This window comes from Aegilops tauschii, chromosome 5 (genome assembly GCF_002575655.3).
Source record: "Aegilops tauschii subsp. strangulata cultivar AL8/78 chromosome 5, Aet v6.0, whole genome shotgun sequence".
Taxonomy (NCBI): Eukaryota; Viridiplantae; Streptophyta; class Magnoliopsida; order Poales; family Poaceae; genus Aegilops; species Aegilops tauschii.
Window position 1 is genome coordinate 478,881,466 of NC_053039.3, and position 141,643 is coordinate 479,023,108.

General features: G+C 45.9%; 10 protein-coding genes, 3 non-coding genes and 2 pseudogenes across 19 annotated transcripts; 11 read left to right on the forward strand and 4 right to left on the reverse strand.

The window, feature by feature from the left end:
- Positions 1-1,608: 1,608 nt before the first annotated feature.
- LOC141023044 (uncharacterized) lies at positions 1,609-2,636 on the forward strand (annotated as a pseudogene).
- Positions 2,637-23,521: 20,885 nt separating this feature from the next.
- LOC109755486 (NADPH-dependent aldehyde reductase-like protein, chloroplastic) lies at positions 23,522-25,135 on the forward strand. Of its 2 annotated transcripts, none has more exons than XM_045229180.2 (2): positions 23,522-23,840; positions 23,990-25,135. In XM_045229180.2, exon 2 carries the CDS (start codon positions 24,001-24,003, stop codon positions 24,820-24,822), a length of 822 nt encoding a protein of 273 aa, XP_045085115.1. In that variant the 5' UTR covers positions 23,522-23,840; positions 23,990-24,000; the 3' UTR covers positions 24,823-25,135. The 2 variants fall into 2 exon arrangements, with proteins under 2 accessions (XP_045085115.1, XP_020169979.2); XM_020314390.4 differs by having other exon boundaries at positions 23,523-23,840; positions 23,953-25,135.
- Positions 25,136-28,768: 3,633 nt separating this feature from the next.
- Positions 28,769-33,571, forward strand: LOC109755467 (PHD finger protein ING2). Of its 2 annotated transcripts, XM_020314371.4 has the most exons (8): positions 28,769-29,025; positions 29,119-29,190; positions 29,438-29,628; positions 30,443-30,506; positions 30,638-30,900; positions 31,021-31,059; positions 32,117-32,235; positions 33,273-33,571. In XM_020314371.4, exons 1-7 carry the CDS (start codon positions 28,980-28,982, stop codon positions 32,216-32,218), a joined length of 777 nt encoding a protein of 258 aa, XP_020169960.1. In that variant the 5' UTR covers positions 28,769-28,979; the 3' UTR covers positions 32,219-32,235; positions 33,273-33,571. The 2 variants fall into 2 exon arrangements, with proteins under 2 accessions (XP_020169960.1, XP_073354302.1); XM_073498201.1 differs by having other exon boundaries at positions 28,856-29,190.
- An 85-nt stretch (positions 33,572-33,656) lies between these two features.
- LOC109755466 (protein NDH-DEPENDENT CYCLIC ELECTRON FLOW 5) lies at positions 33,657-35,275 on the reverse strand. The gene is made up of 2 exons (XM_020314370.4): positions 34,121-35,275; positions 33,657-34,034 (listed from the first exon to the last, which is right to left on the reverse strand). Exons 1-2 carry the CDS (start codon positions 35,249-35,251, stop codon positions 33,843-33,845), a joined length of 1,323 nt encoding a protein of 440 aa, XP_020169959.2. The 5' UTR covers positions 35,252-35,275; the 3' UTR covers positions 33,657-33,842.
- Positions 35,276-35,792: 517 nt separating this feature from the next.
- On the reverse strand, positions 35,793-36,964 carry LOC109755487 (rust resistance kinase Lr10-like). Its single transcript, XM_020314391.3, has one exon. It carries the CDS (start codon positions 36,932-36,934, stop codon positions 35,900-35,902), a length of 1,035 nt encoding a protein of 344 aa, XP_020169980.2. The 5' UTR covers positions 36,935-36,964; the 3' UTR covers positions 35,793-35,899.
- A 2,554-nt stretch (positions 36,965-39,518) lies between these two features.
- LOC109755481 (rust resistance kinase Lr10-like) lies at positions 39,519-41,808 on the forward strand. The gene is made up of 4 exons (XM_073499347.1): positions 39,519-39,864; positions 39,899-40,211; positions 40,305-40,483; positions 40,718-41,808. Exons 1-4 carry the CDS (start codon positions 39,519-39,521, stop codon positions 41,806-41,808), a joined length of 1,929 nt encoding a protein of 642 aa, XP_073355448.1.
- A 7,247-nt stretch (positions 41,809-49,055) lies between these two features.
- On the forward strand, positions 49,056-52,722 carry LOC109755464 (uncharacterized). Of its 2 annotated transcripts, none has more exons than XM_020314369.4 (4): positions 49,056-49,510; positions 49,797-50,714; positions 51,832-51,879; positions 51,969-52,722. In XM_020314369.4, exons 1-4 carry the CDS (start codon positions 49,238-49,240, stop codon positions 52,416-52,418), a joined length of 1,689 nt encoding a protein of 562 aa, XP_020169958.1. In that variant the 5' UTR covers positions 49,056-49,237; the 3' UTR covers positions 52,419-52,722. The 2 variants fall into 2 exon arrangements, with proteins under 2 accessions (XP_020169958.1, XP_020169957.1); XM_020314368.4 differs by having other exon boundaries at positions 49,083-49,510; positions 51,829-51,879.
- A 211-nt stretch (positions 52,723-52,933) lies between these two features.
- LOC109755488 (probable NAD(P)H dehydrogenase (quinone) FQR1-like 1) lies at positions 52,934-54,171 on the reverse strand. Its single transcript, XM_020314392.4, has 2 exons — positions 53,425-54,171; positions 52,934-53,314 (listed from the first exon to the last, which is right to left on the reverse strand). The coding sequence occupies exons 1-2, from the start codon at positions 54,000-54,002 to the stop codon at positions 53,077-53,079; spliced, it is 816 nt and encodes a 271-aa protein (XP_020169981.1). The 5' UTR covers positions 54,003-54,171; the 3' UTR covers positions 52,934-53,076.
- A 102-nt stretch (positions 54,172-54,273) lies between these two features.
- LOC109755489 (uncharacterized) lies at positions 54,274-55,185 on the forward strand. Its single transcript, XM_020314394.3, has 2 exons — positions 54,274-54,444; positions 54,542-55,185. The coding sequence occupies exons 1-2, from the start codon at positions 54,328-54,330 to the stop codon at positions 54,992-54,994; spliced, it is 570 nt and encodes a 189-aa protein (XP_020169983.1). The 5' UTR covers positions 54,274-54,327; the 3' UTR covers positions 54,995-55,185.
- A 3,284-nt stretch (positions 55,186-58,469) lies between these two features.
- TRNAK-UUU (transfer RNA lysine (anticodon UUU)) lies at positions 58,470-58,541 on the forward strand. Its single transcript has one exon. It is a non-coding gene; the product is annotated as a tRNA-Lys (tRNA).
- Positions 58,542-61,439: 2,898 nt separating this feature from the next.
- On the forward strand, positions 61,440-71,675 carry LOC109755480 (B3 domain-containing protein Os11g0197600-like). 4 transcript variants are annotated; one of them, XM_073498202.1, is made up of 9 exons: positions 61,440-61,600; positions 61,951-62,021; positions 68,185-68,739; positions 69,249-69,966; positions 70,129-70,233; positions 70,356-70,508; positions 70,734-70,871; positions 70,994-71,157; positions 71,243-71,675. In XM_073498202.1, the coding sequence occupies exons 3-9, from the start codon at positions 68,218-68,220 to the stop codon at positions 71,537-71,539; spliced, it is 2,097 nt and encodes a 698-aa protein (XP_073354303.1). In that variant the 5' UTR covers positions 61,440-61,600; positions 61,951-62,021; positions 68,185-68,217; the 3' UTR covers positions 71,540-71,675. The 4 variants fall into 4 exon arrangements, with proteins under 4 accessions (XP_073354303.1, XP_073354304.1, XP_040246814.3 ...); XM_073498203.1 differs by lacking the exon at positions 61,440-61,600 and having other exon boundaries at positions 61,940-62,021; XM_040390880.3 differs by lacking the exons at positions 61,440-61,600; positions 61,951-62,021 and adding an exon at positions 66,921-67,060.
- A 1,229-nt stretch (positions 71,676-72,904) lies between these two features.
- Positions 72,905-77,928, forward strand: LOC109755479 (B3 domain-containing protein Os11g0197600-like; annotated as a pseudogene).
- An 11,721-nt stretch (positions 77,929-89,649) lies between these two features.
- On the forward strand, positions 89,650-89,721 carry TRNAK-UUU (transfer RNA lysine (anticodon UUU)). The gene has a single exon. It is a non-coding gene; the product is annotated as a tRNA-Lys (tRNA).
- A 1,123-nt stretch (positions 89,722-90,844) lies between these two features.
- Positions 90,845-90,916, forward strand: TRNAK-UUU (transfer RNA lysine (anticodon UUU)). The gene has a single exon. It is a non-coding gene; the product is annotated as a tRNA-Lys (tRNA).
- Positions 90,917-91,450: 534 nt separating this feature from the next.
- LOC109755474 (protein NAR1) lies at positions 91,451-96,247 on the reverse strand. Its single transcript, XM_020314379.4, has 11 exons — positions 96,019-96,247; positions 94,887-94,969; positions 94,641-94,794; positions 94,291-94,477; positions 94,029-94,155; positions 93,484-93,634; positions 93,355-93,404; positions 92,958-93,129; positions 92,738-92,864; positions 92,545-92,636; positions 91,451-91,929 (listed from the first exon to the last, which is right to left on the reverse strand). The coding sequence occupies exons 1-11, from the start codon at positions 96,133-96,135 to the stop codon at positions 91,777-91,779; spliced, it is 1,413 nt and encodes a 470-aa protein (XP_020169968.1). The 5' UTR covers positions 96,136-96,247; the 3' UTR covers positions 91,451-91,776.
- Between the last annotated feature and the right edge of the window lie 45,396 nt (positions 96,248-141,643).

Here is a 141,643-nt window from a genome sequence, read left to right on the forward strand (position 1 = left end):
AGTTGATCTACCACGAGATCGTAATGGCTAAACCCTAGAAGTCTAGCCTATGTGTATATGGTAATGAATGTGTCCTATCCGGACTATGCTCTCCGGTTATATAGACACCAGAGAGATCTAGGGTTACATGGGGTCGGCTACATCAGAGGGAATCTACATAGTTGGTCGCCTAGCTTACCTTCCACGCCAAGGAAAGTCCAAATCCAGACATGGGTATAGTCTTCGGTCTTCATGTCTTCACAGCCCATCAGTCCGGCCCAATGAATAACAGGCCGGACGCCCGAGGACCCCTTAGTCCAGGACTCCCTCAGTCGTGCTTCCCCTTGCGGCCGTAGTTCCAAAGCCCCATGGCTGCGGCCGGCCGGCGAGGTCGACGACGGGGAGCGGCTAGGGTTTCGAGGGTGTCGGGTTTCGAGGGGGCAGAGAGGGGCCGGAGTGGGAAGTGTGGACAACGACCGGTCCACGGCTTCCCATTTAAGAAGGACGGCGACCCTTCGCTGGGCGGATGACAGGTGGGGCCACCCGCCCGTGCGCATTGATGTTATCCGGTGGGAGGTAGGTGGGCGCCTGCCACGCGGCCCCGACGCGGACGTTCGAAGCGTCCGTTCGTTGTCCGCCGCGACCCAAACCCGGCGCAAGTTTGCGCTCGAAATGGGTCGGCCCGGACACAAAACGGACCAGATGGGTCCGGGCCGTCGCGCGCTGGGCCGCCTCGTTTGTCCGTTTTACCCCAAACGGACGGGGCCGGACAAAATGGGGTCGCGCGCGTCCGTTTGGGGTTAAACGGACAAATAGCGCGGCCCAACGCGCGGCCTCAAATGGACAAATGTCCGGATTCCGTCCGCTTTCGACCCATCCCCGGCCCAAACTTGCGCTCGGTTTGGGGTGAAACGGACGCGCGCGGACGGCCTGAACGCACGCCCTTGTCCCCCCCCCCCCCCCGTGGCCCGCCTGTCGGGGACACTAGCAGTCCCTCCGCTCCCAACGCTTCCACCCTCTCTCTCCCACCCCGCCCCGCCGCCGGCGCCGCCGCTATTCTCCGGCCGCCTCCTCACCGCGCAACCCCCGGCCGTCCCTACCAAACCACGTCTCGACATGGCCGCCACCACGCCCGCGCTTTCGCCGTAGTTTTGGCCGTCAATCGGAGGAGGTTTGGCCGTCGCCGTCTTTGCCAGTGGCGGGGGGACACGACCGCCGGCGACGTACCACGGCGGCCTCGGCAGCTTCCGACGAGAGCTCCAGAGCGGCCAGTAGCCGGCCGACAACCACCCCTGCTGGGTCGACGTGATCATCGTGGCCTCTTCGCAACCACGACCGCAAGGTGTTTGACATTTTGCCCACAAAGGTATGGATAGTGGAGACGAGTTTTTCTTCCATCACTTCCTTTGTTCATCGGATGATTCGTCGTCAGATGATGAAGATCTTGTGGTAGCTGCACTGGTCGTTCACGACCACATTCAACGGCAGCTTCCTCGGTACAGGGGGTCAGTCCCTGGCCGTGCTCCCAACCTGAACCGCAACAGGGAGAGAGGCCACACCCTGCTCTATGCCGATTACTTTTCGAACACACCGCTTTTCAAGCCGGATAAATTTCATCGCTGTTTTCGTATGGCAAGGCATGTGTTCAATCGTATCCGAGAGGGAGTGGTTGCTCATGACCCATACTTCGAGTGCAAGACGGATGCCCTTGGCAAGCTTGGATTCTCCTCTTACCAGAAATGCACCGCGGCCATCCGCATGCTTGCATATGGTATTCCAGGCGATCTGGTGGATGAGTATGTGCGTATGAGTGAGACAACATGTCTAATGTCAATGTACAAATTTTTCCAGGCTGTGATCGAGGTGTTTGGCCCAAAGTACTTGAGGCAGCCAACTGCCGCTGATACAGAGAGATTGTTGGCGACCAACGCAGCTAGAGGCTTTCCAGGCATGCTTGGCAGCATAGATTGTATGCACTGGGAGTGGAAGAACTGTCCATTTGCTTGGCAGGGCCAGTACAAGGGGCATGTCAACGGGTGCACTGTCATATTAGAAGCGGTGGCATCACAAGATCTTTGGATATGGCATTCTTTCTTCGGCATGGCAGGTTCTCACAATGATATCAACGTGCTGCAGCGTTCTCCAGTCTTCGCGAGGCTTGCAGAAGGCCACTCCCCACCTGTCAACTTTGAGATCAACGGCCACCAGTACAACAAGGGATACTATCTAGCTGATGGTATATATCCTCAGTGGTCAACTTTTGTGAAGACAATCTTGAAACCCAAGGTGAGAAGAGAGAGAGATTTTCCCAAATGCAAGAGAGTGCTAGAAAGGATGTGGAACGTGCTTTTGGTGTGCTTCAATCCCGGTGGGGTATCGTTCGAAACCCTGCACTGTCATGCGATGAAAGGAAGCTTTGGGAGGTGATGACTGCTTGTGTGATCATGCACAACATGATCGTCGAGGACGAGCGTGATGAGAGTATCTTCGACCAAGGATTTGATTATCAAGGTGAAAATATTGAGCCCCTGCACCAAGACCCGGCCACATTTGAACAGTTTGTCCAATTCCACCGTGAGATGCGTGATTGGCACACTCATTTGAATCTTCAAAATGACTTGGTTGAGCACGTGTGGGATCACATTGGCAACCAATAGATGCATTAGTTCATTTTATGTTCAGTCAAGGCAATTTCAATTTGGTTGTAAAACTATTTTATTAAAGACAATTTCAATTGGGCTGTAAAACTATTTTAATTTTCGGACAAATATTTGGGTTGTAAACTAGTTTTGATTAAATATGGGCATTTTTTGCCCTGACGGACAGGATGGGGCAAACGGATGCGGCCGCGCGCTGGGCGCACGGCCACCGCATCCCAGGACACGCCCGGACACGACCCCATTTCCATACCCAAACAGACAGAATCCGGACAAAACGGACGTTCGTTTGGGGTCGCGCGGTGGAGTTGGCCTAAACTTTTGTATCTGCTCCCCAAGTCTGCTTCAGGCTCAGTTCGACTGGGATTCTACATTTCTACAGTATCAAGTAATTTGTTTTTTTACTAAATGAATTGCCCAAACTCTTTTTCCGAAATGAATTGCCATTATTTGTTTTTTACTTTATGCTTTACAATGCACAATTTCATGAATCTTAAATAAATTAACTTTTTTTATAAAACTAATTGATTTTGAATGAGATGAACTATAAGAATTAAATGAACATCTACATCGTGCATATATGACTCAAAGCTTACATGCTATAGTGTGATATTTATTCAAAATTTGGTTGCCAAATCTTATGCGTGCACTGCACGTGTACCTTACTAGTACTACTAGTGCATGCTTACAAGTTTGAACCATCGCATTCAGTCGATCGCTATTATAGTGTTTGCGTTTCAAGAGCAGTGTCATTTTTGTTAGCTGCACCTGCACATGTGTCTGTGTCATTACACTGTTAGGTTGATCTCCTCCGTGTGGGCCCAACGACCCACCGAGCCCTTAGATCCGCGCCCTGATCAGGGGCGCCCAACCCTCATATGGTTGGTGGGCCCCTGTGACCCGCGCTATATATAAACAGAGGTGGGGGCCGCGGCACGAGTCACGAGGTTAATCGCTGCCACAATCCCCACCGAAATCCTCTATTGATCTAGAGTTAGCGCGGTGCTCACGGGAAGCACACCACCGCCGCCACACTCTCTGCCATCACCGGCCACTACTTCACCATGGCGGCACCAGCTCGAGCTCTTCAGCCCAAGGAGAAGGTAGGTTTACCGGATCTAATCTAGCCTAGTGATCCAAGAGTCTATCATACACTGCTTGCACAAAATTCCTGTTTCCAAAGAGACGTCTACTAAAAGATAGCTCATGTGCATGTGCCAACATGATTGTACTGCTTGGATGAACCCTACCATTCCCTTGTCAGTAATGCTACACCGACGGACAGTTACAGGTTTTACAGGGTGAGTTACAGCTGGCGAATCGTGATTGGATTAAGGGGAGTGAGGGGCCCCATCCACTTGAAAATCAAAGGGGGCAATGTTTAGTTGGTTAGGAAGGAGCGTGTAGAAGCATGTAGGGACCCGTACGTCTAGCATTTTTGTTTCCTTGTAGTATCTGCATTACAGCTCGGCATGTGGTTGCGTACATGAATTGGGTGACTTGGACAATGCGATGTTGCTCAACGTAATATGCAAATATCAACGTGCCTTGTTTCGCCATTTATGTCTCTAAACACAGAGGGAAATCAGTGTAGAGTAGAACTGCCACTCTAGGAAAATGTTGGGACCCCGTGACCATGAGGCTCCTCTCCGTTTCGTCCTCGCCGATCGGGCATGCAGCCAGCCTTGTGCCAGCACCAGTCCTTTTCTAAGTTTGTTTCTTTGTGCATGTATGATTGTATCTATCTTAATGTAAATGGTGATCATGAATTCATGCTGATACGCATATCTCCCGCGTGTTGTCCGGGATGGACCCAGAGCACATGGCAACCCTAAACGTTTTCGATCGCAAGTTTAGTTACGTGAGGATGACAACTTTTAAGTTTCAGTTTATTTTTGACAGCAACTTACTGTGTGTCACCCCTCTCGTTTCCCCCGCGTTGCCTCCCCGAGCGAGGCGACCGGGGGGCTCCTCTCGCCGCCCCCAGTGCCCCCCTCCCCTAGCACTCCTCCCGCCGCCGCCGGCCTGCGCCACCGGGCCCTGCCCGTGTGGTGTCGGCGACGGCGGTGGCCTCGTCCTTCCCCGCGTGCAGTGCCCTCGCTCGGGTGGGGGTGACCCGCGGCAGTGCTCCTTGGTCTCCAGAGGTTCCGGCGGCGGCGGCTGCTCTGGCGGCATGGCTCATGGTGGCCATGGGGCGGCGACGCGGCCTCTTGGCGGCGGGCTGGCGTGGTGGATGGTGGCGACACCCTCCCGGCCCTGATCTGGCCCCCTTTTTGGGCCCCATCTGGGTCTGGGCGGGCCTGGCTCGATCTCATCTGCGGCGGCTCCGGCGGGGGCATAGGAGGTGCGGCTTGTGCGGGGGGTTGTGGAGATGGCGGTGCGCCTACTACAGCGCGGCGACGGGCGCTTCACTAGCCCCTTTTAGGCTCGTCCGGGCCTCAAGGGCCCGGTGTCGGTGTCAAAACCGGCGGATCTCAGGTAGGGGGTCCCGAACTGTGCGTCTAAGGCGGATGGTAACAGGAGGCGGGGGACACGATGTTTACCTAGGTCCGGGCCTTCTCGATGGAGGTAATACCCTACTTCCTGCTTGATTGATCTTGATGATGTGAGTATTACAAGAGTTGATCTACCACGAGATCGTAGAGGCTAAACCCTAGAAGCTAGCCTATGGTATGATTGTTGTTGTTCTACGGACTAAACCCTCCGGTTTATATAGACACCGGAGGGGGCTAGGGTTACACAGAGTCGGTTACAAGGGAGGAGATCTACATATCCGTATTGCCAAGCTTGCCTTCCACGCCAAGGAGAGTCCCATCCGAACACGGGACGAAGTCTTCAATCTTATATCTTCATAGTCCAACAGTCCGGCCAAAGGATATAGTCCGGCTGTCCGAGGACCCCCTAATCCAGGACTCCCTCAGTAGCCCCTGAACCAGGCTTCAATGACGATGAGTCCGGCGCGCAGATTGTCTTCGGCATTGCAAGGCGGGTTCCTCCTCCGAATACTCCATGGAAGATTTTGAACACAAGGATAGTGTCCGGCTCTGCAAAATAAATTCCACATACCACCGTAGAGAGAATAATATTTCCACAACTCTAATCTGCTGACACATTCTGCAGCATGACATCATGCTACGGCCCGGTCATTATTCGAACCGTTTTTCTCAACCAGCCACTGCACATATTGCGAGGCGGTTTTCTTGGCACGTCTTGTCGAAGCAGAGATCGTGTCCCCTTATCACGGGATTCTCATCAATACGGGTGTGGGTAATCCAACCGCGCCATCAATTAAGGCGCCTGGGGAATAAGCGGTTTTACCAGGCAAGTGGGGAGGCGCAGAATACCTGCTCCCTTTATAAGGGGACAAGGATTCACCCTTTTCACCCACGCCATCTTCCTCCTTGCTCATCCATTCTTGCGCACTCGAGCTCCAGCACCCAAGTTCGCGTTTTTCTCCTCAAACCACTCCAAGCATGTCCGGAGCGGGAGGCAAGTGGATGGTCTCCTCCGTTACAGAGGAGAACATCACAAAGCTGCGGGGAGCCGGATATCTGGCCGCGGATATCGCACACCGGCTGCCAGATGCGGGGCAGATCATCCCTACTCCAGAACCCCATGAGAGGGTGGTTTTTCTTACCCACTTCGTCCGCGGACTGGGATTTCCCCTCCACCCGTTTGTCCGCGGGCTCATGTTCTACTACGGGCTGGACTTTCACGATCTGGCCCCCAATTTCATCCTCAACATCTCGGCGTTTATCGTCGTGTGCGAGGCCTTCCTCCGCATCAAGCCCCACTTCGGCCTGTGGCTGAAGACCTTCAATGTTAAACCGAAGGTGGTGGTCGGCCAGCAAGCGGAGTGCGGAAGCGCCATGGTGGGCAAGATGCCCAACGGCACCTGGCTCGAAGGCTCCTATGTGGAGACCATAAAGGGGTGGCAATCGGGGTGGTCCTACATCACCGAGCCGCGCGACACCAACTGGGTGGCGGCCCCCGAATTTCGATCCGGAATCCCCATGCGGCTCACCTCCTGGAAAGAGAAGGGCCTGTCCTGGGGTTCCCCGGTAGAGCTGACCGGACTCCAGACATGCATCAAAAACATGATGAGCAAGAAAATCAAGCTCGTCAACGTGGTCCAAGTCATGCTCTTCCGCCGGATCCTCCCGTGTCAAAGACGGGCATTCAATTTATGGGAGTTCGACCCGGCCGAGCACCAGACGCTACGAGAGCTCTTCGACACGACGCACAAGGACGTCTGGAAGGTGCTGTTCAAGTGCGCTGAGGTACCTCCTCCCCTCACCGAGGACCGCGGACTCAGCGCAAAGCGCCCTGCCAATCCGGTAAGTCTTTTACATCTCATAAGATGTTCTTTTCCCCAGTGCAACGACGCGCGGGATCTAAGCCTCCACGCCATTTAACAGGACTGGGTAGTGACAGCGGAGCAGATCGATTGTCCGGCTCCCCTGCCCGAAGATCCAGCAGATGCTCTCCTAACGGAGATGCTGGTTCCGGCACCTTATGAGGTGCCGGAGAAGAAGGCCAAGAAGAAGGCCACGGGGACCAGGAAGGGTATCCGGCGCAAGGTTATATCAGACTCATCGTCCGAAAACACCGAGGCGCACTCCTCCCACGAAAACGAGGAGGAAGAAGAGGAAAGTTCTCCCCCCCCCCCAGCCGGGGGAGACAAGAAACGGAAGGCCGCCCCATCTGGGGAGGCTGAAGGGTCCAAGAAGGGAAGGACCCTCCTTCCGGACAGCTCCACAACCGCCGCCTATAGCGACGACGAGTGGCTGCCTAGGGATAAGCCCCTGGCGAAGTCGTAAGTATTCAGATACCATAATAATTTTGGTATGTTTCGTTTTGTTGTTTCTCATCATGCCGAACATGATCATGCAGTCCATCCCGAGCCCGCATCGACGTATCCTCTTCGAAGGAGTCTTTGGGCCAATCAGAGATGAACAGTGATTTGCCCTCGCCCGCCTCCTCCCCCCGCCCTACGGACGACGTCGAGGTGTTGTCTCAAAGGGCACCGAACCAAGGGGAGGTAGTCCTAGAGGCGCCTCAAGGCGACATTCCGGACGCTGGGCGCAAGGGGAGCAAAACTCCCAAGGGCTCCAATGGCGGGGGCAGCAAGTTTGGCCCCCAGCCGAATACTGTATCGGAACCTCCAGTGGTTCTGGACTCTGTCAGGCGACCCCTCACTAAGGGGGGTGAGCCATCTGTGCCGATGACCTCTGTCCAACCAGAGGCATCGGACAACTTGCTGGAAGCGCTTCGCGGCGCTTCCATTGACGAAGAGCACCGCACTATCATGAGTACGGTGGTCAAGAAGGTTCAGTCTGCCAAGAGCGGACTGACTGAAGCCTGTGCGAGCCTCCTAACAGGCTTTGAGGTAAGTAATCAAATTATAAGAAAATGTTACATCATAGACAATAGCCCCCGATGCTCCGTTTGGCGTTTCGCGAAGAAAGGCCGAATAGAGGATCAAATAATAATCGCAGGAGTCTAATAAGAATATGTCTATGTGCATACGCAGGCTTCACTGCTGGCCGCTGCCGCACGTACTGCGGAGGTCTCCGTACTGAAGCGGGACCTTGAGCGGTCCAAGGAAGAGCTCGACCTTACCAAGTGGCAGCTCGAAGAGAACAAAGGTAAGTGATACCCCGCCTGTATATTGATAAAGGAAAATGTGGATTTTGAATAACAAGAACGTCATGAATTTTGCTTTAGGGGCCACGACCGAAGTGGCGGCCCTGAAGAAGGCGCTATCCGAGGCCGAAGACAAAGCGGCCAAGGAGCGCATCGAGCGAGAGAAGCAAGAGGCCCGAGTCGGCGAGGTGCAGCAAGAGCTCCAGGCTCTCGTCAAGAAACACGAGTCCTTGGTGTTGGAAATATGCCCTAGAGGCAATAATAAATGGTTATTATTATATTTCTTTATTCATGATAATTGTCTATTGTTCATGCTATAATTGTGTTATCCGGAAATCGTAATACATGTGTGAATACATAGACCACAACGTGTCCCTAGTAAGCCTCTAGTTGACTAGCTCGTTGATCAACAGATAGTCATGGTTTCCTGACTATGGACATTGGATGTCATTGATAACGGGATCACATCATTAGGAGAATGATGTGATGGACAAGACCCAATCCTAAGCATAGCTCAAAGATCGTGTAGTTCGTTTGCTAGAGCTTTTCCAATGTCAAGTATCTTTTCCTTAGACCATGAGATCGTGTAACTCCCGGATGCCGTAGGAGTGCTTTGGGCGTGCCAAACATCACAACATAACTGGGTGACTATAAAGGTACACTACAGGTATCTCTGAAAGTGTCTGTTGGGTTGACACGGATCGAGACTGGGATTTTTCACTCCGTGTGACGGAGAGGTATCTCTGGGCCCACTCGGTAATGCATCATCATAATGAGCTCAATGTGACTAAGGAGTTAGCCACGGGATCATGCATTACGGTACGAGTAAAGAGACTTGCCGGTAACGAGATTGAACAAGGTATTGGGATACCGACGATTGAATCTCGGGCAAGTAACATACCGATTGACAAAGGGAATTGTATACGGGATTGATTGAATCCTCGACATCGTGGTTCATCCGATGAGATCATCGTGGAACATGTGGGAGCCAACATGGGTATCCAGATCCCGCTGTTGGTTATTGACCGGAGAGGCGTCTCGGTCATGTCTGCATGTCTCCCGAACCCGTAGGGTCTACACATTAAGGTTCGGTGACGCTAGGGTTGTAGAGATATTAGTATGCGGAAACCCGAAAGTTGTTCGGAGTCCCGGATGAGATCCCGGACGTCATGAGGAGTTCCGGAATGGTCCGGAGGTGAAGAATTATATATAGGAAGTCCAGTTTTGGCCACCGGGAAAGTTTCGGGGGTTATCGGTATTGTACCGGGACCACCGGAAGGGTCCCGGGGGTCCACCGGGTGGGGCCACCTATCCCGGAGGGCCCCATGGGCTGAAGTGGGAAGGGAACCAGCCCTTAGTGGGCTGGGGCGCCCCCCGTTGGGCCTCCCCCTGCGCCTAGGGTTGGAAACCCTGGGGGTGGGGGGCGCCCCACTTGGCTTGTGGGGAAGCCACCCCCCTTTCCCCTTGGCCGCCGCCCCCCCTTGTAGATGGGATCCAGGGCCGGCGCCCCCCCTCCCAGGGGGCCTATATATAGTGGGGGGAGGGAGGGCAGAAGCACCACAGCCCCTGGCGCCTCCCTCTCCCCCTGCAACACCTCTCCCTCCCGCTTGTGCTTGGCGAAGCCCTGCCGGGATCCCGCTACTTCCACCACCACGCCGTCGTGCTGCTGGATCTCCATCAACCTCTCCTTCCCCCTTGCTGGATCAAGAAGGAGGCGACGTCGCTGCTCCGTACGTGTGTTGAACGCGGCGGTGCCGTCCGTTCGGCACTCGGTCATCGGTGATTTGGATCACGGCGAGTACGACTCCATCAACCCCGTTCACTTGAACGCTTCCGCTCGCGATCTACAAGGGTATGTAGATGCACTCCTTTCCCCTCGTTGCTAGTATAATCCATAGATGGATCTTGGTGATGCGTAGGAAATTTTAAAATTCTGCTACGATCCCCAACAGTGGCATCATGAGCCAGGCCTATGCGTAGTTACTATGCACGAGTAGAACACAAAGCAGTTGTGGGCATAGATGTTGTCAATTTTTCTTGCCACTACTAGTATTATCTTGTTTCGGCGGTATTGTGGGATGAAGCGGCCCGGACCGACCTTACACGTACGCTTACGTGAGACAGGTTCCACCGACTGACATGCACAAGTTGCATAAGGTGGCTAGCGGGTGTCTGTCTCTCCCACTTTAGTCAGAACGGATTCGATGAAAAGGGTCCTTATGAAGGGTAAATAGAAATTGGCATATCACGTTGTGGTTTTACGTAGGTAAGAAACGTTCTTGCTAGAAACCTATAGAAGCCACATAAAAACATGCAACAACAATTAGAGGACGTCTAACTTGTTTTTGCAGCATGTGCCTTGTGATGTGATATGGGCAAGAAGATGTGATGAATGAGATATATGTGATGTATGAGATTGATCATATTCTTGTAATAGGAATCACGACTTGCATGTCGATGAGTATGACAACCGGCAGGAGCCATAGGAGTTGTCTTTATTTTTTGTATGACCTGCGTGTCATTGAATAACGCCATGTAAATTACTTTACTTTATTGCTAAACACGTTAGCCATGTAAGTAGAAGTAATCGTTGGCGTGACAACTTCATGAAGACACGATGATGGAGATCATGGTGTCATGCCAGTGACGAAGATGATCATGGCGCCCCGAAGATGGAGATCAAAGGAGCAAAATGATATTGGCCATATCATGTCACTATTTGATTACATGTGATGTTTATCATGTTTTGCATCTTATTTGCTTAGAACGACGGTAGTAAGTAAGATGATCCCTTATAATAATTTCAAGAAAGTGTTCCCCCTAACTGTGCACCGTTGCGAAGGTTCGTTGTTTCGAAGCACCACGTGATGATCGGGTGTGATAGATTATAACGTTCGCATACAATGGGTGTTGACGAGCCTAGCATGTACAGACATGGCCTCGGAACACACGCAATACACTTAGGTTGACTTGACGAGCCTAGCATGTACAGACATGGCCTCGGAACACGGAAGACCGAAAGGTCGAGCATGAGTCGTATAGAAGATATGATCAACATGGAGATGTTCACCGATCTTGACTAGTCCGTCTCACGTGATGATCGGACACGGCCTAGTTAACTTGGATCATGTTTCACTTAGATGACTAGAGGGATGTCTATCTGAGTGGGAGTTCATTGAATAATTTGATTAGATGAACTTAATTATCATGAACTTAGTCTAAAATCTTTACAATATGTCTTGTAGATCAAATGGCCCACGTTGTCCTAAACTTCAACGCGTTCCTAGAGAAAACCAAGCTGAAAGATGATGGCAGCAACTATACGGACTGGGTCCGGAACCTGAGGATCATCCTCATAGCTGCCAAGAAATATTATGTCCTAGAAGCACCGCTAGGTGAAGCACCCATCCCAGAGAACCAAGACGTTATGAACGCTTGGCAATCACATGCTGATTATTACTCCCTCGTTCAGTGCGGCATGCTTTACAGCTTAGAACCGGGGCTCCAAAAGCGTTTTGAGAAACACGGAGCATATGAGATGTTCGAAGAGCTGAAAATGGTTTTCCAAGCTCATGCCCGGGTCGAGAGATATGAAGTCTCCGACAAGTTCTTCAGTTGTAAAATGGAGGAAAATAGTTCTGTTAGTGAGCACATACTCAGAATGTCTGGGTTACACAACCGCTTGTCTCAGCTGGGAGTTAATCTCCCGGATGACGCGGTCATTGACAGAATCCTTCAGTCGCTTCCACCAAGCTACAAGAGCTTTGTGATGAACTTCAATATGCAGTGGATGGAAAAGACCATTCCTGAGGTATATTCAATGCTGAAATCAGCGGAGGTGGAGATCAGAAAGGAACATCAAGTGTTGATGGTGAATAAAACCACTAAGTTCAAGAAAGGCAAGGGTAAGAAGAACTTCAAGAAGGACGGCAAGGGAGTTGCCGCGCCCGGTAAGCCAGTTGCCGGGAAGAAGCCAAGGAATGGACCCAAGCCTGAGACTGAGTGCTTTTATTGCAAGGGAAGTGGTCACTGGAAGCGGAACTGCCCCAAATACTTAGCGGACAAGAAGGCCGGCAACACCAAAGGTATATGTGATATACATGTAATTGATGTGTACCTTACCAGTACTCGTAGTAGCTCCTGGGTATTTGATACCAGTGCGGTTACTCATATTTGTAACTCAAAACTGGAGCTGCCGAATAAACGGAGACTGGCGAAGGACGAGGTGACGATGCGCGTCGGGAATGGTTCCAAGGTCGATGTGATCGCCGTCGGCACGCTACCTCTACATTTACCTACGGGATTAGTTTTAAACCTCAATAATTGTTATTTGGTACCAGCTTTGAGCATGAACATTGTATCTGGATCTCGTTTGATGCGAGATGGCTACTCATTTAAATCCGAGAATAATGGTTGTTCTATTTATATGAGAGATATGTTTTATGGTCATGCCCCGCTGGTCAATGGTTTATTCTTAATGAATCTCGAACGTGATGTTACACATATTCATAGTATGAATACCAAAAGATGTAAAGTTGATAACGATAGTCCCACATACTTGTGGCACTGCCGCCTTGGTCACATTGGTGTCAAGCGTATGAAGAAGCTCCATGCAGATGGACTTTTGGAGTCTCTTGATTACGAATCATTTGACACGTGCGAACCATGCCTCATGGGTAAGATGACCAAGACTCCGTTCTCCGGAACAATGGAGCGAGCAACCAACTTATTGGAAATCATACATACCGATGTGTGCGGTCCAATGAGTGTTGAGGCTCGCGGAGGATATCGTTATGTTCTCACTCTCACTGATGACTTAAGTAGATATGGGTATGTCTACCTAATGAAACACAAGTCTGAAACCTTTGAAAAGTTCAAGGAATTTCAGAGTGAGGTTGAGAATCAACGTGACAGGAAAATAAAGTTCTTACGATCAGATCGTGGTGGAGAATATTTAAGTCACGAATTTGGTACGCACTTAAAGTAATCGTTTCACAACGCACGCCGCCTAGAACACCTCAGCGAAATGGTGTGTCCGAACGTCGTAATCGCACTCTATTGGATATGGTGCGATCTATGATGTCTCTTACCGATCTACCGATCTCATTTTGGGGCTATGCTTTAGAGACTGCCGCATTCACTTTAAATAGGGCTCCGTCGAAATCCGTTGAGATGACACCGTATGAATTATGGTTTGGGAAGAAACCTAAGCTGTCGTTTCTAAAAGTTTGGGGATGCGATGCTTATGTCAAGAAACTTCAACCTGAAAAGCTCGAACCCAAGTCGGAAAAATGCGTCTTCATAGGATACCCTAAGGAAACCATTGGGTATACCTTCTACCTCAGATCCGAAGGCAAGATCTTTGTTGCTAAGAACGGGTCCTTTCTGGAGAAAGAGTTTCTCTCGAAAGAATTGAGTGGGAGGAAAGTGGAACTTGATGAGGTGATAGTCACCCCTTCCGAACCGGAAAGTAGCGCAGCGCGGGAAGATGTTCCTGTGGTGCCTACACCGACTGGGGAGGAAGTTAATGATGATGATCATGAAGCTTCGGATCAAGTTACTGCTGAACTTCGTAGGTCCACAAGGACACGTTCCGCACCAGAGTGGTACGGCAACCCTGTCCTGGAAATCATGTTGTTAGACAACGGTGAACCTTCGAACTATGAAGAAGCGATGGCGGGCCCGGATTCCAACAAATGGCTTGAAGCCATGCAATCCGAGATAGGATCCATGTATGAAAACGAAGTATGGACTTTGACTGACTTGCCCGATGATCGGCGAGCCATAGAAAATAAATGGATCTTTAAGAAGAAGACAACGCGGATGGTAATGTGACCATCTATAAGGCTCGACTTGTCGCTAAGGGTTATTGACAAGTTCAAGGGGTTGACTACGATGAGACTTTCTCACCCGTAGCGAAGCTGAAGTCCGTCCGAATCATGTTAGCAATTGCCGCATTCTATGATTATGAGATATGGCAAATGGACGTCAAAACGGCATTCCTTAACGGCTTCCTTAAGGAAGAATTGTATATGATGCAGCCGGAAGGTTTTGTCGATCCTAAGAATGCTAACAAAGTATGCAAGCTCCAGCGCTCAATCTATGGGCTGGTGCAAGCATCTCGGAGTTGGAACATTCACTTTGATGAGATGATCAAAGCCTTTGGGTTTACACAGACTTATGGAGAAGCCTGTGTTTACAAGAAAGTGAGTGGGATCTCTGTAGCATTTCTCATATTATATGTGGATGACATACTATTGATGGGAAATGATATAGAATTCTTGGAAAGTATAAAGGCCTATTTGAATAAGTGTTTTTCAATGAAGGACCTTGGAGAAGCTGCTTATATATTAGGCATCAAGATTTATAGAAATAGATCAAGACGCCTCATTGGTCTTTCACAGAGTACATACATTGACAAGATATTGAAGAAGTTCAATATGGATCAATCCAAGAAGGGGTTCTTGCCTGTATTGCAAGGTGTGCAATTGAGCACGGCTCAATGCCCGACCATGGCAGAAGATAGAGAAAAGATGAGTGTCATCCCCTATGCCTCGGCCATAGGGTCTATAATGTATGCCATGCTGTGTACCAGACCTGATGTAAACCTTGTCGTAAGTTTGGTAGGAAGGTACCAAAGTAATCCCGGCATGGAACACTGGACAACGGTCAAGAATATCCTGAAGTACCTGAAAAGGACTAAGGATATGTTTCTCGTTTATGGAGGTGACGAAGAGCTCGTCGTAAAGGGTTACGTCGACGCTAGCTTCGACACAGATCTGGATGACTCGAAGTCACAAACCGAATACGTGTATATTTTGAATGGAGGGGCAGTAAGCTGGTGCAGTTGCAAGCAAAGCGTCGTGGCGGGATCTACATGTGAAGCGGAGTACATGGCAGCCTCAGAGGCAGCGCAAGAAGCAATCTGGATGAAGGAGTTCATTACCGACCTAGGGGTGATTCCCAATGCGTCGGGCCCGATGACTCTCTTCTGTGACAACACTGGAGCTATTGCCCTTGCCAAGGAGCCCAGGTTTCACAGGAAGACCAGGCATATCAAGCGTCGCTTCAACTCCATTCGTGAAAGTGTTCAAAATGGAGACATAGATATTTGTAAAGTACATACGGACCTGAATGTAGCAGATCCGTTGACTAAACCTCTCCCTAGAGCAAAACATGATCAACACCAGAACGCTATGGGTGTTCAATTCATCACAATGTAACTAGATTATTGACTCTAGTGCAAGTGGGAGACTGTTGGAAATATGCCCTAGAGGCAATAATAAATGGTTATTATTATATTTCTTTATTCATGATAATTGTCTACTGTTCATGCTATAATTGTGTTATCCGGAAATCGTAATACATGTGTGAATACATAGACCACAACGTGTCCCTAGTAAGCCTCTAGTTGACTAGCTCGTTGATCAACAGATAGTCATGGTTTCCTGACTATGGACATTGGATGTCATTGATAACGGGATCACATCTTAGGAGAATGATGTGATGGACACGACCCAATCCTAAGCATAGCTCAAAGATCGTGTAGTTCGTTTGCTAGAGCTTTTCCAATGTCAAGTATCTTTTCCTTAGACCATGAGATCGTGTAACTCCCGGATGCCGTAGGAGTGCTTTCGGTGTGCCAAACGTCACAACGTAACTGGGTGACTATAAAGGTACACTACAGGTATCTCTGAAAGTGTCTGTTGGGTTGACACGGATCGAGACTGGGATTTGTCACTCCGTGTGACGGAGAGGTATCTCATGGCCCACTCGGTAATGCATCATCATAATGAGCTCAATGTGACTAAGGAGTTAGCCACGGGATCATGCATTACGGTACGAGTAAAGAGACTTGCCGGTAACGAGATTGAACAAGGTATTGGGATACCGACGATCGAATCTCGGGCAAGTAACATACCGATTGACAAAGGGAATTGTATACGGGATTGATTGAATCCTCGACATCGTGGTTCATCCGATGAGATCATCGTGGAACATGTGGGAGCCAACATGGGTATCCAGATCCAGCTGTTGGTTATTGACCGGAGAGGCGTCTCGGTCATGTCTGCATGTCTCCCGAACCCGTAGGATCTACACACTTAAGGTTCGGTGACGCTAGGGTTGTAGAGATATTAGTATGCGGAAACCCGAAAGTTGTTCGGAGTCCCGGATGAGATCCCGGACGTCACGAGGAGTTCCGGAATGGTCCGGAGGTGAAGAATTATATATAGGAAGTCCAGTTTTGGCCACCGGGAAAGTTTCGGGGGTTATCGGTATTGTACCGGAACCACCGGAAGGGTCCCGGGGGTCCACCGGGTGGGGCCACCTATCCCGGAGGGCCCCATGGGCTGAAGTGGGAAGGGAACCAGCCCTTAGTGGGCTGGGGCGCCCCCCCTTGGGCCTCCCCCTGCGCCTAGGGTTGGAAACCCTGGGGGTGGGGGGCGCCCCACTTGGCTTGGGGGGGAAGCCACCCCCCTTTCCCCTTGGCCGCTGCCCCCCTTGTAGATGGGATCCAGGGCCGGCGCCCCCCTCCCAGGTGGCCTATATATAGTGGGGGGAGGAAGGGCAGCAGCACCACAGCCCCTGGCGCCTCCCTCTCCCCCTGCAACACCTCTCCCTCCCGCTTGTGCTTGGCGAAGCCCTGCCGAGATCCCGCTACTTCCACCACCACGCCGTCGTGCTGCTGGATCTCCATCAACCTCTCCTTCCCCCTTGCTGGATCAAGAAGGAGGAGACGTCGCTGCTCCGTACGTGTGTTGAACGCGGAGGTGCCGTCCGTTTGGCACTCGGTCATCGGTGATTTGGATCACGGCGAGTACGACTCCATCAACCCCGTTCACTTGAACGCTTTCGCTCGCGATCTACAAGGCTATGTAGATGCACTCCTTTCCCCTCGTTGCTAGTATACTCCATAGATGGATCTTGGTGATGCGTAGGAAATTTTAAAATTCTGCTACGATCCCCAACAGTCTTGGAGCGTGACTCGAAGACACAGCGGTCCGAGCTTGCGAAGGCCCTCGAAAACGCACAACATGCCAAGGCCGAAGCCCAAAAGGCTCTCCAGGAAATTGAGGCGGTTAAGAAGATAGCGGCGGGTAAGGCATTCATTATGCAAAGCAAGCATGTGAAGGAAACTTTCTTTTTACTTACCCGAGTTCGGAGCTCTCCAGGATCGTTCGCAGATCTACCCTGCAGTGTGTCGGATGCCGCAGAGTTCTACCGGGCTGAGGAGGGGAGCTCGATGGAGAAGTTGTTCTAGTCTCAGTATACTGGGACCGAACACCCAATGCCCTTGAGCGACCAGCTGAAGCAGCTGGTCGAGCTCCACAAGGCGGCCGAACAGGCCATGATGGGTCTTATAGTCCGGATGTGGCCTGGCGAGCCCCTGCCTGATAGCTACTTCGGCCTGGTGAGGCGGCTTGTGAATGCCTGCCCACGGCTTGAAGTCATAAAGCGATCCGTCTGCATCGAGGGTGCGCGCAGGGCTTTTGCCCGGGCGAAGGTGCACTGGGCGAAGCTGGACGCTGAAAAGCTGGTGAAGGAGGGGCCGCCGGAAGGCAAGGAGCATCGCCACCCCGAAAAGTATTATGACAGTGTCCTGAAGGGTGCTCACCTTGTGGCAGAGGAATGTGCTAAGGATGTAATATTTGAATAAATGTACTCATGTGATCCTGTAATGTGAAACGAGTTCATTTGCGCTATGCAACGCTTGTGAATTTAAAACATTACCTTCTGTGCGGCCGTTTATAAAATCTGAGAGTTGGCCAGTCGTCGGCTTCTGCCCCCATGTAACTAGTACTGTGGTGTTCGGGCTAAATCTGAGCACTCTTTATCCCAATTTTGGGTCCTTCGAGGGAGGTGTTCAGCACAACGAACCAGGCAATCGGACTATAAGGCTTTATCACTCTCACTTAGCCATAGAAGTCTACAATTTTAAATTTTGGCGAAGCCCCTAGTATTCGGAAGGCCGAATTTGGGGCGCTATATACGCCTAAGTCCGGCAAGGCCGATTTCTCGCCCGAAGCGGAAAAAGTCTTTAAGGACTTGAGACCTCTCGAACAGCGACCAGCTCTCGCCGCATCATGACAGTCAGTTTTCGGCTTTCTCTACTGAGGTGCTCGTCCGGAAGAACCGGGACACAATCACAGTAGTTCTCCCAGCGCTACCTTAGCCGATATAGCGGAACGTAAGGTACCAAAACATGGGAGCCGGGCAAACCCAACTATTGACCCAAGACATGATTCGGAGCTGATGCATATAGTGTTATAAGTTCGGGGTGCCGCATCGTCGAAAGTGTTCGGATTTCTCACGCCGTATTGATGGGGTGTAGTGAAGCCCTTGGCGTACTGGTCGTACCAGAATGTACGGGTGCAATTTGTCGTAAATAGACAGACAAGAAAAAAGGAAGGGTAATGCAATAATAGACTAATGCTATGCATTGTTATTTAAATAATACGTCGAAGCGTACTGATACAAGTAGTGCAATAAGCAAAAAATAAGACTATTTGACATGTTCTATCCAAGGGCAAGCTGCGTATGGGTATTTAAAACAGTTATTTCGATCGTTATCAGAGACCACCTGGGGATTCCCTTGTACGTCCTAGCTTCTTGCCTCCTTGGTATTTCCTTCCCGTAATGCGTCCAGCAATCGGACTGCCGAAAAGGGCTTCCAGAGAGTAAAGTCCTGAAAGAGAGAAAATGATAAAGGTATACAGCCCCTGGGGCGGTTGAGCCGCATTGTGGGACGTGTCCTGGCCGTGCCCCCGCCTGTGTCCATGGTATTTTTAGTGCGTAATTATGTACGCGCGACACAGGTTTCAACGCTTGACCGGGACTAGGACAGAGGCCGAATTGCTGGGCGAGCTCTGAACGTGCCAGGCGATCCTGTTGCAGGTTACTCCAGACTCGCTTGAAGGTGTCTGGGGGCTTTATCGCTGAATTGGCGGTTTGCCTTGCTGCTTTGTGCCTCTGCTGCGAGGGCCGCAGTGTGCTCCTCCGTGCGGAGCGAGCGTTCTGTGTTTCCATTGACTGTTATAACCCCACGAGGTCCTGACATTTTGAGCTTGAGGTATGCATAATGCGGTACCGCATTGAATCTGGCAAATGCGGTTCGTCCGAGCAGTGCGTGATAGCCACTGCGGAATGGGAAGATATCGAAGATTAACTCCTCGCTTCGGAAGTTGTCCGGAGATTCGAAGACCACTTCCAGTGTGATTGAGCCCGTGCAGCGGGCCTCTACACCTGGGATGACACCTTTAAAGGTGGTTTTAGTGGGTTTGATCCTCGAGGGGTCTATACCCATTTTGCGCACTGTATCCTGATAAAGCAGGTTCAGGCTGCTGCCGCCGTCCATAAGGACTCGGGTGAGGTGAAATCCGTCAATGATGGGATCAAGGACCAATGCGGCAGAACCGCCATGACGGATACTAGTGGGTGGTCCCTACGATCGAAAGTGATCGGACAAGAAGACCATGGGTTAAACTTTGGGGCGACTGGCTCCATCGCGTAGACGTCCCTTAGTGCACGCTTCCGTTCCCTCTTGGGAATATGGGTTGCGTATATCATGTTCACCGTTTTCACTTGGGGAGGAAATTTCTTCTGTCCTCCTGTGCTCGGCGGCCGGGACTCCTCCTCATCGTCGCTATGCAGCCCCTTTTCCTTGTTTTCGATATTCAACTTGCCGGCCTGCTTGAACACCCAACATTCTCTGTTGGTGTGATTGGCTGGCTTATCGGGGGTGCCGTGAATTTGACACGAGCGATCGAGTATGCGGTCCAAACAGGACGGGCCCGGGTTGCTTCTTTTGAACGGCTTCTTCCGCTGACCGGATTTAGAGCCACTGAATCCGGCATTGACTGCCGTGTCTTCGGCGTTGTCACCGTTGTTGCGGCGCTTGTGTCTGTTGCGACGTGGTCTGCCGTTACTATCTTTGGCATCTGAATTGCCATGACCTCTTGATGTGTTGTTGCTGCGAGCCAGCCAGCTATCCTCGCCCGCGCAAAAGCGGGTCATGAGTGTCGTGAGGGCTGCCATAGACTTTGGCTTCTCCTGGCCGAGGTGCCGGGCGAGCCACTCATCACGGATGTTATGCTTAAATGCCGCTAAGGCCTCTGCATCCGGACAGTCGACAATTTGTTTTTTCTTAGTTAGGAACCGGGTCCAGAATTTCCTGGCCGATTCCCCTGGCTGCTGAGTTATATGGCTCAAGTCATCAGCATCCGGTGGTCGCACATAAGTGCCCTGGAAGTTGTCAAGGAATGCATCTTCCAAATCCTCCCAACTGCCAATGGAGTCTGCTGGCAAGCTATTCAGCCAATGCCGAGCTGGTCCTTTGAGTTTTAGTGGGAGGTACTTGATGGCATGTAGATCATCACTGCGAGCCATGTGGATGTGGAGGAGGAAATCCTCAATCCATACCGCGGGATCTGTTGTACCATCATATATTCAATGTTTACGGGTTTAAAACCCTCTGGGAATTCATGATCCATTACTTCATCAGTGAAGCATAGGGGGGGTGCGGCGCCTCTGTGCCGGGCTATATCCCGAGCAGTTCATACGAGTCTTGTCTGTTGTATTCGGCCTGGCTGGATTTGCTTTTAGTGTATCCGGCATGACGGTCGTCGTCCCGCGTTGGGGCGCGCCCCCGTGATTCGTAGATCGATCTTGCATGTTTTGCTTTGTTTTCCAATACGTCTCGCAGGTCCCGCGTGTTGCCCCGGGCCTTGGTGTTTTTGTTTGAATGGCGGCGGGGTGCGGGCTGGACTTCGGGCTGATATGCCTCTCTGTCTCGGCCACGAGGTGGCCGATCAGCCGCATCATACGCTGGTGATGTAGGTTTCAATGCTTCCTCCTCGAGTTGGGGTAGCAACCTGCGCTTTGGGTAACTCTTGGTTAGGCGCTCGAGTTCGTATTCCTCGGCTGCCAGGACTTCAGTCCATCTATCCGCTAGCAGATCTTGATCAGCTCGAAGCTGTTGTTGCTTTTTCTTCAGGCTGTTTGTTGTGGCTATAAGCCGGCGCTTGAAGTGCTCCTGCTCGACGGGATCCTCAGGCACGATAAATTCTTCGTCGCCGAGGCTCACTTCGTCTTCGGAGAGTGGCATGTAATTGTCATCCTCCGATTCTCCGTCTGCTGCCTGTTCCGGAGGGCTAGCTTGTTCATCCTCCCGCTCGAGGTCTGGCTGGAGGGGATTATTGTCGTCTTCGGCACTATCCAGAGCGTTATTGTCTCTTGTGCCGGTATCGCTACTTTTGCTATGGCGGGACTTAGAGCGGCGCCGCTGACGTCGGTGCTTGGATTGCTTCTTGAAGGGATTATCCTCCGTTGTCTTATCGCCATCGCCTTCTTTGGGGGTGTCCACCATGTATATATCATATGATGAGGTGGCAGTCCAGCGCCCTGTGGGCGGTGGTTCTTGTTCGTCTCCTGCATCGGCGTCCATACCGTCGATGTCTTCGGAGCCGAAGTCGAGCATGTCGGTTAAATCGTCAATAGTGGCTACTAAGTGGGTGGTGGGTGGGGAGCGAATTTCTTCGTCGTCCGCATCCCATTCTAGCCGGACATAGTTCGGCCAAGGGTCTCCTGACAGGGAGAGAGACCTCAACGAGTTTAGCACGTCGCCAAAGGGCGAGTGCTGAAAGATATCCGCGGAGGTAAACTCCATGATCGGTGCCCAATCGGATTCGATAGGCACAAACGCGGGCGGCTCGGATCCCATGGCCGGGGACGAATCCAACGGTTCGGCAACACGGGTCTCGTAGGAGGTGAAGTCAGTATTCGGCTCTATCGCCACTGAGTGTGCGGCCTCCGTGGCGGGGTCCATCCACCCGTCCTCAGATGGCGCAATTTGTTCCGGATTGAGGGCCGGAGTAGCTGCAGGTGTGATCTCCCGAACACTGTCCGACGGCAGAGCTAAGTCATGCTCGTCGTGATTGTGCGGCGCACCTGACATGGGCTCGAATCCGTCGAAGATCAAGTCTCCGCGGATGTCGGCAGTATAGTTCGAGTTTCCAAACCTGACCTGATGGCCAGGGGCGTAGCTCTCGATCTGCTCCAGATGGCCAAGCGAGTTGGCCCGCAGTACAAAGCCGCCGAATACGAAGATCTGTCCGGGGAGGAAAACCTCACCCTGGAACGCATCGTTGCCGATGATCGAAGGAGCCATCAAGCCTTATGGTGACGACACAGTGGAACTCTCAGTGAAAGCACCAATGTCGGTGTCAAAACCGGCGGAACTCGGGTAGGGGGTCCCGATCTGTGTGTCTAAGGCGGATGGTAACAGGAGGCGGGGGACACGATGTTTACCCAGGTTCGGGCCCTCTCGATGGAGGTAATACCCTACTTCCTGCTTGATTGATCTTGATGATATGAGTATTACAAGAGTTGATCTACCACGAGATCGTAGAGGCTAAACCCTAGAAGCTAGCCTATGGTATGATTGTTGTTGTTCTACGGACTAAACCCTCCGGTTTATATAGACACCGGAGGGGGCTAGGTTACACAGAGTCGGTTACAAGGGAGGAGATCTACATATCCGTATTGCCAAGCTTGCCTTCCACGCCAAGGAGAGTCCCATCCGGACACGGGACGAAGTCTTCAATCTTGTATCTTCATAGTCCAACAGTCCGGCCAAAGGATATAGTCTGGCTGTCCGAGGACCCCCTAATCCAGGACTCCCTCACCCGGTATGCTCCTCTTGCCGCGTCCGGTCGGTGACCGCCGATGGCGGTGGAGGTTGTCTCCTCCCGCGTGGTTGCTGTCGCTGCCGCTCCTCGTTCCCGTCCGCTCCCTTTCGACCTCGTCGGTCTCGCTTCGTTGACCATGGTGAGGCGGCGGTGATGATGGCAAGACCGTGGTGGCGCATGTTGGTGGGCGGCATGAGTGGTGGAGCGCATCGGACCATTCGGGGATGTGGGTGATTGGTGGAGGGGAGAAATCCCTGCCGGCTTGTCGGCACCGAGCGGTGACGCCTGAGGCGCCACCGTTCCTTCCTGAAGGGCGTCGGGTATTCCCTTCCCCACTCCCCTCCGTGTACCAGGGGAAACCCTAGGACTTGTCCGGGCAGCAGCGTCGTCGTCGTCGTGTTTCTTTCTGAAGGTGTTGCTTGGTATGCGGAGGCTCGAGGTTCTAGGTGCGAGGAGGTAAATCTCTGGTGGGCGTAGCGGTTGCGGGTCATCATCGTTTTCGTCGATCCGACGTTGTCGACATTTTTTTCTCTCTTCTTTCTCTTTTGTTTCTTTTGGGCGTGCTTGTGTTGTTTGCCCCAGCCTTGGACTCTTTGTTGTATCAGGTGGTTGCTATATCTATATAGCGGGGCGAAAGCCTATTTTGTAATACTTACCGTGTGTCACTGAAATTTGTCATCCTTACATGCCTAGAATTGCCATCAAAAAACGTCAGGGCCGGAGTGCCGCACACCTAACGTGTGACACTCATCATTTGGGTATATATAAGCACGCGGGTAGCGTTCAGGCTTGTTATTCACCTTGTGTGCAGATCACGCTCTTTGCTCCTGGAGGAGAAGAAAGCACGATATACGTGGGAGCGCAGCCCAAAGTATGTATTTCGCTCTTGCTTCTTCTAGTATCGCATAACCTCCTTCTCTTATCACTCGCTCGCCGTTTTGTTTGTGTGTGTTGATGGCCGTGGTGTTCGTCGTACATATCAGCTGGTCGTCGAGGTGGTGATCGCTCGCCCTGCCGCAGGTTTCGCACGCATGGCGACGGCGGAGGCCGATGTTGGCGCCGCCGCGAGCGTGACGGCGCCGATGATGCTGCACGGGCGCGTGGCGATCGTCACGGGCGGCGCTGGAGGGATCGGCTCGGCCGTGTCGAGGCACCTGGCGTCCCTCGGCGCGCGCGTGGCCGTCGCCTACGTCGGGGACCCGGCGCCCGCGCGGGAGCTCGTGGCCGCCATCAACAACGCCGCGCACGCCGGCGACCATGGCCCGCGCGCCGTGGCGGTGGAGGCGGACGTGTCGGACGCGGCGCAGGTGCAGGCGCTGTTCGACGCGGCGGCGGCGGCGTTCGGCGGGGAGCTGCACGTGCTGGTCACGGCGGCGGCGGTGATGGACACCTCCTACCCGCCGCTGGCCGACACCAGCGAGGCGACCTACGACGCCGCCTTCGGCACCAACGCGCGGGGCACCTTCCTGTGCCTCCGCGAGGCGGCGCGCAGGCTGGCCCGCGACGGGCGCGGCCGGATCGTCACCTTCTCGTCGTCCGGGGTCGGGTCGCTGCGCCCGGGCTACGCGGCGTACGCGGCCAGCAAGGCGGCCGTGGAGACCATGACGAGGATCCTGGCGCGCGAGCTGCGGGGCACCGGGATCACCGCCAACGCCGTGGCCCCCGGGTCCACGGCCACGCCCATGTTCTACGGCGGCAAGACGGACGAGGAGGCCGAGCGGTACATCGCGGAGGCGCCGCTGGGGAGGCTGGGGATGCCCGAGGACATCGCGCCGCTCGTGGGCTTCCTCGCCAGCGACGCCGGCGGGTGGGTCAACGCCCAGGTCCTGCGCTGCAACGGCGGCACCATCTGACATGATCAGTGTTCGAGTGTTTCGTTGGCTTCGTAGCAGTGATCTTTTCTCTCTCGTTGTTTGGTGCGTTATCCGCGCTGTTGCGGTGGACTTTGTTGTGGAACTCTGGTTGCTGTCACGACTCACGAGTTAGGCATTCCTCTCTTCTAGTAGTAGTACTACGTATTGAGTGTGTGTGTGTGTTGGTCTCTGCGTCCTTTATTCACAAACACCGTTGGAAATAGGGGTGTGAATTTTGGTGGACTAGAGATATGATAACAATCCTCGTGTCCTTAAACGAGAAATTGGGATTTGAATTTTGATGGACTAGAAATGTACTAAAACTGAAACTGGTATAGGGGAGTCGTCCTCCCATTCCATACCACATGGGGGACACATATTAGTAGGTTCAAGATTGTAGGGAATTTATTTGACCATGTAGCGAGGGAGTTTGGCACCAGCCATCATGGGAAGACGCATACTTTAGGGGGAGGAGGGGACCTCATATGGTCTTTCGGATGGCGCGACTCGAGGCGCTTGCTAAAGAACACTCACGCTCGTCCATGACAAAGCGATAAGCCAATTTACATAGTGAAGATGCCAGTCTTCTTTTATTATGATGCATGTTTAGTATACTGTCATATGAAAAGATTGTAATCTTGGTGAAAATCATAAAAATGACTTGGACTCCGGATGATGATTTGTGGCTCTCGGCTGCCACACACCCCTATATAAACAATAGCAGCAGAAAACATATTAGGAAAATTAAAAAAATCTAAAATGTTGGGATATGAAACTTGGATGCCCGTTGTACACGCGTGTTCAGTTTCGTGGGGAATCAGTGCCCGTGGTAATGGCAATAAAAAAGATAAAAAATTCATATGTGTAGAAAAAAACTTAATGCAAGGTATGTTGGACGGTACTTTGTACGCCGCGGATACCATGGGCACCCATTTTCCACGAAAATGTACACGGGTGTACAACGGACACTCAGGTTTCATATTCCAGAATTTCAGAATTTGTAAAAAAAAAATCGTTGTTTTTTAATGCTATTTCATATAGGGGCGTGTGACACCCGAGTGCTGCATGCACTATCCCTTGGACTCCTTGCTTAGTAAATAATTTCCTGGTGGTAGAACCCTTGTTGGATCTTCGCAACCACACACTATGTAAATAATGAATTAATAATGCACCAAGAGCTATTGAATGAGTGTCCTTGTAAACATTACTACTAGTATGTCGATTGCTACACCTTTTTCTCTCTTTGGTGCATGCACAAACAATTTCTTTGTGTTAATACCACTTTTGTTGTTTTAATACATACTCCCTCCGTCCGGTGAAGAGTGTACATCTACCTTCAAAATTTATCCATAAAAAAGTGTACTACTATCTTCCCAATGCATTTTAAAGTAGGAAACAATATTTCTCTCTCATCACACGATAATCAAGACCAATAGCAATTTACACATGGTCTTCTTAATTTCTACATGCACTTAGCTCATTGGGGTTGGCTAATTAAAGAGGAGAAAGATGGTGGCTTGCACTTTTTCAATGCATTTTTTTACTTAACTCCATAATTTATCCTAAAATTTCTAGATATACACTCTTCACCGGACGGAGGAAGTATGTCATCAATGTTGACCCTACATGGAGGCATATACTTGACAATTTCTATTGGGAGGGTAATGGAAGGCCAAGGTCTACACGGAAGGGTGCTTTTTAATTAAGTTTCCGTCTCTCAAAAACTAAATGAATGAGCCATTATAATTATAATCACTATATTCAGGCAAACTACAACCTCTATTGCCAAGTAGAAATTGTAGGCTCGTCAACACCTCGCTCGCATTAATTGCGGTGTCGGAGGATATGTGGAGGTGTGTCTCTGTCGGATCTCATGAGATTCGATCGGTGCTGGTCTTTGATGGATCTATTTGGATCCAGTTTTTGTTTGTCTTCGTTTGTGTGGTTTCAGGTTTGATCTTTCCGATCTATAACTCTCTTCATCAGCGATGGTTGCTGCTTTGGTGTGGTCGTTTGAGGCCTTAGCACGACGACTTCCCGACTGTCTACTACAATAAGGTTTGCCCGGTTCCGGTGATGGAGGGGCGATGATGGCGGCGCGCCTTCGGCTTGCTCCAGTGCTTGTAGTCGTCGCTAGGTGGTCCATAGACCTGGTTGTAATTTTTATTACCTCTTGTGTTCTCTGTACTGCCATGATTGATGAATAGATTGGAAATTTCTCTCAAAAAAAAACCTCCCTCGCATTTGTCAATGCAGAGAATAAGTACATCATTACAAGTATAATGAGTTCATCCCCCCCCCCCAACCCCAATATTGATGCAACCAATATGACTTCTCTTAGCATTTTCGCCATGAGCCCTCGACGCAAAAAGACCGGTCGACTTGAATTCGAGAGCAATGGAGCCTTGGCGAAATAGTGATCCAGAACCCTCGGCCAATGCATGAACAAATTGCCGGCTTGCTCTGTGCCTCTTCTTCACCCTGGCAAATAATGTTCTCTTTGATCCAGCGTTTGGTGGATTGACGCATAATAGTCGGTGCAGGTGGGCGAACAAACCTTAACTGCTCTCCATTGTGTGTGGATCTTCTGGGAGAATTCAATGTAAAGTTTGCTGATATTTAAGTCAACATGTTTCGCTAGAGGGTGGTTTACATGGGCCTAGTGCAAACAACTTGAGTGCGAAGACGAACCACAGTTGTAAAGATGATATGCAATTCGAGGCTTCATTGAGGCCAGGGGGCATTGCCCCCCCCCCCCTATTTGTTTTACAAGCGTAGGTGATATAGGTTCTTATTTTGAATGATAAATGCTTGATCAGGTAGCCGTGCGCAAGAGGTTTTATTGATTTGACCGATGCTAAATGTATCATTCTTTTTCTAGACACCAAATAGGTGTGCTTACACTAAAAAGAATTAATGTTTATATATGTACATATTGCATTGTACATGTCTTTAGTGCTCCTCGTGTTGCTTCACTCTCCCGTGTTTTGCGGGAAGATACCATCCATGTTTGGGTCACAACTAATATGTGTCGTATGGAAAGATAGGAGTTTGCCTTTCGCGTGAGGCTTGAAATTTTCCTAAGACAATATAAATACATGTCGTTTACTTTGAAACTAAGCATCCAAATCATGGATAAGTTTCACCATTGTATTTCACGAGGCAGTGTCTTATGAACTTGACCCCTTTTGATATTTTTGGTGAAAAATTGACGTTATTTTGTGCTCCCTTAGTTTCTAAATATAAGTCTTTTTAGAGATTTCAATACGGACTACAGACGAATGTATATAGACATACTTTAGAGTGTAGATTTATTCATTTTGCTTCATATGTAGTCCATATTAAAATCCCTACAAACACTTATGTTTAGAAACGGGGGGTATTAGTTGTGGTGTGTTGATGATGCTATAACTCGACATAGCCGGTAGCATTCGCTAATTTGTGCGCTTCTACCTATGATCTCCCTCTCATTATTTATAGGAAAACAGACGTGTTGAATGTAGCACAATTTGTCATAGTCGGGAGTGGGCATTACGCCAAATGTTGCTTTTACACATCGGTTTAAAAATTTATAAACTAAGTTGGTGGAGTCGATTTTGTTAGAAAAAACTACTCCCTCAACAAGTAATATGGATTGGAGAGACTACAAAAATCGCAACAAAATCAGGATTTATCCCAGGATTTTCGGGGATGCGCGTTCAGTGGGAGGAGACGTTCCCGTCGACTACGATAACTTCTAAAATCTCAAAATAATATGTTGGCTCAGTCCCTCAGAGATGCCCATAAAATTAAAATATGCATGTATGCGTTCATAGGGTGAGTGTATGTGCGTTTATATGAGCGCTTACGTCTGTACTGTGTTAAAAAAAAAACAAAATCAGCGAAAACACCCGTTAAAAGTCCGGAGGCCCCAAGTTTAAATAGAGTGAGCCCATGGATGGGGATTAGGGCATAGAGGGCTTCCATCGTACGGCCCAGCGGCTCAGTGGCCGGCGCAAATCGTCTCCTAACCAGATTAATGGCGTAATAATCATCACAGGGAAAAACTCTTCGTAGCGAGATTTCCCCACCCGTCTTCTTCCTCCGAAACCCTAATCCCCAAATCGGAGAATCGGACCCAGCCCGGCGCCGCGGAGAGCATCCGCCCATCGACCGGCATGGCGATTGCTCGCACTGGCGTGTACGTGGACGACTACCTGGAGTGTGAGATTGCCGGCTCCGACTTGTTTCCCTTTTCCTTTCCATTGGAGGTGCTTTTGGACCTTTTGCCCTTACTGGCTTCGTATCGTTCCGCAGATTCGAGCACCCTGGCCGGCGACCTGCAGAGGATCCTCTCCACCATGCACGAGCTCGACGAGAGGGCCCATGGTGATGATTTTGCCAACTCTCTTTTTTGGAAAAAAAAAACCCATTTTGAGAATCTGATAAAAAAGTCAATGTGGGGAGTGAATTTTGCTTTCCATCCTGACTCCGTATTAATCTGGCCATGCTTTAATTGTCGACCCTGAGATATAATCCCGCGAGTGATAGAGGACTGGCTGTTGTATATGATGGTGGATGGTGTTTCTCAAGCTTTGTTTTGTGGTTTTCTGTCTTATATATCTTTGTGGTGCAGGCATTTTGGGTCAGACTAAAGGGCAGATAAAATTTCTCCTGGGGGTGCCATCCCATGGGTTCGACAGGCCAAACGTGGTGCATGATGAAAATGCCTCGGAGAAGATGACGAGGGATATTGAAAATAGCCAGGACAACGCGCTTAGTCTCTGCACGGAGAAAGTGTTGCTCGCGCGCCAAGCTTATGACCTGGTTCTGCTTCCTTCCTCTTTTTCTTCAAGTTGTCCTGTAGCTTAAAGAATTACGGATGCAAAACTTTTAACTAGTGCATCTACGCATGTTATGTCATGTTTGGTAGTTATATTAGTTACTCCAGGGTTGCTACCCCCTGATTCTGCTTCCTTCCTTCAACTTGTAGTCCTGCACCTGCAACATAATGGACCTATGGATATCAGTTAGTTCTCCTCCGTGATGGAAATGTCGCTAGTGCCTACTGCCTTTATACATTTAATTTAATTTCTGGTGGTTATCTTAGTTAACTCTTTGGTTGCCACTCCCAGGTCAACTTGATCATTTTGTACCAAACTTTAGACTTTGTACAGTAATATGCAATTCTAGAAATCAAATTGGACTCCAGAATAACATATTAAATGCCAGACAAAACAGATAAAGATGTGAACCTCTGTAGTTAACATATTCTTAGTTGAGTTCTTAAAATTACAAGTTTTTTTTGGAAAGAGCACCGAGTGATTAATACAAATTATTCAGCACCATGAAATTAAATTTGATATTTGTATTCAGATTAGAATATGAAAAGCCTGGTATTACTTGTGTGATATACCACCCAGCTGTTAAATTGTTATATTGAGGCAAGAAGCCTAACACAGGATGCAAACCTAAATCTGTTCTTAACAATGCACCTCATTATACCAACATAGAAATACAGAAGGGTAGTCGAGGATCCAAACCAATCTACAAATGGATGCACTTTTTTTGGCAGTTATCTCTTCAGTGTTAAACTTTTATGGATATCTAACTATTAATTATCTTTGGCATTATTATACAGATAGAGAGTCATATCAAACGTCTTGATGAAGACCTAGGCCAGTTTGCAGAAGATTTAAAGCAAGGTATAAGCAGTGATGTCATTTTTTTACTTGTTCATTAGGAATCCATTATTGAATCTTCACCAAACAGAATATCAGATTCCGTCTTCAGTTTTTCCTCAAAAAGAACATTGATTGTTCTCTCTTGCTTGCAGAAGGAAAAATACCTCCAGATGAACCGCATATCCTTCCTCCAATGCCGGTGGGTGGCAGGGATGAAAGACGGAGGTCCAGTTTTAGTACACCCCAAGCAGCAAGGAAGTTTGTCAGAGAGAAGGAATGGGAGAGGGATAGGGAGAGAGGTATGGACTTCGACTTAATGCCCCCTCCAGGTAGCAGCAACAAGAAGGCCGTTGCATCTATGGATGTGGATCAAATGATTGATCCAAATGAACCGACATATTGTATATGCCACCAGGTAAGCTTGAAATTGGTATATGTTCATATTCCCGGTACTTGCATTTGCATCAATATCTACATTGAGCATTTTTCTCATATGTTTGCTGAAAATATGTTCCTATTTTTAATTGATTTTCAGGTTTCATATGGTGATATGATTGCTTGTGACAATGAGAATGTAAGTTTTATGATGCTAAGTAGTGATGCCTTATCTTCTGAGTTGTTTGTGGGAGTTTAGCTTGTCTGTTGTAAATTACTAATATTTACCCTTATCAGGCCTAAGTAGTGCTTTAGAGCTTTCCAAACTTATTGTATTGCTTTTTGAACAATGATGTTGTGCTGGACTGGTGGTTGGTCATCTCATGCTTGTAGTTTTTTCTCTTGTCGTCCAGAAAGAGGATTATGTGCTCACTGTTTTACTCTTGTTACTAGGATGTAACATCGGGCCCGTCAATGTATATGCTTGCTTGCATTCTCTAGATATTGTATAACATGAGCAATTAGAAGTTGGTACTTGCATTTTACAAACTATTAGTGGAATAGAATTAGTGGTCAATGCGTTGGAATTTTTCACTGTAATTCCTCCGGTACAGTTTAAAGGAATTCCTTCATAGAATTAAGTCATAGCGTAGCCTTCAAGCCTAGTGGTATGATTTCCAGATTTTTACCCTGTTCTATTAGGTTTATTCATTATCACCAATACCCCCGCTCACGGAAAATAACAATTAATTTCATTTTACAAATCCCCGCCTTGTTCTATTAGTTTTATTCATCATCACAAATATCTCCCCTAGCAACAAAATAGATTTATAAGTATTCATTGCAATACAGACCCCCTGTGGCCTCTCAAATTGAGTACGACTCTTTACATGTAATGTTAGCTTGGGACTCTGAATTTTTATGATGCACTGGATACTATTCGTAAAACAGATAAAGAAACCTTCACAATCATCCAAGATTGAACAGAAACATTTGTTAACAATTCATGGTCGTATATCATATTGGTGCATCAATCCTCATGATCATGTGCAATGCTCTATGGTCTATGCTAGAAACTACAATCACCGAAGGAAAAACATTAGATAAAAGGCACGATGGAGCCCTACAAAGTAGTGTCTTGCACTATCACTTTCGTAGTGCCGATGCTTGTTATCGTATGATTTACATTTTGGGTTTTGTTATATGAACGTCATCCATCTCTACCGATTGCTAACTTTTTATATGCTTGCCTACAGTGTGAAGGAGGCGAATGGTTCCACTACTCGTGCGTTGGTCTGACACCAGAAACAAGATTCAAAGGGAAATGGTTTTGCCCAACTTGCAGGAATCTTCAATGAGAGGTTCTCCTAAATTGGTAAGAGGCAATATTACCAACTGCTTTAAATCTGTAGAAATCTTAGCTTACCTTATCACGTAAATCACCAAATAAAGCCCATCTTCCTGTATAAAATGTGAATTTGTATAACCGTGTTATAAGAAAGTAGTAATTTCACAAATTAATAGATTCATATTATTAGTGCAAACTTTTCCTTTTCAGAAAACCATCTAACTCAGTCCTTCAAAACCTCGAAATAACCCTACAAATATGCCCCCCCCCCCCTCCCCAACACACACTCACTTCAAATTTTGCAGTTTTGTATATACCTTACATGTAGAACGTGGGGGAAGGACAGAGCTGGCGTAGTGGTGAAGTACTCCCTACTTTTGCCAAGAGGGCCTGGGTTTGACGCAGCCTCTCTGCATTGCACTGCGCAGGGGTAAAGCACTAAGATTCGCCTCATTTAATCCTTCCCTAGAACCCACCTGGTGTGGGAGCTTCTAGCACTGGGTCCTTTTTTTTTTTACATGTAGACGTGGGGAGTGCAGGTGCACCAAAAAGGGGACGACGCCAAATAAGCAAAGGCAGAAGTTTGTAGAACAGACCCAAGGCACCGATAGTGTACAGCTAGAGTTAAGCTTATCCAGAGACATATCAATGAATCATGATTGTTAACTAACATACATGGTATATGGAACACCCACTGCAATTTCACATAAAGGCCCTATAATTAATTACCGGACATAAGCTATTGAGAAAAACACCCACATGACATCCTTCTTTACCACTCTCTTCAAAATCTAATAGCCCGCGACTGGAATTCAATACTCCCTCCGTATCAAAACATAAGACATTTTTTGACAGTCATAGTGTCAAAAAACGTCTTATATTTTGATACAGAGGGAGTACCTTGGTAGTCAATCGCCGCATGCTTTAATCATTTCCTCACATGTACCTGCAGTCGCATTCAAGTAACGTCCCTTGAAGTCAGCCTCTTGTCATCGGGATAATTCTTGGGTCATTTTAAGAAAGCTTCTTTCTCCCTTAATAACTATTTATCGTTTGCTCACCAGTGTTGATGAGGGGAGCGGTTCCAGTCGGCCCAGACTTTCCGCAACATGCAGGACTCTTCAACATGAGGCTCTCAGAAGCTTTTCTTGGACAGGAGGATACCAAATGGTACATGTTTCAATTTGTAAGGAGGCGATTACTTACAGCGTGCTCTTATTTTGGTAATAATGTATATGCTGGAGAGGACGCAACTGTTCTAGAGAAGGATAAAAACGCTTGGCGTGTTCTGTTGTTGTATCTTGTCGCCGCAAACAATCTATCATAGTTCCAGGTGTTGGTAACCTGGTAACCATTTTACTTTGATCGTGATGTCTATTAAGCGTCATCGCAACCTTTGCTCGCATGATTCTGCTCCTGAGCACCATTGTCTGCTGCATCTCCTCTGCTGAGCTGAAGGTGCGGCAGCATATGCACTTCTCCAGCACACATTGTATTAAATTATTGTGTAACTACAACTACAAAGCCTGCTGATCCCCTGTTTCACATGTGCATTTTCTTGCTCATGAGCAATAGTATTGGTTTGTTGCTGCAGTATATCTACAAATGATGTGGTACATCCAGACAAGCTATGCCTACAGGTTTGGGTTGCGGATGCACTGCGCCCCTTGCCACGTAGCTCCCGGCGGCAGCACCACGGGCTCCAGCATGGCAGGCCCGATGCACACGTAGGCGAACTTGCCGTACCACTCGTACTTGGACCCCGGGCTGAAGACGTACAGCTCCTCGAACCCTCGCCTGCTCAGGCAAACCGAGTTCCTCCGGCCCTGCACCCAAACATCAATGAATTCCACAAGAATTCATCAGTTTTTCAGTTTTGTGATCCTTCTGCGGTTTTGCATTTGTCACGTACCCTGTCGATGACGGTGAACTCCCTGGGCGCGTGCCGGTACACCCGGCACAGCTCCGCCGTCAGGTGCTTGTAGTTGTCGTCCTCCTCGCCGTCCGGCTCCGGCGCCGCTCGCGGCGCGCTCTGCCCGCCCCCGCCGCCGGAGAGGAGCATGTCGAGGCCCTTGCTGACCCAGCGCGGCTGAGGTGACGACGGCGCCGTCGCGTAGTAGTCCGGCGGCAGGATGCTGAACTCGGACAGCAGGGGCTCCCTGCCGCGGTAGTCCGAGCCCTGGAGCCCCACGGCGTAGGTGGCGTCGGGCGTGCTCACGCGCAGGTGGTTGCACACGGCGCCCGACAGCGCCACGGCCGACGGCGACGACGCGGCGTTCGTCACCGCGTACTCCGACGCCAGCGCCTCCGGCTGCAGCGTCACCACGCACCTCGCCTCCGCCCCGTCCCCGCTCCCCGGCGGCTCCACGGACACCAGCTCCACGGAGATGGACCCCGTGGGGCCTCCCCTCACGGCGCGGAGCGACCACGCCCCGCCCGGCGACCACGGCGACGGACCGTCCCGCGCGCACCGGAAGTCCATGGACACGCCGCCGCGGATGACGGGGCGCCCGCCGGGGCCCTCGCCGACGGTGGTGTGGAGCACCTCCGTGGCGGCGCCGTGCCACATGGCCGGCTTGTAGGACGTGACCAGCCCGCTGGGCAGCAGCAGGTGCGCTGCGCTGCCGTTGCGCACCGCCATCTTCACGGCGCAGCTGTCGCCCACGGCCTCGAAGGTGACGCCGTGGCCGGAGAACTCGGCGGCCAGGTACTCGGCGTTCGGAGGAGGGAAGGGCGCCGCCGCAGTCGCCGATGATAGCGCATGCGCTGCAGTGGCGAGCCGTGCCCTCTGGCCGCCGCCGCCGCCGCTGATTAGCCTCGATGAGCTGAGGAAGGTGATGGTACTGTGCTTCCATGAGCTCGGTAGAGGAGCCGGAGTGGCATGGCCATGGGCAGTGGCGGCAGTTGGAGCGCGGAAAGCCATGGCCGATTCTGGCGAGTGGCACCGCGGTAGCCTTATCTGCACTGCAACTTCTTTTTTCCTTCGGCTTGAGATTTTCTTTTGTGTGGCCTCTTCGATATTTTGGATCGTCTTTCCTTTCATTTCTTGATATAAAACAATGGTAGTGTTAACTAGCTGACGTTCGCTGGGGGTGAGATCCCACCGAACGCCTCCAGAGCCACACGATTCAGATCCGATGGATGACAGTAATTGACGAAAATTGCATTGAAACTAAAGATTTTTTTTGTTTTGAAAACTGCCACCCCCTAACACTAAAATTGCCACCAAAATGTCATGCATGGAAGTGAACGTTCGCTGGGGATTAGCGTCCCAAAACAAAATAGCAGGAGGTAAGCATCTTTTAATCGTTCACTAGATACAGACACAATTGAAAATCCTCTTGTGATTGTGGGATATGCATATACTCGTTTGTGCGAGCATCATCGAACATTACTCGAGTTCATTTGGCTAGTGGATACTACACAACTGAAAATTAATAACTTCATCAAAATCACAGCAATGGCATTTTCAACTACTTCAATGCACATCAAATCCAGTATTATACAATATAATGGCTCATGAACTAGATCAGGATACCAGGTATGCTAGCTAACACACAAACAGTTGACTTGGCAATAATTTTTCTATCCATGCTAGAAACCGTGCTACTGTAAAGAGCAATACACACGTGAATCAACTATGTCCCTCAAATGTGTAGTACCAATGGACGATATATATCTCCATGTTTGTCTATGGCATGCGGTGATTTTCAGATGGGACAAATGGCTTAGGGGGCATTTGCAGATTCTGTAAGCTTCCAGTTAACATATTTACCACCTTTGTCATTGATGGCCGGTTTCTTGGGTTCCACTGAATACACCAAAGTGCCACGATAGCAAGCTGTCTCGTCTTTTCTTTCCCTTCTGGTGTCACTTCCAGAGTAAGCACCAGTTCCTCTCCAGTGATTACTTTCTCGTAGATCCACTCCGGGAGGTATTCTTGGTTCTGGCTCTCCATACTTGGGTCTGAGTTCCTCCGTCCACTCACCATTTCTAACACTAGCATGCCGAAACTATAAACATCCGACTTGTAGGATATCCCACCAAAGTTCCTAGAGTAAATCTCTGGGGCGATGTAGCCCATAGTGCCTCTTGCTGCGGTCAAGGTGATGATGCTTTGATCCCTTGTACACAACTTTGCAAGGCCGAAGTCTGAGATCTTCGGGTTGAAATTGTAGTCCAGTAAGATATTGCGAGGCTTGATGTCGAAGTGGAGGATGCGCTGGTTGCATCCTTGATGTAAGTACTCCATTCCTCTAGCAATGCCTAAAGCAACATCTAGCATTTTGTTCGGTACCAGGAGTTCTCGAGAAATAACAGAATTACCTGAGAATATATATTCCTCCAATGAATCTTTAGGCATGAATTCGTAAATAAGAGCCCTTCTTGTCCCTTCAGAGCAAAAACCAAGGAGGCGGACAATGTTTGTATGGTGGATTCTTCCAATAGTTGCAACTTCATTGGTGAATTCCTGCCCTTCTCCATTAGAGTGCTCAAGCATCTTGACGGCCACAGGAACCCCATTTGGTAGCTCACCTTTGTACACACTTCCAAATCCACCATGTCCTAATTTATCCTTGAACCGTCTCGTTATCTTCTTAATTTCGGAGAAAGTGTACCTTGTTGGTTTTGATGTGCCATATGTCTTGAGAAACATTTCGACTTTCAAGTGTATCTCTTCATTGTATCTTGTTTTCAGTGAAAGATAAAGAGCAGTGGCCACCATCAATACAAGAACAACGAATGCGGCCGCCGATGATGTAGCTGAATACATGGATCAGCATATTCATTAGGGTTGGGAGCCATCACTTAGTGATTGTAATGGAGATGGTACAAGTTAAGAGCGAGAGTAACTAGTAACTACTTCATGCTTAGCACATAAATAGTGTATTTTCTTCCTTTGTTTTTGAATAAAACTATAAAAGCAAAGTGTGGATTGGAGCGGTACCTGCAATGACTTTGACACGTGAACCTGCAAATAGCAAAGAAGAGAATACAATTTGGTTATTTGTTTATACAAAAAAGGGAAATTAACTATTAACTTGGGAAATAAAAGGTAAGATGTTTTATATGGCCAGTGGGTTAGGATATACCCTTTTAGTTTTGCATTACAGGAAGAAGCGAAGAATCCTATTTTTGACTCCGACCCCCCGACAATCCTATTTGTTTTTGTTTTTTCTGTATGCTTTAGCCTAAATCTAGGCAAGTAAAACACTTTAAGGAATGCAGTTGGCACAGGGAAAAAAGAGAGGGAAAATAGAAACAAAAACGTCTGTAACTTGTTGGCTCACGTCCAGTAGTAACAGCATAAACTTGAAGTTCTAGGAATATGGTGCAAGAAATTCTGAAGCAAATATTTTACAATGGAGAGATTGCTTGTGTTTACCCCAAATGTTTTTTTTTGTCTATCTGCATTATCATGAAAATGCTAAACGCTAATTGATCAAATAAACCCATGTCATTGCAATAATTATCATGATATACTAAACGGTATAGTTGCTTAGTTTTTTTTTTCTTTCAAATTTTACCTTTTGACAACTGCAGTTTTTCTCCAGCTTCAAAATATATGTGACCCCATTTTTGTTTCTTAATTTTCTGAGATTCAGATGAGAATTTGCATGGGCTTATAATATGTTTGCTCAAGCTAGCTACCCAAATGTTTTGTCGTGCTGTTATGCAAAATAATTTAACAACAAAACTCCTGGAAAGGCCGCACAGTTATGAGTACATTCTAAATAGTAGGAAATTCTCAGTGATTTTAACTACCAAGACTAGGAATTAACACAATAATATAGGATGGCCTCGGTTTTGTCAAGTTGGTAGTAATTGATAATACCTTTATGAGGTTGAGACAAGCAGAAAGTTTCATTCCTTCGTGAGCTGAAGGCACAGCGTTGCACATTCAACTCGCATTTTTGGCACTGAGAGGCAACGGATGACGGTTCCTGTTCACTCCAGTCAGCTGCTATGTCGTAATAACGGAGGGTTCCTTCTTCCAGACCATGCTTGGATGCTGAGCCGTAATATCCTATGCCAAATATTGGGATGTTGGTATCTGAGATGACCTTGCAGTCCAATGGAAGATCATACATGAAAGCATCAGTTGCCACCAAATACGGGAAGCGAGTTTCGTTGCCAAGGCAGGAGATTGGGCCAGCGATGGCAGCGGCGGCCGAGGCAGAAGCATAGAAAGCACCTCTGTCATCATAGACAGGATACTGAGTGATCCCGCTTGGCGTGAACTCCCTTGAGCAGCCTACGAGCTTTCCAGCTCCGCTGTAGTGCAGAGCACAGCTGTGGTCGGTGTCAGCTGTGATCGAATGTTGTGGGATTGTATGGATGGCCGGTGGTGAACTTGTCGAGACGAGCTTCTGAATCATCGTGCAGGCGGAGGTAAGCGGGGTGATGCTGAGGGAGGCACCGGTGTAATTTACGGCGGTGACACGGCATGGGCCAAGAAGTGGGTGAAGCATGATGGTGTCTTGGCCTGAGCATGCTAGCTTCACGCATGTGGCTGCGCCGCAGGATGACGATGACGATGATGATGTGTTACTGGAATCAAGGAGCTGGAGAGGGAACCGGATCTCGGGTCCTTCTTTGGTGCATCGAGACGGCGGACAATTTCTGAAGAAATCTTGATCCTCCCAAGCTGCCGAAGCCGTGGCCGTGCCGGTTCCATGGCTGACCAGGCAGGCCACCAGGGCTGCGACAAGAAATATACTCATCTTTCTCCCGCTGCGCTGCAGAGGTGGATGAAGGTAAGCCTGGTATTGTGATTGCAAAGACATTAGAAGAAGAAGAAGAAAATCAGTAGCCTAAGCTGTGCTTGCCTGAGCAAGAACTTCCCCTGTCCATGAGTCAATACCAAACTCCTATACATATCGTTTTCTAGTACTTGGCTTTGGCTGTGCGTCGCTGTAGATCAAGCTTCGGTAGACTACATCACTACATTAGAATCCCAGACCTGACAGTGACATATATCAACTACCTTGGCAAATCGCAGCGGCATATGCCAGCATCTCTGCCAGATGATACGAACTAGAACGAGTCTACAAGGATCATATATATATGTGGCACATCTTCTTTGTGATGACATATGGCAGCAGTGATGTTTTCATGTATATCTATCTGGCACGTATTTCATTGTGATGACATATATATGGACGCAGTGATGTGGACGTTCACCGTCTCCTACCAGGTCTTTCTACAGGCTCTTTTTAAATTTTCTCCAGCGTCCCTTTGTGTCTGTTTTCACCCTTCTTCTACAACGAAGCCAAAGCAAAAGCTAAACAATCAATCGACTATCGTCGATGCCTTCATGGTGGTTGCTGCTGCATTGCCTGGCCGCTGTTCTTACCATGGATGTTGAGGGGCGACATGATAGGTACGCCTGCCCTCATTTTTCTTGCGGCCATCTCCAGGACGTCCACTACCCTTTCCGCCTGCGAGGCGATCCAACTGAGTGCGGTTCTCCGTCATACGAGCTGGTTTGCGCCGGCGACCGGACTACAATTCAGATCAACACAGGGACATACTTGGTCACCGAGATCGACTACGAACTTTCATACTTCCGGGTCGTGGATGCCAACCTGGACATGAGCAGCAGCTGCCCTCTTCCTCGCTGGGACCAGCGCCCTTACCTAAATGGTCTCCAGAGGCCCAACGGCTTCATCGATTTGCCCCCCCCCCCCCCCCGCGGTTACATGGGCAAACTTTGTGAATTGTTCACGGGCGATCACGAACAGCAGTGACTACAAACCGGTGGCTTGCCTGAGCACCAGCACTTCTTTCGTCTATGTGTTGGTCAACTCTTATTATGTCGAGAAGCTTAAGCCTTCTTGCGGGTACTTGGCCATGGCTGCTTTGGGTGATCGGAGCATGCGGTATGATAACGCAAGCCACGGAACTTTGGTACGATCCCTCAGAGGAGGGTTTCGTGTTTTGTTTCCTTTATACGACACGACGCCTGGGAGCTTCACGGGCTGCCTAAAGGATCTGAGTGTGTGAGTTTGTGATCTATACATACGCACACCGTGCTTCTGTTTTGGAACATACACATATGCCTGACTTCTCTACATTTTCTCCATTGTATGCAGCTCATACCCTGGAGACTCGGTGGCTTCTCTTCTCGTGCGATGGCTTGTGTTCATTCTTACGGTTGATTCTCAAATCCTGTATTGTGCATTTGGAGCAGATAATTTGCGTTCCACTCAGCACCTTCACTCACTACGCTCTGCGATAGTATTCTCCCCGTTAATATTGAAGTTCGTTGCTGGTATGCTGATAGAATTACATAAACTAGCTACGCTAGTACTCCCTCTGTTTGCAAATATAATATGTTCTAACTTTTCTGCGAATTGGATGTATATATGCACACTTTAGTGTGTTTGTTCATCCATTTCAGTCCGTATGTGGTCCATATTGAAATATTAAAAACATCTTATATTTGTGAATGTAGGGAGTAGTTTCTTGGCAATCCCACATAAATAAAATTGTTCTATATGTGCAGGAGTATGCAGGTTAGTGGTTGCTCCCCTAGTGGTACTGTTCTTCCTGGCACACAAGTATTGGAAAACAAGGATCACAATCGATGCAGTCGAGAAGTTCCTACAAATGCAGCAAATGATCGGCCCGACAAGGTATGCCTACACAGATATTGTCGCGGTCACAGGCCATTTCAGAGACAAGCTGGGTCAGGGAGGCTATGGCTCCGTCTACAAGGGCATTCTGCTCCCAGGCGATGTCCATGTGGCCATCAAGATGTTGGACGGCAAATCCTGCTGCGATGGAGAAGATTTCATCAGTGAGGTCTCCACCATCGGCAGGATCCACCATGTCAATGTGGTCCGTCTGGTCGGGTTCTGCTCGGAGGAAATGAGGAGGGCGCTAGTCTACGAGTATATGCCCCATGGTTCTCTTGATAAGTACATCTTCTCTGCGGAGAAGAGTTTCTCCTGGGACAAGCTCAGTGAGATTGCCTTGGGCATTGCTAGGGGGATCAACTACCTGCATCAAGGATGCGACATGCAGATTCTACACTTTGACATCAAGCCGCACAACATCCTTCTTGACACCAATTTTGTCCCAAAAGTTGCCGATTTTGGCCTTGCCAAGCTATACCCAAGGGGCAACAGTTTTGTGCCCATGAGCGCCCTACGGGGAACAATCGGATACATAGCTCCTGAGATGATATCCCGGAGCTTTGGCGTCATATCCAGCAAGTCCGATGTTTACAGCTTTGGGATGCTGCTGCTGGAGATGGCTGGAGGACGCAGGAACGCAGACCCGAACGCGGCAAACTCAAGCCAGGCATTCTACCCATCGTGGGTGTATGACCGGCTAACTAAACATGAACCGGGTGAGATATCTGCTGAGATGCATGAATTGGAGAGGAAGCTGTGCCTTGTTGGTCTGTGTTGCATCCAGATGAAGTCTCACGATCGGCCAGAGATGAGCGAAGTCATAGAGATGCTCGAGGGGAGCGTTGACAGCGTGCCGGTGCCTTCAAGGCCATTCTTCTGTGATGATGAGCACAGCTCTGTAGTGGAGCCTTACCATTTCCTCTCTGAGCTGACTACCATTTCGGAGGAGGGTGAGTGAAATTTTCTTTATGTTCGATGAAGTAAATTGTTACGAGGTGAAAAACTTATCTTGTGAAAATTTGCAGTAATGGTTGTTATGAACTATGGAATGTGGATGTTTTAGACTGTATATTATAAGCCATGCTTCTTGTGAATGTTCATCCGAAATACAAGCATATTATGTGTATCGAGTGTGAAATTTCGTTTGTCCCATTGCCCAAAAGGGTGTGAGCAGTTATGAATGTTTTTTGAAGAAAAATGAACACCAGAGACGTACATGACATACTCTGAACTGATGGCGAGAACCTGATGAAAGATGCCTCGTGCTGTAGTTTTCTCTTCTGGCGCTGTTTGTTGGTTTCCAAGCCCTGTAGCTCCTGATGGCACATCCTTGCATTGCAGCCCAACTGAAGAAGCATCAAACCATGAGAATGTTCACACGTTATGACAAAAATGGCAGAAAAATTCGGAACCTGCAACCTACTAGGAGTAGTTGTTTTTCAGCTTGCAATTACTTTCAACAGATCAGTTATGCACTTGTTTTTCAGTGAGGTTTGCTTCCCTGTTATCAGCGCAGCCGGGCAAAATAACTTACTTATAAAGGAAGATGCGTGCTTCGCTGTGCGGCATGATTTTTGGATTTGACATGAATTACACTTTATCACGTACAGATCCCATAGATTAAAGGGCGCTTGCATGTAGTAATAAATTTGGAGGAAACTTGCATTTTTAGGGGTGAGGCAGCTTGCCTCTAATTGCTACTACATGTGGGGCGCCGCCGAGAGGAGGAGTAGACATGCCCCTCGCCGCCGCATCCAGGTCATCATCGCCGTCTGCCGTCGCCTCAGTCTCCCTGCCAACCGCCGCCGCATCCAGGTCATCGTCGCAGACTTGCCGTCTCCTTAACCTCCCCTTTCGCCGCCGCCGCCATTGGCGTGGCGCTGGCCGGCCTGCACCGGAGTCCCGACGGCAGATTACCTCGAGCAGCGCCGGAGCTGCTCGAGCGGCGGCGGATCTCAGGGCCGGCTCTATGTTTTTGGAGGGCACTGGCCACTGGGGCGAAGTCGTTAACATGGGCCTTTTCAAGGAGTAGGGCGTTTTGTATCTCGGCCTCCACGGAGGCTGAATTTTTGAAATTTTTTTTTTTCAAAATTTCCGGTTTCAGAAAAATCTGGAAAAATTTGTACAAGTAAACAAGGATGTGAGGCATATGTGTGTAAAATTTCAGGATGAAATACGTTGAAATGTGGCCTGTACAAAAAAAAAACAAATTCATGGTTCGGGAGGATGAATAGTATCACGTGTTAAAAAGCTCCACATTTTTTTTTGCACAGACCTCGTTTGAACGCATTTCGTCCTGGAAATCACACACTTGTGCATTATGCCTTCATTCGGCAAAAGATAATGCGAAGAGATGAATCTTTACTATGCACGAGCACTTGAGCCAGGAGGATTTCACACTGTTTGTGGTCACATTATGGGCAATATGGAGTGCACGCAGCACGCAGGAAGGCCATGTATGAGGATATTTTCCAGACTCCTTGGTCCATCAACGGTTTCATACAATCTTATATAGGCGAACTCAAGGCCATGCAGAAGCCGGCTACAGCTAGTAGGACTGCGACTAGAAGCCGACCGACCCACTGGATTGCACCGCCGGTGGGTTTAGCAAAGCTCAATGCTGATGCTGCTGTTGGGAGAGGAGGAGCGTATGGGACTGTTGGAGTGATCTGTAGAAATCATTAGGGCTTATTCTTGGGAGCTTCGGCTGTTGTTTTCCTCAACTTGTCAGACCCAACTACACTGGAGGCAATGGCCATAAGAGAGGCGCTATCTCTAGCTGATGATCTTTACGAACTGAAGATTCAGGTTGCCAGCGATTGCAAAGTTGCAGTAGACGACATTCAGCAGAAGAGCAAGGGAAGATATGGTGCAATTGTGCATGAAATAGTGCAGCACAAGTCTACTTTTCATACATGTAATATCAGGCATGAATTTCGTAGCTCGAACTTCGAGGCTCACAAGCTCGCAAAGCACGCTTTATCATTAGGAGCTGGCCGCCATGTTTGGTTAGGCCAGCCCAATGGACTCGGTTTCGTCCCTGTAAACATTGTGACGGAGTAATAAAGCTTTGCAGTTTGTCTAAAAAAATATATGTATTTATTTATTTATTTTTTTGAAATGTAAATATATGAATTTTCTTAAATTTTTAATTTTGCATTTGGAGGCCTCCATGGAGCTCAGCCTCCAAAAGCAATTTCTGCTTTTCAAGGCTGACTATTAGGGCAAAGTATACAATTAATTTTGTTGAATTAATTAGGATCAATTCAAGCACCTGCATTAAAGTAAAAATAAATGGCCACAAAAAAGTAAAAACAAATAGGACAATGCTAATGATGTAAAGAAATGTAGTACATGGAGTATACATCAGTTGCAGACAGTCCAAAAAAAAATCAAAAACAATTTTGATGTTTATGTTAAGAAGGCCTTAGGTTATAATTTTGTATCAGGCCCCCAAAATCTCAGGACCGGCCCAGAGCAACGACGTCCGACAAGGGGGATGTGGTGGATGCAGAGAAGGAGGGAGCAGGGAGGAAAGTGGAAGAAAAGTGATCTACGAAGGAGGATTTGAGTGGGCCACGGTATCGAACGCGTACATGGCGGTGGTCCGAACACCAGTTTACGATCAGTTTGCAGGAACTCGAACAAACGAACACATCCACGGACAAATACGGGTCCATGTTGAAGAGACAAACTATGTCCAAATAGTTCTGTCCGAATGTAATGCAGACGTTTTGAGGGGAGATGCCCTTACACTACATGCGCACTGTTTTTTATTTTGCTTTCCTTTTCTCGCTGACAATGCATTCGATGGTTCATAAATTGCAAGTGGAGCCGGTGCACCACACCTCATCATCACGACACTTATTTCAGCGCACACAGCTGCTACCTTCGCGACAGTGCCAGTGGCCCAGCTTGCCTCGCCTTCCTGCCATGGCACACATGTCGCGGATCGGATACGGTCAATTGGACAGCGATATTTCCACTTTTACTACCGGAGTACTGATGTTTTTTAACCGAACATAGGTTGGCAAGAATACAATGTTGCCGCCCTCAAAAATAGAATACAATGTTGCCGGATAAGTACAACTTAATCGGTTCGCTATTTGTTCCATTATGACGGAATTTAAATACGTCTGAAAATGAAACTCGCTGAATGGAAGACAAAAATCATGTCACTGTTATGTGTTAATTTGGATACATGAATAATAAGTTTTTTTTTGAACACGCAAAAGTTTTGTGCGCCGATGCATTAGAAGAAGAAGAAAAGAGAACGTACAAAGAATGCGCCGCCGCGAGACCGCGGTTACTGACAAAACCCACACGATTCAGGCCTTGAATCATCAAATAGTCTTCATCTAAGCAAACGTAAAACTCCAATTTGTGTGGTGCCTTATCTTCAGATTTGTTTATAGAGAAAGCTCCCTCGTGGTGTCCGCCAAGGACTGGGAGAGTAAAGCTGCTGACGGGTCCTTCGCCTCGGATGGAAAAGCAGGAGCTGACATGGTGTGTGATAGCCTGGCTTATTAGGGATGATAAACTACTCATATCAATAAGGTATTCCTTCTTTTCCGGGAGTCCATTCGGAAAGAACTCCAAAGTTAAGCGTGCTCAGCTGGGAGTACTTTTAGGATGGATGACCGACCGGGAAGTTGCTCCCGGGTGCGCACGAGTGAGGACAAAGTGCGCAGAAAAGACTAGTATTGATCTGTGGGGCCAGTCTGGACCCTGCCAGGAGTAACGACCATCGGCGGGTGTGTCCGGGACGTTACAAGTTGGTATCTGAGCCGACCCTTGCGGTTACACGGATATTTGCGGACAGGTGCACGATATGTCCACTTTTATTACCAGAGTACTGATTTTTTAACCGAACATAGGTTGGCAAGAATACAATGTTGCCGCCCTCAAAAATAGAATACAATGTTGCCGGATAAGTACAACTTAATCGGTTCGCTATTTGTTCCATTATGACGGAGTTTAAATACGTCCGAAAATGAAACTCGCTGAATGGAAGACAAAAATCATGTCACTGTTATGTGTTAATTTGGATACATGAATAATAAGTTTTTTTTAACACGCAAAAGTTTTGTGCGCCGATGCATTAGAAGAAGAAGAAAAGAGAACGTACAAAGAATGCGCCGCCGCGAGACCGCGGTTACTGACAAAACCCACACGATTCAGGCCTTGAATCATCAAATAGTCTTCATCTAAAGGTAAAACTCCAATTCTTGTGGTGCCTTATCTTCAGATTTGTTTATAGAGAAAGCTTCCTCGTGGTGTCCGCCAAGGGCTGGGAGAGTAAAGCTGCTGACGGGTCCTTCGCCTCGGATGGAAAAGCAGGAGCTGGCATGGTGTGCGATAGCCTGACTTATTAGGGATGATAAACTACTCATATCAATAAGGTATTCCTTCTTTTCCGGGAGTCCATTCGGAAAGAACTCTAAAGTTAAGCGTGCTCAGCTGGGAGTACTTTCAGGATGGATGACCGACCGGGAAGTTGCTCCCGGGTGCGCACGAGTGAGGACAAAGTGCGCATAAAAGACTAGTATTAATCTGTGGGGCCAGTCTAGACCCTGCCAGGAGTAACGACCACCGGCGGGTGTGCCCGGGGCGTTACAAGTTGGTATCAGAGCCGACCCTTGCGGTTACACGGATATTTGCGGACAGGTGCATGATATTTCCACTTTTATTACCGGAGTACTAATTTTTTAACCGAACATAGGTTGACAAGAATACAATGTTGCCACCCTCAAAAATAGAATACAATGTTGCCGGATAAGTACAACTTAATCGGTTCGCTATTTGTTCCATTATGATGGAATTTAAATACGTCCGAAAATGAAACTCGCTGAATGGAAGACAAAAATCATGTCACTGTTATGTGTTAATTTGGATACATGAATAATAAGTTTTTTTTTCAAACACGCAAAAGCTTTCTGTGCCGACGCATTAGAAGGAGAAGAAAAGAGAACCGTACAAAGAATGCGCCATCGCGAGGCCGCCATGAAACCGCACAAATATACTAACTCCGTCCTGATTTATTGGTCTTTTTTGTATTTTGTGTCAAACTTTTGACTTTAGATTTAACTAACAAAATGTTAATGCATGTAAAAAAATATAATTAGAAGTATGTTCAAATAAAAATCCAACGATGTAATTTTTTATGACACGCACTAACATTTTTTTAGTTAAATTTATGGTTAAAATTTCGCACAAAATACGAAGGTGACCAATAAACCAGGACAGAGGCAGTACAAAGACAACGCCGGCACAGCTGGCGGCGACCTAAGGGATCCTAGTTAGGGTCCAGAGCTCAGCCTCCATTGAGAACGTTGCTAGTTGTCTGGATAGACAATCACCATATGGCGAACAATCCTTTTGCACCGGAGAGCGCGGCCACAGCTCAATCTTCACCGAGATCTATCGCCATAGCTTGCGGGTGACCACAGTCGACCTTTGAAAAATGCGCCTATTCCACTCCTTACAAAGCATCCATACCGTAAGAAGCACGACGAAATCGAATCCCCTGTGTTGCGACTTTGGGATCCGCGCACGAGACTCCGGCCACCATTTGACGGTGTGGAGTCCAGCAATGGAACCATGTGTCCCAAGCCGCGGGGAGAGAATGCCATGCCATACCTTACGCGAGAAAACACACCCAACAGTAAGGTGGTCCGCGGTCTCATCGTCCTGATCGCACAACCCTATTATGCACGGGCTAGGAGAGGGGGAAGGTGGGCAAGTCACAGGGCAGAATGATAACTTATGAAAATATAATAATACCCACGTGCTCTATTAAAGAATATTATGTAATTATATTTATATGTTTCGATCCTTTCTGTTGTTTCCTATAATACTTTGTTCGAAAAACAACTTCATGTACATAAGCTAACATTTTGATTTCTGTATTTTTTTCTAAAAGTACCCACAAAAACTACCTATTTGAAATGACAAATGCAGGCAATCTTTGAAAATCTTGCCAAATGGATTCCACTAAAGTATGGATGGATCATGGAGGGAACTGAATATTGATGGTTCATTCTCAACAAATGGACAAGCAGCGCGCGAGTACGGTTCTAAGGGATCCCAATGGAGTTATTGATTTCTCGTCTTGCAGACAACTTTTCTCATGTCGGGATGCTCTAGAGGCAGAGCTATGTGTTCTCATGGAGGGAATTTCTTTGGCATTGTGGAGAAATGGTGCTCCCATAAAGGTTGAGATGGACTCGCTTGTTGCAGTGCAAATGATCCAAGCATGAGAATTGGATAGATCAATTTATTCCTCTCTTGTCAAGGGAATTAAATATATGTTGCCTCTTCGTGAAAATTGTATTACTCATTTTAGGCGCACTCAAAATGATATTAGTGATTGTTTAGCAAACTTTGCAAGAATTGAGGGTAGAACCACACAACCTGGTTAGGTTCTGGCCCTCCGAGTGCTTTATGAAAGTTTCTGCCGTTTGTGAGGACATTATCATTGAGTATTACTCATACAATTCTTTACCCACAAAATGAAAAAAAATGACAAGTGCAAAAACTCATGAAGTGGACTTTAGCCTCATGCATACAATGCAACATTACACCAATGTTCAAACAATGGTATCCACGAGGTACAATATAACTTTTGCACGGAGCATGAGAGTGAACTTGCGATGTGTATCTATCTTTTCAGCCAGATCACATCATCTTGATCACGGAATCTTATTAGTGAATGAGAAACTATGATGACCTGTAGATCTCCAAATGTTGGTGAGCGGGGCCAGAATGCGAGGATTGCATTCTTCAAAAAGTATCGTATCCTCTTTTCCTAGGAAGAAAGCAAAAATCAAAAATAAGTGAAGGTTCGATCTCTCACCTAAAGCAATTGAAGGCTTAGGAGGGCGGTTATACCCCTAGTCCTCCTAGTCCATCAGAGATCACATTCAAATTTGACACATGCGTATCTCATAAAGGTGAAATATTCCGTCAGTCGGCTGTCGATGGCAAGATGCCTGTGGTGTCTCTATCGGAGGTACTATTTATCAGCTCAGTTTCACAAATGTACTCCATGTATGTGTTTCTCAGAAAAAAATCCCCGGGGCCACAGATTAGTTAGTCTGTCCTCTCAAAATATATAATTAAACAATAAGTCAAGGATTAATTAGTGATATTTTTTAGGTAGATTATAATTAGTGGGTTAATCGGGTCGTCCCCGCACCCGCAGAAAAATAAATAAAACGGCGGTCCAGTCGCGGGGGAGAGAGGCAGCCCAGCAGCGGAGAGCGAGACGGACGAGCGCCACCGCCTCCCCACCAGAAAGCGGCGCGGCACAAGGGACTGAAACCCTAATCCCCGCGCGCCACCGCCTCTCTCTCTCTCCCGGCGCCCAGATCCGGCCCTCGCCCGCGATGGCCGAGGCTCCGGCGGCGAGCCGCAGGGCGGAGGAGGCGGGGAGCCGGCGCCGCGCGGAGGAGGAGGCGGAGGCGGCGGCCGCCGCCGACGGGGACGGGGACAGCAGCGTCTACACCTCCGAGGACGAGGGCACGGAGGACTACCGCCGCGGCGGCTACCACGCCGTCCGCCCCGGCGACACCTTCAAGCAGGGCGCCTACGTCGTGCAGTCCAAGCTCGGCTGGGGCCACTTCTCCACCGTCTGGCTCGCCTGGGACACCGCCCACTCCGTACGTGCTGACCACCCCCTTCGCCTCGATATCCCCTGTTGAATCACTCCGTTGCCTATAGGATTCGCGAGGAAGATATGTAGGAAAAAAAAAATCGATCTGGATGCAGCGGTTTGCCTGCCCACCAACTGTTCGCTCTTTTGCCTCAGAGCATATGCAGAAATGCTAAGTCCGTTTATCATTATTACTGTTCTATCCCTCAATCCTATCACCCTGCACGAGTTCACTCCTCTTGGTTCAGGCTGCTGCTGTCCAGTGTTTCTGAATCTGTTGGTTATGTGTGCAGAGGTATGTGGCCCTCAAGGTGCAGAAGAGCGCACAGCACTACACGGAGGCTGCCATGGATGAGATCAAGATCTTGAGGCAGATTGCCGATGGCGACCCTGAAGACTCCCGCTGTGTTGTGAAGCTTCTTGACCACTTCAAGCACTCAGGCCCCAACGGGAGCCATGTCTGCATGGTGTTTGAGTTTCTTGGTGATAACTTGCTCACCCTGATCAAGTACACGGACTATCGCGGGATTCCGCTTCCGATGGTTAAGGAGATATGCCGGCATGTGCTCATTGGCCTTGACTACCTCCACCGCGAGCTTTCTATTATCCACACTGATCTGAAGCCTGAGAATATATTGCTCGTGTCCACTATTGACCCCTCGAAGGATCCCCGGAAGTCAGGTGTGCCACTGGTGCCCCCTGCTGCAAGGGCCATCGAGCCACCTCCAAGGGCACCTGCTGCACCATCAGTAAGTACTGGCCTCACCAGGAACCAAAAGAAGAAGATCCGGAAGAAAGCCAAACGTGTAGCTGCTTCAACTTCAGAAGGCAATGGGGCAGTGGCATCTGTTGACACGGATGAATCGGATGATAAGGGAGATCTGAGTACAGCAAATGAGGGCAGTCCTAGCGAGGATGGGGACAGGAAGAGAGGAGGGGGACATAGGCGGGGCAGCAAAGGGACTAGGAAGAGGATGGCGATGGAAGCTGAACTAAGCTGCAAGCTGGTGGACTTTGGAAATGCATGTTGGACGTACAAGCAGTTCACAAGTGATATCCAAACAAGGCAATACAGATGTCCTGAGGTCCTTCTGGGCTCCAAGTACTCTACATCTGCTGACTTGTGGTCCTTTGCATGCATATGCTTTGAACTTGCCTCAGGAGATGTGCTCTTTGATCCGCATAGTGGAGATAACTTTGACAGGGATGAGGTATTTCTGTTCATTTCCTCACTTTGATTTCGACTAAGAACATACTTTCAACATTATGGATTTGTGCCCTGTGTATCACCTGGTAAATGATATCCCCCATTTTAACTTAAGAAAGGTAGTCATCGCAATCAACAGCTGACTCTCTGATACCTACATTCCAGCACTCTAGTTTTTCTTCCATACCCTTCATTTACTTCTCCAAGCTATACTTGAAAAGCCAAGCCTCTTGTAGCATGTTCTTTTTGCTGCAAAAATTTAATAATTACAGTTAAACTTGCATTGTTATTGTCATGCTATTATATATCTCTTCTGGTTTTAGTTAAGTGTAACATCACCAACCTTTAGTGATAGCTGGGCTTGGGATTGAAAGATGTATATGCAGTTTGGTTGCTACTGGGAGTGCGCAAGTCATGGCCCAGTTTTTTTACTTAGTAATTTTGGTTTCTTAGTTTTTTTAAGACACCCATTTATCCCAGCTGCACTTTATGAAAGTGTAATAAACTAAATAGCAGACAATGCTATGGTGTCAATAGCCATCTGGTTATGAAGCTGTTATTTTAATCATGAAATAGTCACCGTTCGCTCCTTCTTGCAATTTCTGGAAACAATTATGTGAAATACTACTGCCTCTTGAATTTGTGCTAACTTTACACACCGTGGGCTGAACTGGGATCTTGGTATTTAACCATGATAAGCTAAAGGTATTTTCAACATGTTTAATAAAGTTACTTTGGCTTCTTTGTGCTGTGGTATATTGTACTATTATATGGACAGTTAGAAGATGAAAACTATATTTGTTTGAGTTGAGCTTAAACTAAATCCTTTATGCTGTTTGTTTTAGTTGATTGACTGCTGCACATTTCTGCACTCAACTGCTGAGTTCCACTACATATATATTACTCAAATTATTTGGAATCTCATTTATGAAGTTCTCTTTGAAAAGTATGCTGAGTAATCTCTTTATGATTGCCAACCATGAAACATAGTTGGAAACACGATATGCAAATTATAACTTTAAAAGTAGGCGTAGACTAAACATGCTAATTTTTTTATTATGAAATTGCCTATTTTTACTCTCATTTTGGAGTTCATTCTGAGCAATTCCCACTTGAAGCAGGATCACCTTGCGCTGATGATGGAGCTACTTGGAATGATGCCTCGAAAGGTAAGGGTGTTTGCATTTTCCTTTTTAATCAAATGCTATAATTATTCGTAGTTTTGTGATAGATCCTAAATTGAATTTCCATTTTGTAGATTGCCTTGGGTGGCCGATATTCACGTGATTACTTCAATCGTTATGGGGACTTGAGGCACATCCGTCGCTTGCGGTTCTGGCCTCTCAGCAAGGTGCTTGTTGAGAAGTACGAGTTCAGCGATATAGATGCCATTGCCATGTCAGACTTTCTCGTCCCGATACTTGATTTTGTTCCCGAGAAGCGTCCTACAGCTGCACAGTTGCTTCAGCACCCATGGTTTGATGCTGGACCCCTTCGACGGCAGCCCAGAGCGCTGGCGGACACGGCTGAGAATCCAGTTGATGGTGCTCCAGAGAACAAAGGCAAGGAGAAAGACGATGAAAGAGATGCAATGGCAGCGGAGCTGGGGAACATCGCCATAGATGGCGCTTCTTCATCCAAGACAGTGAAGGATCCCCAAGCAAGCTCCAAGCAAAAGATTGCAAATGGTACGCCTTCTAAGAAGTGAGGTGCCCTTCGGTCTACAAGGCTCGGTATTCGGTTAAGACTGCTCCATGAGTGGGAAATGAGTGAGTGTTCGTTAGGTTTGTGATGTGTTTAGGATATCTACCCATGCGAAAAGAGTAGTAGGCCAGACATATGTTGTATGAGGTTGGTCGAACAGGGTTAGATTTGTTGGGGTTGATGCGGCCCCTGACCTTTTTCACGGACATATTCTTTTGTACTATCAGAATCTGCATTTTTTTTAAGTTGCTTAGGATTGTACGGCGGCGGATCATTTGTGAGGGAGTAGCTTTGTTTTTATGCGTGAACCCCGTGAAAGGTGCTGTGGGTTGTGAGGCTGTCTTCCGGCAGGCCTGAGGTACTTTTTACTATCGGTTACTTCAATTTGGCCGTATTTTGCTTCTAGATTGAATAATTTCAGGTGCCTTATTGTGTTTTGGGTAATTTGAGCTGTGCATATAATGGCTACACCCGGTGATGTCAATCAAAATGATATCTTCACTAATGAAAGTTCAACACACTCCATGCGTTTGCAGAGTAAGCTTAACTGAATTCTGGGGCTAGGCTAAATAGCAATGCTGTTTGTTTATGTACAAAACGACGCTGCCCGACGCAGCAGCGACACGGCAAAGGGTTCTTGGTAGAATCTGCTAGTAGATGAATCAGGCATCGGCGCCGTGCACCATCCTCTTGACCAGCGTGGCCATGTACTTGCCGTGGTGCTCGGCGAGGGCCAGCTCCAGCTCGCTGGGCGGCCTGGAGCCGTCGCCGGCGAACACCCCGGCGCCGTACGGCGAGCCCCCGCGGAGCTCCTCCATCTCGAACATCCCCTCTCTGAAGGTGTACCCGATGGGCACGAACAGCATGCCGTGGTGCGCCAGCTGCGTGATCGCCGTCCACCTGCAGACAGACAGAGGAGACACGAATCCACGAACAGGGTTACCGCTTGCCGGAGGCGAAACCACGCGATCTCGCGGCGGCGATGGGCGGCCTGAAAGAGTAAGGCTTACGCGGTGGTCTCCTGGCCGCCGCACTGGGTGCCGGTGCTGACGAAGAAGCCGGCGGGCTTGCCGGCGAGGCGCTGGCCGCGGCAGAGCGGCGCGGTGGAGTCGAAGAAGGCCTGCATCTGCGCGGCCATGGCGCCGTACCGCGCGGGGAAGCCGTAGAGGAAGCCGTCGGCGTCGGGGAGCCCGCCGGGGTCCGCCACGGGGATACCCTCCGCGTCCATCTCCGCGGCGGCCTCCAGCGCGCTCATCCGGGCCAGCACGGCGCGCGGCAGGGTCTCCGGCACGCGGAGCAGGATCCCCCGCGCGCCCGGCACGGACCCCACCCCGCGCTGCACCGCCCGCGCCAGGCGCCGCACGTTGCCATACATGGAGTAGAACACGACGTAGATGCGGACCTGGCGTGGCTCCGGCGCTGGCGCCGGCTCCGGCGCGGCGGTGGTCGCGGTCGGCTCCGGCGCGGCGGTGGTCGGGGTCGGCTCTGGTGCGGCAGTGGCCGGGGCCGGGATGAAGGTGCGGTCGCGGCGCTGCGGGGGTGGAGGGCGCTGGCTCTTGCTGGGCACGCAGCCGCCGCCCTTGCCCATCGCTGCCGGCCTGCCGCGGCGGGGAGGGGAGCGACGCCGGTCACCGGCTTCACTCTGGCACGACACGTAGGAGCAGCGCGCGCGATCGCGGCCAACGAACACCGCTGCGGCCGCCGGCCCGTGCGGGTGGGTCGTAACCGCACCGCGAGCTGGGCCCGTGCGGCCCTAGCAGCAGGTGGGATCCACATGAAAGCCCAGTGGATCGTGTGAGGCCCGGTTTTGGTCTGGGCCGCGCTCGGCCCGATCCGAACCTATAAACAACCTACCCACGTGAATTTACAAGTCAACCACTACTGTTTTCCTCTGCTCCTGCACGCCCGCGGCCATGGCGAATCCGGAGGCGAGCAAGCCGCCGGGACCGGGACCGGACGAGGCGGCGACGGGGCGGCGAGCTGACGAGACGGCGCGCGAGGACGGCGCCGGCAACCCCCCTCCCCCGCCGGTAAACCGCTCAGAGCACAAGCATCCAGCTAGCTTACTATACCTGTCTGATTACTGATTTACTGTAGAATTCTCTCTGAGCAATTATGGGTCTGCAGTTCCTGGAGGTGACCTGCAGGAGCTCCGGCGAGGTGCGGCGGTTCGCGGCCGGGACGACCGCCCGGTACGCGCTGCACGCGGTGAACCGCAAGCTGGCCCCCGGCGCCCCGGCGGCGCTGCACGTGGAGGCGGCCAAGGAGGGCGAGGAGCCCGTGTGCTTCGGCCCCACCGCGCCCCTCGCCGACTACGGCCGCGGCTGGCGCCTCCAGACCGTCACGGAGCAGGACGCTCCGGGCGCCCATCATCACGCGCACCACGCGCCGCCGCCCGGAGACGGGGGGAAGGGGGCTCGCGAGAGGGAGCTGCTGAGGAAGAAGGGCGCCTCCGTGTACCTCGCCAAGATCGGGCTCGCCTTCGTCTTCCTGTTCCTGCTCGGCGGGCTCTTCACCTACCTGCTCGAGACCATCCCCGACATGATCCTCGCCTCCAGTTCCACTCCTCAGTCCATGTAGCAGGATTTTCGATCCATTCTGTCATCTTTGGGAAAGGAATTCGTGTTCTTGGGAAACTTGTACCAGGAACCACACAGCCTGATCAAACAATTCTCGTTGTAAGTACGGGACGGCAACAACACCCATGACGAAGGAATTCGTCTCCTGTACAATTTTCTTGAGTGATTATTAATCCGCATTGTGAAGTCCAATTTGGTGTCCTCATCTTCGGATAAATGTCAACGACGGCTGTATGTTGATGAACCATCTGCTCTTCAGAAACGAACCATCATAATCGGAAGACGTTGAAAATTCAAGAGTAAGCAAAACGCAGGAGTATTATTATGTCACATGTTTTTTTGAACCAAGACTAGAGTGTCCAACACACCCCAAAGAACACGCAATAAAACACACCATAGCGTGTCCGACACACCCCAGGGAAAACACCAAGGAATTGCAGCAGGGGTTTTCAGTGGATGAAAGGAAACTGCAGCAAAGTACAAGTTCTGCATGTACTGATGCCTCATTTTTGTCATCTTGGAAACCAGCTGATCTCACAATCCTCCTTGAACATACACATAACGGCGTCACGGCGACACGACGAGGAAGAGGAAGAGGAATCTGTCTTCTGTAATTCTCAATCCGCTTAATTTTTGCAATTCTTAATCCGCTTTGCGAAGTGCAATTTGATGCCTCCAACTTCAGATAAATGGCAGTGACAACTGTGCACGAGTATGATATAATGAACCAACCAACCAATGGCTGGAGTTCTAGGTAATCCAGCTCTGTCTCGCTGTTCCTTGAGAAGTTAATGATTCTTAATCCGCTCTGCGAAGTCCGATTTGGCGTCTTCAACCCATCAGATAAATGTCAACGACAACTCTACCCAAGCACAACAATGAACCAATGATTAGCTTTCCAAGTAGTGCAGAGCTCAGTTATGTGGTACTAGAACAGACTTTGAGAAGTTCAATGGCAGAACACACAAGACAATGTGCCTGACAGGGGAATAGACATCACAATACAGCACGGCATGAAAATCATCAGCTATTTTCTTCCGCGAAAAAGGATCAACATCTATTTTATTCATCATCACATGTTACAGTTCAACTGTTGCTGCTTATTTCCGTGTGAGGCAGTATGGTATAGTACACACCACCACCAAGCAAAGCAGGTCAAAACCTATGGCCTAGCAAACTCTTTTGCCATCATGAAAAACAATACCTGTATCTTCTGTGTTGCCGATATTCAGGCAGCTAAAAATTTGGTGTCTTAACCGCGTCAGATAAATGTCCAGGCCTGCTGTATGATGACGAACCAATGATTGGTATTCTAGCTGAATGCAGAGTTGGCTGTTCTTAAAAAATGAACGATTCCACAATAATACTCACTCCGTCCGAAAATACTTATCCAAGTAATGGATGTATCTAGATGTATTTTAGTTCTAAATACATCCATTTATATCCATTTCTACGACGCTGAATATTCAGCGGCACTACACATAGAGAATGAAGCGCACGAGGGCCTCCTTCCGTTCGTAGGATTTCTAAAACTGAGTAGGGGAAACACATTTATTTTTTGGCACACAAATCAGCGATAGTTATTATTTTTAATATCGTGATAATGACTTTCACATAATACCAGAAAAGCTCCCAGCAGTTAACAACAACCATAAAGAAAGCGTGTTAAACAAGCAAAGCTCGCAAAGGAAGACAAAATTTTACTCTTATTCTTAGTAGTGTAACCCGAAGAGAATTCTCATAGAAATACTTTTTTTCCTTCATGCTTCCACTTCTCCATGTTTTAATTGTACGAGATACGGACTTGAACGTCACCGTGCTCTGTGCGGATTGCCCGAACACGTTGGGCCATGTCAAGAGGGAACTCGACATCGCCTTCGAAGGCGATGTTAGCCCACTCGTTGCTCGGACTAGTCACATTCAAGCTCACCTTAATTGTAAAAAAGGGTTGCGGACTGATGGCACCGTAACAATGCATCTGCTTCAGGATCACGATCGCCGCCAGCAGAGGGGGTGAGCTGCACCTTCTCCTCCTGCCGATGGAGGAAGAGCAGCACGCTATCATCCCCGAAGATCCGGTTATGCGCGGTGATTTGACCGTGCACGATGATGGTGTGAAATGCATCATAACCGCCACCAAAGAGGCGGAGGCTGACCTAAACACCGACCCCCAGGCCTTCCATCATCGTCACAAACGTCACGACGAGGCGGCGGCCATTGTGTACTGTGATAAGATAGTCTTCAAACTTTTCGTCCGCAACCGTGTCGACAGTGTCTGGAAAGCAAGGTCCGATTGTGTCGGGGATGTTAAAAGGGAGAGAGAGGTATTGTTGCGGAATATGATGGATGTATTATTGAGCCTCGAGGGCGAGTATATATTGGATACAAGACTTGACGCCTCCCCTAGAGATAAGGTAGGAGACGGATTACAAATCCTAGACTACCAAACATATATAACCCAAATATATCTCTAACATCCCCCGCAGTCGTAGCGGCAGCGTTGCGAACAACAGGAGCGACGCGGACGGTCAGACTGGAGAGAATAGCAGCCGACGGACTGACATCCCCCCGCAGTCCTAGCGGGAGCGTCGTGGACGGTCGAGGGCGAGTATATATTGAGTACAAGACTTGAAGGAGAAGACGCCTCTACTAAAGATAAGGTTGAGACGGATTACAAATTCTAGACTATCAAACATATGTACCCAAATATATCTCTAACCAGGGATTTCGATTTTCATGACAGCAGAGCCGAATCCTGAGATGGTCACGAATGGCCCCGTGAGCACCAGATTGCCGTCGGGATCGATGTTGTGAAGAGGCTCTCCTTCTTTCTGGTGGTAGACATACTGGCCGCCGTTCTAGTCGTAGACGATAATGTCGCCGACGAGACGAAGGGGAAGTATGGGTACACGGCCAGGAGCTCCACCGAGGGTCCAGGCCGGCAAAAACGCAGGACTTCGGGAAAGTCGACCACGTCATCTTCACTGTAGGTTTTCTCAGGCGGCGGCGGCGGGGGCGGCGGTGGGGTTGTTTAGTGTCGTCGTCTTCGGCGTCGCCGGCAGCCGCCGGCCACGTCGTTTGCTCTTTGCCATCAGTAGTGGCTGCCACATCATCCTCATAGCTGGGTGGCAAAGGGGAGTCTGTTGCGTCTTTTGCTCCTGCGTTAGGTCGATGAATATTGCAAGCCTCGCCAAGAATCGCCATTGTTCTCGTGAAGAAGGATGGCCCGTGCAGATCGTCAAAACGATTCCTCATTGTTTCGAAGACCGAAGTCATCCCGAGAGACTCGGAGATGAGTGAGAAACATGTCCACCAGGACTCTCTTTCCGTCGGCGGCGGTGCCCCGGCGATCCCCGTCGACATACTTCACGATTGAGAGGCGGCTCTTGAACGGACAGTCTAAAGACTAGATGCGGCAGCGCAGGATTGTTAGGAAGCGGAAATTACAAAACAAATCGAGATTATTTGGAAGAAAAGCCGACCTAGCTCAGTGGTAGAGCGCGTGGCTTTTAACCACGTGGCCGTGGGTTCGATCCCCACGGTCGGCGTTCTTTTTTTTTTTCTGCCGCAGAAAGGCTGAGGCACACCCCAGATAACACACAAGAAAATGGGGCCTGCTACGCGTCGGCCGACGGATCTTTCTAAAAGATCCGCCGGCTCCCAACCCATCAGATTTGGCGCATTGAGCGACCGAGCGGTTTGCTCCACTTTTGCAACATAGGCCTTGTTGCAGATTTTTTTGCAACTAAGGTCTTGTTGCATGATTTTTTTTACAACTGAGATTATGTTGCAGAAGCGTCGCAGTGCCGTACCGTCATATTCCCGCAACAACGGTGATGTTTCTGCAACAATGATGATGTTGCGGTCCCGTTGTTTGTAGCCGGCGGCGACACAGGTGAGCACTGGCCGGTCTGGCAACACCAGTGCCCGCCCGCAAAAGGAGGCCACCAGCGCATCTCCAATTGCAGGATCAACATCTCCCGTCGGCCATGGCGGCAGCACCAGCAGTACATGTGGTGCAGCCTGCTTGCAGCGCCGGTAGTAAAGAAAGAGGAAGACGATGGCTTCCAGGAGGATAAGATTTGTGTGGACGGTTCGTTAGACACGTGGCATGCTCCAGTTTCACAATTAAAAAAAGATGAAACGGTGATGGACGCGGTGGACGCAACGAGTTTATCGGTCGGTTGATTTCAATCATTTCCCCAAGAAAATACCCAAGAGTAGTCTACATACCGTCATTAGTAAAAACTAATAAGTGATTGATTCTCATATATTTGGACTATTTATTATAAACATTCCTTGAAGCACACATCTTATAGAAGTATCAATATTGTACTGCTTTCGCCCCATTTTATAGTATAAAGCAACGATCAACATTCAAAAAAATACCCAAGAGTGTTTGCATACCGTGATTAGTAAAAACTAATAAGTGATTGATTCTCATTGATTTGGACTATTTATTATAAACATTCCTTGGATCACACACCTTATAAAAGTATCAATATTGTACCGCTTTCGCCCCATTTTATAGTATAAAGAAACGATTAACAATATCTAGTACAAACGCACGCTCCTAAAACATAAGAAGTGAAGTCGCATATGACGAACCATGGACTCCAAGGCGGCGTCTTCAGAAAAGGGACGACACCGGAGCGCCGCCGCCGCCCGATCCGAAGATCAAGTTTTCCCTGGAGCAACACGACGGACAATGAGAGCCGCGACGACGTCTTCAAAAAGGGAACAAGCTTCGCCGCCATCGGTCTGTCCGAAGATGGAGGAGGTTTTCACCCCGGCCACCACTAACCGCCACCGAACACCACACCCCGGCTACCACGCCGCCCACACAGCCGTGGCAACTGGGCAGCACCAAGCCACGAGCTCTGCGTATGAACACTGCGGAACCACCACCAGGGGCGCCAGTCCGGCATCCAAGACCTTTGACACCATCTCACCCTGAGACCCGCTGCTACCCCAACCAAAGATACTAGCGGAAAGGACCCGACTTGCGCACCCTTGGGCGGCCCCAGTGTCGAGACCCAATAGGCCGGCCAAAACTGGCCTCCACCGACCTGTCCTGCGGCACCGGGTGCAAGACGAGCTCGGCCCTGCAGCTGGGCGTGAGACGAGCATGGTCCTGCTGCCGGGCGCGAGACAAGGTTAGTCCTACTGCCGGGCGCGATGCAAGCTCAGTCCTGGAGCCGGGGTGCGAGACGAGTGATGGACCGCAACTGGGGGAGGGCCAATCCATCGACGAAGATAGCGTCGGGCGCCGAGGTCAGGTATCGAAGGTCGAATCGACCGCCTACAAACGAGCCGGCACCGGAAATCCAGCCGCCGCCGCAGCCGAGCTGTAATGATGCCGGCGCCGCGAAAGGAAGCCCCCAAGCAGAGGACCGAGCATCTCGCCGCCGCCGCCCACGACCGGAGCAACAACCACGCCAGGCTGATGCCCCAACCCGCGCCACCGACCGGAAAAAATCCGAAGTTCCGGTCGGCACGCTCGCTCCGCCACCATGGCGCCGCTTCCCAGCAGCAAAGGTAAGAGCACGCCATGAGCCAAGCCGCACGACAAACCGCCGGCGTCAGATCCTGCTGGAACTGGTCGTGGCCAGCCCGCGCGCCACCACCTGGGCCTCCAGCATGCCACCACCGGCCCATCCCCAACGAGACCCGCCGGCGAGGCACCACACACCGTCCACGGCCGCCGGAGCGCCCAGATCTGGAGGAGCCCAGACCAGGCCGGCACCACCTCCACGGACGCGAGCACGCCCGCACCACGAAGCCCACCACGCCACCGCCGAGCGCCCGCGACCCCGCCGCCTGCGCCCACCGTGCGCCGCCACGCCCCTCGCTAGCGCGACGCCACCACTCGAGGCCGTCGTCCGTGCCGGCCGCCCCTAAGCACGAGGAGAAAAAAGCCCCACCTCGGCGCACGCCGTTGGGCTTCGCCCATCAGCGCAGCCAGGCGGCGGCGAGGAGGAGGAAAGGAGGGGACCCAGGGGCGAATCCACGTGCAAGGTTGGGGGGTGCACTCGTGTTTTTCAGCTTACGTGTACCAGACCCAGAATATAGAAAAAAATGAGACCAACCCAAGGGCTAACCCTCATTGGCATTTTTCTATAAGAGAAACTCTATGAGCACCACGCGTCCGAGCCGGGACTCGAACTCGGGTGGGCTGGGCAGCTCCAACGGGTCGACGCCCCATCCTCCAGACCCAGAATATACAGCGCTGCCCCACTCAGCCCAAGGTATTTGCCCCCGCTTTCCTTTTTTTTTTCATGCTGTATGTTATTTTTTGAGACATTCATGCTGTATGTTTAAAGCTCGGATATGAGAATTAGATAGGTCATAGGCCCAGGGGCCCATCCAGAACGATCAGGTGATTCTCGATTTGCTAGAGACGTACTGGAGTAGGTCTTCGGGAGTTCCAGATGTGATCGTCGCCTGTGCTCGCGTGACGCCTTGCCGCGCCGCCGCCTGCGGCTCTACGCTGCACATACACCTCGCCCCTCTAGCGATCACCCTCGATCTGCACTGCGCACGCCGGCCGGCCGGCCGGCCTGCCATCCCCAAGGAAGAAGCCGTACTAATCAATTACTCAATCAAGGTAAGCCCTACGTTTAGCTCTCTTTTTTTCTTTCTAATTTCCCCATCATTATTTTATTCTGATTTCCATGCATGTCAAAAAGGTGGTGAACTGTATCAAATATCCATGTGTATAAATTATAATATACAAATTGGTAAGTAGGTCGATTGAATCTTGGTTCCCCTAATAATTCCATATGAATAAGTTTGAGCACATGGGAGTAAAATGAAATCTATAGTAATATCCTGCCTTCACGGTCTCAATTTATTTAACGTTAACTATTTGGTGTTGACAGGAAAGCTAACGGAGAGATGTTTATCTGTCAATGTTTATATGCTCTCTATATTCAAACATGTTTCATCTTCCTGCAGCTTGAAGGCTAGAAAATCAGGGACGTACCACCAAAAAGGAACGGCATAGTCAAGTTATTGTGCCTTAGCTGGTTAGTTTACTTTTGCTTTTGCAATGAACTTATCATAATTAATTAATTACGTGTGTGATGACATTATCTTGTAAGGAAGTGTGTGATTTTGCTTCTAACACACTATATGCATGCTTGTGTGGTTGTTTTTTTTTAATTATTTAGCCATTAGTTCGACAGATGTTTCTGGAAAAAAATACATATATATCTCTGCCCCCTCTCATTTTTCATCCTGGCTCCGCCCCTGAGGGGACCCGAGGTCCGGCGGCTAGGGTTTCCCCTCCGGTCGCTCGCGTGAGCGATGCGGGAGGGGGGGGGGGGGGGGGGGCGTCTGAGTACCTTATCTCTCGTCATCTATCCTAAGAATCATTTGTTTATAATGTTGAGAATCTCCCCCAAAAAACCCCTGAAAAAATGTAACAAGTAATACAGTAACATGATATACCATTGAAAACTCCTTTTAAAACTCGGTGGAGAAAATATAATGAGAAAACGATATGGTATAACTATTATTGCCTCATAAAAATCCTTTCATAAGAAACCTGATTGGAAACCATAAAGGAAGAGTACAATATTTATTATCTGATGATAACTAAAGGTATCTCTAACACTGACCCTCAAACCCTCCTCATCCGTTCGGACCGCGCGATCTGGGCGTGTTTGCCATCCAATCCAACATTGTCCCACATCCGTTCGCGGACTGGTGACAAAGCAAACCGGGTGGCTTTGCGGGCGTCCGGACCGCTGCCACGCACGCATCTGACACCCCGGACTCGCCCAAAATCCTCTCATGTGCTTTCTCTTCGACGGATACGTCGTTTCCCACGCCACATTCTTGCTGGCACAAAGCCACAATAGTCGGCGTTGAGCCACGCGATGTGACCGGATGGGAGGGCGGCGCTGACCGACGCGACCAGACGGGCGTCACCGCTAAATGCGGACGCGTCCTCCTGAGAAACCAACTCCGGCCGTTATTTTTCACAAACGAACGGCCATAACTGGAAACCTTTGAAAATTCAGGTCCACAACCAGAGCGAATGAAGCACAAGAGGGTCGAGGGGCTCCTTTGATTCGTAGGGTTTCTAAACCTAAGAGTGAGCAAAATGCATGAGTATCCTGTCTTTGTTTTCTTGAAATAACACTAGGAGTCTTCGTTTCTTTGCGATTGAACACTGGAGAGTCTTTAATGCACCGCAGGAAAAACTAAGGAAATGCAGCAAGAGTTTTGAGTTGATGAAATTGCAGAAAAATATTATTAAGTTTTGCATTTACCGATGCATCATTTTGTCATCTTGGAAACCAGCTGATCTCTCCTCGTTGAACATTTACACGACGAGGAAGGAATCCGTCTTCTATACATCTTTTGTACTAATTCTCAATCCACTTAATTTTTGGAATTCTTAATCCACTTTGCGAAGTGCAATTTGGTGGCTCCAACTTCAGACCAATGATAGTGACAACTGTGCCAATTATGGTTGGTGTTCTAGGCAAATCCAAACTCTCTCTCTCTCTCTCGTTGTTCCTTCAGAAGTGAATGATTCTTGATCTGCTGCGAATCCCAGTTTGGTTGGTGTCTTCACCCCAGCAGATAAATGTCAGCAACAACTCTACCCCAAGTACAATAACGAACCAATGCTTGGCTTTCCAGGTAATGCAGAGCTCAGTTATTAAAAAACGAGTGGTTCCACGATACAATGGCCAAGACAACACAAGTAAAATGGTACAACACACATGACAATGTGCCTGACAAGGAAAAAGACATCACAAGACAGCACGGCATGAAAATCATCAGCTAGGCAATTCAGCAACTATTTTCTTCCGCGAAGAAAAGATCAACACCTATTATGTTCATCTTTACATGTTATCTCTCTTGTGAGGCAATATTATATATTTCACACCACCACCAAGAAAAGCGCGTGAAAACCTATGGCCTAAGTAAACCCATTTGTCATCATATAGGGGTGGATTAACGAGCTGCTCGACTCGTTAAGCTTGTGCTTGTTAAGGGTCGGCTTGTTAAGCTTGTTAAGATTAACGAGCAGAAAACCCTACTCGGCACGGTTCATTTGAAGCTCGTGAGCACCCGCGAGCGCTCGCTAACATATTTTGATGTGTTACTATCTACATGATGAGTGTGTAGATGTGGTTTTTAAGAAGGAAGATGGTGAGTACAAAAAAAAACTTCACTAGTTTGTTGCCTTCTATATAGATTAGATTGAATAAATGGGCTGAGGTGCTATGAAAATTTTGTCACGTAAAATGAAAATATGTGTTGTGTTATTACTAACGAGTTTAACGAGCTAAACTATCGAGCGCTCATCAAGCTCGCAAGCTACAAGCTTTTGATCCAGCCCCTTTTTTTTCGAGTCAAACGAGATTATATTGATTAAATCATGGAGTTATACTCGTTTTGACAGAGATTACATAAGTCATCAGGACCAGAGTCCAACCATACGGCAGTATGGCGAGAGGTGCGGCCATATTGTGTCATGTAGTGCACAGCTCCATTGCCTTCCACGTTTGACATGCATGATTTGATGTTCACATCCTTCATTAAGACTCCTCTTCGTCTCCTCTACAAGTGTTGCCACCGGTGACCGATTAAGTCCATCCTCGTGGAGAAAATGCACAGCTTGGAGACTATCAGTCTCAATAATTAGCGGATTGTCAGACCAATCCTTAGCGAGACTAACCCCCCTTCTTACACGCTGCCATCTCCGCCTCCAGCGCAGACGAACATGATAGAAAGAATCTGCTGGTCCAGCCCTATTTGAAAGAGGTAATATCATTACCAATGTAACCTTTCGGCAACACTATAAAACAAAACACTTTCATAGAAAAGTGTATTGTACGGTGCGGGCAATACTCTGCGCCAGCGCACCAGCCCAAATTTGGGCCGGTCGGCCCGTAGCCGTCCGATATGCTGCTAACGACCATTTGATTAGAGCCTAATCTTCGTCTTCGTTCACCTCTCACCCGCAGAGAAACAATAGAAAAAGTCAACCAACACCGTGGTCGTCCTTGACACATCTCGTGTGAGGAAAAAAGGTCCACCTTGCTCACCTCCGGCGTGTCCCCGTCGACGGGTCCCATTGGTCGTTGAGCTCCGGCGAAGATGTCACCTGGGGCTGTCGTGGCCGGTGGCAGCAAATTTTGTGCCCGGTTGTAGCAAACGAGGATGCCGGTTCCAGCAAAAATCTCGTCGCGCCAAAAAAGCTCGTGGCCGCCAGAAAGATGTCGCGGCTGCCGGTGAGATGTCATGGCCGGTTGCAGCAGAATGCCGTGCACGAAGTAGCACCGTTGATTGCTGGTTCCAGCAACCACCAGCTCGCCACCGTCGCCATTGTTGCCACTAAGGCGCCCCCGTCATCGCCATTGCAGCTCTTCAGTGTCGCCGCGTTGCCATTGCTGCTCTCCAGCATATCGTACTCGCCGTGGTCACTGTTGGCAGCACCCCGCGTGCACGGTTCCAGCTAGCCGTGGTGACTATTGTAACAAAAATCTAGCGAGCCGTGGTCACCGTGGTGACCGTTGCAGCATCCCGCGTGGTTCCAGCTGGCTGTGGTGACCGTTGTAGCAAAAATCCAGCAAGCCCTGGTCACCGCGATGACCATTGCAGCATCCCACGTGCACGATTCCAGCTAGCCGCAATAACCGTTGTAGCGCAAAAATTGGCTGGTTCTAGCACAAATCTTGCCGCGTCGTCGACCGTCGCACGCATGTCGCATCTCTTGTCGACACCGGTTGTAGCACCTCGGTTCGCTGGTTCCAGCATTTTAGCCGCGTCGTCGCACGTCACACCCCTCGTAGCTTTTTTCGCCACCGGTTGCAGCATGCTCGCCGCCGGTTCCAGCTCCTCAGTTGCCGGTTGCAGCACGCCCCCGCTGCAGTCGCAACCCTCCTCCCATATATTGTTCGCCATCTAGCACGACCCCCGTCGGAGTGCACGGCGTCCGCGACTGAGGAAGACGACATGCTATGTGTTGGTGCACGGTAGGCGGCATGCCGTTCCTATGTCCGTCGTGTGCCGTTGATGTAGCTCATCGTCCCAGAGGCCATCCTGTAGTCCGGGCGTCGAAGACCTTGCCTGCCGGCAACGGTGACCTTTGCAGCACATAGGGAAACGTGGGGGTGGTGCGGCGCCATGGCCGGTGAGCTGTTGCGTGTTGGTGGATCGATGGCGGAGAGGGAGGGCTACTGGCGAGAGGAGGGAGGGAAATGAGTGGACCACACAGTCGAGAGGGAGGATAAGGCTGGATAAAAGCGATGCGGGGGCCGCGTGACAGCAGATGGCATGCGGCCTACACTCCTCGATCCCCGGCCCGCATGTGACCGACTGAGTTTTCAGCCGGCGCGCCGGCCACAAACATTTTCCTATCACAATATTGATTATATGAAGAAAAACTCTCATGGATCTCCTTGTTTACGCATGAATAAAAAAATCCGATGGGGAAATACAACAAAATGTCTATTTGTTCGATCGATGTTCTGTAGTTTCTACTGGAGAACACGGTGCCATATCCAAACATATTTAGTAAATGTCATAAAATTAAGTTTGCTTTTTAAAATACAAGTAAGTTTAGCAACCAATTTTCAAAATTGAAAATACGTACTAGATGAATGTAAATCAACTTATTTGGCCTTATGATTTTGAAAAAAAAAACTATAGATTGATCCTCTACGGAACACCCTCAACCAACGGGCCTAAAATAGACCCTCAGTAGAAGTGTTACCATTGACATGTGAAAGAAAAACTGGTGGGCCTGGAATTGGGCCTATCGAGATTTGATATTGTCATCTGATGATGATGGGCCTGAAAAAATAAAAATGGACTTTCCTTTCTTCTCCCAAGTTCCACCCCTTTCAAAACCTAGGGTTTCCCCTTTCTGACCCCTTTATAACCCCCAAGCCTTGCAAAGTCCATCGAGCCGCCGCCGCCGCAACCAACCATGCGGGCCTTCATCTAAATCTATTCTCTCGTCTTCTCCGTTGAGTCGAATGCCCCTTGGAGTGGTCTGATATTCAGATCTATCAAGATTTAAATTGATTCACGACGCTTGGTAAGCCCTACGGTATATCCGATCTATGCTAGCGCAGTTAGATCTTTGTCCCATTGGTATGATTATGTCTCGCCCTAATATTCTATAAATCCAGTATGCATCATGCTTTTGTTCTTCCCAACACAAGGACGGATGTATCCATGTTCATAGTTTCTAAATGTTTTAGTTGTGCATAGATCCATGTGGGATATAACTAGAGGTTTTCTTGATAAGATTGATGTATCCCCGTCTTCTCACTTTGTGTGTGTGTGTGTGTGGGGGGGGGGGTATAAATTCTTGTGAAACACACAATAATGTTGTTGGTGTTGTCATCCTCGCATTGGAAATTTGGCCATGTTTGAAGAATGATCTAATGCCCTATATATATGGAAGAAAGAACTCCACTAGGCCACTAGGAAAAATAAATTTTTATATTCATAATATTAAATTTAATTTATTAAAATATTGCATATTAGTATAATGCTACCTTTTCTCTTGTGATAACCACTGGGTTGCTAGTTATGCCATACCTTTCTTGTCTTAAGACAAGGATGCTAATATACACAATATGTGCATGTTTCTTGGTTTACTAAATTTTGATAATGGAATCATCGAATTTTTAAATCTCATCAAGACAAAATAATGTTTGTTTGGCAAATTCTCTAGAAGGATAAGCATGGGGAGCACATGAAGGTCTATTAGTGGATAGATTGGATAAGGTATCAAAACCGGATTGCCTGGTAGATGAATATATAGAAATGTGCATGTGTGCCTTGCCAAAATATTATGCATGCGGCCACTCTATATATATTCGTAGCATTCATGTATGATGTGTACTTGTGTGACCAATATTTGTATATAAATATGGGATAAATAGTGTTCTATTTTATTCCCTGAAGAGCTTATATGGAAATAATATTTATGTTGGCTGTTAGATCTGTAATAAAAGGACTCTATAGGAGTGTTCTTGAAAATAACTAATGCAGTTTGGATAATCATTGAATAGTCGGAACAAAAATCCAAACTTGGAAAGCGTTCCATATGTAGATTCATATCTCGAGTGGAACTTGTGTGGTATTATATGCTATTATTACCATTGCAAAAGTATTACGCTAATGTATCATATATCTCCTATTGTATTGCAGAGAGAAGTACCTGCCATAAGTGAAGGTGCAACCATGGTACATCATAAAAAACAGTATAACACTATGGGCATGGTAGATAATAAGCAAAATGTTAAGGTAAAAGAAGAGGAAGATGAAAATCTTAATACAAAAGAGAAAAGGAAGCAAAATAAAGCTGAAGGTGGTAAGAAAGCAGAGGAGAAGCAAAATTCCTCGAAGAGGAAGATGGATAAGAACAGGGAGGAGAAAGAGAAGAAAACGAGAGTTGTTGATAAAAAGGATGATGAGGAGAAGGAGAGGGAGGATCGGAGGAAAAGAAAGGAAAATGAGAAGAAGGTGAAGTCACATAGGGAAAGGAAGGAGGAGAATGAGAATGAGAAAGAAGAACAAGGGCAGCAAGAAATTGAGAAAGAGAAAGTAGAGGAACAAAAGGAGATAAATAAGCAGAAGGGAAGGAAGGAAAATGATAAAGAGGAAGAGGATTCGAAGGAAAGGGATGAGAAGGACCAGAATGACAAAAAAAATTGCCCTCACTTCTTTAGGGCGCTCATATCCTATTCATTTAAGGAACACGTGGTAGGTTTTCTTGATTCATATAAACAAAGAAAGGGACTAACTCATTTTAGTTGTTCCATTTTTACCTACCATATTTTTGCATGATTGTTGTGAAGGTTATCTTTTCCATTACGATTCACTTTTAGGAATGGTGCTCTCTAATTTGATAGTTAAAATTGTACATATATAATCTATTTCACCCAATAGATTCTTTGTTCAATTTGTGATTGATATGTTTGAAACATGGAGTATACAATGTTTTCTGCCTTTGAGAAGGATAAAAGAGATAACATATCCAAAATATAAACTACTTCATTAAAGTTGATATTTTTTGTATTTACAAAAAATGTAGATTGTAAATAAAAGAGACATATGTAATATTTCCACAAAATATAATGCCAATTGAGTAGTGACTGATAGCTGGGGTTGCACTATAGGAAGGCAAGGTTAAATGCCATATATGCATGTTTGGGTTGTGCTCTACGTGTTCAGCCATTACTAATTAATTTGTACGATGACATATGTTGCAGACCATTCCAGTAGGGTTCCACAAATACTTGGAAGATTGTACAAGAATGGTTTCCCTGAGAGGTCCAAGCGGGAATAAATGGCCCGTAGAGCTGGCTAAAATCTCCGGGGAGCTACGCTTTGCGCGTGGATGGAAGGAGTTCCTCTCTGACAATCGCATCGGGTATGGATACCTGTTGGTATTCCGTTACGACGGGCAGTCACAGTTCTCAGTGACTGTTTTCTTGCCATCGTCCTGCGAGGCTCCCTATGCATTTCTCGCGCAGCCGCAGCGCAAGGACGTCGACGTGGCTGGAGAGGAAGAGAAAGGTCTCATGAGCACCAATGTAGATGGTACTGTCCTTCAAGGAGAAGACGTTCACACTGGCACCAGTGCAGATGGTACACCACAAAATGAAGCTTTAGAAGAAGATGCTTCAGAAGATGAAGAGGTAGAGGAAGTTGAAGACGCATTATCAGAAACTCCGGAGAATAAGGAAGACAGTGAATGTCGCATGTGCAGCGACGATGCATTGGAACCAGCGCAACAACAGCAGGGGGATCTACGCAAGACCGACGATGGTTTTGTGCTTGGGAAGAGGGCTAGGTTTAGGAAGGTTGATGATATCATGGCAGAAGTGGACCGATCCAAGAAGTCCAAGCCTGTGGAGAGGAAGAACTCTGAAGGTCCATCTGGTGATCTAGCTTCTGAGGGAGCAGCATCAAGCGACAGTTTGGCAGGTAATTAAGAAAAACCCTCTGATCGATCGATTGATTTCAAAATAATTAGTACGTGTAGTACTTTTTACGTGTATATTGGGATGAGATGGCTTCATTTTGTAAAATGATTCTTATACTCTTGTTATTGAGCTAACCTTTGTCTATGTGCATATCAAACTGTAGAAGAATCGGAGCATCGTCCACCCAAGGAGTCCAAAGCTGAGGTGATAAGGTCTCCATCTAGTGATTCACCTTCTAAGGCGGCAACATCAAGTGACAATTTTGCAGGTAATTCAGGATAACCATTAGATGGATTGATTTCAAATTAACTATATATCGTGATGGCTAAATGCTGTCACATGATTCATAGGCTTATCTAGCTAACCTGTGTGCACATCCATTGTAAGCAGAGTTGGACAGTCGTCCATCCAAGGAGTCCAAGGCCGAGGGTAAAAGCTCTGTTGGTCCTTTAGTTGTTTATACCAGGCCTTCTACTTCAGCATCTAAAAGACTTCCCCTCAAAAAAGCTTCAGAAGAAACAATATCAAGTGACAATTTGGCAGGTAAGGAATCAATTTCAAAATGAGTAGTACTTGTTCACATACACACACACGCACGCACACGCACACGCACACGCACACACACACACATTGGTTGAGATGGCTTAGATGTTGTGTCATCGAGCTATTTATATTCTCTGCTAGCAACATAGCACTGGTCTTATACTGTAAACTGGTTCCTATCTATATGCTCTTGTCATCGAGCTAATGAACCTTACCCACATATAGTTCATACAGGTGTATTCGCACCAGAATCCGTGTGCACGGACTTAACCATGTGGCACAACTCTTTTGGTAAAAGGCTTAGTAAGCAGAATCAATTCCCGATGTTCAACAAGAGCAATGGTGAAAACCAACCTGGCAGAGGTAAATCTCTTTCTTTCTTTCTTCCTTCCTTCTTGTAAGCGCGCCCTTTTATTACACTGCTAGTACTAATTAGAACAAAATTGAATTGAACTAGCCTGATAGTCTGCATCTTTTTATACTAGTTCTCATCAAGGTTATGAGAAGGTCGGGATTAACGTCGCAGAGGCGTCCAGTAACTCAAAGGGAGAAGGAATATGCCATGGAGAGGGCGCAGAGGTTCAAATCCGAGAGGCCCTTCACTGTCAAGGCAATGAAGCACAACGATGTCTATGCCTCGTACTTCATGGTAATTGATCAATTCAATTTCTTCTCTCGATACACATATTCAAAAACTGCATTGCTCACTGACTGATCGTGTTTGACCTCGGCAGATCATCCCGGACAAGTTCGTGAAAACATTCCTCCCCAAAGAGAGTAGGAAGATGACGCTGTGGGACCCGCAGGCGAAGCCGTGGAAGGTGTGGTACGAGTACACCGGCGGTGAGTGTCCCCGCGCGGCGTTCAGCGCCGGGTGGGGAGCGCTCGCCATGGAGAACAACTTGGAGAAGTGGGACGTGTGCGTGTTCGAGCTCCTGGACCAGGAATACAACATCAAGTTGCACGTCCAGAAGGTCGTGCTGATGATCACCCCTTGCATCCTTGCCCCAAAACCTCGCACAAACGAGTGATAATCTGTTCATAGGCATTTTGATCTAGTGTTGTTGATGAACCTTTCCATCATGTCGTTGTTAAAACATAACATTAAGAATTATGTGTTTGTTGTTGCGGCTGATTACCGGATTAAGGAAAAGGTAAGCATGTATACTTTCCTTTCTTCTCCATGTCCCAATCCCCTTCATAACCTAAGGTTTCCCGTTGCCGAATTCCCTTTATATATAACCCGAAAATCCTGCAAAATCGCTCGAGCCGCTGCCGCCACAACCAACCATTTGAATCGGATGGATTTCTTGTTTAAATCGAAGCCCCCTTGGCGAGGTCGTCTGAACTTTGAAGATCCATCCAGATCTCAATTGTTTCACTACGCTTGGTAAGCCTACGTTCTGTTTATCAGATCTATGTTAGCGCAATTGAATCTTTAGCCCATTCCCACCATTATGGTTCTCAATCGGCTTAGGATTCTATACTTAATCCATGGTGCATCTTGCTTTTTTACTGCTTCCCACCACAAGAAATGGTGTATCCATGTTCCTAGTTCTTCGTGAACTTTTTAGTTCAGCATAGATCAACTTGTGGGATGTAACTAGAGGTTTCAGCAAGTTGAGAAGATTGACTTATGCTTCTTCTGATTTTGTGGGCCTCTTAGACGCTTATTATATTCCTAATGTTGTATTCAGTTTTATTAAAATATTGGCAATTATTGTAATGCTACCTTTTCTGCAATGATAGTCCATAGGTTGCTAGCTAGTTCTTAGGCCATACATTTCTTATCTCAAGACAAGGTGCAAATTTGAATCATCCATTAATATATGAAAGCCGTATGTGCATGTTTCATGGTTTACTGAATTTGCACAACGGAATGATCGAATTTGTAAATCTCTTCAAGAAAAAATAATGTATTTTTTGGCAAATGCTGTAAAGGATAAAAAAGGGGAGCACATGGAGGTCTGCTAGTGGATACATCAGACAGGGTGTCAAAACCGTTTTCCTAGCTAGATGGATGTATACAGATAAGCAATGCAAGTAGCTAGCTAGCCTACAACACAAAATATGCATGTAGCCACTCTCTATTTATATATTCCTTTCTACAAAAAATGGGCAGCCCCACTCCCTCATGTGAAAAAGGTGTGACCATTATCACACCTAAAATACGTCACGTGCGCAGCGTGTGACCTCTTTAGGAAAAGAACTAGCCAGCTAGTCAGCCCAGTGTGTGACTAAAGTGCACTACGAGACAAATTTGATGACCGCACTAGTGCCATTTACTCTTTTTCTTATATCAGGAGCTCCTATGGAAATTATATTTATGTTGGTTGTTAGTTTTATAACGACGGAGTCTGTAGGAGTGTCCTTTAAAATAAGTAATGTAGTTAGGAATGACCATTGCAAACAAACTTGGAAAGTGTGTCATATGTAGATTCAGCTGTTGAGTAAAACTTGAGTAGTAGTTTATACCATTGTTACCTTTGCAGAAGTATTATACTAATATATGCATATATCTCCTATATATTGTATTGCAAGGAGAGAAGTTCATTACATATGTAAGGTCCAATCATGGTAGGTCATAAAAAACAATATAGCACTTTGGGAAAGGTAGATAATAAGCAGAATGTGAAGGTAAAAGAAGCGGAAGATGAAAATATGAATATGAAAGAGAAAAAGAAGCAAAATAAAAAAGAAGGTGATAAGAAAAAAGAGGAGAGTCATAAGACCTCTAAGAAGATGGCTAAGTACAAGGACGAGAAAGAGAAGAAAATGAGAGCTAATGAGAATAAATAATTTAGGAGGAGGGGGTCGGAGGGAAAGGGAGGAAAATGAGAAGAAGGTGAAGGCACATAAAGAAAGAGAGGAGGCGAATGAGAATGAGAAAGAAGAGAAGGAGCGGCGAGAAAATAAGAAATATATTGAGGAGCAACAAAAGGAGATAGATGAGCAGAAGGGAAGGAAGGAGAGTGATAAAGGGGAGGAAAGAGATGAGAAGGACCAGAATGACAATATTTTCTGCCCTCAATTCTAAAGGACGATTTATCCATGGAACAAGTGGTTGGTTTTCTTGATTCATAAAAAAATTAAAGTGACTAACTCATGTTTGGTGGTCCATTTTTATCTACCATATTTGCATGATTGTTGTCAAGATTCTCTTTTCCATTGAGGTCCACTTTAGGAATGGTGCTTACTAATTTGACAAAGTTAAGATTGTACATAGTCTTTTTCATCACAATTTTTGTTCGAGTAGTTATTGATATGTTTCAAAGATGGACTATACTGTGTTTCCTGACTTTAAAAATGAGTAAAAGAGAGATAACATATCCACACATATATGAGTATGTTATATCCTAATATAATCTGCTCCATGAAAGTTGATATTATTCGTATTTACTGTTTTGTAGATTGTAAAGAAAAGACACACATGTAATATTTTCCCCAAAATATAATGCATGTTTGGATAGGGGATTTGCACCCAATCCTGGCATTAGTTCAGATTGATTATTTACACCACTAGCTATCACCCAACTCTTGAAATCAATCTCCAAGACTAATATCGATCATGTCACTAATAAAGGGCTAGGATTGATCACCTTTGACGGGTGCCGAGCCCATCACTAATCTGTTGAGCTCGACATGTGTGTGTGTGTGTATATACATATATTCTTAGACATTAATTAAATGATAACATATGTTGCAGCCAATTCCACTGGACTTCCGCAAATACTTGGAAGAGTATACCAGAGTGGTTTCCCTGAGAGGTCCAAGCGGGAACAAATGGCAAGTAGAGCTGGATAAAATGTCCGGGAAGCTAAGCTTTGTTCGTGGATGGAAGGAGTTTCTCTCAGACCATCGCGCCGTATACGACTGCCTGCTGGTATTCTATTATGATGGGCAGTCATAGTTCTCAGTGAAAGTGTTCTTGCCATCGTTCTGCGAGGACCCGTATGCGTTGCACGACCATCCGCAACGCATGGACGCTGCCATGGCCATTGAGGATGAGAAAGGGCACACGTGCACCAATGCAGATGGTGCCCCACAAAATGATGATGATGACGAAGAAGAACCAACCTCTGAAGAATATGAAGGGGGCGACGACATGAGCATCGATGCAGATGACACTGTTTCGCAAGAGGAAGTGGAAAACACATTCTCAGAAAGTCCAGATAAAAAGGAAGAAAGTGAATGGCGCATGTCCTACAACGACACAGTGGAACCATCGCAGCAACATGAGGAGGATCGGTCCAAGATCAACCGTGCCCCTGTCACTGGGTAAGACGATGGTTTTGTGGTCAGGAAGAGGGCTAGGTCCAGGAAGGCTGATGATATCATAGTAGAATTGGACCGGTCAAACAAGCCCAAGTTTGCGGAGAGGAAAAGGCCTGAAGCTCCACCTTGTGATTTGGCTTCTGAGAGAGAAGCATCAAGCGACAGTTTAGCAGGTAATTAAGAAGAATCCTCCCATCGATCGATCTATTTCAAAGTGGTAGTACTTTTTACATATGTACTGATATGATATGGCTTGATGTTGTAAAATGATTTCTTTGCACTTGGTAACGAGCTAACATGTGTCTGTGTGCACATTGAACTGTAAGCATAATCGGAGCATTGTCCACCCAAGAAGTCCAAGGCTGATGGGGCAAAGTCTCCATCTGGAGAATGATACGTCCCAAATGTATCTACTTTTCCAAACACTTTTGCTCTTGTTTTGGACTCTAATTTGCATGATTTGAATGGAACTAACCCGGACTCACGCTGTTTTCAACAGAATTGTCATGGTATTATTTTTGTGCAGAAATATAATTTCTCGGATTGAGCTAAAATTTATGGAGAATATTTCCAGAATATACTGGAGGGCACCACCCAGGAGCCACAAGCTCAGGGGGCGCGCCCACCCCCCAGGGTGCGCCTGGTGAGCTTGTGGGCCCCTGGGGCATCCGGCAATCCTAATTCCAACTCCATAAGTATCGTCTTGCGGAGAAAATCAGAGAGAAGGAATCATCATGTTTTACGACATGAATCCGCCGCCACCTCCTGTTCTTCATCGGGAGGGCTGATCTGGAGTCCGTTTGGGGCTTCGGAGGGTGGAAATCGTCGTTGTCATCATCATCAACCCTTCTCGATTGATAATTCTATGATACTCACCACCAGGAGTGAGTAATTCCTTCATAGGCTTGCTGGAAGGTGATGGAGTTGGATGAGATTTGTCACGTAATCGAGTCAATTTGTTAGGGCTTGATCCCTAGTATCCACTATGTTCTGAGATTGATGTTGCTATGACTTTGCTATGCTTAATGCTTGTCACTAGGGCCCGAGTGCCATGATTTCAGATCTGAACCCTCTATGTTTCATGAATATATTTGATTTCTTGGTCCTATCTTGGAAGTTGTATGCACATATTATGTGTTATGATTCGCATACCCCAAGGTTAAAAAATTGGGATTCTTTCTGGTGATTACTATAGTATGAGGAGTTCATGTATTCACTATGTGTTAATGCTTTGTTTCGGTTCTCTATTAAAAGGGGGCCTTAATATCCCTTAGATTTCCTTATGGACCCTGCTGCCACAGGAGGGTAGGACAAAAGATATCATGCAAGTTCTTATTATAAGCACATATGACTATATACTGAATACATGCCTACATTACATTGATGAATTGGAGCTATTGTGTATTGCTCTAGGTTGTGATTGTTATATGATGAATACAATCCAACAAAATTATCCATCGTTGATCCAATGCCTACGCTTTTCTCATATTGGTTTTTGCTAAGTTACTTTCGTTGCTGCTACTATTACAATCACTACAAACTACTAGTGTTACTGTTATTGTTCCTATCACTATTGTTACTGTGCTACTAAACACTTTTCCACAGAAGTAAAATTTCCAGGTGTGGTGGAATTGACAACACAACTGCTAAGGCTCATAAATATTCTTTGGCTCTCCTTCTGTCGAATCAATAAATTTGGATAAAATACTACCCTTGAAGACTGTCGCGATCCCCTATACTTGTGGGTTATCAAGACTCGGCTTCAAAGGGAGGACCACCAAGTGTCGCTTTGAAAGGTAATTAATTAAGATTAACCCTTCGATCCATTGATTTCAAACTAACTATTTTGATGGCTTGATGCTGTAAAATGATTTATATGCTCTTCTTCAATCGGAATGTATATGCTCATTTTCATCGGAATTTATATGCTCTTGTTATCAAGCTAACATGTACCTGCTTGCACATCGAATGGAAGAAGAACTAGAGCCTCGTCCACCCAAGAAGTCTAAGGCTGAGGGGGAAAAGTCTACTGCTTCAGCTTCTAAAGGAGCATAATCAAGTAATAGTTTGGCAGGTAAGTAAGACGGAGCCTCCAATCGAGAATCGATTTCAAAATAAGTAGTGATGTTTTACATATATATTTGTTTGAGATGGCTTAAATGTCGTGTCAGTTTTGACTCTGCTAGCTAGATAGTAATGTATTTTACATTGTAAAATGATTCATATATATGCTCTTGTCATCGAGCTAACTTGCGCGCATATATGTAGTTCCTACAGGTATATTTGCACCAGAATCCATGTGCATGGACTTAACCACGTTGCACAAATCTTTTGGTAACAAGCATGCATCATAGAGTCAATTCCCGATGTTCAACAGGAGCAATGGTGAGACCCAACATGGCACAGGTAAATATTCTTTCTTCCCTCCTGTAAGGGTGTGCTTCTATCACACTATACCACTGATTAGTGAATATAACAAAATTTGAACAGAACTATCTTCATAATTTGCATCTTGTTTTATACTTAGTTGTCGTCAAGGTTCAGAGAAGGCCGGAATTAAAGTCGTAGAGACGTCGAGTAACCCAAAGGGACAAGGAAGATGCCATGAACAGGGCACGGAGGTTCCAATCCAAGAGGCCCTTCGTGATCAAGGAAATGAAGCAAACCGATGTCTATGCCTCGTACTTCATGGTAACTAATCAAATTCTTCTCTGCATACACATATTCTAAAACTACATTGCTCGCTTACTGGTCGACTTGGGACACCGCAGATCATCCTAGACATGTTCGTGAAAAATTTCCTCCCAAAGGATAGCAGCAAGATGACACTATGGGACCCATAGCGAAGCCGTGGAAGGTGTTGTACGAGTACACCGGCAGCGAGTGTCCCCACGCGGCATTCAACGTCGGCTGGGGTGCGTTCGCCATGGAGAACAACATGGATAAGTGGGACATGTGCGTGTTCGAGCTCCTGGACCATGACTACAACATCAAGCTGCACGTCTATAGGGCCGTGCTGGAGATCACTGATACGTCCATTTTGCATCATGTTTTTATGTTGATATTTATTGCATTATGGACTATTATTACACTTTATGATGCAATTCTCATGCCTCTTCTCTCTTATTATGCAAGATTTTCATGAAGAGGGAGAATATCGACAGCTGGAATTCTGGATCGGAAAGGAGCAAATCTAAGATCCCTATTTTGCACAACTCCAAATGTCCTGAAACTTTACAAAGAATTATTTTGGAATATATTAAAAAAATATTGGGTGAAGAAATACCAGGAGGGGACCCACCAAGTGGCCATAAGCCTGGGGGGGCTGAGCTTGTGGGCCCCCTGGCCAGCCTCCGGTGCCCATCTTCTGCTATATGAAGGGTTTTGAGCTAGAAAAAATAGAGATAATACTTTTGGAATGAAGCGCCGCCGTCTCGAGGTGGAATCTGGGCAGAAGCAATCTAGGTCTCCGGCAGAGCGATTCCATCGGAGAAACTTCCCTTCGGGAGGGGAAAATTGAAGCCATCGTCATCACCAATCTTCACCAGAACCATCTCATCTTAAACCCTAGTTCATCTCTTGTATTCAATCTTTGTCTCAAAACCTCAGATTGGTACATGTGGGTTGCTAGTAGGTTGATTACTCCTTGTAGTTGACGCTAGTTGGTTTATTTGGTGGAAGATCGTATGTTCAAATCCTTAATGATATTCAATACCCCTCTGATCATGAACATGAACATGCTTTGTGGTTAGTTACTTTTGTTCCCGAGGACAAGGGAGAAGTCTTGTTATAAGTAATCATGTGAATTTGGTATTCGTTTGATATTTTGATGAGATGTATGTCGTCTTTCCTCTAGTGGTGTTATGTGAACGTCGACTACATGACACTTCACCATGATTTGGGCCTAGGGGAAGGCATTGAGAAGTAGCAAGTAGATGATGGGTTGCTAGAGTGACAGAAGCTTAAACCCTAGTTTATGTGTTGCTTCGTAAGGGGCTGATTTGGATCCACATGTTTAATGTTATGGTTAGATTTATCTTAATTCTTCTTTCGTATTTGCGGATGCTTGCGAGAGGGGTTAATCATAAGTGGGAGGCTTGTTGAAGTAAGGACAGCAAACAAGCACCGGTCCACCCACATACCAAATTATCAAAGTAGCGAACATGAATCATATGAGCATGATGAAAACTAACTTAATGATAATTCCCATGTGTCCTCGGAGCGCTTTGCTTTATATAAGAGTTCGTCTAGGCTTGTCCTTTGCTATAAAAAGGATTGGGCCACCCTGCTGCACCTTTGTTACACTTGTTACTTGTTACTCGTTACGAATTACCTTGCTACCAAACTATATATTATCGAAAATTTCAATGCTTGCAGAGAATACCTCGCTGAAAACCGCGTGTCATTTTCTTCTGCTCCTCGTCGGGTTTGACACTCTTACTTATCGAAAGGACTACAATTGATCCCCTATACTTGTGGGTCATCAATCACCCCTCCGTCCTCGCCCCAAAACATCGTCCACAGGGTTGTGCATAGCCCTTTGTTTTTGTTCTAGTAATATCGTTGATGCTGGAGGCGCGTGTTGGTGACCATTTTGTTGAATTATTATCAGATCATATTACTTGGGGAATCGTGTTTGTGACTGTTTTATTGGATATTGGCTTCTGTTAGTTTTCTTGTCGTGGCAATTTCAATATATTGTTTTTGTTGCAGTAATATTGTTGATGATGGAGGCGCGTGTTGTTGATTATTTTGTTGAATTATTATCAGATCATATTACTTCGTGAATCATGTTTGTGACTGTTTTATTGAATATTGGCATTTGTTAGTTTTCTTGTCGTGGCAACTTCAATATATGTAGACTTTATTATCTAGTAAGCATGTTGCATCATCGATCAAAATTGGTACAAGATAGTTAGGCAGTTCGGTCCAATTAAGGTACATTTCTTCTTGCATCACTAGCTAAATCACGGGATGCCACGTTTGCTTCTCTTAACCGTTTTGTTTGGAATGGATTATTATTTTCTTAGTTCTCTATCAACTTGTAGGGTTTAAAAAACCGTCGAGTTGTGGGCCGTCAGAACCCGTTTGGTCCCTTCTACTACAAAACAAGGGTTTGGCCTATTTTTTGAAACGAAAGAAGTGAAGAAACGACGGACAACAAAACCACAGTTTCTCCAAGTTACATTATCTGCATTACTAGTGGAGAAAACCGTTGAATTTTTTTCATATAGTGTCAACACTGATTTCCTAGTCACTCTTACTTCTCTTTCGAAGTGAATCACACTCAACTTCTACGTCAGGACTATATATCATTATTTCTTTCCTAAGTGCCATGGATTACTCCACTAATATGTATAACGAATTCCCCTACTTATTTCATGCCAGCTGTAGAACTCAGAAAGACACAAACACTTTTCAAAATGCATTCTTCTAGATGGCTCTATGGTGAATATACCAACGATCAAAAATGGTGTGCGGGAAAGAAATTGTAGGTTGCTCCAAATTCATCTTTCAATAGGAACTATGGCTAAGGAGAAGCATTAGCATTGGCAACCACAAACTCTATGAGGTATGCATATCAACCCTTTAGTTCATCGATCCGTATTACACGTCCGTGTTTGATTCATGATGCATGAGACGAGGTCACATTATCCCGCTACATGAAAATCATTTTTTGCCTTGTGCTCACGCATACGCCGAGCATTTTCTATTAGCCACACGACGTATAAGGCTATAAGTTGTGTGTCTAGTATGTGACTCATAGCAAAACCATTCGGCTCGGCATACATCCACGTACGCTGTGACACACCAAAAAGACACGGGGCCTATACAAAGGGCTCGGTGTACATAGCACTACGCTGAGGTCATCACGGAACACACGGCGTACAATTGTGCCACATTGTGATGGTGGCTTACGTAAGTCGTGCGACACCCTCGAATGTCGTGTGCCTTCAACAGCACACGCACGACGTAATTGCGGCCCCTTAGCCTTTGAGTGCAAGTGGTCGATGGTTGTTCACACGCAGTGGCGGACCTAGAAAGTGTTTGGAGTGGGGGCAAACTAATTGAGTGGGGGCATATTCTACAGAAATTCAAAGAATTTAAGCATATTTTACAGAAAACACAAGCAAATATTACTAAACTTTCAAATTTTCAGTGGGTGCCTGGCCCCCACTCACCATAACGTGGGTTCGCCCCTGTTCACACGTGGTTCCGGCGACGGGTGGTTGTTCGGATTCAGGTGATCATGTGGATTCAGCTGCATCCATTAATGGAGGCATAACACGTGGGTCGTCGTTCACCTACCTCGCGCAGCGCCCTCCCTCGCCTAAAAATTCATCCCCCAACCGCACGCGCTACTCCCCTCCCCTCTCCTTGACAGATCTAGTTGTCGCATGCAAGCGCCTGATCCACCACCAAAACCCGACATCAGCAACCTAGGGAAACCACCACGCACAGGCCGGCCGAGATGAGCAATCTTCTATTTATGCTTTTCCCTCCTAATAATTAAGTTTTGTATTATGTTAGTATGAATACTTTATATAGGCATTCAATAATGTTTACAAGGATTTGTACTTAAGATTTGCTTCATAGCTAGATAGATAGGTTTAATTTGATGTAGATAGATGCTAATGTTTACAATATTAATTGATAAAAAAAGTGGTATGGATATGAATTGGATCTTTTTTCATACTAATAAAGTTTTCTCACATGCTAGTATATAAATATTTTATATAAGCATACAATAATCTTCACAATGATTTCTCTACTTTAGGTTTGCATACAATTTAATTCTATATATTTTTACAGATGGACGTTAGTAAGGGATGGAACGGGCTCATAGAGGCATTAGCGTTTGGCGATGCTGATCTTGTTGGAAATATGCCCTAGAGGCAATAATATTGTATTATTATATTTTCACATTCATAATTAAGTGTTTATATTTCATGCTATAACTGCTATGATCCTGGAATATGTGATTCAGTGGAAAACTCATATGGACATGTGAAATGATAAACGGATAAAGTAAAGGTTCCTAGTCTCGCCTCTAAGACTAGCTCAAGTGTTATTAGTGATCACGTTTTGCAAATCTTAGGATATCGTTAAGTGTAACGATAGTCCTAAAACAACACTGAGATTATGACGTTGGAAGAACGATCATATTGAATCGACCCAAACTTGTTTGTTATGAATTGACATAATATCGCCTATAATCAATTGTAATAACACGAAGTATTAACGTGTGATTTTGCTCGTTAGACCATGAGAGTATCACGGTCTTCTTACCATACAGTGGGCTTTGGGGTTGCTCAAACGTCACCTGTAACACGGTGATCATAACAACAACTTACATGTTCATGAGAAAGTTTGACAAGTGACCGGGTAGCTCGAGAGTGGGATTTGATCCTCCGACGATGGAGAGGTATTATTAGGGCCCTCTCGGTGTGATGGCATCGATCATCGTCTAGCCAGACACTAGTGACTTCGTAACGGGATGCTGGAACAAAATAACGAGAAAGTAGAACAAAACTGGTAACAAGGATTTTGGTATAGTGAGCATGGTGATGACTCGGGAGGATACCGATGCATCTTGGGTTCACTTGAATATCATTCGTGTACTCACAGGGACCAATATGGACGTCCACGGTCCCGCTATCGGTCATTGGACAAACGATTTTGTCCATGTATGTGAGTTACCGAACCTACGGGGTCACAAGCTTAAGGCAATCACGATCTGTTGAGTGTTAGTAGGATGAGAGTCATGCAGATATATTTGTGGAATTATTTCATCAATATTCGGAATAGTTCCGAGAGGATCTGGAAGCGTTTCGGGGTCACATGAAGGGTTTCGGTGAGTATCGGGTAATACTGGGTATTACCGATAAATTATATATAGGTGGAGAAAGTTTCTGGAGATGTTTATATATATATATATATATATATATATATATATATATATATATATATATATATATATATATATATATATATATATATATATAATGGTCTTTAAATATTTAGGACATTTTATATTTAATTTAAATATCAACGGGCCTAAAAAGGCCAAGAGGTGGAAGGAAACTTGGGCCAAAAAGGCCCAAGTAGGAAAGTGCCTCCCTTCCCTAAGGAAGGGGACCGGCGCCCTAAGGAGGCTTTTCCTCCTTGGTGGCAACCATCCTCTTCCCCTCCAACCTATATATACTTGAGGTATTGGCCACAATTGTATATACACGTTTTAGAACCTCCTCTCGTTCTTCTAGTTCTAGTTCTACTTGGTCCTAGTTGACTAATTAGATCTATTCTAATCCTATTGTCCTCATAATTAAAAGGCCAATGTGGTTCTAATCTCCTCCCTCTAAGTCTCCGGTGATGATTAGCTCTGGACGGTGAAGCGCTGCCGGATCGTGAAGGTTGCACGCTTGCAACCAAGTAGAGAGGCCGTGTGAGAGGATCTAGAAGATGGGTCTAGAGAGGGAGGGTGATTAGACCCTTAACAAGCAAAAGTTGCAGTTTTTAAATTCTTCAAGCTAAGGTTGAGTTTAAGACAAGTTAAGGCACTCCCAATACATTTCAAGCAAGCATGACAAGAGTATATGCAGCGGAAAGAGTAAAGCATGCAACTTGCAAGAAAGTAAAGGGATGGGATTGGAGTTTGCAAACGCAATGGAGACACGGGGATTTTTGGCGTGGTTCTGATAGGTGGTGCTATCGTACGTCCACGTTGATGGAGACTTCAACCCACGAAGGGTAACGGCTGCGCGAGTCCATGGAGGGCTCCACCCACGAAGGGTCCATGAAGAAGCAACCTTGTCTATCCCACCATGGCCATCGCCCACGAAGGACTTGCCTCACTCGGCTAGATCTTCATGTAGTAGGCGATCTCCTTGCCCTTACAAACTTCTTGGTTCAACTCCACATCTTGACGAGGCTCCCAAGCGACACCTAACCAATCTAGGAGACACCACTCTCCAAAAGGTAATAGGTGGTGTGTTGATGATGAACTCCTTGCTCTTGTGCTTCAAATGATAGTCTCCCCAACACTGAACTCTCTCTCTCTCTGATTTAGCTATGGTGGAAAGATGATTTGAGTGGAAAGCAACTTGGGGAAGGCTAGAAATCAAGATTCTTGTGGTACGATTGGAATATCTTGATCTCAACACATGAGTAGGTTGTTCTCTCTCAGAAAATGTATGGTGGAAGTGTAGGAACGTTCTTATGGCTCTCTCACAAATGAAGAAGGGGGTGGATGGGTATATATCCAACCATTACACACATTTGACTCATCTCGGAGGGACCGAATGGTTAAACTCGGTGGCGCTGATTAGTTCAAAAATGTGAATGTTAGGAATCTTGGTGGGACCGACTAGAACAACTCAGTGGGACCGATGTGCTAGGGTTTAGGGCAAACCGCATCTCGGTGGCACCGATTGCATCAACTCGGTGAGACCGAAGTGAAGCAATAAGGCAACAGAGAGTTGGTCAAGCCATCTCGGTGAGACCGATTGCTATTTTGGTGAGACCGAAATAATTGCAACATGCAACAGAGAGTTGGCAAAGCCATCTTGGTGAGACCGAGATCCGTATCGGTGAGACTGAATTGTTAGGGTTTCTGGCTGTGGCTATGTCATATGAACTCGGTGGTTCAGGGTAGAAAGAATCGGTGGGGCCGAGTTGGGGTTTAGGGTTTTGACATATTTGGATGGAGAAAGTGGCTGAGGGTTTTGGAGCAATATCACTAAGCATTTGAGCAAGCAAGCCATTAAGCAACACCTCATCCCCTTTTAATAGTATTGGCTTTCCTATGGACTCAATGTGATCTTGGATCACTAAAATAAAGATGAAGAGTCTTGAGCTTTTGCCAATATTTGTCCTTAGCATTTTGAAGGGGTTCCACATCCTCTTGTCCTTGCCACGCCATTGTTGGACTTGTCTGAAATACACTAGTGAAACTATTAGTCCAACAAGAGATATGTTGGCATTAATTACCAAAATCACCCAGGGAGCAGTTGTGCTTTCATCCCGTCTTTGGTTCAAGGGATCGTTCATGGACGGTTCGAGGACTCCAAGTACGATCTACACCAACACGTTCTTCTTCCGCTGCAACTCGGTGATGATAACGATCGTGATCCCAAGCCTTTATGCATCTTCATATTTATCTTGGTTGATCGTAGGCGCGAATTCTTTTTGTTTTCTACTATGTTTCCCAACAGATCTATTGGCCAAGATGAAGGAGATAGCTTCCTGGTATGACTACAATAGAGGCATTAAAAGTGCACTACCCTGCCACTACTACCCTCGTCAGTAGCTAAGATGGGATGCAGCGAGCCCCTCCTTTCTGGTTATGGGCTCCGAAGAGGCGTGCCATTCCCCAAATCTAGAGTGGCAACTGAAATTCACCTACCCGGCACTCAGCTATAGGAGCGCCGACAGCTACCAAATCTCGGTACGGGCAATTGTGCCACATCGGGTCGGTACAGACGGCCCTCACCTTTTCCTTTGTCTATGCTGCGCCAATGGCAACCCTCCCTGGAGATGAGGGAAGAGCTAGGGTGGTATAAATAGAGGAGGGATGCAACCCAACAAGGGGGGCACTGTAACCAATCCATAGTAAACAAAGCAATATCATGCTAAGGTAGGAGTAGGGTATTACACCACAATGGTGGCCTAAATCTGGGTAGCTCCTGTGTAGCTTGCTTTCTGTCGCCCATCCCCAACGGTCGATGACTTAGGGAACCTAACGCGTTTAGTCCCTGGCCGAAGTCACAAATGGTTGCTACATATAACCCAATGTCAGGTTCTTAGACACCAACAACGTGTATTACTCGTTTGTCCCATTCATGTTTACGACCACTATTCATACAATTTTCGTTGTATCCATGTGCGGGTAGCCCCCCTTGTTCCCGGGGATATGGATGAACTTTGGTATATATGGGGGATGAAATGTTAAATAAGGATATGAGTTTCTCTATTGAATGTTTGGTTTAATATCCTTCACGAATGTTGTGAAGGGGCCCCACTCAATATTTCCGCCGTAAGGCAACGAGGCATATTATTGTTGTTGTAAAGGTTAAGATGTCTAGGTAATTCGAGGTGACAGTAAAATCCTCAATTCTGCGCCTTTGCAATTGATTAGGGAATAACATATAACACTTAGCGAGTCCGCATCCACGGAGAAACCCGATGCGGGGAAACTATGGTAGTGACGTGTGTGGTACAAAGTCTACCTTGAGTTGAACGTATTCTATACTCAGATCTGTCCAATCACAAACATCAGTGTGACTCAAGTGTCCAGCTATGACTATGCTACGACATATGTTGCGATAGGCACATACCAATGGGAATTCCGGATTACCGAGTTCCGACGCTTTACTTGTTCCACTGCGCTCATTTACGTTCTTTTGCGTTATTTACTTATAATCTGCACTCTACTAAAAATCATTATACTTCCGCCCTCACTTTGCTTTGCTTGCAGGCACATTTCTGTAAGTCCCTACAAGGGACGATAGTCCAATTCCTTTGCTCCTTGTGGGGTCAGTACTGTTGTTTATAAATGGCTACAACTAAATCTCGTGTACTTGCAAGCCATCGGTACCTATGAGATTTGGTCTTATTTTATTTGAAACTCATCAAGCAAAACAATGCCAGTATCTTCTGCGTTACCGATATTTGGGCAGCTGAAAATTTGGTGTATTAACCGCATCAGATAAATGTCCCAAGACAGCTGTATGATGATGAACAAAGGATTGGTATTCTAGCTGAATGCGGAGTTGGTTGTTCTCCAAAACGAACGATTCCACAAATGCAGAGTTGGACCAATAATAATTGGAAGACGCGGAAAATTCAGCATTACAAACAGAGAGAATGAAGCGCACGAGAGGCTCCTTCGATCATAGGATTTCTAGAACTAAGGAGCAGGGGGAACACATGATCTTTTCTCTTTCTTGGCAAACAAATCAGCGATATTAGAAATTTTCATATATTGTTATAACAACTTTAACATACAAGAAAAGCTTCCATCAGTTAACAACAACCATAAAAAGGAACAAAGCACAACTCGCAAAGGAAGACAAATTTTTACTCTTATTCGTAGTAGTATAACTCGAAGAGACATCTCACACAAAATACTTGTTTGGTTCATGCTTCCACTTCTCCATGTTTCAATTGTACGAGATACGGACTTGAACCTCGCCGAGCTCCGTGCGGATTGCCCGAACACGTTGGGCCATGTCAAGAGGGAACTCGACATCGCCCTCGAAGGTGATGGTAGCCCCCTCGTTGCTCGGACTTGTCACCTTCAAGCTCACCTTAATCGTAAGAAATGGCTGCGGATTGATGGGCACCGTAACATTGTACCGCTGCATCTGCCGCAGGTCCACACTGCCATCGCCGCCAGCGGAGGGGGTGAGCTGCACCTTCTCCTCCTCCGCATAGAAGAAGAGGAGCACACTGTCGTCCTCAAAGACCCGGTTATGCGCGGTGATCTGACCGTTCACGTCCATGGTGCGTGATGCATCATCGCCGCCACCAAAGAGGCGGATGCTGACCCGAACATTGATCTCCAGGCCTTCCCTCATCGTGACATATGACACGACGAGGTGGCGGCCATAACGTGTCGTGATGAGGCGGTCTTCGTGTGCTTGTCGTTCTCCATGTTACTTGGGCCAAACCATAGGTCGGCGGTGTCGCAAATGCCAGGCCTGTCTCGGTCGGGGATCTTGATTGTCATGACAGCGCTGCCGAATCCCGAGATGGTCTGGAATGGCCCCGTGAGCACCAGATTGTCCTCGGGGTCGAGGTTGTGAAGAGGCTCGCCTTCTCCTGGTGGTAGACGTACTGGCCGCCGTTCTCGTCGGCGACGATGATGTCGCCGACGAAGGGGAAGCAGTGTGGGTACACGGCCAGTAGCTCCACCGAGGGCCCGGGTCGGCAAAAACGTAGGGCTTTGAAAAAGTCGACCACGTCACCTTCACTGTAGGTTTTCTCACGAGGCGGCGGCGGCGGCTGCTTGATGTCGTCGTCCTCGGCGTCGCGGGCGGCCGCGTGGCACGTCGACTGCTCTTTGCCATCAATAGTGGCTGCCTGCTTGTTGCTAGCTTCATCGTCCTCGTCGGTGGGCGCAAGCAAAGGGAGATCTGTTGTGTGCTCTGTTCTTGCGTCAGGTTGACCAATATCGCAGGCTTCGCAGAGAATCGTCATCCGCCCTTGTGAAGAAGGATCACCGCAGATTGCGGCGGTTGTTGACGGACAGTCTAAACCCTAGAGGAGATGCGGCGGCTGGTTCATCACTTTCCCAGTAGTCTACGTGTTTGAGGCTCTTTTTTTTACAGGGTAACGGTCTACGTGTTTGAGTCTAGTTTCATAAAGGATCAATGTTGCCGTGTGATTATACATTACTGTAGAAAACAAGTTTAGGCTTCGGTTAGCAGTAGTACTTCCCTACGTCTATGTCTGGTCGTGTGGTTTCATATTCAGTCCGAATAGGTTTGGTCAAGGGTTTTTTTTTTTTTTTTTTTTTGCGAATAGGTTTGGTCAAGGTTAGCAATAGGGCTGGGTCGTGTGTATATATATGTACACACGAGATCATTGTATCGTGAAGAAGAAAAGTGAAAAGCAATAGAGTGTCAAAAATAAGGGCACAACAAGGGCTCTTGGCTACAAGTTATTTGCGTGTACGTGTTGGTTGTTTTTTATATGATCGATCCGTGGACGGAATGGAAAATGCTTGTTTTAAGCCGGATGATTCTCCTCTCGCGTAAACCTCCTCGTACGTGCGCCACGCGTCCCGTGGTGGCCCACCCACCGCCTCTCGTTCCCTTTCCTTATCTCTATCTCCAGCGGGGCCGTCTCACCGGTCCCACCTTATCGTCTCCCTCCGCCTTATCATCTCCCTCGGCCAGTTCCTTTCTTTTCCCCTTTTCTCGTTCAGCTCTAGAGGATAGGCACCACCGCTGCCTCCCGCCGTGGCTGCCACATCCCGCGTCCCGCCATGGCTACCACATGCTGCGTCGCTGATCCGCCGTCGTCGGCTGCGTTGCAATGGAGCGCACTGGTGGCTGCAACGAGCGCATCCGGCTGCAACTGAGCCCCGCCGCGGCTCCAATGGAGCGCGCCGGTGGCTGCAATGGTCGCTTCCGGCTGCAATGGAGCCCCGCCGTGGCTGCAATGGAGCCCGGTCTCGGCTGCAATGGAGTGCGGCTCGAGCTGCAATGGAGGTTCGCCGGAACGCCGCGCGCCGGTGGCTGCAATGGAGCGCGGCTGGAGCTGCAATGGAGCTCCGCCGCTGCTGCAATGGAGGGCAGCCGGGGCTGCAATGGAGCTCCGTCGCGGCTACAATGGAGAGCGGCCGGGGCTGCACGGAGATTCGTCGGGACGCCGATGGTGCTGCATGGAGCTTTTCTTCACGCCGCGGTGCTGCCATGGAGCTACAGTGGAGTTTCCACGGGCATCGTCGGTGTCGAGTTGAAACTTGTTTTTTCCATCGGCTCCGGTGCTGCCGCGTTGGAGATCTGCGGGCGGCTCTGGTGCTACTGCGTTGGAGCTCCGGCGGTGGCTCCAGTGCTATCATGTCGCCGGTGCAGGCGCCACGGTGAGGTGGGATTGACGGCGAGCAGCATCACTGCAGAGGAGGCGTGGTTGGATTGAGGGCGAGCGGTTGCGTGCGACTTTTGCGTTGACCCGATCTAACGGCGACGCGTCGGGCGATCTGACGGCTGACGAGGCGGCTTATGTTAGCTTATTATCATCCGGTTGATTTGTAGCACTGGCCGGAGGGAATTACAACACAGGATCGACATGCAGTGTTTTCTTGAAACTATATATGGAAACTAAATTCCACGGTATTTTGATTTAAATTCACTCGAAGGCCGACCTAGCTTAGTGGTAGAGCGCGTGGCTTTTAACCACGTGGCCGTGGTTTCATTCCCCACGGTCGGCGCTCATTTTGTGTTGTGCCGTACTTATTTTTTTCTGTGCAAAATAAAATGTACAGAGGGAGTACTTCAGAAAATTCAGAAAATAGAGTGTCCAACAAACACACCACATCTCACCTGGTGGCTTTCCCTTTTGTCCTTGCTGCATCTTAGCTTGTTTTTAATTTCCCTTTTATGTGTCTCTTACGACAAAATATGTACTGCCAGTCTGTCTAGAGTCCGAAGATGTGAAGGCTCTCAGCCTTGTTTTGGCCTCGTATGGATCTTGCATGATCCTTCTTTGCCTAAAAAAAACCACCACATAAAAACGGAGTAAATCAGCTGATCTCACATTTGCTCTAAAAATAGAATTTTTGCATTTACCAAAGCAATTTCTCATATTGGAAATCAGCTATCTCACAATTCTCGTCGCGTGTACATAACACGCTTTGCAAAGGAAATATAAATTAGCACGACGGGGAAGGAATTCGTCTCATGTACAATGTTGGTAGTTTTAATGCGCTTTTGTAAAGCCCTATTTGGTTGGTGTCTTCACCCCCCAACACATAAATATCAACGACAGTCCTGCGCAAGTCGGATAATGAGACATGATTAATGTTCCGAGTAATGCAGAGCTCGCTCTTCTTTAGACAAAAAATTCCACGATAAAGCAGCAATTAAGTTGGAAAGTTAAAATGATAGTACACTAACACAGCCACACAGGACAATGTGCCAGACAAGGAAGAAGATTTTTTCTTTACGGTAAAAATGGAAGAAAGACATTACAAGATAATGTGGCATGAAAGAAACATCGACACCTATCTTGTTCATCTTTACATGTTACTACTCCCTCCGTTTCACAATACATGTCTTTCATTTGTCAAAATATAGATGTATTTAGGCATGTTTTAGTATATAGGTACATTCATTTTTGAACAAATGAAAGTCAAGTATTTTAAAACGGAGGGAAAAGATTTTAATTGTTTATCGACATCTATTTTTCTACAAGGTCATCGTGCGGTGCGGCGGCACCGGATTATATATCATGTCTTTTTGAACTAGTATACTACTTCCTTCGATCCATATTATAGCATCGAAGGGAGTGGTGGGTCTGGAATAAAGGCATAATCTCCTGCTTTTTTCCAATGAGCCGACCTAGCTCAGTGGTAGAGCGCGTGGCTTTTAACCACGTGGCCGTGGGTTCGATCCCCACGGTCGGCGTTCATGTTTTTTGCGCTGCTAAACAAAATTAACTCTAAATCAAGATACACTAAAAAGGAAAAGAAAGAAAATGCAGCTGATCTCACAGTTTCTCTAAAAAAATAATTTTGACCGATGCATTTTATCATATTGGATTGGAAACCAGCTGATCTCACTATCCCCGTTGCACGCACGTAACAGAGACACAATGGGGAGGAATTCGTCTGCTGTACATCCTTTTTATTTTTGATTTTGAATATAATTCTTAATCCGCTCTGCAAAGTCCAATTTGATGCCTTCGTCCCATCAGATAAATGCCAACGCCAGGTGTGTCCAAGATTCATAACCAACCAATGATTGTGGTGCTCTAGGCAATGCAGTGCTCTCGCTGTCCTTCAGGAAATGAATAATCCCACAATAATACTAAGTTAGTACAAAGTTGAGTCATCTATTTTGAAACGGAGGAAGTAGTAGTTGCAAGCCGTTGAAAAGTTAGATGGTACTGCCAGAGGATTGTGTCAAACAAGGAACAAGACATCACAGGACAACGCGGCATGAAATCACCAGAGATCAACTGCTGTTTTCCTGACGCGGGAAAAAGATCGCCACCTATTTTGTTCATCTTTACATGTTACTAGTACAATTTACTATCTGTCGCTGTTTGTTTATCTCTCGTGTGAGGCAACATTACACAAGATCACCAAGATAAGCAGGTGGAAAACCTATGGCCTAGCAAAACTCATTTCGCCCTCGGGCAAAACATCCCTTCATGATGATGCCTGTATCTTCTGTGTTGCCGATGTTTCGGCAGTGTGCCCTCTTGGTTTCTTAGGAGACCATATGACTGAATTCTCGACACGATGAACCGATCTTCGCCAGCATCACCAGTTCTGCAGCTGCGAAGTCACGCTTTTCACCACGGGGTGGTACTGCGTGTGCAAGTACCTCTTTGCATTGTCTGAACCGGGTTGGACGAGCCAATCATCGTATAATCTTTTCGCGATCGGGTTATCGAAGGGGTTGGATATTGATACCTGGTTCACAAGGTCTAAAGTTAGTGGCAGCATATAATGACTGGCATCAAGTAAAAACGACCTTGTGGTGATGGCAGCAAGATTCTGTGGTAAGTGACAGTTATGAAGTACTCCCTCTGTAAACTAATATAAGACGATTTAGATCACTACTAACTAAAATAAGACGTTTTAGATCACTACTAACTAATATAAGACGTTAGTGATCTATAAAACGTCTTATATTAGTTCACAGAGGTAGTAGGAACCAACTCGAGTAATTGTTTTCCACTTAATTAAGGGGAATGTACAATGTCAGCAAACTGGAGCAGGATAATAGAACAAAATCAATGGCTAGTGAGTTCAGAAATTACGCACGGCTTCCCAAAACTACAATGAGAAGGTTTAATAGGCACTAAGAGTTCAACATCCTTTTCTCTTTTTCTTGGATGGTAAAAAGTACTGTGTCAGTAGCATGCTGGGCCCAAAATGGACACAACCTGCAGCTCAGCTGCAGAAGTATAGCAGAGAATTGGGGCATAAAACTTGAATGGGTCAGTAGGGATATAAAATTAAAATCGCGAACAGAAGCAAGGCCCTACAACCAACATGAAATGTAGTGAGCATGCTAGAACTTACATCTTGCATGTATACACCCTCTAGTTGTTGGATGAGATCCTTGGGAGATTGGCCTTTAGCAGGTTTTATTTGGCCTCCCCCATTCAGACAACCTGCACAGCGATAATCAGTGTATAGTAGAGGGTATCTAGATCCTAAAGCTCAGAAAGAAGTTATTGAAAGCGACCGTGCAGCAGTGTCATAAATGAAATACCTGAAGGGCAAGCCATAACTTCAATAAACTGGTATTCACATTTTCCCATCTTAACCTTCCGAACAATGTTCTGTAGGTTTCTGAACCCGTAACAAAGGGCAAACTTCAAAACAGGTCTGCCCTCCACCTGTTAGCATAAACATGTATACACAATGATGCGAAGGCCACAGCAAGAGTGGCTTTCGAGGCCAATTAGGGATGGATGGGGGCAATGAATTACCTCCAACGTAACTTCACGGAAATCTGAATTTCGCAAGACTTTGAAATCAAGTGGGCCTTCTATTTCCCTATTAAAGAGCACACGTGCTGCATAACGAAAGATGGCTTCCGCATAACCACCCGAGCCACCAGAAACCCCATATAGATGACCATCATCATCAACATTTGTTAATCTGTGTTGCAGTGAAAGTACACGTGAATTCTCAGAGGAGATGAAGCATAAATGTAACCATATAAAATTACTTTTATCTTTCTTTTTCTCGACAGTCAACTAAATCAAAGCTTCGCTAAATTCTAGATTTACTAGTTGAACAGAACATATAAATATATATTTCCGCATTGAATTTCGTCCGAATTTTATCCAGCGGGACGGAACATCATGCATACAAGGTGCTTACAATCTGTCCAAAGGAGATTCCTCCATTGTCTTGAAGTCGACAGATTTGGACTGCACAACCATGAAAGTGATATAAGCGTCTTGCAGTTTTTCAAAACATGCAAGCAACTGCAGGAAATAAATTAGTAACCTGTATCAAGTCCAACACTTCACCGGTTGTCAATACCGAGTCCACCTCTGTAACTTCCTTTTCTTCCACTGAGAAAACAAAGTCGCCCCGGACAGCTTCAAGTTTTTTATCATAACAGGGCATCACAGTAACATGATAAACATCATACGGCCTACACAATACATTCAAGTATGATTACAAACAAAAATATCACAAAATGATAGTTCATAATAAGCGTGGTTTTTATTTGAAATAGTCATCCAATTCAGCAAATGGAGATATTACATTGCAAAGACCAGGAAAAATCTAATGTCATAGACACTTGGTCACAAGAAAGCGTAAAAAATTGTAAGCCTCTCTCAAGATAATTTGGACTGGTCACCAGAAAATTGTATATCCCGGTTTGTCATGAAATATACTTGCATGATCTTATACTTCTACAAGATAAAACTTTGTGAAGTAAAAAAGGATTCCAATTTCGGACAAGAGGAAGTACTAATTTCTCATGCCTGATCAAAGATCTGAAAATAACATATTCAGATCTAGAACTAGGGAAAATCACTCACTTGAGACCAAGTTTTTCAACCATGTGATGCTTGATAGCTGCACCAATCACTTGTTGGGGACTCTTTACAGATGAGATGTAGGGCAAAATATATGAACCAAGGGTCTTTTCAGCATAGCATATCCAGCCTGTAAGGAGGAAGAGATTCACATATATTTATAGAAGATATATAAATAGCTAACTAACTAGTAAGGGAATATCAGTGGTATATAGGAAACTGCATAGTAGCAAAAGTGACACATATTTTGTGTAAATGTTTTTACCTGGACATGCAGATGAAAGCACAGGAAGACTGGTTCCAACTTCTTTGTCACTAGATAATTGACTCAGCTTATAGCGTGAAACAAATTCATTGCATGCTTCAATTAGGGCCAGATCTCGACTACTACTTGTGTCATACACTGCCTTCACGCCCATCGACTTGAACAGGGCAGTTAGTTTTCGGAAAACCTGAAGATAACAAAAATTACATTTTGCTTTTGTTATCATTATTTACAGAGCACTTGTCATTCAGCTAAAGCAGAAAGACATTAATTTACGGAAAACATTACAAAACACCGTTTATGGTGACAATTTTGATTATGTAGTGGTCAAGTGAAGCACAAACAAATACCTGTGACTGAGAAAGACCAAATAATGCAGCTAATGATGCTCTTGACTGGGGAGATACAGATACGATGACGGTTTTGCCAGAGTTGATGCGAGTAACGAAGTCATCCAAGCTTTGCTTCTCAAGCATAACTGTCTCTGCTGATGTTATGCAACCACTATGAGATCAAAGGAAGCCGTCAGCATTATTTACATTTGGGCAGGTCACTACTTTTACAGTTGAGGCGAGGGCAACAAAATTGGTAATAACCTGCAAGCCAAACAGTCCTTGAGAGAAATCTTGACCGATTCTTCTGGAGGTTTTGTACTCACCACAACTTGCTTTTTTTTAATCTGTAAAATGGAAATGTCAGGAATATATGGGAATTGCATGTGGAAGGGAAAAGGGTTAGGTGAGGTGCAAGAAAGATGAATTTATGAAGTTCTGTTTGTGCTAATGTGAAGTCAATTGATTAGTTTAGTTATGCAGAAATGCATCTATAACTTCGGCAGAGGTTTGACCAAGTTGTCAAACTTAGCAGGTAGATCGTTCCGGTCATTGAGGTACAATAGTACCCTTTCCTTACAGGACAGATTAATAAGTCAACACAAGTGTGGCGCCTGATACTAAGCTGAGCTCACAGGAAGTTGTAAATAAGAACGAAATCGTAAGCACCAGGACTTCATCAAGTGAAGCACCAGGATCAATGTCCAACATCACACATAGCATATTTGCCTAGCTGATGATTTGAAGAAGTGATGCTATTGAAGATTGTTACACAATGCCACAAGCTGGGAGAAACCAATGATCTTGTTGAGCACCAATGCACACTTTGTCTTCCATTCTGTTTGTGCCTAATAGCTCATGCTGAACTTTTAGCTTGGTTCAAACGAGCTTGCTGTGAATGAATGAATGAATGAAGTAAAATAAAATACCATGGCTCTTTGGTGTGGAACTCAAGACCTAATTATTCTAGTAGTTTCCATGGAAGGGTACCACTGACTGGCAAGGCTATGAATGAATACGGGCATGTTTGTATAACCCGACTCAATCCCCTTCAGGCTGGAGGGGATTAGAACTGGAATTCCAACTGAATCCGATGGGAATATATCCGAACAAGCCCTAAGCTCAATTCCGAAGATAACCAAACAGCAGGACAGAAAGCTCAATCCCGCTCATCGTTTCTCATCCTTTCTAGTAGTCTTATTATCATACCGCGGGGATTAATGGCGCATCACCATCCGAAAGCAAAAAGGAACTCAGACCGCGTGCTCTGCAGCCGCAGGCGGATGGCGCGGGGCGGGTACGAAGAGCAGGGCGGGGCAAAAGCTCCAGCCCCAGAGCCAAATACTAGGGCAAAGGCCAAAAAAAAGGGGGGAGAAGGGGCGGCAGGGCAGGGTACCGGGAGGCGGCTGGCGGCGGAGTTCTTGTTGAGGGAGACGACGCAGTCCTGCGAGGGGGCGATGAAGTCGTTGAGGTCCGACGCCTGCAGCGCCGGCGAGAACCTGCTGGAAGACATCCCCGGCCGGCGACGGGTTGCTTGGAGGAGGATTCCCTCTTGGCTTCCGCCTGTGGAATGAGGCCGAGCCGAGCGAGCAGTGGTCAATGGGCAATCCGTGCTCTTCTTCTTGGCCTCTGCGTGCTGCTTTGATGGACCGGGCCGCCGACTATACCCCCGTGGGCCTGGCCTTCACTGGTGGGCCCTCCTCGTTCCGCCTATTTGTACAGATTTGTTTCGAAATAATCAATAGTCAAGGTTTTTTTGTGTGCAAATAACGAGGCGTATCCTGCGGTGGAATCGGCAGCAAGAGCGGGGCGATCTGGGGCGGGGCGGGGCGAGCTGTGATGGCGCCGGTGGTGCTTGACGGCGGCGAGCTGTTATGTTGCGGGGCTGATCCTAGGGCGATGTCGCCGGTGCTTGGTGGCGGCGATCTGGGACGGGGCCGATCTGGGTGCCGTTGGTGCTTGGTAGTGCCGAACAGGGAAGACCACGAGCTGACCGGCGGCGGGGAAGAAGGGGGGGGAATAGGGGGCGTCCGACGCGATGCTCAGTCGCCGGAGAGGGCGGGGGAGAGTGAGGGAGGTGGGGGCACAGGTCGCGGAGAGGAGAGAAGGGGGGCGCTCAGATTTTCGATTTTTTTTTAAACTATGATCGATTTTTATAGCAAATTCGGAAACTATACACCCTAATGCAGAAAAATCAAAAGTATCACCCTGTCGGCCTCCTGTTGGCTGAAGAGGGACTTTTCGGCCTACCATTGGCCGAAGAGGGACTTTTCGGCCAACCGCTGGCCAAAAAGGACTTTTCGGCCAACAGTTGGCCAAAGAGTCCCTCTTCGGCCAACACCGGCTCTACTGTTTTAGAAAATTCATATCAATTAGGATTTTTAGTATTTTAATTTGATTCTTTTTGCATTAGATTGGAAATTTTATGAAGTTTCTGTAGATATAAGTTTGACTAGATTTAAGGTGGAATCGACGGCAAGAGTGGGGCGATCTGGGGTGGGGAGAGCCTGGGATGGCGCCGGTGGTGCTTGACGGCGGCGAGCTGTTGTGGGGTTGATCTACTAGGGCAACGTCGGCGGTGCTTGGTGGCGGCGACCTGGGGAGGGGCCGATCTGGGTGTCGTTGGTGCTTGGCGGTGCCAAACAGGGAAGACGACGAGCTGCCTGGCGGCGGGGAAGGAGGGGAGGAATAGGGCGTGTCCGACGCGGTGCTTAGTCACCGGAGAGGGCGCGGGAGGGTGAGGGAGGTGGCGGCACAGGTCGCGGAGAGGAGAGAAGGGGGGGACGAAGCTAACCCTAGTGCGTACGGGATTAGGTGGGTTGGGCTCAGATTTTTCGGGGGTCAAACTCGTGCATGCTGGCCTGCGAGTGTCGCTTCGTAGAGTACGAGCCTATGAACCTTTTCTCAAAAAAAAAGAGCCTATGAGCCATGGGTGAGAGAATCTCAAAAAACAAAAACAAAAAACTGAGCCATGGGTGAGCACAGTTGGGGAGAGCACAAATAACTACGGAAAGATAAACTCCGAACATTAGGTTTTTAAGGATCCCATTGACTATCATCGGATTTGCCGCATAGATCTTGATGCATTCTGGTGTACCACGTGAGATTGCTGAGGCGTTCGGTGTTATTCCACCCCGTCGCAAAATATCTCGGCTCTCTTCTCCCCACCAGCCCGACCTTATCCCATCTCTTTCCCCACTCACCCCCCCACCGGCCACCTCCCCGCGCGAGATTCTTCTCCGCCGGCACCGCGTTCACCCACCCGCGCTCCATCGTGCAGAGCTGCTCATGCCTCTCGTGTCTCCATCATCTCCCCCCCGGTGGTCGCGGCTAATCGGCGCCCAACCTCTTCTTCGCCGTACGTGGCTCCCCCTTCTCCCCCCTTCTTCCTCAACCGTTTGAGGAGGAGTGCATCAGCGTGGCTGCTCGAGGAGGCCATGTGGAGCCGAGCTCGAGTGTCGCGGCTATGGCGGAGGCTACCAGCGAGGTTGGGCTTCAAGGAATGGGGGAGGAGGCAGAGGAAGGCGCTGTGTTATGATCCGACTGAAGCCCGCAGCCCACGAAATCCGGTGGGAGTGCGAGCGCGGGGAGCTCACGGTGACGGCGGTGGATAGGAGGTGGTGGTCGACGCCGTGGCGGGGCGAGCGTCTTCTGGTGGCGGCGTGGACGACGGGTGTTGGAAATATGCCCTAGAGGCAATAGTAAAGTTGTTATTATCATATTTCCTTGTTCTCGATAAGTGTTTATTCTCCATGCTATAATTGTATTAACTGAAAACTCAAATACATGTGTGGATATATAAACAAACACGGTGTCCCCTAGTGAGCCTCTACTAGACTAGCTCGTTGATTAAAGATGGTTAAGGTTTCCTAACCATAGACATGAGTTAATGATGTGATGGATAGACCCAATCAAAAGCTTAGCATCTGATCGTGTCACTTAGTTTATTTGCTACAACTTTCTCAATGTCAAGTGTCTATTACTTAGACCATGATATCATGCCAATTCCTAATACCGGAAGAATGCTTTATAGGTATCAAACGTCACTTCGTAACTCGATGATCGTAAATGTGCTCTTCCGCTATTTTGGAAGATATTAGTTGGGTTGCATGGATCAAGACTGAGATTTGTCATTCCATGTGATAGAGATATCTCTGGGCCCTCTCGGTAATACAACATCCTAAGTAGCTTGTAAGAATGTGATAATGTGTTTAGTCACGGGGATATTGTATTACAGAACAAGTAAAGAGGACTTTCCGGTAACGAGATTGAACTAGGTATGGCGATACCGACGATCAAATCTTAGGCAAGTGATACATCGCCAGACAAAGGGAATTGTATACGGGATTATCTGAATCCTTCACTGTAGGAAATATGCCCTAGAGGCAATAATATTGTATTATTATAATTCCATATTCATAATTAAGTGTTTATATTTCATCTATAACTGTTATGATCATGGAATATGTGATTCAGTGGAAAACTCATATGTACGTGTGAAATGATAAACGGATAAAATGAAGGTTCCTAGTCTCGCGTCTAAGACTAGCTCAAGTGTTGTTGATGATCATGTTTTCCGGATCTTAAGATATCGTTAAGTGTAACAATAGTCCTAAAGCAACATTGAGATTATGACGTTGGAAGAATGATCGTATTGAATCGACCCAAACTTGTTTATTATGAGTTGAGATAATATCGTCTGTAATCAATTGTAATAACACAGAGTGTTAACATGTGATTTTGCTCCTTAGAAAATGAGAGTTCAGAGTCACTTCTTACCGTACGGCGGGCTTTGGGGATACTCAAGTGTCACCTGTATGATCATTACAGTAGCAATAACCATATTGACTGGAACAAAAAATAAAAACATATTGGGTTGCCTCCGAACAAGCACTCTTCTTTAATGTCTTTTAGCTAGTCAGGATACAATGACCACGTTTTTTCATCATCCATTTCCCGTTCATGTTCCTTACTTTCTATAGCAAGTTTCCTGGGTGGACAAACATAAATAATCAAAAGGAATGCATTTAGTGATTTTTACATCCATGAACTCAAATCTCGTGGGGGTGGTTCATCTGCTAGAAATCCCTCATACATAATAGTTATTTCGTCTTCTATGGGGTTCCTAGTGGTATGCCTAAATAAATTGTCTATGGAATCCAGCATCCACTCCCCAAACAATCCATTCAAATTTATTATCAGTGTGCTCAAATAAATTTCTAACCAACACTGTGGGTGGAACTCTTTTCGTAGCATTCTCACCAAATCCCAAGTAATCATTAGATTCCATTCTTCTCATATCATCTTAATGACCCACAAGTATAGGGGATTGCGACAGTCTTCGAGGGTAGTATTTCACCCAATTTTATTTATTCGACACAAGGAGAGCCAAAAAATACTTATAAGACTTAGCAGTTGAGTTTTCAATTCAACCACACCAGAGAAGTAACTTTATTGCAGCAATTTATTAGTAGCAAAATAATATGGAAGCAGTAGTAGCAATAGTGACAGTAACAGTAGTAATTTTCAAAATGTAACAGCAACAGTAATAGTAACTTGAGCAAAGACAATATTGTAAAAGCGTAGGCATGGAGTGGCGATGGATATTTGGGTGACATTCTTTATGTAACAAACACAACCTAGAGCGATAAATAATAGCTCAAATTCATCAATCATATATAGGCATGTATTCTGTATATAGTTGTACGTGCTTGCAGTAAGAACTTGCATGACATCTTTTGTCCTACCCTCCCCTGATAGCGGGGTCCTAATGGAAACTAAGGGTAATTAAGGCGCTCATCTTCTATATCTAAATAGGGGCACCCCACTAGCTGATTTTCCTGACTCCTCATGAAGCCACGTCACCCGAATTGTTATAGCCGTTGATGCAGTATAGTTCAGGAGCCTACAGCCGTCTGATCATGTTTTTATGCAATTTACAGAGACTTGCCACCGCTAAGTAGAAAATAACGATTCGTTGCTTCTCGACAGCCTCTATTCTTCGATCACATTGTCTCGCTCCAGTATTCATATGTGGGCTAGAGCTGGACCTGTCGCTGCTGGGCTGGCTCCTGAAGCCAACATATGGTGCTTGGCTGTAGCCCATGCGTGTTAGGTTCCCACGTACACTCATCTTCCCCACGATGCGACTCTCATCCCCGTCGTTATCTCTTCACCTCCACAAATATAGCTACAAATGCAGATGAAACTGCAGCATTAATCTCCCACATTACCATCCCTCAGTTACACTACAACTCCTGAAGAATCGCTAGATTTAACTGAGCGGACACCGCCTTTGTGTTTAAGTGTTGCCTTCCTCCCACAAGACCGTCGGTATGCCTCGCCTCCGACGCCACCCTGGTTGTTGGATCATAGGTCGGGCCGTGGTTCAATTGCCGAGATGCCATATCTTCGAGGAAGACATAGCCGATCGAGTCAAGTCCGCCTTGCCCCCAATTTTTCTCTGAGTGATGGGAAGCTGGCTTCTGGTCCGCCGTTCCATTGCCGGCCACCCGCGCCGCTCTCCTCCGAACCTCCTCCCGCATGCTTGCCAGTACGTCTCACCTCTTGATTTTTCTATGAGTGTTGGTATGCGGGCCGGGGAGCCGTTCCTTGGCCGGACCTCCTAGATCATCGAGCAAGGCACAACCACTGAGTTCTTTTGCGTGTTGCTGCTCTGCTCCGAAGCCGTCCGGGGCAGCGAGAAGCCCGATCAGCAAAGGCCACTTCCACAGGGAGTCCATCTTCTGGATGGTCTCATCAGCTTATCAGGTGAGCATCGGTGTGCTTACATTCATCTTTGAGATGCTGAAATACCACTCTTGACATGCTTCTCTGTGGCATGTTGTTTAGATTCTGCCTTTGCAGTTAAAATTCCATTTTTTTGATACTATGATGATTTTTATAGCAAATTCAGAAATTATAGGCCCTAATGCATAAAAATCGAAACTATGACCCCGTCGGCCTTCTGTTGGCCGAAGAGGGACTTTTCAGCCTACCATTGGCCGAAGTGGGCTCTTCAGCCTCCTGTTGGCCGAAAAGTGCCCAGCTGGGCCGAAGATAGTATCTTCGGCTTCCCGTTGGCCAAAAGAAAATCTAAAATTCCCACTACCCACACTGCAGTTTGCACCATCTTATGCTACCACGCTGCACGTCCAGGCACATGTCCACTGTGCATGTACTTCATCGGGATCGGGATGCCTTTTCACTTGGAGTATGCTCTTAGATACAAGTACTCTTCTCAATAGGTCATTATATACCAACTGAAATTTGAAGATGCTAAGTTATTAACTTATTAATTATCACGCACATCTATGTTATGACTTTTTCTCTATGTGATTTTGTTTTCTTTGCTCACTTCATGCATTGGCAAAATGCACCCTGTTTTTCCATGCTGTTTTTCTTACTATTATTTGTTCATAGCAGAGTATGGCAAAAATATCAATAGATACACTGTTTTGTTGCTCCGATCAAGAAGCCGAGGTCAGTGCTTTGAATTAAAAATAAACGGTTTCATCTTTATATTGTGGTTTAAGTTTAATGTTTGCACCTTATAATACTTTGATATGTTATTGGTTTTGGAATATAAGATTAGTTTGCATCCGCGAACAGGGCATATTTCACAAGCAGATACAATTAAAATTTATGGCCAAAGTTAGTCATCATATTTTTTGTCGCAAAGGTGGCCCATTCATTATTTGTTTGTGAGACCCCATAATTGAGGTGAGAATTTTCTTTCCCACTAATTTGTTGGAATGCTGAATGAAAATTTTGCGAGACTTTGTTCCACTATTTTGTTGGAAGATGCTCTATATAAATTTAGTGTTCAATGCAGCCGCTCGATGTTTTAGGATATACTGTTTCACTTAGTTCTTTTATAATACTTCCATGTAATATATATTATTGTTGGTCCATTTTTTTTGTAATATGATAGTTGTAAACTTAAAGATAGCCATTTTGTGGTTAATATAGTTCCAAATTAATTCTAGTGATTGGTAGTATCAATTCCAAATTTCTAATTGGAAAGTTTACTCTCTTATATGTAATGATTTTTTTTGTCACATTGATGAAGATGATTTTTCATACAAGATAAATATCAAATTTTGGGCTAAATTTTACAAGTATTCGAACCATTTTTTTAATCAGGATGCTTCAGTGTTATTTCCTTTCTATTAGAGACTTCTTACACATGAGAATCATTTTGCACCGGTGGCAATCCGCCGGTCAGCTAGCAAATGTGTTTCTTTATATTCTTTCCATGTTACTAATTTTTCTATAACTTTCTGCATTTAATTATGTAAATAGGTATATTGCGTTCCTTTTCTTAGCAACGCGCAGGGTATCATCTAGTTTTAATAGAGAACCGGAACAAAGCATTAGCAAATAGTGAATGCATGAACTCCTCAAATTACTGTGTTCCCTGGAGAGTATCCCAATTATTGTCACCTTGAGGGATGCGGATCATAACAAGTAATAGGTGCGTATAACTTGCAAGATAGGATCAAGAACTCAAATATATTGATGAAAATATAATAGGTTCAGATATGAAATCATGGCACTCGGGCCCTACTGACAAGCATTAAGCATAGCAAAGTCATAGCAACATCAATCTCAAAACATAGTGGACACTAGGGATCAAGCCATAACAAATTGACTCGATTACATGATGAATCTCATCCATATCCATCTACCTCCAGTATGCCTATGATGGAATTACTCACTCCTAGTGGTGAGCATCATGAGGTTGTCGATGAAGAAGGGTTGTTGATGATGATGGCAACGAATTCCAGTGTCCGGAGCCCCGAACAGACTCCACATCAAGCCTCCTGACGAAGAACAAGAGGTGGCGACGACTCCGTATCGTAAAACGCAATAAAACTTTATCCCTGATATTTTCCTCAGGAAGACAGTATATGTAGGCTTAGAATTAGGTCAAGCTGAGGCTCATGGGGCCCACAAGCTCACATGGCGCTCCTTAGGGGTGGTGGGCGCCCCTGAGCTTGTGGCTTCATGGTGGCCCCCCTCCGGTAGTTCTTTGCGCCAATAGTTTTTTTATATTTCAGAAAAAAATCTTCATAAATTTTTGTCCAATTCCTAGAAGTTTTATTTCTGCACAAAAATAACAACAAGATAGTTCTACTGAAAACAACGTCAGTCCGAGTTAGTTTCATTCAAATCATGCTAATTAGAGTCCAATACAAGAGCAAATGTGTTTGGAAAAGTAGATACGTTGGAGACATATCACATCTTGATCATAAAGATGTTGGGGAACGTAGTAATTTCAAAAAAATTCCTACGCATACGCAAGATCATGGTGATGCATAGCAACGAGAGGGAGAGTGTTGTCCACGTACCCTCGTAGACCGTAAGCGGAAGCGTTATGACAACACGGTTGATGTAGTTGTACGTCTTCACAATCGACCGATCCTAGTACCGAAAGTACGGCACCTCCGCGATCTGCACACGTTCAGCTCGGTGATGTCCCATGAACTCACGATCCAGCAGAGTGTCGAGGGAGAGCTTCGTCAACACGACGGCGTGATGACGGTGATGATAAAGCTACCGGCGCAGGGCTTCGCCTAAGCACTACGACTATATGACCGAGGTGGATTATGGTGGAGGGGGGCACCGCACACGGCTGGAAACAATCAACTTGTGTGTTCTAGGGTGCCCCCTACCCCCATATATAAAGGAGCAAGGGGGAAGGCCGGCCGGCCTTGGGGCGCGCCAAGGAGGGGGAGGAGTCCTCCTCCTAGAAGGATTAGGACTCCCCCTTTCCTAGTCCAACTAGGAGGAGGAAGGGGGAAGGAAGGAGAGGGAAAGGAGAAGGAAAGGGGGGCGCGCCCCCCTCCCTAGTCCAATTCGGACTCCCTATAGGGAGGGGGCGCGGCTGCCCCTTGTGGGCTGCCTCCCCTCTTCCCTATGGCCCATGTAGGCCCAATAGTCCCCCCGGGGGTTCCGATAACCCCCGGCACTCCGATAATAATCCGGTGACCCCCGGAACTCATCCGGTGTCCGAATATAGTCATCTAATATATCAATCTTTATGTCTTGACCATTTCGAGACTCCTTGTCATGTCCGTGATCACATCCGGGACTCCGAACTATCTTCGGTACATCAAAACACATAAACTCATAATACCGATCGTCACCGAACGTTAAGCGTGCGGACCCTACGGGTTCGAGAACTATGTAGACATGGCCGAGACACGTCTCTGGTCAATAACCAATAGCGGAACCTGGATGTTCATATTGGCTCCCACATATTCTACGAAGATCTTTATCGGTCAAACCGCATAACAACATACGTTGTTCCCTTTGTCATCGGTATGTTACTTGCCCGAGATTCGATCGTCGGTATCTCAATACCTAGTTCAATCTTGTTACCGGCAAGTCTCTTTACTCGTTCCGTAATGCATCATCCCGCAACTAACTCATTAGTCACATTGCTTGCAAGGCTTATAGTGATGTGCATTACCGAGAGGGCCCAGAGATACCTCTCCGACAATCGGAGTGACAAATCCTAATATCGATCTATGCCAACTCAACAAGTACCATCGGGGACACCTGTAGAGCACCTTTATAATCACGCAGTTACGTTGTGACGTTTGGTAGCACACAAAGTCTTCCTCCGGTATTCGGGAGTTGCATAATCTCATAGTCATAGGAACATGTATAAGTCATGAAGAAAGCAATAGAAATATACTAAACGATCAAGTGCTAAGCTAACAGAATGGGTCAAGTCAATCACATCATTCTCTAATGATGTGATCCCGTTAATCAAATGACAACTCATGTCTATGGCTAGGAAACTTAACCATCTTTGATTCAACGAGCTAGTCAGGTGGCGGCATACTTGTGACACTCTGTTTGTCTATGTGTTCACACATGTACTAAGTTTCCGGTTAATACAATTCTAGCATGAATAATAAACATTTATCATGATATAAGGAAATATAAATAACAACTTTATTATTGCCTCTAGGGCATATTTCCTTCAAAAGAATCTCTTCTATAGGAGGATATTCACAATTTATCCCATAACGAGCCAAACTATCTGTAGCTTCTTTCATTAGGAAATCAAATTTATTCATTACGATAATTATTGCCAACTTTCTAGCTCTTGGATTATGTATATTAGGTAATCCAAGAAACATTCTTTGCAAAGAGGGATGTATGTTCATGATCTTTCTCTCTAATTCCCTTATGAACATAACTATAGGATCCACATAACTATTTATTCTCGGAAGTATAGATCCCCAAATTAACGGTATGACTTGTGAGCAAGTAAAGAATTCCTGAATAATACTTTTCCCAATGACATTCCCACTTCTTATTAATTTTTCATTTTTGTTTTCCAAGTTAAGGGAACTAGATGATACCCCGCGCGTTGCTCCCGGAACTTTTAATAAATAATTTGATGTTTAAAAACATGAGAAAGTATATGAAACATAGTATTAGTAGATGTAAAGAATTTTCTTTGAAAGAAATATTGTTTAGAGTAAGCATTTATAGCAAATTCGATGAAAACCAAAACTAGGTGTGATTTTTGTTCTTTAATTTATTACCTTTAAAATATATTGGCGAGACAATATGAGATGAAAACAATGTTGTGTAGAGACAATGGAGACATATCAACCCTTGGCTAAACCTAAAACAACGGTATCAACTACATATGTGCATTCATAAGAAAACATAGCTTACATAGAAAAATAAAACACGTGTTCACTCTTAGTTTGATTTTCTATTAAAAAAGAAGGCCACTTCCTAGTTAGCTCATTCACCACAATATACTAGGTAGCTATAATTTTTTTGTCTTGTCTCGTGCGCAACCGTGCATGCTTTCCCATTAGGTAAAGTTTAGTTCCGTCATAAAAAAGTTTGGCTAACTACCTCGATCTATGAAGTGGAATAAAGCTGGGATTAAAAGGTTGCATGGGAACAGTGGATTCTTTGAAAGAAAAACTTGATGAGTTACCTCTCTGTATGCAATGCAATCAAACTGAGATTAAAGGGTTGCTTGAAACACTGGAGGTTCGAGGGAATGAAGGCATCTAACACGATTATTTGACCTGTGGGGAGTAAAAGAGAATGTAAAGAAAGCGCAAGAGAATTAGAATGAGAAAAGACGGTAGTTTGGGTATTCAGTATCAGAAGAAAACATTAAAAACACATGCGGTATAACCAAATAGTTGGACAAGGACTCATTTTGTATGTTTCGAGTGGATCAGATAATGGTAAGACATGTACAAATAGCAAAATAAACCAGGTGACATGCCTGCTTGAGAGTGCACGAAACAAAAATAGTTAATGGTTATTTGTGGTAGAATGCCAGTGCATGAACAATTAGTGGGAGCATGCACATGAAGAGTTAGTGGGAAAGCATTTTTACATGGTGGATAGCTTGCATGTCAATATAAATAAGATAGTGGGGATGAATCTCTTAGGTATATAGGATACCATCATCATGACATTATCATCATAAATAGGTAAGTTAAGCATTTCCTCAACATCCCCACGAGACTAGCTTCATTACATCAACATTAGTGTTTTGAGCACTAGACATGATTGCAGCTAGAACATAAATAGTAACTAAAGATATTTTTGGTAGTTTGGAGAAAAAAATTGTTGGGGAACGTAGTAATTTCAAAAAATTTCCTACGCACACGCAAGATCATGGTGATGCATAGCAACGAGAGGGGAGAGTGTTGTCCACGTACCCTCGTAGACCGACAGCGGAAGCGTTATCACAACGCGGTTGATGTAGTCGTACGTCTTCACGATCCGACCGATCAAGTACCGAACGTACGGCACCTCCGAGTTCTACACACGTTCAGCTCGATGACGTCCCTCGAACTCCGATCCAGCCGAGTGTTGAGGGAGAGTTTCGTCAGCACGACGGCGTGGTGACGATGATGATGTTCCACCGATGCAGGGCTTCGCCTAAGCTCCGCAACGGTATTATCGAGGTGTAATATGGTGGAGGGGGGCACCGCACACGGCTAAGAGATCTCAAGGATCAATTGTTGTGTCCATGGGGTGCCCCCTGCCCCCGTATATAAAGGAGCAAGGGAGGAGGAGGCCGGCCCTAGGAGGGGGCGCACCAAGTGTGGAGTCCTACTAGGACTCCCTAGTCCTAGTAGGATTCCACCTCCCATATGGAATAGGAAAAGAGGAAGGGAAAAAGAGAAGGAAGGAAGGGGGCGCCCCCCTTCCCTAGTCCAATTCGGACCAGACCAAGGGGAGGGGTGCGGCCACCCTTGAGGCCCTTTTCCTTCTTTCCCGTATGGCCCAATAAGGCCCAATACGTATTCCCGTAACTCTCCGGTACTCCGAAAAATACCCGAATCACTCGGAACCTTTCCGAAGTCCGAATATAGTCGTCCAATATATCGATTTTTACGTCTCGACCATTTCGAGACTCCTCGTCATATCCCCGATCTCATCCGGGACTCCGAACTCCTTCGGTACATCAAAACTCAATAAAACTGTCATCGTAACGTTAAGCGTGCGGACCCTACGGGTTCGAGAACTATGTAGACATGACCGAGACATGTCTCCGGTCAATAACCAATAGCGGGACCTGGATGCCCATATTGGCTCCCACATATTCTACGAAGATCTTTATCGGTCAGACCGCATAACAACATACGTTGTTCCCTTTGTCATCGGTATGTTACTTGCCCGAGATTCGATCGTCGGTATCTCGATACCTAGTTCAATCTCGTTACCGGCAAGTCTCTTTACTCGTTCCGTAATACATCATCCCGCAACTAGCTCATTAGTTGCAATGCTTGCAAGGCTTATAGTGATGTGCATTACCGAGTGGGCCCAGAGATACCTCTCCGACAATTGGAGTGACAAATCCTAATCTCGAAATACGCCAACCCAACAAGTACCTTTGGAGACACCTGTAGAGCACCTTTATAATCACCCATTTATGTTGTGATGTTTGGTAGCACACAAAGTGTTCCTCCGGTAAACGGGAGTTGCATAATCTCATAGTCATAGGAACATGTATAAGTCATGAAGAAAGCAATAGCAACATACTAAACGATCGGGTGCTAAGCTAACGGAATGGGTCAAGTCAATCACGTCATTCTCCTAATGAGGTGATCTCGTTAATCAAATGATAACTCATGTCTATGGCTAGGAAACATAACCATCTTTGATTAACGAGCTAGTCAAGTAGAGGCATACTAGTGACACTCTGTTTGTCTATGTATTCACACATGTATTATGTTTCCGGTTAATACAATTCTAGCATGAATAATAAACATTTATCATGATATAAGGAAATAAATAATACTTTATTATTGCCTCTAGGGCATATTTCCTTCAGTCTCCCACTTGCACTAGAGTCAATAATCTAGTTCACATCGCCATGTGATTTAACATCAATAATTCACATCACCATGTAATTAACACCCATAGTTCACATCTCTATGTGACCAACACTCAAAGGGTTTACTAGAGTCAATAATCTAGTTCACATCGCTATGTGCTTAACACCCAAAGAGTACTAAGGTGTGATCATGTTTTGATTGTGAGATAATTTTAGTCAACGGGTCTGTCACATTTAGATCCGTAAGGATTTTGCAAATTTCTATGTCTACAATGTTCTGCTCGGAGCTACTCTAGCTAATTGCTACCACTTTCAATATGTATCTAGACCGAGACTTAGAGTCATCTAGATTTAGTGTCGAAACTTGCATCGACGTAATCCTTTACGACGAACCTTTTGTGACTTCCATAATCGAGAAACATTTCCTTATTCCACTAAGGATAATTTTGACCGCTGTCCAGTGATCTACTCCTAGATCACTATTGTACTCCCTTGCCAAAATCAGTGTAGGGTATACAATAGATCTGGTACACAGCATGGCATACTTTATAGAACCTATGGCCAAGGCATAGGGAATGACTTTCATTCTCTTTCTATCTTCTGCCGTGGTCGGGCTTTGAGTCTTTACTCAATTTCACACCTTGTAACACAGGCAAGAACTCTTTCTTTGACTCTTCTATTTTGAACTACTTCAAAATCTTGTTAAGGTATGTACTCATTGAAAAACTTATCAAGCGTCTTCATCTATCTCTATAGATCTTGATGCTCAATATGTAAGCAGCTTCATCGAGGTCTATCTTTGAAAAACTCCTTTCAAACACTCCCTTATGCTTTGCAGAATAATTCTACATTATTTCTGATTAACAATATGTCATTCACATATACTTATCAGAAATGCTGTAGTGCTCCCACTCACTTTCTTGTAAATACAGGCTTCACCGCAAGTCTGTATACAACTATATGCTTTGATCAACTTATCAAAGCGTATATTCCAACTCCGAGATGCTTGCACCAGTCCATTGATGGATCGCTGGAGCTTGCATATTTTGTTAGCACCTTTAGGATTGACAAAACCTTCTGGTTGCATCATATACAACTCTTCTTTAATAAATCCATTAAGGAATGCAGTTTTGTTTATCCCTTTGCCAGATTTCATAAAATGCGGTAATTGCTAACATGATTCGGACAGACTTAAGCATAGATACGAGTGAGAAACTCTCATCGTAGTCAACATCTTGAACTTGTCGAAAACCTTTTTGCGACAATTCTAGCTTTGTAGATAGTGACACTACTATCAGCATCCGTCTTCCTCTTGAAGATCCATTTAACCTCAATGGCTCGCCGATCATTGGGCAAGTCAATCAAAGTCCATACTTTGTTCTCATATATGGATCTTATCTCAGATTTCATGGCCTCAAGCCATTTCGTGGAATCTGGGCTCACCATCGCTTCTTCATAGTTCGTAGGTTCGTCATGGTCTAGTAACATAACCTCCAGAACAAGATTACCGTACCACTCTGGTGCGGATCTTACTCTGGTTGACCTACGAGGTTCAGTAATAACTTGATCTGAAGTTCCATGATCATCATCATTAACTTCCTCACTAATTGGTGTAGGAGTCACAAGAACAGATTTCTGTGATGAACTACTTTCCAATAAGGGAGCAGGTACAGTTACCTCATCAAGTTCTACTTTCCTCCCACTCACTTCTTTCGAGAGAAACTCCTTCTCTAGAAAGGATCCATACTAAGCAACGAATGTCTTGCCTTCGGATCTGTGATAGAAGGTATACCCAACTGTTTCCTTTGGGTATCCTATGAAGACACATTTCTCCGATTTGGGTTTGAGCTTATCAGGATGAAACTTTTTCACATAAGCATCGCAACCCCAAAATTTTAAGAAACGACAACTTTGGTTTCTTGCCAAACCACAGTTCATAAGGCGTCGTCTCAACGGATTTTGACGGTGCCCTATTTAACGTGAATGCAGCTGTCTCTAATGCATAACCCCAAAAACGATAGTGGTAGATCGGTAAGAGACATCATATATCGCACCATATCTAATAAAGTACGGTTACGATGTTCGGACACACCATTACACTGTGGTGTTCCAGGTGGCGTGAGTAGTGAAACTATTTCACATTGTTTTAACTGAAGGCCAAATTCGTAACTCAAATACTCTTCTCCACGATCAAATCGTAGAAACTTTATTTTCTTGTTACGATGATTTTCGCTTCACTCTGAAATTATATGAACTTTTCAAATGTTTCAGACTTCTGTTTCATTAAGTAGATATACCCATATCTGCTCAAATCATCTGTGAAGGTCAGAAAATAATGATACCTGCTACGAGCCTCAATATTCATCGGACCACATACATCTGTATGTATGATTTCCAACAAATCTGTTGCTCTCTCCATAGTTCCGGAGAACGGCGTTTTAGTCATCTTGCCCATGAGGCACGGATCGCAAGCATCAAGTGATTCATAATCAAGTGATTCCAAAAATCCCATCAGTATGGAGTTTCTTCATGCGCTTTACACCAATATGACCTAAACGGCAGTACCACAAATAAGTTGCACTATCATTATTAACTTTGCATCTTTTGGCTTCAATATTATGAATATGTGTATCACTACGATCGAGATCCAACAAACCATTTTTTGTTGGTGTGTATGACCATAAAGGTTTTATTCATGTAAACAGAACAACAATTGTTCTCTAACTTAAATGAATAACCGTATTGCAATAAACATGATCAAATCATATTCATGCTCAACGCAAACACCAAATAACACTAATTTAGTTTCAACACTAATCCCGAAAGTACAGGGAGTGTGCGATGATGATCATATCAATCTTGGAACTACTTCCAACACACATCGTCACCTCGCCTTTTACTAGTCTCTGTTTATTCTGCAACTCCCGTTTTCGAGTTACTACTCTTTAGCAACTGAACCAGTATCAATTATCGAGGGGTTGCTATAAACACTAGTAAAGTACACATCAATAATCTATATATCAAATATACCTTTGTTCACTTTTACTAGTCTCTGTTTATTCTGCAACTCCCGTTTCGAGTTACTACTCTTAGCAACTGAACCAGTATCAATTACCGAGGGGTTGCTATAAACAGTAGTAAAGTACACATCAATAATCTGTATATCAAATATACCTTTGTTCACTTTGCCATCCTTCTTATCCACCAAATAGTTGGGGTAGTTCCGCTTCCAGTGACCAGTCCCTTTGCAGTAGAAGCACTTAGTCTCAGGCTTAGGTACAGACTTGGGCTTCTTCACTTGAGTAGCAACTTGCTTGCCATTCTTTTTGAAGTTCCCTTTCTTCCCTTTGCCCTTTTCTTGAAACTAGTGGTCTCGTCAACCATCAACACTTGAAGTGGTCTCGTCAACCATCAACACTTGATGTTTTTCTTGATTTCTACCTTCGTCGATTTCAGCATCACGAAGAGCTCGGGAATTACTTTCGTCATCCCTTGCATACTATAGTTCATCACGAAGTTCTACTAACTTGGTGATGGTGACTAGAGAATTCTGTCAATCACTATTTTATCTGGAAGATTAACTCACACTTGATTCAAGCGATTGTAGTACCCAGACAATCTGAGCACATGCTCACTAGTTGAGCGATTCTCCTCCATCTTTTAGCTATAGAACTTGTTGGAGATTTCATATCTCACAACTTGGGTATTTGCTTGAAATATTAACTTCAACTCCTGGAACATCTCATATGGTCCATGACGTTCAAAACGTCTTTGAAGTCCCGATTCTAAGCCGTTAAGCATGGTGCACTAAACTATCAAGTAGTCATCATATTGAGCTAGCCAAATGTTCATAACGTCTGCATCTGCTCCTGTAATAGGTCTGTCACCTAGCGGTGCATCAAGGACATAATTTTTCTGTGCAGCAATGAGGATAATCCTCAGATCACGGATCCAATCCGCATCTTTGCTACTAACATATTTCAACATAATTTTCTCTAGGAACATATCAAAAATAAAACAGGGAAGCAACAACGCGAGCTATTGATCTACAACATAATTTGCAAAATACTATCAGGACTAAGTTCATGATAAATTTAAGTTCAATTAATCATATTACTTAAGAACTCCCACTTAGATAGATATCCCTCTAATCCTCTAAGTGATCACGTGATCCATATCAACTAAACCATGTCCGATCATCATGTGAGATGGAGTAGTTTCAATGGTGAACATCACTATGTTGATCACATCTACTATATGATTCACGCTCGACCTTTCGGTCTCCGTGTTCCGAGGCCATATCTGTTATATGCTAGGCTCGTCAAGTTTAACCTGAGTATTCCGCGTGTGCAACTGTTTTGCACCCGTTGTATTTGAACGTAGAGCCTATCACACCCGATCATCACGTGGTGTCTCAGCACGAAGAACTTTTGCAACGGTGCATACTCAGGGAGAACACTTATACTTTGATAATTTAGTGAAGGATCATCTTATAATGCTACCGTCAAACAAAGCAAGATAAGATGCATAAAGGATTACCATCACATGCAATCAATATGAGTGATATGATATGGCCATCATCATCTTGTGCTTGTGATCTCCATCTCCGAAGCACCGTGCTTGTGATCTCCATCTCCGAAGCACCGTCATGATCACCATCGTCACCGGCGCGACACCTTGATCTCCATCGTAGCATCGTTGTCGTCTCGCCAACTTATTGCTTTTACGACTATCGCTACCGCTTAGTGATAAAGTAAAACTATTACATGACGATTGCATCTCATACAATAAAGCGACAACCATATGGCTCCTGCCAGTTGCCGATAACTCGGTTACAAAACATGATCATCTCATACAACACATTATATCACATCATGTCTTGACCATATCACATCACAACATGCCCTGCAAAAACAAGTTAGACGTCCTCTACTTTGTTGTTGCATATTTTACGTGGCTGCTACGGGCTTAGCAAGAACCGTTCTTACCTACGCATCAAAACCACAACGATAGTTTGTCAAGTTGGTGCTGTTTTAACCTTCGCAAGGACCGGGCGTAGCCACACTCGGTTCAACTAAAGTGAGAGAGACAGACACCCGCCGGTCACCTTTAAGCAACGAGTGCTCGCAACGGTGAAACCAGTCTCGCGTAAGCGTACGCGTAATGTCGGTCCGGGCCGCTTCATCTCACAATACCGCTGAACCAAAGTATGACATGCTGGTAAGCAGTATGACTTATATCGCCCACAACTCACTTGTGTTCTACTCGTGCATAGCATCAACGCATAAAACCAGGCTCGGATGCCACTGTTGGGGAACGTAGTAATTTCAAAAAAATTCCTACGCACACGCAAGATCATGGTGATGCATAGCAACGAGAGGGGAGAGTGTTGTCCACGTACCCTCGTAGACCAACAGCGGAAGCGTTATCACAACGCGGTTGATGTAGTCGTACGTCTTCACGATCCGACCGATCAAGTACCGAACGTACGGCACCTCCGTGTTCTACACACGTTCAGCTCGATGACGTCCCTCGAACTCCGATCCAGCCGAGTGTTGAGGGAGAGTTTCGTCAGCACGACGGCGTGGTGACGATGATGATGTTCCACCGACGCAGGGCTTCGCCTAAGCTCCGCAACGGTATTATCGAGGTGTAATATGGTGGAGGGGGGCACCGCACACGGCTAAGAGATCTCAAGGATCAATTGTTGTGTCCATGGGGTGCCCCCTGCCCCCGTATATAAAGGAGCAAGGGAGGAGGAGGCCGGCCCTAGGAGGGGGCGCACCAAGTGTGGAGTCCTACTAGGACTCCCTAGTCCTAGTAGGATTCCACCTCCCATATGGAATAGGAAAAGAGGAAGGGAAAAAGAGAAGGAAGGAAGGGGGCGCCCCCCTTCCCTAGTCCAATTCGGACCAGACCAAGGGGAGGGGTGCGGCCACCCTTGAGGCCCTTTTCCTTCTTTCCCGTATGGCCCAATAAGGCCCAATACGTATTCCCGTAACTCTCCGGTACTCCGAAAAATACCCGAATCACTCGGAACCTTTCCGAAGTCCGAATATAGTCGTCCAATATATCGATTTTTACGTCTCAACCATTTCGAGACTCCTCGTCATATCCCCGATCTCATCCGGGACTCCGAACTCCTTCGGTACATCAAAACTCAATAAAACTGTCATCGTAACGTTAAGCGTGCGGACCCTACGGGTTCGAGAACTATGTAGACATGACCGAGACATGTCTCCGGTCAATAACCAATAGCGGGACCTGGATGCCCATATTGGCTCCCACATATTCTACGAAGATCTTTATCGGTCAGACTGCATAACAACATACGTTGTTCCCTTTGTCATCGGTATGTTACTTGCCCGAGATTCGATCGTCGGTATCTCGATACCTAGTTCAATCTCGTTACCGGCAAGTCTCTTTACTCGTTCCGTAATACATCATCCCGCAACTAGCTCATTAGTTGCAATGCTTGCAAGGCTTATAGTGATGTGCATTACCGAGTGGGCCCAGAGATACCTCTCCGACAATTGGAGTGACAAATCCTAATCTCGAAATACGCCAACCCAACAAGTACCTTTGGAGACACCTGTAGAGCACCTTTATAATCACCCATTTATGTTGTGATGTTTGGTAGCACACAAAGTGTTCCTCCGGTAAACGGGAGTTGCATAATCTCATAGTCATAGGAACATGTATAAGTCATGAAGAAAGCAATAGCAACATACTAAACGATCGGGTGCTAAGCTAACGGAATGGGTCAAGTCAATCACGTCATTCTCCTAATGAGGTGATCTCGTTAATCAAATGATAACTCATGTCTATGGCTAGGAAACATAACCATCTTTGATTAACGAGCTAGTCAAGTAGAGGCATACTAGTGACACTCTGTTTGTCTATGTATTCACACATGTATTATGTTTCCGGTTAATACAATTCTAGCATGAATAATAAACATTTATCATGATATAAGGAAATAAATAATACTTTATTATTGCCTCTAGGGCATATTTCCTTCAAAAATTAGGCAAGCAAAGTTGCAAGCAAACAAAAGAATAAAAAGTAACTAGGCAAGATAGATAACAAGAATGTAATGTAGTGTTACGTCCATTTTGCAACATCTTTTCCTATTTATATTTATATTGTTTTTATGTATAATAATGCTTTTTGAAGTAATTCTGATGCATTTTCTCTCATAATATGCAAGGTTCACACAAGGAGGGAGAATACGGGCAGCTGGAATTCTGGACCTGAAAAAGCTACGTCAGGCCACCTATTCTGCACATCTCAAAATGAGCTGAAACTTCAGGAGGACTTTTATGGAATATATAAGAATTATTGGAGCAAATAACTACCAGAGGGGGCCCACCAGGTGGGCACAACCCACATGGGCGCGCCAGGGAGCCCAGGTGTACCCTGGTGGGTTGTGCCCTCCTCGGCCCACCTCCGGTGCCCCTCTTCTGGTATATAAGTCATTTTGACCTAGAAAAAAATAAGGGGAGGACTTTCGGGACGAAGCACCGCCGTCTCAAGGCAGAACTTGGGCAGGAGCACTTTTGCCCTCCGGCGGAGCAATTCTGCCGGGGGAACTTCCCTCCCGGAGGGGGAAATCATTGTCATCATTATCACCAACAACTCTCCCATCTTGGGGAGGGAAATCTCCATCAACATCTTCAACAGTACCATATCCTCTCAAACCCTAGTTCATCTCTTGTGTTCAATCTTTGTACCAGAACCTTAGATTGGTGCTTGTGGGTAACTAGTAGTGTTTGATTACATCTTGTAGTTGATTACTATATGGTTTATTTGGTGGAAGATTATATGTTCAGATCCATTATGCTATTTAATACCCCTCTGATCTTGAGCATGATTATAATTTGTGAGTAGTTACTTTTGTTCTTGAGGTCACGGGAGAAATCTTGTTGCAAGTAATCATGTGAACTTGATATGTGTTCGATATTTTGATGGTATGTATGTTGCGATTCCTTTAGTGGTGTCTAAACGTCGACTACATGGCACTTCACCTTATTAGGGCCTAAGGGAATGCATTGTGGAGTAGTTATTAGATAATGGGTTGCGAGAGTGACAGAAGCTTAAACCCTAGTTTATGTGCTACTTCGTAAGGGACCGATTTGGATCCAAAAGTTTAATGCTAAGGTTAGATTTTATCTTAATACTTTTCTCGTAGTTGCGGATGCCTGCGAGGGGGTTAATCATAAGTAGGAGGTTTGTTCAAGTAAGAACAGCACCTAAGCACCGGTCCACCCACATATCAAATTATCGAAGTAGCGAACTGATACGTCTCCGTCGTATCTATAATTTTTGATTGTTCCATGCCAATATTATTCAACTTTCATATACTTTTGGCAACTTTTTATACTATTTTTGGGACGAACATATTGATCCAGTGCCCAGTGCCAGTTCCTATTTGTTGCATGTTTTATGTTTCGGAGAAACCCCATATCAAACGGAGTCCAAACGGGATAAAAATGGATGGAGAATTATTTTGGAATATTTATGATTTTTGGGAAGTAAAAATCAACGCGAGACGGTGCCCGAGGGGGCCACGAGGCAGGGGGCGCGCCCCAGGGGGGCAGGCGCGCCCTGGACCCTCGTGGGCACCCCGTAAGGCGGTTGACGCTCTTCTTTTGCCGCAAGAAAGCTAATTTTATGAGAAAAATCTGGGCAAAAGATTCAACCCAATCGGAGTTACGGATCTCCGGATATAAAAGAAACGGTGAAAGGGCAGCAGAGGAGAGCGCAGAAACAGAGAGAGACAAAGAGACAGATCCAATCTCGGAGGGGCTCTCGCCCCTCCCATGCCATGGAGACCATGGACCAGAGGGGAAACCCTTCTCCCATCTAGGGAGGAGGTCAAGGAAGAACAAGAAGAAGGGGGCCCCTCTCCCCCTCTCTTCCGGTGGCGCCGGAACGCTGTTGTGGCCACCATCATCATCACCGCGATCTTCACCAACACCTCCGCCATCTTCACCAACATCTCCATCACCTTCCCCCCTCTATCTACAGCGGTCCACTCTCCCGCAACCCGCTGTACCCTCTACTTGAACATGGTGCTTTATGCTTCATATTATTATCCAATGATGTGTTGCCATCCTATGATGTCTGAGTAGATTTTCGTTGTCCTATCGGTGGTTGATGAATTGCTATGATTGATTTAATTTGCTTGTGGTTATGTTGCTATCCTTTGGTGCCCATCATATGAGCACGCGCGTGGATCACACCATAGGGTTAGTTGTATGTTGATAGGACTATGTATTGGAGGGCAAGAGTGACAGAAACTTCAACCTAGCATAGAGATTGATGCATACGGGATTGAAGGGGGACCAATATATCTTAATGCTATGGTTGGGTTTTACCTTAATGAACGTTAGTAGTTGCGGATGCTTGCTAATAGTTCCAATCATAAGTGCATAGAATTCCAAGTAAGGGATGACATGCTAGCAGTGGCCTCTCCCACATGAAACTTGCTATCGGTCTAGTAAAGTAGTCAATTGCTTAAGGGAACAATTTCGCAACTCCTACCACCACTTTTCCACACTCGCTATAGTTACTTTATTGTGTCTTTATCTAAACAGCCCCTACTTTTTATTTACGCACTCTTTATTATCTTGCAAACCTATCCGAAAACACCTACAAAGTACTTCTAGTTTTATACTTGTTCTAGGTAAAGCGAACGTCAAGCGTGCGCAGAGTTGTATCGGTGGTCGATAGAACTTGAGGGAATATTTGTTCTACCTTTAGCTCCTCGTTGGGTTCGACACTCTTACTTATCGAAAGAGGCTACAATTGATCCCCTATTCTTGTGGGTTATCAAGACCTTTTTCTGGCGCCGTTGCCGGGGAGCAATAGCGTGGGGTGAATATTCTCGTGTGTGCTTTGTTTGCTTTATCACCAAGTAATTTTTATTTGCTGTTCTTAGTTGTTCTTTATCATTAGTTATGGATATGGAACACGAAATACCAAAAAAATTAGGTGTACTTTCTGCTCATGGAGATGGGGAACCTCCTAAAACCCTCGATGCTCAATATGTGAAAAATATTATGTACCACTTTGATAATCCTGAGAAAACCTCATTCAATTTGGTAATGGGAGACACGTTGGATCAACGTGAATACTTTAGGGATTATCGCTTGACTCAAAAAGGGAAACTATTATGGGATCAAATTTATATGTTGAAGTGGTATGCTCGGCAAGTATGCTTGAGTTATGATTATACTTGTTGCTCTAGGATGAAGGCTCCACACCTTCCCTTTTCATGCAAATTTAATGATAATAAAACCTTAGCTTCTTATGCTAATGGTATATATGATTACTATGATGTGGAACAAATAGAAGAATTTGTTGCTTTTATGGGTGCTTATGAAATTGAATCTATGTTTAAAGAGTTTGGAGATTTTGATGATGCTGTTTATAAACCTGAAAATTTAGCTATCCTTAAATATTGTTATGAGAATTATGAATACAATTACGAAATTAATGCACTTATTAAGAAAGTCTCTGCTATCCAAGAAGAGACTAATATTTTGCAAGAATCTATGGAAGAAGAAGTTGATGAAACTGTGAGCTCATTGGATGAAAAAGATGATGAGGAGAGTGAAGAACAAAAGGAGGAAGAGCAGATTAGCTACCCGTGCCCACCTTCTAATGAGAGTAACTCTTCAACTCATACATTGTTTAATTTCCCTTCGTGCTTACCGAAGGATGATTGCTATGATGACTGTTATGATCCCGTTGATTCTCTTGAAATATCCCTTTTTGATGATGCTTGCTATGCTTGTGGCCAAGATGCCAATATGAATTATGCTTATGGAGATGAACTTGCTATAATTCCTTATGTTAAACATGAAATTGTTGCTATTGCACCCACGCATGATAGTCCTATTATCTTTTTAGAATTCTCCCGAATACACTATATCAGAGAAGTTCGCCCTTATTAAGGATTATATTGATGGGTTGCCTCTTACTACTACACATGATGGTTTTAATAGATATAATACGCATGTGCTTGCTACTCCTACTTGCAATTATTATGTGAGAGGAACTATATCTCCACCTATCTATGTTTCCCACATGACAAAATTGCAAGAAACTGTTTATACTATGCATTGGCCTTTACTTTGTGTGCATGAATTGTTCTTTTATGACATGCCGATGCATAGGAAGAGAGTTAGACTTCGTGGTTGCATGATATATGTTACTTTGTGCTCACTACTAAATCACAAATCATTGTTAATTAAAATTGGCTTTGATATACCTTGGGATCTGGGTGGATCCATTACTTGAGCACTATATGCCTAGCTTAATGGCTTTAAAGAAAGCGCTGCCAGGGAGATAACCCGGAAGTTTTAGAGAGTCATTTATTTCTGTTGTGTGCTTTTATAAAGTTTAGAAATAAAAATAATGTGCCAAGGTTTGCCTTTAGGATGTTTACAATGCATGTTGGTTTGTACGGTGCAGGACAGAAACTTTGGCTGTAGTGCGTGATTTTTAATTTTTTACTGGAACGTCATATGGTTATAATTCGTTTTGTACTGTCTTTCTATACAAATGTTTTATTTTTCCTAATTTTTGCAGAATTTTTCAAGTACCATAAGTATGGTTAATGTTCAGATTATTACAGACTGTTCTGTTTTAGACAGATTCTGTTTTTGATGCATAGTTTGCTTGTTTTGATGAAACTATCGATTTATATCAGTGGATTAAGCCATGAAAAAGTTATATTACAGTAGACATAATGCAAAAACAAAATATGAATTGGTTTGCAACAGTACTTAGAGTAGTGATTTGCTTTATTATACTAACGGATCTTACCGAGTTTTCTGTTGAAGTTTTGTGTGGATGAAGTGTTCGATGATCGAGAAGGTCTCGATGTGAGAAGAAGGAAGAGAGGCAAGAGCTCAAGCTTGGGGATGCCCAAGGAACCCCAATTAAATATTCAAGGAGACTCAAGCGACTAAGCTTGGGGATGCCCCGGAAGGCATCCCCTCTTTCTTCAACAAGTATCGGTATGTTTTCGGATTCGTTTCATTCATGTGATATGTGCAAATCTTGGAGCGTCTTTTGCATTTAGTTTTCTTTTTTCTTTTATGCACCATGCTGGTATGAGATGGTCCTTGGTTGATTTATAGAATGCTCTTTGCACTTCACTTATTTCTTTTGAGTATGGCTTTATAGAATGCTTCATGTGCTTCACTTATATCATTTGAAGTTTGGATTGCCTGTTTCTCTTCACTTAGACAACCGCCATTTGTAGAATGCTCTTTTGCTTCACTTATATTTGTTAGAGCGTGGGCATATATTTTGTAGAAAGAATTAAACTCTCTTGCTTCACTTATATCTATTTAGAGAGATGACATGAATTGGTCATTCACATGGTTAGTCATAAAATCCTACATAAAACTTGTAGATCACTGAATATGACATGTTTGATTCCTTGCAATAGTTTTGCGATATAAAGATGGTGATCTTAGAGTCATGCAAGTGGGTGGTTGTGGATTGTAGAAATATTTGTGTTGAGGTTTGTGATTCCCGTAGCATGCACATATGGTGAACCGTTATGTAAGGAAGTTGGAGCATGAGGTATTTATTGATTGTCTTCCTTATGAGTGGCGGTCGGGGACGAGCGATGGTCTTTTCCTACCAATCTATCCCCCTAGGGGCATGCGTAGTAGTACTTTGCTTCGAGGGCTAATAAACTTTTGCAATAAGTATATGAGTTCTTTATGACTAATGTGAGTCCATGGATTATACGCACTCTCACCCTTCCATCATTGCTAGCCTCTTCGGTACCGTGCATTGCCCTTTCTCACCTCGAGAGTTGGTGCAAACTTCGCCGGTGCATCCAAACCCCGTGATACGATACGCTCTATCACACATAAGCCTCATTATATCTTCCTCAAAACAGCCACCATACCTACCTATCATGGCATTTCCATAGCCATTCCGAGATATATTGCCATGCAACTTCCATCATCATCATATACATGACTTGAGCATTTATTGTCATATTTCTTTGCATGATCGTAAGATAGCTAGCATGATGTTTTCATGGCTTGTCCGTTTTTTGATGTCATTGCTACGCTAGATTGTTGCACATCCCGGTACACCGCCGGAGGCATTCATATAGAGTCATATCTTTGTTCTAGTATCGAGTTGTAATATTGAGTTGTAAGTAAATAAAAGTGTGATGATCATCATTATTAGAGCATTGCCCCAGTGAGGATAGGATGATGGAGACTATGATTCCCCCACAAGTCGGGATGACACTCCGGACGAAAAAAATAAAAAAAATAAAATAAAAAGAGAAAGGCCAAAAAAAGAGAAGGCCCAAAAAAAAGAAAAAAATGAGAGAAAAAGAGGGAAGGGGCAATGTTACTATCCTTTTACCACACGTGTGCTTCAAAGTAGCACCATGTTCTTCATATAGAGAGTCTCTTGAGTTATCACTTTCATATACTAGTGGGAATTTTCATTATAGAACTTGGCTTGTATATTCCAACGATGGGCTTCCTCAAATGCCCTAGGTCTTCATGAGCAAGCAAGTTGGATGCACACCCACTTAGTTTCAGTTTGAGCTTTCATACACTTATAGCTCTAGTGCATCCATTGCATGGCAATCCCTACTCCTCACATTGACATCAATTGATGGGCATCTCCATAGCCCGTTGATTAGCCGCGTCGATGTGAGACTTTCTCCTTTTTTGTCTTCTCCACATAACCCCCATCATCATATTCTATTCCACCTATAGTGCTATGTCCATGGCTTGCGCTCATGTATTGCGTGAGGGTTGAAAATGCTGAAGCGCGTTAAAAAGTATGAACCAATTGCTCGGCTTGTCATCGGGGTTGTGCATGATGTGAATATTTTGTGTGGTGAAGATGGAGCATAGCCAGACTATATGATTTTGTAGGGATAACTTTCTTTGGCCTTGTTATTTTGAAAAGACATGATTGCTTTATTAGTAGGCTTGAAGTATTATTGTTTTTATGTCAAATGATAGACTATTGCTTTGAATCACTCGTGTCTTAATATTCATGGCATGATTAGATATATGATCAAGATTATTCTAGGTAGCATTCCACATCAAAAATTATCTTTTTTATCATTTACCTACACGAGGACGAGCAGGAATTAAGCTTGGGGATGCTGATACGTCTCCGTCGTATCTATAATTTTTGATTGTTCCATGCCAATATTATTCAACTTTCATATACTTTTGGCAACTTTTTATACTATTTTTGGGACTAACATATTGATCCAGTGCCCAGTGCCAGTTCCTGTTTGTTGCATGTTTTATGTTTCGCAGAAACCCCATATCAAACGGAGTCCAAACGGGATAAAAACGGACGGAGAATTATTCTGGAATATTTATGATTTTTGGGAAGTAAAATCAACGCGAGACGGTGCCCGAGGGGGCCATGAGGCAGGGGGCGCCCCCAGGGGGGCAGGCGCGCCCTGGACCCTCGTGGGCACCCCATAAGGCGGTTGACGCTCTTCTTTTGCCGCAAGAAAGCTAATTTTATGAGAAAAATCTGGGCGAAATATTCAACCCAATCGGAGTTACGGATCTCCGGATATAAAAGAAACGGTGAAAGGGCAGCAGAGGAGAGAGCAGAAACAGAGAGAGACAGAGAGACAGATCCAATCTCGGAGGGGCTCTCACCCCTCCCACGCCATGGAGACCATGGACCAAAGGGGAAACCCTTCTCCCATCTAGGGAGGAGGTCAAGGAAGAAGAAGAAGGGGGCCCCTCTCCCCCTCTCTTCCGGTGGCGCCGGAACGCTGCTGTGGCCACCATCATCATCACCGCGATCTTCACCAACACCTCCGCCATCTTCACCAACATCTCCATCACCTTCCCCCCTCTATCTACAGCGGTTCACTCTCCCGCAACCCGCTGTACCCTCTACTTGAACATGGTGCTTTATGCTTCATATTATTATCCAATGATGTGTTGCCATCCTATGATGTCTGAGTAGATTTTCGTTGTCCTATCGGTGGTTGATGAATTGCTATGATTGATTTAATTTGCTTGTGGTTATGTTGCTATCCTTTGGTGTCCATCATATGAGCGCGCGCGTGGATCACACCATAGGGTTAGTTGTATGTTGATAGGACTATGTATTGGAGGGCACTTCAACCTAGCATAGAGATTGATGCATACGGGATTGAAGGGGGACCAATATATCTTAATGCTATGGTTGGGTTTTACCTTAATGAACGTTAGTAGTTGCGGATGCTTGCTAATAGTTCCAATCATAAGTGCATAGAATTCCAAGTAAGGGATGACATGCTAGCAGTGGCCTCTCCCACATGAAACTTGCTATCGGTCTACTAAAGTAGTCAATTGCTTAAGGGAAAATTTCGCAACTCCTACCACCACTTTGCCACACTCGCTATATTTACTTTATTGTGTCTTTATCTAAACAGCCCCTAATTTTTATTTACGCGCTCTTTATTATCTTGCAAACCTATCCAAAAACACCTACAAAGTACTTCTAGTTTTATACTTGTTCTAGGTAAAGCGAACGTCAAGCGTGCGTAGAGTTGCATCGGTGGTCGATAGAATTCGAGGGAATATTTGTTCTACCTTTAGCTCCTCGTTGGGTCCGACACTCTTACTTATCGAAAGAGGCTACAATTGATCCCCTATACTTGTGGGTTATCACGAACACAAATCAAACCAACATGATGAAAGTGACTAGATGAAAGTCCTGTGTACCCTCAAGAACGCTTTGCCTATCATAAGAGACCGTTTTGGCATGTCCTTTGCCTCAAAAGGATTGGGCTACCTTGCTGCACTTTTGTTACCGTTACCGTTACTTGCTCGTTACAAATTATCTTGCTATCAAACTACCCGTTACTTATAATTTCAACGCTTGCACAGAATACCTTGCTGAAAACTACTTGTCATTTCCTTCTGCTCCTCATTCGGTTCGACACTCTTACTTATCAAAAGGACTACGATTGATGCCCTATACTTGTGGGTCCTCAAGGCTCTTTCCTCGCGCCATTTCTGGGGAGTGAAGCGCTCTTGATAATTGGAAATCGGCAACGAAAAATTATTACTACATGCTGAAATTTATTGTCACTTGTTACTATGGAGAACAATCCTTTGAGGGATTTGTTCGGGGTATCTTCACCTCGACCGGAACCACAATTAGTTACCCCTCAACCTACTGCACCTACTGAAAATATTGGATATGAAATTCCTTCGGGTATGATAGAACAACTGCTAGCTAATCCTTATGTAGGAGATGGAACCGAACATCCTGATATGCACTTGATATATGTGGATGGAATTTGTGGATTATTTAGGCTTGCAGGTTTACCCGGAGATGAAGCTAAGAAGAAGGTTTTCCCTTTATCTTTGAAGGGAAAAGCATTGGCATGGTATAGGCTATGCGATGATATTGGATCTTGGAATTGGAATTTCACCAAAAAATTTATCCTATGCATCTAGTTCATCGTGATCGAAGTTACATATATAATTTTTGGCCTCGTGAAGGAGAAATTATCGCTCTAGCTTGGGGGAGGCTTAAGTCAATGTTATATTCATGCCCCAATCACGAGCTCTCAAGAGAAATTATTATTCAGAATTTTTATGCTCGGCTTTCTTATGATGATCAATCCATGCTTGCTACTTCTTGTATTGGTTCCTTTATGAAGAAGACTATTGAATTTAGGTGGGATCTTTTCGAAAGAATTAAATGCAACTCTGAAGATTGGGAACTCGAGAAGTTAAAGAGCCAGGTATTAAGCTTAAGTATGATGGTGTTAAATCTTTTATGAATACCGATGCTTTTCAAAAGTTTAGCACTAAATATGGACTTGACTCTGAGATAGTAGCCTCCTTTTGTGAATCATTTGCTACTCATGTTGATCTTCCTAAGGAGAAGTGGTTTAAATATCACCCACCTATTAAAGAAGAGATTAAAGAACCGGTAATATCTAAAGATGAAACTATTATTTATAATGTTAATCCAGTTGTTCCTACTGCTTATATTGAAAAAGCACCTTTCGCTGTTAGGATAAAGGAACATGCTAAGGTCTCAACTGTGGTCAATACAAATATGCTTATCTTGACGAGAAAAAGATATATCCTGTAATTATTAGTTCTAACCTTTCAGAACATGAACAAGAAAGATTATTGAAAATTCTGAAGAAGCACCGAGCTGCTATTGGATATACTCTTGATGATCTTAAGGGCATTAGTCCCACTCTCTGTCAGCACAAGATTAATATGGAACCTGGTGCTAAACCCGTTGTTGATCACCAACGACGTTTAAATCCCAAAATGAAAGAAGTGGTAAGAACTAAAATATTGAAGCTTCTGGAAGCAGGTATAATCTATCCCATAGCTGATAGCAGATGGGTAAGTCCCGTTCATTGTGTCCCTAAGAAGGGAGGTATTACTATTGTTCCTAATGATAAAAATAAACTTATTCTACAAAGAATTGTCACTAGTTATAGAATGGTAATTGATTTTAGAAAATTAAATAAAGCTACTAGAAAAGATTATTACCCTCTACTGATCAAATGTTAGAAAGACTATCTAAGCACACACACTTTTGTTTCCTAGACGGATATTCTAGTTTTTCTCAAATACCTGTTTCACAACCTGATCAAGAGAAAACCACCTTTACTTGTCCTTTTGGAACTTATGCTTATAGACGTATGCCTTTTGGTTTATGTAATGTACCTGCTACCTTTCAAAGATGTATGACTGCAATATTCTCTGACCTTTGTGAAAAGATTGTTGAGGTTTTCATGGATTATTTTTCCGTTTATGGAACTTCTTTAAGATTGCTTAAGCAACCTTGATTGAGTTTTGCAGAGATGCGAGCAAACTAATCTTGTCTTGAATTGGGGAAGTGCCACTTTATGGTAATTAAGGTATTGTCTTGGGACATAAATTTCTGAAAGAGGTATTGAGGTGGATAAAGCTAAAGTTGATGCAACTGATAAAATGCCATGTCCTAAAGATATCAAAGGTATTCGTAGTTTCCTCGGTCACGCTGGTTTCTATAGGAGATTTATTAAAGACTTCTCTAAAATTTCTAGGCCTCACATATCTTTTACAAAAGGATGTTCCATTTCTTTTTTATGATGATTGTGTAGAAGCCTTTGAAACACTTAAGAAAGCCTTAATTTCTGCACCTATTGTTCAACCACCTGATTGGAACTTGCCTTTTGAAATTATGTGTGATGCTAGTGATTATGTTGTTGGTGTTGTTCTAGGACAAAGAATTGATAAGAAATTAAATGTTATTCATTGTGCTAGTAAAACTCTAGACACTGCCCAAACAAATTATGGTACTACTGAAAAATAATTTTTAGCAGTGGTGTTTGCTTGTGATAAATTTAGATCTTACATTGTTGATTCTAAAGTGATTGTTCACACTGATCATGCTGCTATAAAATATCTTATGGAAAAGAAAGGTGCTAAACCTGGACCCATTAGGTGGGTTCTCTTGCTACAAGAATTTGATTTACATATCACTGATAGAAAGGGAGCTCAAAACCCCATGGCTGATAACTTGTCTAGGTTATAAAATATTCTTGATGACCCACAACCTATTAATGATAGTTTTCCTGATGAATAATTAGCTGCAATAAATGTTTCTCATAACACTCCTTGGTATGCTGACTATGCTAATTATATTGTTGCGAAATATATACCACCTAGGTCCACATACCAACAAAAGAAAAAATTCTTCTATGATTTAAGACATTACTTTTGGGATGACCCACATTTTTATAAAGAAGGAGTAGATGGTATTATTAGACGTTGTGTACCTGAGCATGAACAGGGACAAATCCTACGGAAATGTCACTCCGAAGCTTATGGAGGTCATCATGCGGGAGACAGAACTGCTCACAAGGTATTGCAATCTGGTTTTTATTGGCCTACTCTCTTCAAGGATGCCCGTAAGTTTGTTTTATCTTGCGATGAATTTCAAAGAATTGGTAATATTGGTAAGCGTCAAGAAATGCCTATGAATTATTCACTTGCTGTCGAACCATTTGATGTTTGGGGTTTTGATTACATGGGACCTTTTCCTTCCTCTAATGGGTATACTCATATTTTGGTTGTTGTTGATTATGTTACTAAGTGGGTAGAAGCTATTCCAACTAGTAGTGATGATCACAACACCTCTATTAAAATGCTTAAGGAAGTTATTTTCCCAAGGTTTGGAGTCCCTAGATTTTTGATGACTGATGGTGGTTCACACTTTATTCATGGTGCTTTCCGTAAAATGCTTGCTAAGTATGATGTTAACCATAGAATTGCATCCCCTTATCATCCTCAGTCTAGTGGTCAAGTTGAACTTAGAAATAGAGAAATAAAATTAATTTACAAAAAACTGTCAATAGGTCCCGAAAGAATTGGTCTAAGAAATTAGATGACACACTTTGGGCTTATAGAACGGCTTATAAAAATCATATGGGTATGTCTCCTTATAAAATGGTTTATGGAAAAGCTTGTCATTTGCCTCTTGAGTTAGAACATAAAGCATATTGGGTAATTAAAGAACTCAACTATGATTTCAAACTTGCCGGTGAAAAGAGGTCATTTGATATTAGCTCACTAGATGAATGGAGAACCCAAGCTTATGAAAATGCCAAGTTATTTAAAGAAAAAAGACAAAAGATGGCATGATAAAAGAATCAAAAAGAGTGAGTTCAAAGTTGGAGAATATGTTCTTTTGTACAACTCTCGTTTCAGATTCTTTGCAGGAAAACTCCACTCCAAATAGGAAGGACACTATGTTATCGAGGAGGTTTATCAATCTGGAGCCATAAAAATAAATAATGCCGAAGGAGCTAACCCGAAGGTTGTCAATGGGCAAAGAATAAAACACTATATCTCAGGTACGCCCATTAATGTTGAAAGCAATATTATCCAAACTATGACACCGGAAGAACACATAAAGGAAACCTTGAAACCTTCCGGAACACTCCAGAATCATGAAAAAAAGAGGAGGTACGTGATACGGTAGGTAAACGGACCCCGAAAAATCCGTAAAAATATTTTATGTCAGTTTTGGAGTATATAAAAAATTAGGAAAATAAGAAACAACCAGGAAGGCAACCCTGGTGGGCAAGCCAGGCGTGCCCAGGTGGTTTGTGCCCACCTCGGGTACCTTCGAACTCCGTTTTTCTTCCGTTTGCTTGTTTCCCAAGATAAAAAAATCTTTATATACCCCCCGAACCTATTGACCACCGTATCGCGGAGAAATCTTATGTTTTCTTTTCCTTGTTGTTTTTTGACAGATCTAATTCACCATGGCCGCATCGACCTCCTCCAAGGACAAGTTCTTTGAGAACGTCATCAACCCATATTTGAGGGAGGTGATGCAGCACCCTCAAGCTATCAAGATGCATGAGGGGGTGCTTGATACGTCTCCAACGTATCTACTTTTCCAAACACTTTTGCCCTTGTTTTGGACTCTAACTTGCATGATTTGAATGGAAATAACCCAGACTGGCGTTGTTTTCAGCAGAATTGCCATGGTGTTATTTTTGTGCAGAAATAAAAGTTCTCGGAATGACCTTAAACTTCACGGAGAATATTTTTGGAATATATAAAAAATACTGGCGAAAGAATCAACACCAGGGGCCCACACCCTGTCCACGAGGGTGGAGGGCGCGCCCCCTGCCTCGTGGGCCCCCTGAGGCTCCACCGACCTCAACTCCAACTATATATTCACGTTCGGGGAGAAAAAAATCAGAGAGAAGGATTCATAGCGTTTTACGATATGGAGCCGCCGCCAAGCCCTAATCTCTCTCGGGAGGGCTGATCTGGAGTCCGTTCGGGGCTCCGGAGAGGGGAATCCGTCGCCGTCGTCATCATCAACCTTCCTCCATCACCAATTTTCATGATGCTTACTGCCGTGCGTGAGTAATTCCGTCGTAGGCTTGCTGGACGGTGATGGGTTGGATGAGATTTACCATGTAATCGAGCTAGTTTTGTTAGGGTTTGATCCCTAGTATCCATTATGTTCTAAGATTGATGTTGCTATGACTTTGCTATGCTTAATGCTTGTCACTAGGGCCCGAGTGCCATGATTTCAGATCTGGACCTATTATGTTTTCATGAATATATGTGAGTTCTTGATCCTATCTTACAAGTCAATAGTCACCTACTATGTGTTATGATCCGGTAACCCCGAAGTGACAATAATCGGGACCACTCCCGGTGATGACCTTAGTTTGAGGAGTTCATGTATTCACTAAGTGTTAATGCTTTGGTCCGGTACTCTATTAAAAGGAGGCCTTAATATCCCTTAGTTTCCAATAGGACCCCGCTGCCACGGGAGGGTAGGACAAAAGATATCATGCAAGTTCTTTTCCATAAGCACGTATGACTATATTCGGAATACATGCCTACATTACATTGATGAACTGGAGCTAGTTATGTGTCACCCTATGTTATAACCGTTGCATGAGGAATCGCCTCCGACATAATTATCCATCATTGATCCAATGCCTACGAGATTTTCACATATTAATCTTTGCTTAGTTACTTTACTGTTGCCACTTTTACAATTACTACAAAACTGCTACTGTTACCTTTGCCACCGTTACTGTTATTTCCATACTACTTTGCTACTAAATACTTTGCTGCAGATATTAAGTTTTCCAGGTGTGGTTGAATTGACAACTCAACTGCTAATACCTGAGAATATTCTTTGGCTCCCCTTGTGTCGAATCAATAAATTTGGGTTGAATACTCTACCCTCGAAAACTGTTGCGATCCCATATACTTGTGGGTTATCAAGACTATTTTCTGGCACCGTTGCCGGGGAGCATAGCTCTATTCTTTGAGTCACTTGGGATTTATATCTGTTGATCACTATGAGGAACTTGAAAGACAAAAAAACCAAGATTTATCCCTCAACTACGAGGGGAGGTAAGGAACTGCCATCTAGCTCTGCACTTGATTCACCTTCTGTTATGAGTATATTTGTGACACCTACACCTGCTATTGATTCTGATAGGTCGCATGTTATTGATGATGCCACTTCTACTATGCATGATACTTATGATGAAACTACTTCTATGCTTGATAATACTGTGCCATTAGGTGAATTTCTTGATGAACAACTTGCTAGGGCTAGAGAGAATGAAATTATTGAAACTGATAATATTGATGAAAGTGATGATGAAGATTCTCCCCCTAGATATGAATTGCCTGATGTGCATGAGGGTTATGTTATGGATGAAGAAACTGCTAGGGACTTTTTTTCTTGCAAAGATAGATATGATCTTAAGAAACTGTTAGTTAAGCTGAAAGAAAAGTCTTTGAATGCTAGAATGAAATATGACCCTGCTTTTGCTACTTCACCTATCTGTATTTCTGATAAGGATTATGATTTCTCTGTCGATCCTGAGATAATTACTTTGGTTGAATCTGATCCTTTTTATGGCTATGAATCTAAAACTGTTGTGGCACATCTTACTAAATTAAATGATATAGCCACCCTATTCACTCATGAGGAAAAAAATCGTTACTACTATATCCTCAAGTTATTTCCGTTCTCATTAAAGGGTGATGCTAAAACATGGTTTAATTCCCTTGATCCTGGTTGTGTGCTTAGTCCCCAGGATATGATTTATTACTTCTGTGCTAAATATTTCCCCGCTCATAAGAAACAAGCTGCCTTAAGGGAAATATGTAATTTTGTGCAAATCAAAGAAGAGAGTCTCCCACAAGCTTGGGGGAGGCTTCTCCAATTACTTAATGCTTTTCCTGGTCATCCTCTCAAGAAAAATGAAATACTTGATATCTTTTATAATGGACTAACCGATGCTTCCAGAGGCCACCTGGATAGTTGTGTTTGTTGTGTTTTCAGGGAAAGAGCTGTTGATCAAGCTGAATTGCTATTGAATAATATGTTGAGTAATGAAAATGATTGGACACTTTCTGAACCAACTTCGAAGAAAAGGGGTATTCTATTTCTCAGTCCTGAAGATATGCAAGAGGCAAAGAAATCTATGAAAGAAAATGGTATTAAAGCTGAAGATGTTAAGAATTTACCACCTATTGAAGAAATACATGGTCTTGATAACCCGACACAGGTAGTAAAGGTAAATTCTCTCTATAGATATAATAAGGGTGAAATCCCATCTACTAAGTTTACTAGCCAATGCTTGGATGAGTTTGATGATTTTATTGTTAAACAAGAAAACTTCAATGCTTATGTTGGTAGACAATTGAAACATAATGCTTATATGATTGAACACTTGAGTGATTATATGTCTAGAGTTAAAGGTGAACTTAAACTTATTAGTAAACATGCTTCTATGGTTACCACTCAAGTAGAACAAGTGCTTAAAGCTCAGAATGATTTGCTCAATGAATTAAATAATAAGAAAAATGATAATGTTGTTAGAGTTATGACTAGAGGGGGTAAAATGACTCAGGAACCTTTGTATCCTGAGGGCCACCCTAAGAGAATTGAGAAAGATTCTTAGAGAACTAATGTTGTTGCACCTAGTCCTAAAAAGAAGAAAAAGAAAAATGATAGGACTTTGCATATTTCTAGTTAACCTGTTGTTGACACACCTGAGAATCCCAATGATATTTCTATTTCTGATGCTGAAACACAATCTGGTAATGAACATGAACCTAGTGATAATATTAATGATGATGTTCATGATGATGCTCAACCTAGCAATAACAATGATGTAGAGATTGAACCTGCTGTTGATCTTGATAACCCACAATTAAAGAATCAACGTTATGATAAGAGAGACTTCGTTGCTAGGAAGCACGGTAAAGAAAGAGAACCATGGGTTCAGAAACCCATGCCTTTTCCTCCTAAACCATCCAAGAAAAAGGATGATGAGGGTTTTGAGCGCTTTGCTGAAATGATTAGACCTATCTTTTTGCGTATGCGTTTGACTGATATGCTTAAAATGAACCCTTATGCTAAGTACATGAAAGATATTGTTACAAATAAAAAGAAAGATACCGGAAGCTGAAATTTCCACCATGCTTGCTAATTATACTTTTAAAGGTGGAATACCTAAGAAACTTGGAGATCCAGGAGTACCAACTATACCTTGCTCCATTAAAAGAAACTATGTTAAAACTGCTTTATGTGATCTTGGAGTTGGTTTTAGTGTTATGCCTCTCTCTTTATATCGTAGAATTGATTTGAATAAGTTGACACCTACTGAAATATCTTTGCAAATGGCCGATAAATCAACTGCTATACCTGTCGGTATTTGTGAGGATGTGCCTGTTGTGGTTGCAAACGTTACTATTTTAACAGACTTTGTTATCTTGATATTCCCGAGGACGATAGTATGTCTATTATTCTTGGTAGACCCTTTTTGAATACCACAGGGGCTGTTATTGATTGCAACAAAGGCAATGTCACTTTTCATGTTAATGGTAATGAGCATACGGTACACTTTCCGAGGAAACAACCTCAAGTCCACAGTATAAATTCTATTGGAAAAATTCCAACGATTACTATTGGAGGTTTTGAATTTCCTCTTTCTACTGTCAAGAAGAAATATGATATTCTTATTGTTGGGGATGTGCATATCCCCGTTCAGGTAACCTAGTGCTATTCGAAAATTCTCCGGTTTCATGCGATTCAGAATGAGTTTGGTAACAAGACTTGATCAACCTTGTTAGTAGATTACTTTTGATGAGCATGAGATGGATGAAGTTAGAAAGCACAACTCTCTGTACCCTCCTTTTACTTTCTGTTATTTAGATTAAATAAAGCAAGAATAGTATTTTCTGTCTGTTTTCTGAATTATCATTGCAATAAAAAACACCCCGAAAATAAAAGTTCTCCAAATGTCCCGAAATTGAAATATGATTTTTTGTAGAATATTTAAGAATATCTGGCACTGAGAACACACCAGAGGGAGCTACCACTTGTCCACGAGGGTCCAGGGCGTGCCCCCTGCCTCGTGGACCCCACGTGGCCCCCTCCACTTATTCCAGCACCCACACACTCCTTCTTCCTCCAGAAAAAAATCCTCCCACAACTCAAACTCGTGTTCTAGCTGATCTTGCTGCGATTTTCGATCTCCTTGCTCAAAGCTCCACTCACAAAACTGCTTTGGGGGATTGTTCTTCGGTATGTGACTCCTCCAATGGTCCAATTAGTTTTTGTTCTAGTGCTTTATTTATTGCAAATTTTTGCTGCTTAGGTGACACTGTTCTTGAGCTTGCATATCAAATTTATATGGTCTGAAGAAGTTCTAATGCATGATATAGCCTCTAGGCACTTGTTGGAGTAGTTGCTATTAATCTTGTTGAGTTTGGTTCACTTTTATTTTGAGTTACTAAAAATTTCAGAAATTTTTCAGAGGAAGAAAAATGTTTAGGAAAATGTACCAAGGTGGTTCCTCAAGGAAGCAAGCACCAAGGCTCGTGATACGTGAGCCGGACAATGACCTACCAAGGTAAGCTCAAGTGCGGCCTTGTGAATGGCCGTCAGAAGATTTTATGGTCCAAGCAGGAATTAAGGAGGAATTTGACGCGTATGTGTGTAATGCTGAACTTGAGGGCTTCGTGTCAGATAAGTGCCCCCAATATTATTACCTAACTGATTCCTTTGTGAGAAGGTTTAAATTTACATCATCATGCAATTCTCACACTGTCCTATTTGATCTTTATGATAAATCTTATACCATGGACTTAGAAGATTTTAATACTGCTTGTAAACTCCCGCAGTGGGGTAATGCTAGTGAACCTCGCAAATCTGAATATAAATACTTTCTTGCTAGTATCACTGTGGGGGAATCTAGAGAAATAACACAAGCTACCATAGGGAGCATTCATTTTCCTGCCATACATTATTTTGCTCTCTTTATAGGTAGATGAATTAATGGTAAGGATGAGGCATGTCACATGTGTGTTCCCGATCTTAATGTTCTCAAGAGTGCTATATTAGGAGATAAACAATACAACTTGGGGGCTATTGTTGCACGAAGGTTGCATCGTAACAGTATTAGTGGAGATTTGTTTGGCAGAATTTATGCAACCCGTGTAGCTAATTATCTTGAGATACCCATACATGAAAATGATATGGAATTGCCTCCTGCTTATTTAGATTATAATGCTATGGTTCGTCATCAGTTTGTTGAGAGGAATGAACAGTTCCTCCAATACCGACTAATCTTTGACAGACGCCGCACTGTCCATGTTGCTCTCCCTGCTGTTGCTTTCTTTGACTTTCAGGCAAAAGGGAGATATGTTATAACCAGGGAGGAGGCGAACGAGTATGAGAGGAGGACAGAGGCAGCTCGCCTCCAAGCTGCAGCTCATCAGGCAATAGCTGCTGCATCTCAGTACGACCCCAGTTACAACTTCGGATATCCGCCAGGCCAGCCGTGACCATAGACCAACTTAGGCCAAAAGCCTAAGCTTGGGGGAGTACATATTTCTCACCAACATTACATTCATGTTCACACACTCATTCTAGTTGTCGGTGCTCATACTTTTTCATTGTACTATCCATGCTAGTTTATTTTCTGTTTTAAGCCTTCTTCTTGTGTGTTTGAAAAACCTTAAGAAAAACCAAAAAATTAGTTGTAGTTGTTAGCTAGTTTACTTTCCATGCCTGTAGTAGTAATAATTAAAATAAAACACAAAAAGATTTCTCGTTCTTCTTTTGCTTGTTGGGAGCTTTCCCGTGTAAATAGTTTTATTTCTTTTCTTTGGGGGTTGAGAGGAGAAGACCATGATGAAATTGTTGAGTGGCTCTTATATGCATTATTGTTGATTTAACAAAGAGCCCATTGAGGGAGTCCTGGACTAAGGGGTCCTCGGGCGTCCAGCCTGATGGACATGGGCCGGACTAATGGGCTGTGAAGATACAAGACCGAAGACTTTCTCCCGTGTTCGGATAGGACTCTCCTTGGCGTGGAAGGCAAGCTTGGCGACCAAATATGAAGATTCCTTTCTATGTAACCAACTTTGTACAACCCTAGTTCCCTCCGGTGTCTATATAAACTGGAGGGCTCAGTCCAGAAACATATATAGTCATACATGCTAGACTTCTTGGGTTTTAGCCATTACGATCTCATGGTAGATCAACTCTTGTAATACTCATATTCATCAAGATCAATCAAGCAGGAAGTAGGGTATTACCTCCATAGAGAGGGCCCGAACCTGGGTAAACATTGTGTCCCCTGTCTCCTGTTACCATCGACCTCAGACACACAGTTCAGGACCCCCTACCCGAGATCCGCTGGTTTTAACACCGACATTGGTGCTTTCATTGAGAGGGAGCGCAAGCGCGCGCTCAGGGACGTCTATGCGATAGAGCCAGTCGCCCCAAAACTTAATACATGGTCGTCATGCTCGATCACTTTTTATCGATGGGATCATCCGACCAGTATCCGTCATGGCGGTTCAGTCGCATTGGTCCTTGACCCAATAATTGACGGATTCCACCTGGCGCGAGTTCTTATGGACGGCGGCAACAACCTGAACTTGCTCTATCAGGATACAGTGCGCAAAATGGGCATTAACCCATCACGGATCAAGCCCACAAAGACTACCTTTAAAGGAGTCATACCAGGTGTAGAGGCCCGTTGTACGGGCTCAATTACGCTAGAGGTTGTCTTCGGATCTCCGGATAACTTCCGAAGCGAAGAGTTAATCTTCGATATCGTCCGTTTTCGCAGCGGCTACCACGCACTGCTCGGACGAACCGCATTCGCTCGATTCAATGCGATCCCTCATTATGTTTACCTCAAGCTCAAAATGCCCGGACCACGTGGCGTCATAACAGTTAATGGAAATACGAAACGCTCCCTCCGTACCGAGGAGCACACCGCTGCCCTAGCAGCAGAAGTACAGAGCAGCCTCTTCAAGCAAGGCCTTAATTCGGCGGCCGAGCCCCCAGACACTATCAAGAGGGTCCGGACTACTCTGCAGCAGGACAGCTCGGCTCGTCAAGAGCTCGACTAGCAATTTGGCCTCCGTCCCAGTCCCGATGAAGTGGTGGCATTTGCACCGCGCGTACATAACTACGCACTCAAAATACCATGGGGACAGGCGGAGGCATAACTAGCTTGTGATCCACAATACGGCTTGACCGCTCCCGGACACATATACTTTCACTGTTTCTTTTCTATTTTCAGCTTTCTTTTCCAGAGGCCTTCCCTGACGACTTGATCGCAGGTCCTTTCAAAGGACAAATACACCAAGCCGGCAGTCAGCTTGGACATAGAGGGGAATTTCTAAGTGGTTTCTTAAACAACCACCCTACCTGTCTCCAGGGTCCCACGCGCAGCTCTCCCTTGGTCGTGGCATGTCAAATGGCCCGTTGCTTATCGCACTACTTGTATCAATGCGCTTTGACGTATTAATCAAATCATAATGGAAACAGTTTGCGGCCCAAATTTTAGGGCCCCTGCTTATTGCTTTTGCTCTTTTTTTGTTTTCCTTTTTTACCATTAATAAGCTTATCATATAGCACCCGTACACTGTGGTACGTTTCAATTTGCCAGGGGCTTCATAGCGCCCAGCACTATGGTAACAAAGTCCGAACACTTTTTACAGTATAGTTCGGCACCCCGAATTTAGCACTATATGCATTGGCTCCGAATCATGTCTTTGGTCAATAGTTGGGTTGCCCGGCTCCTGTGCTTACTACCTTACGTTCCGCTATATCGGCTAAGGTAGTAAAGGGAGCACTACTGCGATTGTGCCCTGGTTTACCCGAAGGAGCACCTCGGTAGAGAAAGCCGAAAACTGACTGTCATGATGCGGCGAGAGCCGGTCAGCTCTTCGGAGGTTTCAAATCGATAGAGATTTTTTCCGCATTACGCGAAGGATCGGTACTTACCCGGTCAGGTGCCTATAGCATTCTAGTTCGGATACTAGGGGCTGCGCCCACATTTTTATTGTTAAACTCCTATGGCTAAGTGAGAGTGCTAAAGCCGCATAGTCTGATTGCCTGGTTCGTTACGCTAAACACCTCCTTCAAGGACCAAACAATTGGATCAAGAGTGTTTAGATTCCATCTCGAACACCCCTGTACTACCTACGTGGTGGCAGAAGCCGACGGCTGGCCAACTCTCAGATTTCATACAAAACGGCCGCACAGGAGGTAAAATTTTTAAACATAACAAAAATTATATTACATAACAACTTTGTTTCATCATACATAGCAGAGACAGCATGAATGTATTCATTCAAAGATAATGTCTTTCGCACATTGCGTCGCTACAATGCGGGACCCCTCCAGGACGTCTTCAAAATATCGCTCTGGCGTGCGGTGCTCCTTGCCCTCAGGCGGTCCTTCGGTCACGAGCTTGACGGCGTCCATCTTTGCCCACCAGACCTTGACGCGGGCAAAGGCCATGCGCGCGCCCTCGATGCAGACCGACCACTTGATGACGTCCAACCGAGGACATGCGTTCACCAGCCGCTTTACAAGTCCGAAGTAACTGCCGGGTATACCTTCGGCAGGCCACATCCGGATTATTAAATCCTTCATGGCCAGTTAGGCCACCCTATGCAGCTCGATCAACTGCTTTAGCTGATCGGTGAAGGGCACTGGATGTTCTGGTGCAAGTTATTGCGACCAGAACAGCTTCTCCGTTGAGCTCCCTTCTTCGGCTCGGGAAAACTCCGCAGCGTCTGACACACTGCGCAGCAAATCCGCAAACGCCCCTGGAGAACTCCGAATCCGGGTTAGTAAGACATACTGCTTCTTCACATACTTGCTTTTCTTACTAAACGCCTTACCCGCCGCGATCTTCCTGGCCTCCTGAATCTCCTGGAGGGCGCCCTAGGCCTCAACCCAGGCTTCTTCCGCGCTCTGGCGGGCCTTGGGGAGTTCGGCCTCTCGAGCCGAAACATCGTACTCCATGGCCTTGCATTTCTTCACAGCATCCTGGAGCTCTTGCTGGACCTTGTTGACCCGGGCCTTGAGCTTCTTACGGGCGGCTTGCTCCTTGGCAGCTTTCTCCTCGGCCTCGGCCAGGGCCTTCTTAAGGGCCTCGACCTCGGTCGTTGCTCCTGCACATATCATAACATTATGGTCAATACACATCATTTATTCTTTCCGAATACACAGCGAGTCATTACATACCTTGCTGGTCTTCCAGCTGCTTCCTCACTTGTCCGAGCTCCTCCTCGGCCCACTCCAGTCTCTGCTTTAGTCCGAAGACTTCGGCAGCGTGTGAGGTCACGGCCAGTAACGATGCCTGCTCATTAATACAAGACACATTTAGTTAGTTTCCTGCAAAAATGAATTGATCCTCTGTCCGGTTTTTGCTTTCCGAACACCGGACAGTGTCTCAGGGGCTACTGTCTCTATGGGGATTTTCTCCTTTGCGTCGCTTACCTCAAAACCTGTCAGCAGGCCGCTGCAGGCTTCGGTCAGTCCGCTCTTGATGGACTGAACCTTCTCAATCACCGTACCTATAGGGGTACGATGTTCCTCCATGATGGAAGCGCCTCGTAGCGCTTCCAGAAGATTGTCCGGTGCCCCTGGTTGGACAGAGGTCACCGGCGGGATAGGCACACCCCCTTCTTTCGAAGGAGGTTGCTGGTCAAACTCCGGAGCCGTATAGGTCTCCGGCAACGTATTCGACTGGGGGCCGAACTGAGCATGGCCCCCATCGTCGGTCTCCATGGGGGACTGCTCCCCCATGTATTCGGCGGCCGGGGTCTCGCCCTCTGGCGCCACCCTGACGGCCTCCTGAGACTCTCCCTGGCCTGGGAAAGTCCTCCGCGACAGCACTTCGGCGTCACCCTTGGCCGTGGGATAGTAGGCGGCCGGTGGTGACTCACTGGCCATCGCCTTTGAGTCCAGCGAACCTCTTGATGAGGATCGCTGGGAGCTGTCGTGGGCCGGACTGCAATAGCATGATAAACCATGTGAATACAACGAGGAGGAAAGGCTAGATATACGGGCGAGTATAGTACTTACGACACGACCAGGGGCTTGTTCCGGGGGGCGGGGGGGGGGGGGTCGCTCCGGACTGCTGTTGACGTCCCACACGGTTTTATCCACGAGGGAGCCTTTCCCCTTTTTGGGCGCCTCCGCCTCCAGATTTGTGGAGGCCGCCCTCTTCTTCCTCCCCCCATCAGGGGGAGGGTTGCTTTCCTCCTCCTCCTCTTCGTCATCTTCGATGGCAGAGGAGTGAGTCTTGTCTTCGGACATCACGTCCGAAGTGCCCTTGCGGCGGGGGCCACCCCGACCCCCCTTGGCCTTCTTCTCCGGTGGCTGATAGGGCGCCGGGACCATCATCTTTGCCAGGAGTGGGATGACTGGCTCTTCGGGCAGCGGAGCCGAACTGTGAATTTGCTCCGCTTTCTCCGTCCATTCCTGAAAGGATAAATTAGCGAAGTTTAGTTACCCTCCTTGGACGAGCAGGTAGAGAATACACCTTGAGATGTGAAGGACTTACGACGCTGGCGGGGTGGGCAAGATCGTGCCCACGATCCGAGTCTATGGCCGGCGGCTTCTCGTCGCCCTTGAAGAGCAGCTTCCAGGCGTCTTCGTGGGTGGTGCCGAAGAGCCTCACCAAGGTTTGGTGCTTCTCCGGATCGAATTTCCATAGAGGGGAAGTTCGGCTTTGGCAGAGGAGGATCTGGCAAACTAGCATAACTTGGATCACGTCGACGAGCTTGATGTTTTTGTCCACCATGCTTTGGATGCGCGTTTGCAGCGCCATCAGCTCGTCCGACGAAGACCAATTTGGGCCCTTCTCTATCCAGGAGGTCAGCCGCATTGGAGCCCCGGACTTGAATTCGGGAGCCGCGGCCCAGGTGGCGTCGCGGGGCTCTGTGATATAGAACCACAGCTTCTGCCACTCCTTGACGGGGTCCACAAACGTGCCTTTCGGCCATGTGACGTTGGGCATCTTGCTCACCATGGCTCTTCCGCACTCCGCGTGTTGGCCATCCACCACCTTCGGCTTCACATTGAAGATCTTAAGCCACAGACCTAAGTGGGGCTGGACATGGAGGAAGGCCTCGCACACGACAATGAATGCTGAGATGTTGAGGAAAGAGTTCGGGGCTAGATCATGGAAATCTAGCCCGTAATAGAACATAAGTCCGCGGACAAAAGGGTAGAGTGGAAACCCTAGTCCGTGGACGAAATGAGGGAGGAACACCACCCTCTCGTTGGGTTTTGGTGTAGGGACGACTTGTCCCTTGGCCAGAAGCCAGTGGGCGATCTCCTTCACCAGATACCGGGCCTCCCGAAGCTCGGCGATGTCCTTCGCCGTGACGGAAGAGGCCATCCACTTGCCTTGCCCTCCAGAGCCGGACATGGTTGAGAGCTTGCTCAGGGTGGAAGAAACGAGAACTTGGGCGCTGGAGCTCGAGAACGGTAGGGCAGAGGATGAAGGAAGGCGTGGGTGAAGAAGAAGAATCCTTATCCCCTTATAAAGGCAGTAAATATCGAACGCCTCCCCACTCGCCTCAAAACTCGCCTATTCCCAAGGGCTGTGTAAACAGCACGGTTGGATTACCCACGCCCGTATTGATGAGAATCCCGCAATAAGGGGACACGATCTCTGCTTTGACAAGACATGCCAATGGAAACCGCATCTTGAAATGCGGAACGGCAGACGAAGATGGTTCAAAATAATGACCGGGCAGGCGTGATGTCATCTTGCGAAAAGTTGTCAGCGGATGGGACTCGT

Coding starts and splice junctions, on each gene's coding strand:
- LOC109755464 (XM_020314368.4), top strand. CDS start 49,238: ATGGCCGAGGCTCCGGCGGCGAGCCGCAGGGCGGAGGAGGCGGGGAGC. Junction 49,511..49,796: donor CCTGGGACACCGCCCACTCC/GTACGTGCTGAC, acceptor TTATGTGTGCAG/AGGTATGTGGCCCTCAAGGT. Junction 50,715..51,828: donor ATAACTTTGACAGGGATGAG/GTATTTCTGTTC, acceptor TCCCACTTGAAG/CAGGATCACCTTGCGCTGAT.
- LOC109755487 (XM_020314391.3), bottom strand. CDS start 36,934: ATGGTGGCCACTGCTCTTTATCTTTCACTGAAAACAAGATACAATGAA.
- LOC109755481 (XM_073499347.1), top strand. CDS start 39,519: ATGCCTTCATGGTGGTTGCTGCTGCATTGCCTGGCCGCTGTTCTTACC. Junction 39,865..39,898: donor TTACCTAAATGGTCTCCAGA/GGCCCAACGGCT, acceptor GCCCCCCCCCCC/CCCCCGCGGTTACATGGGCA. Junction 40,212..40,304: donor TGCCTAAAGGATCTGAGTGT/GTGAGTTTGTGA, acceptor CATTGTATGCAG/CTCATACCCTGGAGACTCGG.
- LOC109755488 (XM_020314392.4), bottom strand. CDS start 54,002: ATGGGCAAGGGCGGCGGCTGCGTGCCCAGCAAGAGCCAGCGCCCTCCA. Junction 53,315..53,424: donor GGCGGCCAGGAGACCACCGC/GTAAGCCTTACT, acceptor GTCTGTCTGCAG/GTGGACGGCGATCACGCAGC.
- LOC109755474 (XM_020314379.4), bottom strand. CDS start 96,135: ATGTCTTCCAGCAGGTTCTCGCCGGCGCTGCAGGCGTCGGACCTCAAC. Junction 94,156..94,290: donor GCTTTCATCTGCATGTCCAG/GTAAAAACATTT, acceptor TCCTCCTTACAG/GCTGGATATGCTATGCTGAA. Junction 92,865..92,957: donor TCCGTGAAGTTACGTTGGAG/GTAATTCATTGC, acceptor TTATGCTAACAG/GTGGAGGGCAGACCTGTTTT.
- LOC109755486 (XM_020314390.4), top strand. CDS start 23,655: ATGCCTAGAATTGCCATCAAAAAACGTCAGGGCCGGAGTGCCGCACAC. Junction 23,841..23,952: donor ACGTGGGAGCGCAGCCCAAA/GTATGTATTTCG, acceptor CGTACATATCAG/CTGGTCGTCGAGGTGGTGAT.
- LOC109755480 (XM_073498202.1), top strand. CDS start 68,218: ATGGTACATCATAAAAAACAGTATAACACTATGGGCATGGTAGATAAT. Junction 70,509..70,733: donor ATCAAGTGACAATTTGGCAG/GTAAGGAATCAA, acceptor ACCCACATATAG/TTCATACAGGTGTATTCGCA. Junction 71,158..71,242: donor TCTATGCCTCGTACTTCATG/GTAATTGATCAA, acceptor TGACCTCGGCAG/ATCATCCCGGACAAGTTCGT.
- LOC109755489 (XM_020314394.3), top strand. CDS start 54,328: ATGGCGAATCCGGAGGCGAGCAAGCCGCCGGGACCGGGACCGGACGAG. Junction 54,445..54,541: donor GCAACCCCCCTCCCCCGCCG/GTAAACCGCTCA, acceptor ATGGGTCTGCAG/TTCCTGGAGGTGACCTGCAG.
- LOC109755467 (XM_073498201.1), top strand. CDS start 28,980: ATGGCGATTGCTCGCACTGGCGTGTACGTGGACGACTACCTGGAGTGT. Junction 29,191..29,437: donor GCTCGACGAGAGGGCCCATG/GTGATGATTTTG, acceptor TTTGTGGTGCAG/GCATTTTGGGTCAGACTAAA. Junction 29,629..30,442: donor CGCGCCAAGCTTATGACCTG/GTTCTGCTTCCT, acceptor ATTATTATACAG/ATAGAGAGTCATATCAAACG.
- LOC109755466 (XM_020314370.4), bottom strand. CDS start 35,251: ATGAAAGGAAAGACGATCCAAAATATCGAAGAGGCCACACAAAAGAAA. Junction 34,035..34,120: donor AGTTCACCGTCATCGACAGG/GTACGTGACAAA, acceptor GTTTGGGTGCAG/GGCCGGAGGAACTCGGTTTG.